Source organism: Cyrtonyx montezumae, unplaced genomic scaffold, assembly GCF_038088225.1.
Source record: "Cyrtonyx montezumae isolate F1298 unplaced genomic scaffold, pur_monq_1.0 scaffold_3, whole genome shotgun sequence".
Taxonomy (NCBI): Eukaryota; Metazoa; Chordata; class Aves; order Galliformes; family Odontophoridae; genus Cyrtonyx; species Cyrtonyx montezumae.
This window is the reverse complement of record NW_027072034.1, coordinates 54227981-54372159: the sequence shown is the minus strand read 5'-3', so window position 1 is coordinate 54372159 and position 144179 is coordinate 54227981. Positions and strand designations below refer to the sequence as shown.

General features: G+C 40.1%; 2 protein-coding genes across 2 annotated transcripts; both read left to right on the top strand.

Annotated features, from left to right (window-relative positions):
* The first annotated feature begins 30972 nt into the window (after nt 1-30972).
* Nucleotides 30973-46545, top strand: FUNDC1 (FUN14 domain containing 1). Its single transcript, XM_065741592.1, has 5 exons — nt 30973-31055; nt 32785-32941; nt 34866-34941; nt 42047-42175; nt 43739-46545. Exons 1-5 carry the CDS (start codon nt 31025-31027, stop codon nt 43814-43816), a joined length of 471 nt encoding a protein of 156 aa, XP_065597664.1. The 5' UTR covers nt 30973-31024; the 3' UTR covers nt 43817-46545.
* A 20247-nt stretch (nt 46546-66792) lies between these two features.
* Nucleotides 66793-130829, top strand: EFHC2 (EF-hand domain containing 2). Its single transcript, XM_065744016.1, has 15 exons — nt 66793-66834; nt 74352-74540; nt 78914-79064; nt 86680-86903; nt 88664-88915; nt 90617-90727; nt 91046-91184; nt 102256-102421; nt 103414-103556; nt 107324-107520; nt 111338-111471; nt 115696-115893; nt 116464-116556; nt 128321-128426; nt 130432-130829. The coding sequence occupies exons 1-15, from the start codon at nt 66793-66795 to the stop codon at nt 130525-130527; spliced, it is 2241 nt and encodes a 746-aa protein (XP_065600088.1). The 3' UTR covers nt 130528-130829.
* Nucleotides 130830-144179: the final 13350 nt, after the last annotated feature.

Genomic DNA, 144179 nt, shown 5'->3' with positions numbered 1-144179 from the left:
TGCAGGGCTTCCCACTCAGAGCTGAACATCGTTACTGCATACAGTTATGGAACAGTTTGCTGGAGAGAGCTCCACGTTCCAAACAGGTATTTGTCATGCTTGTCATTCTCCGTAGCTGGAATCTGAGATGTAGAGTTGATATTCCACTGCTTGAATGTAATGTTAGAAACAGCAAACATGAATTCTAGAATTCTCCTTCTAAACCAAAACATATTGCATCCTAGGGAAGTGATTCTGCCCCTTTGCTTTTCTGAGACCCCACCAGGAGTACCACATTCCGTTCTGGAGCCCTGAACGCAATGAGGACAAGGAGCTGTTGGAGCAGGTCCAGAAGGGGGCCATGAAGATGACCCAAGGGCTGGAGCACCTCCCTCATGAGGACAAACTTAGAGAGCTGGGGCTCTTCAGCCTGGAGAAGAGGAGGCTCCAAGGAGACCTTATAGCAGCCTTCCAGAACCTGAAGGAGGCCTATAGGAAGGCTGGGGAGGGACTTTTTAGAAGGTCATGCATCAATGGGATGAGAGGAAATGACCTTGAACTAGAAGAGGGTAGACTTAAACTAGATATTAGGAAGTTCTTTAGTGTGAGAGTGGTGAGACACCGGAATAAGTTGCTTAGAGGAGTTGGAACTAGATGATCTTGAAGGTCCCTTCTAACCCAAACCTTTCTATGAGTCTATGATAGCATCTGATGTCCTCTTAAGAAGAAAGGTACTTCTTAAAATCACTGCACAGAAATTGATATGGAAGAAAGATTTAGAATTAATGCTGGGATTCAGACTGTCATCTCACTTGATGTCAGGTAGTTCCTGTATCTCAGACATCCTGGGTCACGATCACGTAGGTAGGAATTCAGTCTCAGGGAAGTAATTTCATTTAGCATAGGATATGTGAAGGGTGGCCTCCAGAGCATCTTTTTATTGTCATTGCTTTTCATGGCTGTCAGGAGCTTATCTTGCTGTTGTCAACTAGAGCAGGTACTTTTTAGAGATGGTTGTGATTCAACCAGTTTTTTGTTGGTTTTTTGTTTGTATGTTTATTTAATCAGCAAGAGTGTGGTGATCTGATGAATGTTCACCACAAAAATGCTTTGTAAATCTATTGATAGGAAGTTCTGACCAGAGTCTTGTTTCTACAGTATTGTTTGGTGTCAGGAATTATGCTGCTTCTAGTGAAGCATGACACTTCTTGCTGCATATCCTGAGACCTGATCTCTTTCTGTTGTTGTTTCATGGTCTGGAACAAGACAGAGTATGGGTTGTGACCAATAGAGGCTGTCAGAACACTCACAAGTGCATTACCTCTTCAAGAAAGGCTTGGTCTTCAAAGTGCAAAACATTCCAGACTGACAATATGGAAGATACAGAGGGCAGATGGAATGACAATTGTTTGTGCCCGTGCTCCCCATGTGAGCAGAAGGGGTAGACTCAGGGTGGAGCTGCCCTGGCCTAATATAACGGGGCTGGCACTGACTGGGACGTATCTCAGGGAGCTAGGCTGCTTCCTGAGGATGAGTGATGCATCACTAGAGAGCCCTTCATCAGCTGGGTGAGTTCCATTCTGTATGTGACTATTGGCTTGGGAATACTTCAGCTGCTATTGCCAGGAACCTGTCAGAAGCAGTTTCATTTCTTTATAACCAGAAGAGTACTCAAAAGGATTACTTGATGGGAGTAAATTGTACTGGATTGTTCTAGCCATATTTAATTCTCTCATCACTCAATGTGACATTCCTCATGTTGGTTTGTTTTTTGTTACTTCAGTTTTGGCTTAATAGAGCCTTTTCTTTATCTTTTTTAGTACTCTTTACAGTATCATACAAAAATGAATTATTTTCTTAGAGTAGTTACTTCAGTGTATTGTCTGTGGTTAGGAGGCTGAACCAGTCTTTCACAGCAGACAGGCTGGTCTGGTGGAGGAGCCATACTCCCTGTTTTTCTTGTATGTGGTCTTGAGGTTCTTTATGAACAAAACAGCTACCACTGAGTCACTTTCTCAAAACCAGAGCATTTATTGAACACATCTCATTTTCATTCCTGTATCTATGGAGCTTTTGCTCTTCCAAAGGTTCTTTGCTGTGCTTCAGTGCAACGTGAAGTGTATTAAAAGCTTGATATGCACCATGAAGGTTTTCTGGCTCACAGGGTTTTTCCACAGATGTCTTCCTCTCTCGGCTATTTGATCTCATCATCAGATATATTCTCTGGTAACTTCAGACACATACTTGTTTCTTAGTACTGTGATCAACACAGCATACTGATTATTATTGATGTACTTAGTATGACTTCCAAGACAGGTAGTAGTGTTTTGGTTTCTACTAGATACAGCTGAAATCTCACATTCTTCCTTAACCCAAGATGTTGTTAGTGATCTGCAGCAAGACATGAGATTTCAATCCTTGGAAAAACAATGCTGTTGAAAGCTTTTCAGGTATATCAGTTTAACTCAATCTTTCATCTCTGCTTTTCAAAGTTATTGCAGCTACTAGCTATAAGCTGCTAGGAATAGTGAGGGTAACAACCACTTCTTTATAATGTTGCGTGTGATGCGTGTGTGAAGTCTACCAACACTGATTTACAAAAAATAGAAGGCATTCAGGTGTTTAGTCAACATGACACTTGGCATACAACTAAAGGTCCTCTGGGCTGCTACATCTCCTGCAGCTGCTTGGGAAAAGTGTGACAGCAGCAATTTCAGTAACAAGGTAAACATACAGGAAAAAACAACAAAATTGAAAAAAAAAAAAAGCTAATTTTGAGAAGCATAAGATACCATTTTGTGTCTTACAAGATGTAAATCAGGTTCTGATATTATTGATGCCCCTTCAGGTTTTAGGCAGGCTGCCTGAAGTATATGACTACTGGGCATATAAGGGAAAGCAGCATAAACTAATAGAAGCAGACAATAGGTTAGTCAGGGGAGAAAATAGTCACTTTGTGTAGCTTTCTGTATTCATTAGTTGTTTTTTTTCTGCCTCTTTTTTTCTTATCTGCTTTTTACTTCATTTACTCTGACAGAGTCAGAACAAGCTGTTAGACTTAAATTACTAAATTACATTTGTGAAATTTGGAATAAAGCAAGTGAGCTGTGTTTCATTTCACTCTTTTAGCAGTAGATCCATCATTGTCCAGAAGATCACAACAAAATGATCTGCAATTTACGTGTTCCCTTTACTGCCTTCCTTCAAGGACTGATGAGAGTGCTGTTCAATAATTTGAGCTATATTTTGACAGTGGGTGATGGTCAAGATAGAAAACCCATTCTTTTTTCTACCAGAAGGTTCCCCCTTTCCCCCCCCCCCCAAAAAAAAAAACCTTTTGCTATTTGTAAGAAAAAAGAAATACATGTAGGAGTAAGTACTGGAACTAGAAGACTTTAGAAAAGCAATTTCAATTTCTTCAACATACTGTCTAAGAATATCTGTGGGGTTTGTTTGTTTTTAAGTCTTAGAATTTAGTTTTTGAGTGGTAGATAGTCTTTATTAGGCCTCCAGAAAGAATTTAATGGGAGTAAAAGTGAGGAAATGTTATTATCGTAAAGGTATTGCTTCTTTATGAGAAAGTGTTTAAAGGCTAATAATTATTAAACACTTTGATTACAGGCCTTATTTAGTAATGTCCTGCCTTGCTACTTGAATCATACAGTCATTTTTTGTGTACTGCTCTCTCCTTCCCTTGGTCAGCTTGTTTTTGACATCTGCGTTGTCTGAGTGGCTTAGTGCTTGAATTCATCTGGAATTGAAGTAATAATCTGTAGTCCTAAGAAATGTGTTGTTACCAGTTAAGTGGTAATTTCCATCACTGTGCAGAAACCATATAATTTCCCTGGAGCACTAGAGATAGTTCCACATTTTAAAAGAACAAACAGATCAGTAACTCCATCTAAACACAGAAAAGCGTGAATTTTTATACATAACCCTAACTATGCTTATAGCTGTTTCATTAAATTGGGAGATCAGTTTTGCTGGGTAGTGTATAGGTTCTCTAAGAAGGCTTGATTCTCTGAGCACCTGCTTGCTGAAGTTCTACCAGCAGAAGTAGCAGCTGTTGACACAGGGGTGGCTGGTTTACATTTTTCACACTCTTAAATGTTATGGTAATTGTCAATTTCTGCAGATAGCTGAAGAAATAAAATGAAAAAAAAAACCCTCAATTTGTCTGGACAGTTTTTTCTTTACAGTTCTTTTGTTAGTTATTTTCCTCCCACCCTGCTGCAGGAAACTTTGGCTGTGTCTACTGATGTATACTCTCAATGTGCTTCCACTTATGTTACTAGTTTCAGAAGGTAAGTAGGGTTAGCGTCCACTCCTCTGCTAGGAGTCAGATGTGACTGACTGTGACATACTGCCTTCTCAAGAAGTCACCTGTTTGATAGCAGGTGATGGTAAGGAGGTATCTCTGCTCTTGAAAATCAGCACAAAGGGAATGGGATTTTGTCTGCCTTTGTGACCACACGGGAATTTAATACAATTTCTGAGTTGTTGTTAACATAAACACAGTATTTATTACCAGTATTGTCTTCATTTTCACATTCACTTTTGCAGTGGTTCTGTAATTCTGTAGAACTTGGCAAATGCTGTGAAGGAGGTATTTAAATATGTGGAACACGGGTGGTTCCATGTCAGCTTGAGGGTGATGGAGCACTGGCACAGGCTGCCTGGAGATGTTGTGGAGTCTCCTTCTCTGGAGATATTCAAGAGCCACCTGGATACGTTCCTGTGTAACCTACTGTAGGGAGCCTGCTTTGTGCAGGGGGTTGGGCTTGATGATCTCATGAGGTCTCTTCCACCCTTTGATCTATTGACTTAATATAAGGTGCTAGGTTAATATCATAGCCTGACAATTTTCCGACTTCTAAGAAGAAAAAAAGTAAGTAGTATTTTTAAAATATCCCTGGAGTAAATTTATTTTGTATAAACATTTGACAGGAGCTGCTGGTATACTCAGCAAATGATGAACAGATAGCTTGTTTACTCTTGCAAACCCTGGAACAGACTGCAGCATTATCTGATGTGAGTTATTAGCTTTTTTTTTTCTCTTCCAAAGCAGAGGATGTTACATTCTTTTACAAGATGTAATTCTTTAACTCAATTAGCCTTTATTGACAAATCTTTTGAAGGAAGTGCCTGAAAAATACTTTTTTAAAAAGCTTTTACTATTGTGAGCTGCTTTTTGCTAGCATTGTCATGTGTGTCTTAAAAGGAAATCTTCTGTAACCAGTCTGAAAAGCTATTTGGCTGTAGAATGAGTCTTCTTTTTTTTTTTTTAACTGTATCTGCCTGTGCAACCACTTTGCAAAGCAACAGATTTTAACAAGTAGTAGTGGATAATCTTGTAATCATATGCAAACAAAACTTTTAAAGGTGTAAATAGCAGATGACACTTTGTGACATTAAGCATACCTTGCTGGGGATTAAGACCATGACTGGAGAAGTTTCCTCGTGCCCATTAGATGTAAGCAGTGACTGTTCTCCATTCTTGTCTAAACATGTTTCAGGATTCCCTTAGAGCAACTGGAAAATAAGAGGTATTTCAAATAAAATGATGCTTAAATTTGGAAAGTGTTGTTATAAGGTATTCAAATTCTCTTGCTTTAGTTAAAAGTATTAAGAATGTCTCCCTGTGTTTCAGAACTTCATCAAAACGAGGTGGAGCCCAATCCATTTGATGCCTGGGACCCAATTAATAAGATACAGGGTTATAACCAAAGCATATGAATTATTCATAATGTGTGATTGGAGGATGAATGAAATAATGAAGAGACAAATCCTTTTATAAAATTCCAAACTGAGATTTGGATATTTTTCATAAAATTGCTGGTGAATTCTGTTCAGGAGCTGACTGGCGTTTTGCGCTCAGTCACTGTCTCTTTCACATACCAGTAAGAGTTGGATTGAGCCTCCAGCAGAATTAAGAACATGAGGAGAGCATGAGGAAAACAAGGTGTTTCTGTTGTAAGCTTGGTGTTCCTAGCACCCAAAACTAACCCTTCCTTTAAACATACATTTTCCCTTGCTTCCCTCACCTGTCAGCTGTGTTATACTTGAGAGCCCATGGAACAGGAAATTGCTAGTTTAGTTTGGACAATTTTCCCTCATAAACTTTCTCAAGTTATGAAATCATGTTTGTTTGAAGGTTTATGCTTGTATATGTATAGATGGTACTAATAAAGTCAGATAGTGAGCAGTGTTTTTCTCTGAAAATAAACCCTGTGACTGTTCTTGTGATGTGTTTCTTTACATGGATTTATACTGGAAAGCTGAAAGAGGGAAATTGATGTTGTCTCATAAGAATAGACTCTGTGGAAAAGGGGGTGGTAAAGGGCTGATTTCCTAGGAATGAGCAGTATTTTCCCAAACCTTTTTATGTACTTTTTGTATGAATGGTGATTTAACAAAATATCACTTTAAGTTGTGAATGTAATACAAGACAATCAGCATTTGGCCAGGGATTTCTTTGTGTCAATGGGAAGCAACTCCATCTTTATTATTCTTCCCACAATTAAAAAAAAATCATCACAGCTGCTGTTGAATTCACTTACTTACATGTAAGCATGGAAGTTTACTACTTTACTAGGCCGGAGTCTTAATAGCTGCCTATATGCTACAAAAGTATTGCTGCAGTTGGCACTGTTATTGAAGTTTTAAATGTATGTGGATATATCTCTTTCTCTCATGGGTAGCCTATATAAAATGGCAGGGAAATAATCTGGAGAAATCTTCTTGTATTGTACTTCACTGTACAAAAAGGAGACTATTTTATTATGAAATTTAAACCCTTTTTTCCAAATGTCATTGATTCTTTTTCTAGTAGATGATTATTTGTGCTTTTATTACACATCCCTTTAATGCTGATTCAACCTTCAGAGAACAATGCAATATTAAGATCTAACGAAGAGTAACTTACTGGACTTTCTCTGATGGATAATTTCACTTCACTGAAGTCTTAACTCTGCAAGTTAGAGAATACCAGCTGAAGATAATTTCTACCAAGTATTTGGTTAGATCCATTTTTAATGAGTTGGTTCAGATAAGCTTGCGATGTTTCAATGCTTATCAGAATTCCTTTAATAGGAAATGGGGCTAGGAACAGTTTTCCTAGAAGATTCAGCTCTGTTCCTGGATTCTGTTAGCTCTGCCCATGCTATGGAAGACCTTCTAGGTTGCATTTTCTTCTGTCCTGTTTCTGATACCGTGCTAGAAACTGAGGCAAAGTTTCTGGAGTAACTTCAGTGTAGAATAAAAATGAAAACTTCCAAATATAGGTGAATGCCACTTTCAAATAGCTTTTGTGGTAGTTATTCACATATAATATCATGTACTGTAGGACCTATTTAGGTCTGTCATTTTAAGACAAAATTAAATGCTGCAACAGACAGTGCAGTGACTGCATTGTGTTGAATTTGGTTAAAACTTGTGTTAGTAAATCCTGTATCGCTGCTGCTGCAAAGAATCCCGTGATCCTTTTGTGTGGAGGTCCAACACGTACCTAATAGTGCCCTGGGAGTTGGTTGACTGATGCACCATACAGTAAGACGAGTCAATATTATGAGATAGATCAAAGATCACTATCAAAGGAAAAAAAAAAAAGTTTAAAAAAAAGGTATCTCTAAAAGCTTGAGCCACTGAATTGATCTACTGCTAAATCTTTATTGCCTCAAAATGATTGTTGGTTTGGTTGCCAGTTAGTCAGTTTGTGTTTTTAAGCCAGGAAAGCTGGAGAAATTTCTATTGCTCTTTATCATAAGCTGTCTTTTGGTACTGTTCCTATACTGATGTAGCAGCTGTTGCTGTGAATCAAAACCCACACACAAGCAGGAACAGCTCTTTGTTCAAGATAAAGCTTTTGAATTCAGTGTTACCTGTGCACTCATCTTTTCCCTAACGAAGAATGGTAGAAAAGAACCATGATTCTTCATGGTTGGCAAGGCTTGAAAGGAAACAGCATCTACCAAATGATACAATTGGGAGATTATAGAGGAAAATAACTCGCACTGTTCTTCAATTCTAAAGAAATCTACTAGTTCTCCTTTTTTTTTTTTTCTACTTGATTATTCTTCATGTACTTTTTTTTCCCCCCTCATGTAGTGTTTTACAAATTGTGTCATTAATTGCAGAAAGTTTTAGGAAATAAGTATCTCTTAACATGTATTAATTCTTCAGTTCAGAAATACTGAGATTTAATTGTGCTAAACTTCCTTTTAAGTCCAGCTTTGAAATGTTTCCATTATGCCTATTTGAAAATGAATGAATCATAGTGAAAGTGTCAATTCTGAGAAATATTAAATATGTAATAAGTGTCATAAAGGGCTAAAAGAAATTTGTCTTAACTATTGTCTACCTGCTTGGAGGGCTTAACAAATGAGCTATGATTTCTGCTATACTTTAACATTCAGAAAGTTTCACCACGAACATGTAATTGTTTGCATTAGGAGCTTAATTGTTGTATGCAAAATTAGCATCGTGCCTATGGGTATTTCAAATGGAAGAATAATACCAGCTAACGACTTTGGTGTAACTAGTAAAATTACATCAGGGAGAGTCTTTAAGAATTCACAGATTGGCTGAATTTATACTGATGAGAAATACATATGATTTAGCTCAGTAAAATGTAATGAAACCATGCATATATTGAGGAAATAAGTGTACAGGCATATTTGTTGCAATGTGTGGAAATTGGTTAACCTCTTACATGAGGGGAAAAAAATAAGTTCTGTTTTATGGGAATTTCTGATTATTTTTCCAAAACACTGTTCTTTCTTTTGATGTAAAGTTATAGCCTCTTGCAGATAGGTTTCTTTAGTAAATAAAAGTTATTGAACTTGCTGTTCCTTCACAAGCATATTTATTTACCAGGACTATAGAGGCATATTTCTTTGCAGAAGGAGCTGAGTAATTTGGGAATATAGAAAGAAATTTGAGTAGTTTCTATACAAAGTTTTCCAAGTATTTTCTAGAAAAAAAAAACCTCTTGTTTTTTGGCAGTTTTCAACATCATCTCATCATCTTCAACTCAAAGATACGCACACCTACAGTAAATAACCAACTCCTTATGGTAGGTAATATAATAAGGCTTTAGGGCCTGGCAAAACTCCTCTGTGTTCATCATCTGGCTTGCCAGGTGAGCTATGGTGTGTATCATAGGCTTTTTGCAGTTGTTCCAAGAAGTACAACTGCTTCTCACTTCTGGCTCCAGTGTGGGGTGTAACCTCATCCTCCAATTTCACCAGTTTTGTTTAATCTAGACTGTAGGATGCTATAAGCAATTTCTTGCCATGAGTGGTATTAAATTTAGTATTTTGGATCTCGATATTAATCACAAAGAACAAAGGGATTCAAGGTGAAAATTAGATCAGTATTTTGGACTCCTTAGAGAGGGTATGGAATGTGAAATATTAGAATATGTTCATAGCTCACAGAAAATTCTAGAGACTTGAAAAGCGTTAATAGGAAAGAGATGCAGATTCAAATACATCCATACTTGAATGAAGCAGACGCAACTTCTGGCAATCATTGGATGTATGAGCGCTAAAATAGAATGAGATAAATCTCATCTTTAAAGTTGGCCAGCTAATTCAGAGACTGAATCAAATTCATTGGGTGAGCTTGCATTCTACTAACGTCGAAACAGTATACAGAAGGAACAAAAGGTAAGCCTAATGATGTTATCCCTAGAACATCTGAAAGGAAGTAGAACAGAACAACATGTTTTAAGCAAACAGCTCACAAAGTAACTCTCTGATACATCAAAGCTAATTAGGACAGAGTCCAACAATTACAAAAGATATTTAGTTGTAAAGAGATACCCAGCAGTGTTTTATTTTATCTTATAAGCAGATCATTAAAGGCTTCCTGTTACATTTCTCCTCAACTTCTTTTCAGGAAAATCTATTGCTCTCTCCTCAGAAGGAGATTGAAACCTACGAGAACAATTAATTTGGCCTACTCCCAGCCACCTTGTTTTTTTGAGATGCAGTCAGGGAATAATAATAGGCTGAATGAATAGTTCTTGCAGTAGTTGTCTGCTCTGATGGTTGGCTTTCCTCATTTTCCTCATCTTGCTACACAACAGATGTTCAAAAGTTTGAGCCAATCAAACCTGTTGTGCTTGTGCAAATTGCCTTGCAAATGCTTACAGAAGTTAATTCATTATGTCACAGAGATGAGCCATGGGCTTTGCTATAGAGGCAAGTTTGGGTACCACTGGTGTGGCACATTCTCAGGTTCCTGAGGAAAATACACACATCTCTAGCATTTAGTGTTAGGAGAGTAAAGGCTGGCACAACACGAGAAGTTTCTAAATGTCATAGCGTCAGTGTCATCTTTTCCTTTCATATGATTTTGCCTATTGTAACAGCCTGATAGTGCAGGGCATTATTACTACACAAAATAACAGCAACTCTTTCTGTAGGTAAAACCTGGATGGAATAGCTCTCCAGCTGCTTTTGGGATAAGTCTTTCCCTCACATACAAGAGTGGGAAGAATAGTGATAGTTAGCCAGCCAGACCGATGCTTAAAGGTGTCATTGTTTACAGAGACTCATATTCAAAAGAAAATCTTTTTGGCCAAACCTATTCTCATGCACACGGTTATTGTGCATTGTTTTTTGGTTTTTTTTTTTCCTCCTGCATCAGCCCTCTAATGGAAGTCACTGTATAACTCAGTTTCCCACTCATCCTTGGGATTTCTAACTCAAATTTGTCATTCTCCTTGGGGGAAAATGTGTGCGCTGCACAAGTATGTTTTTCAGGGCTTCATCTTTGTCACAATTTGTCACGCTTGATGTAAAGCATATCCTGCCATTTTTCTAAGCAGAGGGAGACATTGTATAAGCTTTCCGGAACAGATGCTTCATTGCTACTTAACATCCAGAGTCCAGAGTTTGTAGCTCTTATCCATAGGAAGCCTTACTTTTCCATGAAAAGGGTTTGGGTCTAGAAAAATGCAGATGACGTCTATGGATTCTTCCTGTTTTTTGTTGTTATTGGGAGTGGGAAAGGTTGGCTTTATTGCAATTTAATCTTCAGTGATGAAGCAACTGAATATAATACAAAAATAGTTAGTTTTCTGAAATCACGGAAACTTCCAATATCCAAGCTGAAAATCCTGACTGGCAGTTCTAACATTTGCAAGTATACACTTGCAAAGAAAAATATTTTGACATCTAGACTGACAGATAATCTGTCAGTAACGGTTGCGTCACTCATGGAGAGAAATGATAACTTCCAGAGTAATTTATTGGGAAAATGATACACTTAGTGCTGTGAAATATCCTACTGGATGCTAGGGAAGCTGCATAGCATTTTTGCAGGGGAAGTTTAGGCTTTAAAACACAGGTCCTTCTCTTCTGAGAAAAATGCAGAAACGTAAATACTTGACAGAAAATCATCAGAGGAAAAGATATACCTGCAGACAGCAGCATGTTCAAATACATTTAGGAAGCATAAGGAATCTCACACTTAAGGATGTAATGCAAACAGAAAAGGAAAGTAGCACTCAGAAACATACTCCACGCAGTGAAGGCTCCTAGGTTATACACCAAATGTTTTTTCTTCCATTTACTTTCCTTGGAATAATTTATAATAGCACAGTTCTGCTGTGCCTGGAAAAACTGCAGTGACTATGCAGTCTGAGGCAACGCAGTATGCCTGCTTTTAACCAAAGTTCCATACTGGTTTATGAGTAAGGATTAAATAATTCTGGCTTCATGGAAATAAAATACATTTGTGTGCATCTTATTATATCATGAAAAAGTAGTAAATTTGTTACTCTCAAGTACTGCTTCTGCTGGAGTGATGATAATAAAAGTCTTGGGTTTGCAAGGATAAGGAAGCCCAGGCCACGCAAGAAAGTTGAAAACTTTAGAGATTATTCATCACTTAGAGAATGATGTTTGTAACACAGGCAATCTCAGTCTTCAAGTCCTTACTTCTATGTCTGTGTCATTAGTCAACCAAGTCTTGCTGGACCTTAGCCTTCCCTTAGTGGTTAATGCCAGTTGTAATTCGCCACTAATCTGCTTCTACCAGAATCTTTCTTTCATTGCTTTTCCTGGTGCATGAGATATTTTCCCTTTTCAGATAAGTTGAGTTCTTAGATTCAAATGATGACATTGAGTTTCATGTGTCCTGAGTCACTTGTTAGAAACTACCAAATAAAATGTGTAAGATCTTGGATTGTTACACTGTACGCACCTACATCAAGTTTTTATTCTGTTGTCATTTTAGTGGAAAGACAGCCTTCCAAATTATTGTGGAATTTCCTTGTTTTATTGCTTTCACTCATCTTCAGGGAAGCTAACAAATGAAAACCTGTTACTGTATTCATTCTCCTTATACGTTGCTCTGTATTTCTTCCTTTTGTGAGGCAAAACAGAAATGAGGGAAAGAGAAGACTGATGATAAAAGGAGGAAAAGGTAGAAGACAAGCAAAACCAAGGTGAAAATTAAGTTCAGACATTTTGTCATAGAAGCTTTTCACTTGAAAAAATATCCTGTTTAAAGGGTTTACAGTTATTCCGTATGAAACAATTGAGGACATGTTAGGCAGACTTTATCCATTGTGTCTCTAACCCATATTTAACCCATATTTAATACACCTTGAAATACTTCATCTGAGTTGACAAGATATGCATATGGTGGCTGAGTTACCAGACAGGATTTGTTGCCTTTCACCTTTTCCTCCCTCGTCTCCTCACTGTGGTGCTTCACTCACAACATTACATCAGACTTAGATTATCAGTCCTTTTTAGTCACTAAAGCATCCAATGTGTCAAAATGTTCAGTACAGATTAAAATTGTAAGTATTTTCTGCACATTTCAGCTACAAAAGAACTTTTTTTTCCCACAAAATCATAACTATCTTTTTTAAATAAGTAGTTTAGGTCTTTTGAAATATATTATGGATGTAGTCATGATTTATTTGCAGACAGTTATTTTTGTATGTATTGAAGAAAACCTGACAAGTTTCAATCTTGCATTTCAGAAACTAGATTCGTGTATACAAAGCACATGTCAGCAATCTGTATCTAAACAACATGACAGTTGGCTTCTCCGTGTGGCAACTTGTGAAGAAAAATATTTGGGGACTGCACATTTGTGACATGATAAAATATACAGGAACCAGTTATTTAGAAGTATCTTCTATCCATACAACAAAAATAATTCAATAAAGCTGCTTGCATTGCTGTATCACAGTTCAGCTGGTTGCAATGTCTGAACACATTCAAAACATTCCAAATTCAGGTGATGCTGTTTTTTTCTGCAAATAGATATGCTGAGATATTAAATTTTTATTAGTGACCTATCTTTGCATCAAAGCAATATCTGCATTTATCTTTATACTGTTTGGTTTTCTTCTTCCCCATGCTATTTGTGGTTAGGTAAGAGACATACTGTAGTGAAACATTCTCAGTTAACTCCAGCGGGATCAAGAATCAGCTGCAGAGAACAGGAGAACAGTTTAAAGCACAAAAGGCTGAGTGGGGTAGAGGAAGAAAACTAGGATGATCTAGAAGTAGTTTATATCCAGTTGAATGGCTATTTAAATAAGCATTTCATCACAGTCTTTCAAATAGAGTTGAGAATCATCAACAAGCCTAAAATACATCATAAAATGCAGTGCATGAAAATAATTTAAAACCCTCAAGCATTTTTATTATTACTTTGTCAAAGATGTAGATTCTTTTATCCATTTTTGTTTGTTGTCAAGCCTGCTGATATATTAAGTATTCATAGTATACAAAATAATGTCTTGGTTTTTTTTCTTTTACTACTGCATCTCATAAATTGTCTCAGATTTCTGTTCTTGTGGGTCTTTTAATTTCTTACGCCTTATCCATTCTTCTGAAATCAAGAAATAACAAATAAGAAGAAAAACAGTTATTTAAGTATGCAAAATGTGAGTAGCTTCCTGGTGTGGTCACTAGGGGGAAAAAAGTTGGCTTTATCTCCCAAATATTTCCATGAGTCAAACAAGTCATGCAAATATCTGAGCTTTGTATCCAGAATTTTCTTTCCTCATTTTCAAACTCTCTCTGTTACTTTCAGCCAAATGTAAGCTAATAATGGTTCCAAATGCATACATCTTTTTTAATTAAAAAAGTTCTTTCTGCTATCTCAACTAAGTGATAAAAACCAGACATTGTGGGGTGCGGGCCAGAGTCCAGATTCTGATGTCCCTGAAACTATCTTTATTTAAGGAATTTTAGTAATTTCTTTCCTGTTTTCTTCCTGTTGTATGACCACACTCTTGGGTGTTTTCTCTTTATATTACATTTTTGTTTTGCAGTTGAGATTGTTTTTACTCCTTTTCATTTTGACTGTCTTCCTAGTGTTTTTCTGTGGATTTTCTTTAGTTCAGGCTTATTTGTTTAATCGATGAATAGTTTTGCATACAGTTTTGCATTCCAAAGTACGCATCCTTTCATAGCTAATTTTGTAATTATTTCAAAAGAAGAGAAAATAAGGAAAGCAAATGTCAAGGGTCAAGAATTACATTGTACGTTATTTTGATGGTGTGGAAACAGCTTAGCTGAGGTTACTTTATACTACGATGGGAACAAGAAGCTCACAAAAGTCATCATCAGTTCGTGTTTCTGCTGACCAGAGTTCTGGAAGCGAGCAGGGTGACTGGAGCAGAATTTCAGCTTTACAGCATGTTTTCTATAAAAAGCTCCCTTTTGATGTCTCTGTTTCATTCTGCTCATTTTCCATATCAAAGCGAAAACTTCCTTTTCCTGCAATTCCTCCATTTCACATCAGTTTGCAGCACAGTGAATTAACTCTTCCGAATCAGGAGTCGACGGTGTATTGCTTCAGAAGGCATCTGATCACTGTGATTAAGTGTCCTAAAAAAATCACAGACCCTTCCAGGTGATGTTTTCATTTTCAGTAAATTGAAGATGGGTTTAGCAAACAGCTGCTTTGTACAGAAGTAAGGATCAGACATTTTATTCTTACATTGAGAATGCAGTAGTTACTTTATATGAGGAATTGTGAAAGAGCCAAGTAACTGGATTATTGACCTATTCATCTGCTGGGAGTTTGTGAGCAAAAAATGTTTTGCACTCTTCTTAATTCGGTTGCCATTAGCGTAGAGGTTACTCCAGGATCACTTTGAAAGAAATTGATATAATGCTTGCAGTGCTGAAAAAATGTTTCTTCTCCAGATACAAATATATGGAAGTTAACATCAAAAAATACAGTGTTTGACAACTTAGAAACCACAGTGTTTTACAGAACCAAAATCGATCAAAAGCTCCTACATAGCGTGGTTTAAGGCCTTTAGAATTGTACTTTAGACATAGAGCTTAACTATTGTGTGAACAGTAATTATTACCTCATCTTTTAATAGATCTATTTACACTTATTTTCTTTGACTGACATCACTAGCTCAGTTTTGTGTGTGGTTTAAATACACGTCTTCTGATTTCATTATTATCACTTGCAATGGTTTGACTTGTCAGAGAGGATGAGACCTTCCCTCATTCATACTTCCAAAATCCTATTGACATGGTGTAAACAGTAATGTAACAACAAAAAATTGTGCAATCTATGATGCAGTGAATAGCATTTGCAATAATACATGAATCACAGTTTGCCCTTATTTATACCCAAGTAATTGGGAGTGCTTTGTCGTAATTTCTATAGTATGTTTTCTTATTTTTAGGAAAACAACTGTGTCTTTTGTAACAATGAACAAGGAACTGCAAAAGTCTCCCAGCTCAGTGCAGGTGTTTACAGCTTTTTGCCTTTCTCTTGACGTACTTTGTGCCAGCATGCGTAACGGACTGGCTGCCTTTCAGCATACGCTTTTCCTGGGAGCCTGGCAGGAGCCTCTGAATGTGCTTGCCTCCCCGGATTACATCGTGTTCCCTCTTGCATTCCCCTTCTCGCTCTTCTGCTGCATTTTGCTGCCTATTTGAATTTTTTCACCTGCACAGCAGAAGCAATTTGGCTTTTTAATTTTACTACTCTGTTAAAAATCTTGTCATGCTTCTCTTTATGCTCGAGTGGTCCTCAACACTGGCTTGAAGCTGGGCCAGAAGGTGCTTTGGCCCCATTGCAGCCACCAGCTGCGAGCCCCACACTTTATTTCCCAGCCTGCTCTGCAAGGCCTGCTCAGAGACCATAGCACCACACCCACCCTGGCAGCCCTCAGGCAGGAGCTGTCTGCGGGGCATATGGGAAACATCCTCCAGTAAGGATCACCAGTATGAGTTTTCAAAACCTCCATTGCTATGTATGTTTGGAACCAGTAATGGAAAGGGAAGCATGGCTGCGTGCCAGTGGCAGCATGCCCAAGAGGATTTCCCTGGGGGCCTGGGCAACCAGAGGGAGTAGTGCTGAACCCAGAGGGAGGAGGCTGCAAGGTGCTGAACGGAGGGCAACTAGCTCAAGAATCATACTAGCTCCTCAAGAAGTAGGACTGGGACCTGTGGCTAAAGGAGAGGAAGGCTATGAGAAATATGAACAAGTGCAATAATTTGTGTTTGAGAAAGGGACCACGCACAAGGAACAATTTCTTCTCCAGAAGAGCAGTGAGGCAGTGGCACAGGCTGCCCAGGGAGGTGGTGCAGTCACCGTCCCTGGAGGTGTTCAGGAGCCGTGTGGATGTGGCACTGAGGGACGTGGTCAGTGGGCATGGTGTGATGGGCTGCTGGTTGGAAAAGGTGCTCTTAGAGATCTTTTCCAACCTTAATGATTCTGTGATTCTATGACCTCAGAGGAATGTGCCTATGCGTGTTTGAGGTGCCATACCCTGAGTGCTTTGGAGATGGCCAAAGGAGGAGCAGGGGACCTACAGGCTGCCTCAAGCCTCTGGCAGTAACTTCTGAGATGAGATGTTCACAGCCTGCCCTTTCTGCATAACAGGCCTTTGCTGACATGGCTGACAATCTACAGTCTGTTCAAACTGTGACTAAGTCTAGCAATGGCTTTGAGCAGACCTCTGCTTTGAAACCACTGCTGTGTCCTACCTACGCCCACATAATCCTCTGGGTGAAATGATGACCCTTTGCTTCTCCCTGAAGTTCAGTGGCATGCTTTCATTCCTTAATTCAATATTGTTTTTGCTTGAGCAACTTTCATCATAGTCCAGATCTAGATGCAGGCCTCAGCACTGCTCAGAAATCTCAGTGTGAGTTAAGAATTTAAAGAGATTTTTAAAATGCTATTCAGCTTCTTTTGAAGTGAGCATGAATCAATATGCAGAACTGAAAAAGCATGATACTATAGGTTAAGACAGTGTTTGTGCAAGGTTGCCCTTCAGCAAACACAGTTACTCTGAGCAGAATGCATTGGTGGTGTGTGCTTACAGTGCCAAAGGACTACTTTTTATGGGCTGTGTTGGGAAGAAATAAAAATTCATACCTCATTTTTTTTCATTCTGTGAAGGATGTCATTTATTTTGTAAACAGAAAGCAGCTGTTTGCAGCACTAGACATTAAGCTAGGAACTCCTGAAAGATTTATGTTAAGTAAGAGCATTTAATAATGTTCACAATGTGAGCGTTAATGAATGAGTTGACTTTAATACTTATCGTATTTTACCACAGAATCATCATTATGTTTTGTCTACCCACGGTTTAATTTTATCCTTATTTGACATTCCTGGTAGGCAAGGCCAAAAGCAAACTGGGATATCCAGTACTACAGATCCAGATAAAAAGAAAAAAAAAATAAGAGAACCCTGAGATAAATCTGAGTCATCTGAAGCACAGCTGAGAAAACAGAAGTGTCTGAACTCAAAGCAGCACTCTAGCTGGTAAAGATAAAGCCCAACAGCACCAGACCCGCTGCAGAAGTGTAAAAGAAGAACCACAGTGGTTAAGAAAGAGAGAGGAGAGAGACCTGAGAGCAAAAAACAAAGAGGGCCCCTTGGTTTTGCCAGTATCCTGCTTGCCAGCTGAGGAGCATGACTGTGTCCTGCTTCATGGAATCACAGAATATCCCAAGTTGGAAGGGACCCACGAGGATCATTGAATCCAGCTCCTTCATGCATTGTCTCAGCTGCCTTTGTGCAGCGAGGCAGCTGCCTTGCTGATGGATAGGCAAAGCGGGATTCTCCGACTGCAGGACCCTAACTTCACATCCAGTGTAATTAAAAACAGGCAAACGTGTGCATGCTCTTTAAAATACAGTACTGCACTTACAAATGTAATTGAGCTGTGATTAATTCTTCACATTTCATTATAAACGAATACAAATCCATTACAGGGCAATGAATGGGTCCTGCTAATAGCAAGTTCGTGTATTCTCTGTTCTGCACAATCTGCAGTCACATGTGACTTTGCAAAGATTGAGCCAGCACTAGCATGATAATTTGGTGGCACTTCATGGCTCCTTTCCACATGTGAATGGGACACTGCAAGCTGTCAGCATGTTTATTATCAGAATAGTAGACCTTGTAAGTCCTGTATGTGTACTTCTGGATACATAAAAGCATTTCTGCTGTTCCTGAGCTGAAGAGAAACTTGTTTTTCTCTCTTTTGAAACAAACCCTGTAGAGCCAGATGGATATTATCTTACTGCCAGCAACATGAAGGCAAAATCTCAGATATGAATTACTTCAGAGTTATCCTTCCTAACAAACGGGTTGTGAAGCCATTATTTTGTCTTTTGATAGTTTTCAGTTATTCCTTAGCCAAACGAACACCCAGCAAAGTCTCTGTAATGCTGACCATAGGCATGTATTTTCTTTCCCCTTTGTTATCCTGTGCATTTCTGTACTTTTCGTTCTGCTTGGTGCAAGTTGTGTGCGTAGACCAAGCACATTTAGAAAGCTTTATATGTTCCTTGTTTGGTTAGCTCAGTGACATACAGAATCACCTGCCAACTATTTCACCAGAGCCACAACACATCTACATGCAGTCCTAGCTAAGAAGTTCTTCAGAAATGCCCATGCACTGACTCTTTGACAGTGACTTCCACCATTTGTTTCTCCTCCCAAATGACTGCATCCAGTTTTATTCCTCAGACATTTGGGGAAACAGAAAAGCACAAAAAGGGAAAAAAAATATTGAAGTGTATTTTTAGTTCCCTTTATTGCATTTCAGTACAATTGCTTTCTGGTTTTAAAGGAAGTATAACTGAAACTCCATGTGGTTTTAGAATAAGGAAAACGTTAGATAAAAAAATAACATTTTAAATCAGGGAAATGATCTCTGAATTAAAATACTTTCTTCTTGTGGCTTTGCAGAATCACCTTCCCTTTGCCTTTAGGGTAGTCAGAACAATTTTCATGCCAAACCAATATTTGAATTCTTGTTCTTTCCAAAGAAAACTAGTGGGTGGGTTTCTGTCTGGGAGCTAAACCAGAGAATTTCCCTTGGGTTTAGCTACGATTCAGCTTTTGAGAGGCCAGCACCCCATTCATCATGCTGGTTTGTATCAATAATTGCACGTAGTGTCACATAGCAGATGCAGGAAAGCTTTATACTAAAATTGTTATGAGGACTGCTCTGAAAGTAATGTCTCCTATTTTGTACGTTGGCCCACAATGCCTGAAGCAGACATTAGTGCTATGGCAGAAGGTTGATCCTTCCTGCTAATATGCTGTTCCGTTTTGCTGCCATGTGACAGAGGGGCACTCTGACACAATGGTGTCTGTCATGGAAGTGCATATGAAGCAAAGGTGTGTCCCTGAATTCCTCCATGCAGAAAAAAATGACACCTGTTGATATTCATCAATGCTTGCTGAACATTTCTGGAGACCCAGCAGTGGATGTGAATGTAGTGAGATGGTGGGTGGTGTGTTCCAGCCATGGTGACAGCAACAGTGGGACGCCAGTGCAGATTGTTACAAGCACGGCATGCAGCTCTTGTTCACTGCTGGCAAAAGCTAACGGTGGTGACTGTGTTGAAAAATAGTATTTTGTATCTGAGTTTTGCTCTATCAAATAATGTTATTGCGTTCTTTGTATCTACAGTACTTTTCATGGAAATAAACAGAAGGCGTTACTTTTGGAGCAACCCACATGCAATGCCTCATTTCCCATCGATCATGCTAGAAATGTTGTCTACAGCAAATGCCGTTTTTTCACAGGAGTGGTCTTGTGCTTTAGACCAACAACTTTCAGCCATGAGCCATGTATCTAATTGGCTGCTACTGCTAGTTCAACCCGAAAGGAAAACACTGCTGAGCATGCAAGTGCAGCTTACCAAGCCAAGCAAGGAAAGGGCATAAAGTTTGCCCTGTGAATAAAAAAAAAAAAAAAAAAAACAGAGAAGAAACACTCCTCACTTGCAGGAAGAACTCTCTGACTGACTGGGAAATACCAGGGAGCTTGCATGAAAAGCAGTAAGACAAATAGATCTGATCTCTTTGTGGCACATGTCAGAATTCCTCTGGATAGCAGCGACTGGGACCCAGCTGGAATCACACAGCTGCAGCTGCCAGGGAACACTAGTAACCTACCTTGCAGCCTCATTAGGAAGCAGCATTGTTTGTGAATAAGTAATACTCAGTCCCACATATTAACAAGGCAAGAGAACTATATGTCTAAATGGCAGGAGCCAAGCAAAGCCAGGACTCTGACTAGCACCAGGGCAGGCAGATGATGAGATGAGGGAGCTGTTGCCCTCATCAGCGCTGCAAGGTACCCCAAACATCATTCCTTACTTTCTGACCTGGTCTTGGCTTCTGAGCCCTCCCTCTAAACCCCATCCCCAATATCCTCATATTTGTAACCTATAACCTCCATATTACAGAGGACTATGATTTGCTCCCTTAGCTTCAGGATAGCTCAAGGGACTTCAGTATTCGTTGGCCTTCACTAAACGGTACCATTTTAAGCTTAATTTCTGAAGGAAAAGAACAATTTGGGTTGGTTTTGAATTTTTAACCAGGGAAAGTATGATCTATGATCACATCTAGACTGTGAAAGCATTGGTTTGCTGCCATCCCAGTGCACAGGGAGTGTGGCCCTGACCCTGCTGGGGTCTGCTCACATTGCAGCCTGAGGGACTTGAGGAAACACATGCCCAGGACTGCAAATCCAATGCACGTGAATACCCTTGTGTTTCCACTTGGTGCATTTTCCTTCAACACACCTCTTTTTGGGACAGGGCAGTTTTTAACTCTGATCCTCTCAGTGCACTGCTGATTGTAAAGCAACACAAACTGGAGAACCAGCTGGACACAGATCTCACCAATTCTTTCTGAGAATTCTTTTTTTTTAGGTAATATTTAAGACCTAATGTACTGCTTCTGTAAACACAAATTATAGACATACGTACGCTTTTAAAGTGTGTTAGTATGACGCTTGCATGACAACAAACTGTCTCTCAATAAAGAATTAATATTTCTTACTTTTGTTCTCCATTTCTCATTGCAGTGCACAAGAAAGCAGTTTCATTAGTAACTTATTTTGGTGAGCACGCACTTAGAAATGTGTAGCATTTATGTGCAGTAGTGCTCACAAAACGTTGCCATGCTGCTCCACTTCTTTGAAGTTCTTCTCTGAAAGGTTCTTTGCAAAGGCTGTGTAGGAGGCTTTGCAACAGGGAGGTCTAGAATTGTTTTTCTGAAAATTATTCTGAAAAGTCCTTTCCAAGGTCTCGGCCAGGTGCACAGCTATTTTCCTCCTTCCATTTTCTTTAACTCTGCAGAACGGAATAATAGTACCTAACTAAAATTTTATATATATGATACATTGCAGGACTCTCTGTCACATACTTCCGTGCCTTGACACCGTGCCTTTAGCATGCATAGAGGGGCGGCCCTAAGGTTTCTGCATACATTGATACATACATGAAAAAGCAGATATTTTCCCTAGTCCCGGGCACTTGCAGTAAAGATCCATAGAGAACTCAAATAATCATAATTTCTTATTGTGTTAAGGAGATCTGAGGAACAGATTTTAGTCTTTAAAATAATTAGACTGAGCTGAACAGATTTTTGGCATTATTTGTAAGCCAGTCATTGTTAAGCCTTTGTACTTAGAAGAGCAATTATGACTCCTTTGGAAACATCCTTAGTTGAACTCTTAAAATAATAAAAACACTCCTCCATAAGACCACATTAACATATGGTTTTTGTAATGACAGCACAAACAAATCACCCACTCATCAAACACATTTAGGAAGAAGACAGGAACAAACAGAACAAAAATTTTCTACAGATTACTTACAGGTCCTGATCAGTCAGGGAAAAAAAAAAAGGTGGACTAAACCGAATTCAGGACCTGTCTATAGGGTATTGAATACAGATAAAATACGCAACATACAAATAATCAAAAGCAAGGATACCACAAACTTTGTAAGGCAAATATAGACATATGTTATATATTATAGATATTAAGCTGCAAAACTGCATTTCAAAAATGCCAAGCTACCAAACTGGGCTACCAGCAGTGGCCAGCACAGCTCCAGTGCAGCTCCCAGAAACAGCAGAAACAGTATGACCTCAGCACAGAGAAAAAGAGAGCAAATAAGATCCACATTCAAAATGGGGTTTGCAGTCTGACAAACACCCAGAGGGAGCCTTCACTGCGAAGTAATTCAAAAAATGAGCACGAGCAAATTCCTCTAAGGAGTGTTTTCTGCCTATATGTAGTTCTGTTGTTTTTGCTTGCTCCATTTTTCCTAATCTATGTCCTGTGAAAAGAAGACTGGAGGAGAAAATTCTATGCACTCGTTTTGATTTCAGTTGGGAAAGGGGCCAAGCAGATCTCTCATGCTTGTCATCCCCTCATCCCCCCCGAGTAGAATCACTGAATATCCTGAGTTGGAAGAGACCCACAAGAATCACTGAATCCAACCCCTGGCTCCACACAGGACCACCCAAAATCAAATCCCTTTGTCTGAGAGTGTTGTCCAGACACTCCTTGAACTCCAGCACTGTGGGCTGTGTCCCCTACCCTGGGCATCCTGTTCCATGCCCAACGCCCTGTGGTGCAGAACCCATCCTTCAGATGCTCTCTAATAGTATTACATCCTTCTTAGATTTCGGCACCCAAAGCCACACCCAGTGCTGGAGATGAGTCTGCACAACACAGCAGAGCTGTGGTGCAGCCCAGGGTAAGGTTGGCGCTTTTGGCAGTCAAGACCAAAGAACAGCTCTGAAGAATGAGGGCTGAACTGGAACTCCTGTTACCATATCCTGACTGTTGCAGCAGTCTGTAGGACTGGGAAGATGATAGCAGCACTGGGAAATACATGGTAATAAAACTTCTGTAGATAGATCCACAGTGTCTTGAGCTAATGGCAGCAAGAGCAACTAGGTTTCCTCCTCCAATCACTAGCCAAGGCACTTTCAGATTTAATCAAGGTCAGCATTTCTTCTGCTACAAATATTTAATTCAGAATTACAACCCAAATTCCTTCAGCAGGAGGCACTGCCTCTGTCTTGCCATTTGCTGAATGCTCTTCACAGCTGTGCTTGGTCCCACAGCTCTCACCTTCATTCTGCAGAAACCACTGTCAAGTGATTATCTGCCTTTGAGCAGTTTTATCACAGGCAATAGCTGCTTTCAATTTTTGTCCATCTGTGTTACCATTTTATCACATATCAACATCTGAGCAGTGAAAAATGAGAAAAATTAACAGTGCTCCTGGAAACAAGTCTGTGATATAGTCTACTTCATTATTGTTGGAGCTTTGAAAGGCAACTAAATGGCAGTCTGATCCTGTAGGGAATTTCTCAGGAATTAATCTTTATTATAAAGAAATTAGTTAAGTTTTACTTGATGTTGCCATTGTGAAGTTAAGAAAAGTCCTGGTGATAAAGTGCCATAGCTCTTCAGGAGTGCCACAAGGAATGCACATTTCTCATTTGTCAGTTTCTCTCCCCACTTGCCAGGGGCCCACATTTTTGCAAAAAAAAAAAAAAAAATTACCCTTGATTGCAGTGCTGCTAAAGCAAGTTTGGCCGCAGAAATGTTATTTTGAGATCACTGTATAGGGAGGAGATGCAGCCACTGTGAGTGAGGCAGCTGGTCCTGAGCTCTAGGAGTGCCACGTTTGGCTGTGCTGACACATATTTTTTCAGTTATCTGGAGGAAACCCACTTAGTGTTACTTCAGCCAAAAAGAGCCCTGGAAGAAGCTTTAGGAGGACTCAGAAGCTTGAGGTGAACAGGGGGCAGCTGGGTATTCAGTATCACCTACGTCTAGCAAAGCAGTATCTGATCAGAGACTTTTCCTTGCCTGCAGAAATGACTCATATGAATTATCTTTTCTCTCTGTATATTGTCTAGTGTTTACTTGTTACAATTCTGTATTGTTTTTCATTTCTTGCAAGAAAATGAAAAACACCGTTACCACATTTCCCTTCTGTTTAGGATTTTTAACCTTTTCTTGGTACAGGGTTTCATTGCCACAAAAGCCTGACACTGTTTGGGCTCCTTGCCACTTAGATGGCATTTCTGGAGGGTCCTCAACTTTTTCATTGTGTATTGTTTCTACATCTGCCCTGCCCACTTCTTATCCTATTACTGTTAGCTGTGTAAAAGCCTATTCAAAAGAGTTTTATTTTATTTTTTTTCTGAGCTGTTTATGTGCAATTAAGCTGCAGAAATTTAATGGGAACATCTGTTAATGGTGGAAGTGGTATGTGTGATTGATTCATCATTACAGCTGCTCTAATGAACTAACTCCTTACATTTTCTCTGTGAGAAGATGGCCAGGAAGGTCCTCAGTCAGCCCGTGTTCTCGCTCTCCCCATTTGTTGGTCAGAGTTTCTTGAATGGCAGTGGTAGAGAACTCCTCAATACCTACCAGACAGAGCAGGAGGGTCAGATATTTGTCTTGGAAGGAAAACTTAAAAATGAAGTGTATCACTGCATTTGTGAACGGACCTGAGAGCAGTTTATATAATTTATGTAAAATAATATGGTGCTACAGTCAGCACCCTTTTCTTCAGTTTTATAATACAGAATTCAGACAAACAAAGGTTACCTCCAGAAAGTTAAAAGCTTTTTATGTTTCACTCATAAGAAAACTACCAATCAAGAACACAAACTTTGCATAACCCTTAAAAAACCAAAACTTTACATGAGAAGATTTTTTTAATAAATCTTTATATATTTTTTTAACAGAAATATGACAACAGCTACATCTCATTGAGACCTCTGCCACATTAAAGACAGCAATTCAGTGTCTTTTAAGACTTCCTGGACATGGCTCTATTCCCCTTCCTGCCCTTTATTTGCCTACATTATCACAGGAAGCCTCAAATTTAGCTCAGGACTCCGATCTTTATGAAGGATTTTGACTGTGTAAGATTAACCCCTCATGAGTTGCAGCAGACATCTACTTCTGCAGCTTACTCCCACCATGTCAGTATTCACCTCCCAGAGATACCCTAAGGCAGTAATGAGTTCAGTTTCACCAGTTGCACGCTCCACTGCAAAAGCTAGCTCCCCTCTAGCCACATGCATATCAGATAAGTAGTCCAAATACTTGGATGGGATTTACACAGTAGCAGTGGAGTCGTGGTCAAAGCTCTGCGTTAAGAGTACAAGTCCAATAGCAGAGATGAGATCAAAAGCTTAATGGATAATCAGCTTGCGATGTTAACAATGTTGTAAGTAAAACAAAAGTGGAAAGATCAATCTTCTACCTTAACTTTCTATTTTTACTTCCTTACTTTTCTGGGTTAGGGTCATGGGAATGTATCCTGCTGCAGCCCTACCTGCCGCCTTAGCATTGGCTTTGTTTAATAATTAAATGGCAGGTGCTGTGGACCCAGCACGTGTTGCTTTGGAGATGCCTTTGGTTCTTACCAGTTGAAAAACTTCTCACTGCACATTCCTTCTGAGGTTTATCTTTCCATAAATTTTGTTTGATCCTTCAGCAGGGGACAATTTAAATTACCACTGCTTAGTCTTTACCACAGCCATCCCCTCTCCACCCTTTCCTCCTCTCCTCCAACATGGTTTGTGGAGGGAACTCAAATTTCATTAGGATAACAAATTAAAATGAAAGAGATTGTTATACAATTAGAAGATTCAAAATTTATTGTATTTAGGAAATACAAAATTTATATGATGATCCTGGTACAGAAAAAAAAATCATAAGTAATTTTTCAAAGTTAGGAATAGTAACAAAGGACGTTTGAAGACATCTCACACACACACACACACACACACACACACACACACACAAAAAAAAAACATTAAAAATCTCATATTGAGATGGCACTAGACAAAAGGATAGGTATTTCTTAGTGTAATACCTACAGAGAAGCGGATTGCCATTTTAACATCTTCCTAGTGCATCACAGATTGGATTATGGCACTGCTCTGCCAAGTCATCAAGAGCTGAGATAACTCCTGATGGAACAATTTACTTCTGCTCCAAAAAGCAGCTGGTTGCAGAAGAGTCATCATGCCCTCCTCCAGTGCCTGAAGACACTGAAGTGTCTGAAGGTTTGGAGTTCTCCAATGCTTTTTACTCCTTGGGTTGTTTGTGGTGTTGTGGGCTTTTTTTATTGTTTGCAAGGTCAGTATTCCATGTATGTTCTCTTGCAAGTTGTGACAGTGAAGTTGCCTGCTACAGATGCTTGCTCAAACGATGGATACACAGGCTGAACTTGCAGCCTGGAATTAGAGAGCAAGGAAAGATCTTTTTTTCTTTTGATCCTCCTTACGCTCCAAGGAAACTCTCGGCTTCTAAAGAGCCTTTAAAGGTGAACTCAAAAGGTGGCCAGAGTTTAAACTGCTTAACTTTCTTTGAAAAATTGTTCCTTTCAGATAGCTTGAAGTAAGCACCTATGAGCATTTTAATTTGACTGGATTTTATGGGGAAGGTGGATTATACAGCTACATGGCTCGAAAAATATATGATCTCCTCAGGAAGGTCTAACATGATTACGCAAATATCACATTGGTGCTGGCCAAAAGCCCCCCAGAGCACACTGCATTGCTGGAGCCATGAGGTTTGCCTGTCTTTGCACAGATTGCGAGGTTTGCGGGAGGCAAGAGTAATCCTGATGGCGTTGTCTGTCCTGGCATCAAGCTAATCCCACAGGCAGTGCCAGCAGGCCCTGTGCAGCAGTATGGCAGGATCAGCAGCCACCCTACAGCAGCTGAGGACCTGACAGAACCAAGCACCCTGCTTGTTGCTGCTGGAGACCTCTTGCACCCTCCATAGTTGACACCTTCCCACCACAGCTGTCAACGTCTTGTGTTGGGAATTGGGTGCATCCTGTCCTCTGAAGAGAGGTACCAGAGTATCCAACCCGCTGGAAAGTCTTATCCTGGCTGCTTTCCCAAATCCTTCCTTTTATCTTGTTTCCCAGCCATGATGCAGCAAGAGGAGGCGAAAGGAAGCAAGGCTGCCTGGTGTGCTTGTGTGGTACATGCAAATGGGATCCAAAACAAACACAAGGAAGGTCTGTGCAAAAATGCTGCAAAGGCCTGTGAAACCCACAGCACAAATGCACCTGATATGATGTGTGGGTTTCCTAGGAGTACAGCACTAAGGGGTATGGCCAAGGGAAGCATGCAGATGTGGCCATTGTTACCAGTGAGCAGGGTGAGGCCCATGTTCAGAGGGACCTTGTGACAGTGGCATTAGGTTTGATGTTGTAGATGGGCAGCTAACTGCATAGAATCATAGAAACATCAATGTTGGAAAAGACCTGTAAGATCGTCTAGACCCACAGTCAACCCACCAGTGATCCCACTAACAACGTCCCTCAGTGCCACGTCTCCTCATTTCCTGAACAGCTCTGGGCACAGTGACTCCATCACCTCCCAGGGCAATATGAGATGAAGACACAGATAACAGATAAATAACATGATAACACCTAAGCTTTACACCAAATTCAGCATGCAGGAGTTTGTCAAAGTACACTGATGTGTTTAATAAGACAAACTCCACTCGACAAGCAAACCAGTGCTTTCTAGACTAGTTTCAGTCTCCAAGCTCGTGCAAACAAAAGTTGCACATGGAATATCATGCAGTTGCTAATACTAATCTTTAAAAAAGTATTGATCATATAAACCTCTTAACTCTGAAGGGAAACTAACAAAATGATAGAAATATGAGGAAAGTTATTTCAGAACTGCTTCTGAGTGTTTATTAAAAAAAAAAAAAGGTGAAAACAAATATCAATTATTTGAACAACAGAAATTAAAAAAATATCTCAGCCAGCAGGCTCATGCAGTCCCAGCACAATCTTCTGCTTTCCTCCCTTACCAGAAAGGTATCTAACTTGTAATTCTTGCACAGGCTTAAGATTGTCTCTGTCAGGCTCTGAATAAAAAATGTCAAAGTAAGGAATGAGACGCAAAAGAAGGTTTAAAGCTGGCTATGATGACCATACTGAAAACCCTTTCTTGCTATTATCTCTTCTACAGCCTTGTCTACACAGTGAACAAGGGAAACAGAAGGTTGAAGGAGCTACACAGGGTGCACTGAGGTAGAAGAGTAAATACTCACAAAAATCTTAGGGGATCTCCCTGAGAGAGAGGGAAATGGAGCCACTGGAAGCCAGACATACAGACTGCTGTAGGGTTTTCAACTGCATGAGCACCTGTGTTAGTCCAAATGCCTTCTCAGTTCTCGTTCAGATCATCTGCTATGGGAACCAGCATCATGCATGCATACACTCAGGGAAAAACTTAGACCAACAAGAGTGAGGAAGACCCAGACTATCTAGGTAAAGGAAACATTTCTGCAATGCCCAGTCTTGGCTTCATGAAAGGAGACTGGAGGGCAGTTTTTTCACTTTTGTTAACATGCAGCTTTTCATTGCTAATTATAAGGGCTGCACAACAAACTCCAAACTCTTCTTTCAACAACCTGCTAATGTTAAAAAAAAAAGAGAAAGATTTTAATTCATTTAGGAATCTAAACCAAAAAGCTTTTCATTATCAATCAGGAATTCAATGAAATAACATCATCAACAACAAAAAAGTGTATGCTTAAACCTGAACAGTCCGAAGGTATTAGTTGTCTGTAAGAACAAATTGTCAGAAATATTTGTGTGCTACACAAAAATAGATGTATTGAAAATCTCAAGTGGAATGTTTGTTTCCGCCGTCTACCAAATGATGTTTTGTGGGGTTTTGTTCTGAGTACCGAGCAGCTGCATCAGAAACTTTTTAAATCAGAGAAAACTGACAATTCTTTTTTGACTTCTGTTTACCAGCTCTTAGGAATCCCATGAAAACTGTATACTCCCTAGCCTTCCTTCCCTACCTCCTGAGGTATGCTGTCACCTGATCATCATGATGGCAAACATTTGTAATATAAATCACTTAATATGTAAGCCACTATTTTATATGCCAACTTCAGTCCTGGTTTAAGAAGTACCTTCATGTAGACAGTATGTTTTTCTATTCTATTCTTCTATTTGTGTCTGTCTGCCGTAATCAAAGAGTTAATTAGAATCTTAAATGCTTAGTTCACATGTTGAGAGATGTGTCTCTATTAAAACTAAAGAATAAAAATAAAAAACCCTCTACCACAAGTGAAAATTTGGGATTTTTTTATTATTATAATTGCCCATTTTGAAAAAAAAAAAAAAGTATTGTGTAATAGCAGCATGGGAGCACAAATGAGAACCTATAAACACTTTTAAATAGGAAGTTTCCAATTTTATTATTTATAATAGTTGAAGTCCTTTGCTTTCGTGATGTTCATATTGCCACAAAGTTCCTGAAGCTATACTCATCAGGCCATCTACCTCTGTTACTAGTATAAAGATTGTACAGAACTGTACACAATAAAAAAATAATAAAAAGCAGTAAAACAACATTCCATGGCTTCTCAATCAGCAAGCATCAACAGCAAACAAATTTGCATTGAAGGAAGGAGTAAACTGACGTCAAATGGTTCTCAATTTCACTTACTTTAAATGTTTCTCAGCTCACGTTTACTTTTATCTTTGTTATTTAAGGAGATGGTATTTTGTGTTCTTTTCCAGTTGTTAATTTTTATGGGATGCCTAATACCTCTGTTTATTTTTCAATATCTATCTTCCAAAATACAATACGTATTATTTTTTTTTTGTCAGCAGTAATGACTATTGCCACTACTTCACAATAAGAATTCTTCTGAGGCTTTTTTTATGACTACTTACTGTAGAATCATAGAATCATGAAGGTTGGAAAAAAACACCATACTCACTAACCCATGTTATCTGAAGATGTGAAATCTATCACCAGGGCAAGTCAGTCTCATATATTTCCACTGTATAAGCAAGAAAAGAAAAATCTCAAACCAAGAACCCAACCCCCTAACTGGGCCAGCACTGAAGAGATTCAACTGGAGATGACAGTGATAGGACAAGGGGGAGTGGTTTTAAACTAAGACAGGAGATTTAGGTTAGATGTTAGGAGGAAGTTTTTCAGGGGGTGGCAACACACTGGAACAGGTTGCCCAGAGAGCTTGTGGATGCCCTATCCCTGGAGGCATTCAAGGCACAGCTGGATGTGGCTCTGGGCTGCCTGCTGTAGTGGTTGGTGACCTTGCTCATGGCCATGGGATTAAAATCTTTGAGCTCCTTTTCAACCCAGGCTATTCTTTGATTCTGCAATTCTATGATTCTATGACTTAAGTCTTCCGGATCACGTTGTTTCTGGGACTATAGGTCCCAATAGTTTCAACAGCACAGAGATCTTAACCAAACAGCAGACCTGGTACGAAACAGGGAGCAAGAGGGACTGCCATGGGGGATGGCACCATTACAGCCCTGCAGTGACTTGGCAAGGAACCCAGACCTCCGCCTGCAACATGCCATTGGATAGTTCCTGTGCTAGGGGATTCCTACCCCCCTCCCGAGATGATGAGCTTTTGCAATGACTGCTACTCCTGACTGGAGAGGAGAGGAAACGTACTGCCAGCTGAGAACCCCACAGCTGAGAACCCCTAGGCCCAAATGGCCGCCTCCTTCGCAGAACTACACTTCCCACAATCCCCCGGAGCCGCGGGGACCCCCCCCTCGCTGCCGCCCCGCGCCCCGCTGCCCGCCCGGCTGGAAAGGACAGCGGGCGCATGCGCGCTACCGCAGCGCGGCCGCAGAGGGGGCGGAGCAGCGCGGCCTCGGGCCCGGCTCCGCTGTCAGCAGCAGCCAACATGGCGGCGCGGAGACCCCGCACCGCCCCAGGTCAGTCCGCTCGCGGGAACCCGGCCTCGCGCTGAGGGCCGACGTGGCGGGGATGTCCTCGATGCGCGGGCCCTGGGGTCATGACGGGGTCGCCCGGTGCGCTGTGGGTACGGCGTCCTCAGCGTCCCCATCACCTGGTGTGTTCGCGTACCGGTATCGAAGTGCGTAGGTTTGAATAGCCAACAGCTGTATGGCTGCGAAGGGTGAGACGAGTGCCATGTATGGAGGTCGTGTGTCAGCCGAGACCGGCAGTGCTGGTGGCCCTGAAATGCGTTATTCGAGTGAACTCTACAGCCTGGGACTCGTGTTATCTTCTCGTGAACCATCGGCACTTGAAAGCTGGGAACAACCTTCTGTATCAACTTTGAACACTGCAGGTCTAACTATGTTTAAATAACTGGGAACATCACAGAACTGTAGGGGTTGGAAGGGACCTCTTGAGGTCATCGAGTCCTGTCAGGTCATCAAGAAAGAATTCATACCTGCATGTGTATTGCTTGCATCTTCAGCACATTCAGTCACAAGTAATAGATTTAAAAAAAAAAAAAGATTGCCAGCATTCCTGACAGAATGTTTACATCCCCAGTTGTTATGATCTCAGGTAGTATTGTGGCTTCTCTGACTGATGTCTCAGCATCATTGCTGAGCTTAGTTTCACCTTAAGTGTTCCTAAGAGAAACAGACTTTAATTCCAGCATGTATGCGCTGAGAACTACAAGATGCTTTCAAAACATTCCCATATGAAAGTAGACCATCTATTCCCTTGGCTGTTTGAACGTAAGTGGCATTTAGGATGTTTAATTGGAAGTTGTAGGAGGCCTGTTTTTGAAATGTTGACGGAATTATACAGAAATTACAGAACTTAATTGAATTCCCAGCTTCATTGTTTCATCTGTTGCAGAACAGGAACTTAAGTGCTTGTTCTTGGCTAATTAGTCAAGCTGGTGTGTAGCCCTCTGTGGAGAACACAAGGCTGGGAATTCTCAAAACTTCAAACTGTCCAGAAGAGAAGGGTGTGCTTTCTCTTAAGTTAGACATGTTGCACATGGTCTGAGATGGTGAAAGTAATTACACTGTGTCAGATGAAAGTGGGGCATCTGAAAGCCATTGGCTCCACAATGAAGTAAGGAAGAATAACAGGATAAGTTTGCGTAGTGATAGTTTTTCAAAGTGGTTCTACTGATCTCTCTGCTGGGGACCTCATCAGCGTTGGTTGTTGTTGCCATTGATAGCCCTCGATGTTTTTTGTTTTGGTTTGGTTTGGTTTTTGAACTTTAATTTATTCTGTTGTTACTTGAAGTTCACAATCAGCTTTTGGTCCCTGTGGTATCCTGCAGTGAGGTATTCTGCAGGTTGGCAAGCCTCGAGGAGGAGCATGGAGGGCTCTGTCTTTTTTTGCTAGCTTCCTCTTAGTTTCTCTACTTGAAGAGAGAGATTCCTGTTCTTCTGTGCCAGGCAGGATTTTATGCATTATACCTTTGCCATCGTTTTGTTTTAAAGCTTATGACATAAAAACCTCAAAGTAATTTGCTCTGTTAACAACTGGACCATGGCTAGCCCTTATATGGCATTTTAAGCTGCTGTATTAGCCAACTAATACCAAATACGGTTCTGCTAATGTTTGCTTCTTTGCTGGAGAGTTATTATTTTTTCTTTTTTATAGTCAAACGTTAGTACGCTGTGTAACTGAGAAAATAACTTAACTTTTGTCTTCTTTACCCTTCTTTAGAGCACGAAAGTGATGATGATTCCTACGAAGTGTTGGATCTAACGGAATACGCAAGGCGTCACCATTGGTGGAATCGGTTGTTTGGCCGCAATTCGGGACCAATTGTAGAGAAATACTCCGTAGCCACGCAGATCGTGATGGGTGGAGTGACTGGCTGGTGAGGGAGCACTACTTTCCTAACTGCACTAGGCCTTGTACTGTCTTTTGAAGAGTTCTTTCCAGGGCTGTTTGAAGCGTATGCGTGTATCTTCTTTAACAGGCTTTCCCTTATCGCTGACTCCTCATTCTAGGGCCTTTCTGTGGTAGTTGTAAAACACACCAGTTGCTTAAGGGAACTCACACCAGCTATTGTGAAAAGGATTTGAAGAAACGGCAGAACTCTAGAAGTGTAAGGAGTAAATGGAAATTTACTGCATGTAATTTTTACTTCTGTGGAAAAGCAGATCTACTTACTAGTGTAGACTTAGGGGCCTAGTTATGATACTGTAGCTAAGGTGTGTTTTATTGGAGATGGAAATGAAGAAAGGAATGTGTGGCAGAATATATCTTTAAGACTCTCATTTTAAAGAAATGTCTTATTAAACTGGAGCCATTCTGAACAGCTAAACAGTGTCTCTTAACTGAAAGCAGCTACTACAACATAGCTGTGCTAAAATAGTTTATGGTGACAGGCAGGCAGTGTATATAAGAACAAAAATTGGAAAATGGGGCCACAGTCTTGACATCAAGGTGTTTGTTATTTGTGAAAGGTACTTGACTAGTATTTGTTTGCTGCAGTATTCCAGTAGTGTTAAGTTCGGCGGAAAACAACATTGTGTTTGCACCGAAACTTTAAAATGGAGTTAAGCAAGCTTTGGAAGGTGAAATATGCTCAAAATGATTGTATGTAAGTTTAGTACTGCTTAGGGAATGTAGGCTGAGCTTTCAATCCAGGGTTTGATTTGCCTCTTTAGCTTTAAAATAACTTTTATAGATGTATATACACAAACTCTGAAACTTCTAGGGAGTAGTTAATGGGATCTGGCATCCATAAAAAACGGCTTATTGAAAGATGTGAAAACTGTATTTCAGTATCTGTGTATGTGTACATACATATGAATATGTGTGTATTCATGTATATAAATATAAGTTCATAAGTTCATAAGGTTGGAAAGGACCTATAAGATCATCTAGTCCAACCATCCTCCTATCACTATCTCTACCCAACTACTAAATTAAATCCTTTAGCACCTCATCTAAACGCTTCTTGAACAGCGAAATGAATTCACTGTCCATATGCGGGGGAGGGAAAAAAAAATCACCCAGTGTGTGAGGTTAGGAGGGCAGAGCAGACCCCAGAGGCTGTGCCTGGTGAGATCATGGGACTGTCAGCCTTGGAAATATCCTTTCCCTGCTGAAATGGGACCCCAAGCAGCCTGATTCTGCTTGGAGCATGGGCTTGGCTTTGCAGTTGACCCAGTTTGGGAACTGGAGGGGGTAAACCTCCAGTGGTGCCTTACTGCCAAAGCTGTTCTCTTATGCAGGTATCTCTGCTGGTCTCAGTTTGATGCAGGCATGTTGCCTTGATCCATTAAAAACAGACCAAGACCATGTCCCAGAAGAGCACGCTTACCTGCCCCTATTTTTCCCTCAGCTTTTAGCTCTTGCTGTAGGATGTAACTTCTTAGCTGGGAATTAAGTTATAGGTTGTGTAGCTGAATAAACGATAACATAATGTATTAACCTTCCACTTGGGAATAGCTATAAAGTACTTTTATATTGTTATATTGTGCTTTATTAAAGTGCTGTATTCAATAGCAGCATGCAGCTTTTACATATGAACAAAGCCTGGAGATCTCAATCTTTACCTTAAAGGGGCCATTGGGCAGCCATGAACTAGCAACCATCGCTCATATTGTTTTGTGTTAGACATTATTCATTAAACATTGTATTAAATATGCTGATCTGAAGTTTTAAAAATGTGAAATGATACATTGCTTTGTTAAATGAAAAACTTAATTGTCGTAGTCAGGAATTTTGGACTGCAGCATTGTTCAGCAGACAACTTCATTGGACTGGGTTTTTTGTTTTGTTCTCCTAAGGTGTGCGGGATTTTTGTTCCAGAAAGTCGGAAAGCTTGCAGCAACTGCAGTAGGTGGTGGCTTTCTTCTGCTTCAAGTATGTAGAATTTCATGCTTTATAAGTTGGCATATGTTATTTACTTAAACAATAGGAAAAAACTCAGCTGCTGGGTGAAATTTAATTAGGAAGGCTTCTTATCTACTTCATCTTCTTAATGTTACCAATCCAAAACTTAATTTCAGTTGGAAAATTGTGTGCAAAAAAGAAAACAAACAAAAAAACACTTAAGTGCTAAATCAGAATCTACTCCATCCTGCACCATAGTTTCTGTTAAGCCAAAAGAAAGCTCTGCACAAAAACAGATGCTGTATGTGATTCAACAACCTCAGATTAGAGGGACTGCCTTTAAACCTCTGGTTAGAGAGATCAGGATATTTAAGCTCTGTTTATTTTAAACTTTTAAATGCTATCAGTGCTTTGAGAAAAGAGGGCTGCTTTGACAGTCACTTGAAAGATATGCTGTGGTCTAGTTATGAAGCCATGCTTTTCCTTTTTCTCCCCAAGATGTCTTTATTAGCTTTATTCACTGAACCTCTGAAGGTCTGATTGCATTCCCCTGTTCAAATGGTTTTAAAGTCTAAAAAGTCTTGTGGTGTCAGCTACTATAACCATTTGCATTTTTCACCAGATACTGTATTATGGGAGGACATGTTGCCTAAAAGCCTTCAAATTAATGAGAAGGCTTTGAGTGAAAGAGAATTTCACATAGCCTTCTGTGAGATGCCAAGTAACTTTTAATTCCTTTACTAGCATTATTCACATCTTTGTATTGGCGAGCTTGTCTTTTGTCTTCAAATGAGGAAACAGACTGGTGCATACTTGGGTTCATTCAAATAATACACCATTTTTTTGAGAAAGATCATTAAAAATAGTTTCTTTTTATTCTTGCCAACACAGCCCTGGAGGGTTTCTGAAAAACCCATCCCACTTTTATTTGCTCCTTTGGTGGCAATGGCTATTAGATCCAGCTGTTGATCAGGACAGTTTGCATAGGACCTGTCATTCCCACTGTGTAATGCAGCAAGATTACAATTTTATGCAACAATCACAGTTGCATAAAATATTCTTCCTTTCTTCATGACCATCCTTTTTCTTTTTTTCCTTTGTTAAACATCAACACTGCAATCCCACTCCTTAAGAGAATGTGTGCTTTTGAAACTACTTGGTTTAGCTTGTTTTCAATATAGAACATAGGTGGTTTTCAATTACTCGGTTATTTTCAGTTATCTTCAGTTTACTTGACTTCAAATTACTCAAAGGCAAGCTTCAACAACAATGTAAGGAGTCAAAGAGAAACACTTTTGACGTGAAGCTTCCTGGCATTATTAGTTCTGTTTCACCATGGTGCATGGATGACCTTTTTAAATATCCTGGAAAGCTCTGGTTATTGGGCTTGTTCCTAAACACAGGGGATGAATTTTACAAGTGTATTGAATCAGAAAGAGTTCAGAAGCATACAGATGTAAATTTTTGGCAAAAACTGCAGTGCCAGCAAATGAACCAATCTGAAAACCCCTCAGTTTTTTAGTCCACAATGTGTATTTCTGCATCATGAGCATATTTAAACTTTATATAATTTATATCTGGTCAGTGGATCTTGAAAGTACTCATCATTCTTCACCATCTAGTTAAATATCAGAATCTCTGTTCCCATACAGCATGCTGTTGGTCTTATCTCATTAAATGTCAGTTTTTATTTAAATATGACTGTAGAGTCTGCTGAACAGAGAGGCCTGTAATCCAGGAGCAATAGGCAGCACGTTGCCTGCAACTCCCTGCATTAGTGTTGCTCACTACAGGAAGCTGAAAAGTTAAAACCTGTGGATAGAGAAGAATAGAAACTGCTTGAAACTTACTTATGCAGTGTTTTGCTTGTTGAGTTGTGAAGCTTAGGGAGCTTTCTATACACTAAATTGGATTGCCATTTGTTTGAGTGTCTGATTTTGTGGTAGATCTCATTTACAGTGTATCTGGAAAGGAATATTATCCAAGAGGAAAAAAATAAGTTGCCTATATCTTTAATTAAGGAAGATCAGATTTTCTTGGAAGGAAATGAAATAAATGCCTTGCTCTTTCATTTCAATTCAAAACGTTTTGCATTTTTAAAGCTGAGTCATAAATTCTGAAGTATAATTAAATTTCTGAAGTCTTTAATTTTTTCATTTAAAGATCACACATTGTAATGTTAATTTCCTTTTGAATATATATTCAGCGCTTCCCCTAAATGGGCAGAAGAACATTTCAGCACGTGACTAGAAACTTCCTTTTTCTCTCTGCACTTTTCTGAAGCTGCTGATTTCATTTAAGCTCCTGATTGCAATATTGACATTGTAATTACCTGCTCAAACTAGAATGACAGAAGGCAACATTCCTGGGTAAAGCCCATTCAGTGAAATGTTTCAGTCCTGAGATTTAGGAAGTGCATTTTTTTCTCCTGCATGTGATGATGTTATCTGAAAAAATCTAGTATGAAACTGAAAGCACTATGCTTTGAAGTGTCAGTTTGTACAAGAAGCAAAAAAGGTTTTTCAGATATTTGTAAATGATCTGTATAGCTTCTCAGTCTTAATAAAGATTAAATTAAAACATAATTTATGGAGAATAAAAATGAGATTAAGGAGTTTGCCTTCCTTTTGTAATTAAGATCTGTTGTGACATCTGCTGATTCTTTCAACAGCTTAATTTAATGAATTAATGATTTTTTTTTTTTGAAAAAGTTGTGATTCTTCATATATGCTGCTTCTAAATCATTGTCCATGTCTATATTAAGGAAAACATAATTTCTCAGATACTAGCCTAAGGGATTTGCCTTCTCTAACTTTTGGTTATGCAGTACACAGTTCAGTGAGATTCAGGGCAGAGAAGTATGCGCTCCACGTCATTCTTCTATAACAAATTACTTAAAACAATTGTTCTCAACAAGTGCCTGTTCTGTGTTTCTAAATTCCTATATCCTTAGTAATGCTTTCTGCACTGCACTCAACACGCTAACTGGCATCTTCTCCATTCTGTGTCGACTTACTTAATCACAGAATTGTGTATTTCTGTGTGTTTTCACTTACATATTTTGCCTCATTCCATTAATATGATAAATTGACTTCAAATACTTGTTATATCATTTTCTAACTTAGGAGTAGTAAGAAATAATAACAAAAAGCACAATAAACCTTAAGCTACCCTCGGCTATACATTGTGCAAGGAGATGTTGACACCATGCTGCAATGATGCTGTGGGGCTGCAGTGAAGTGAGGAGAGGGCAGTGTGCTTTTGGGTTGGACACTTGATAACAGAGCTGCATGCAGTTTTGTATTTGTTGTGCAAGCTGCGTGGTGGCTGAAAATGCAGCTTCTGGAGGATCATTTCTCAGTCCCTCCATATCTTTGTATATCAAAGCTGCAGACTCATCAGGTCTATTCTGGAAACATGTCAAGAGCAGAGAGGGTTGCTTACCTATATAAATACAGCAGGAAGTTGAGAACGTGGAGCTGGTGGGAAGCTTCTGGGCTTGGTTAGGCTTGTTTAGTACGAGAGAAAGTGTGCTTTTGAGGAAATATAACTTCCCATCCTGCTGTCCCATCTTACTGTACACATTTTTTTCTCTTGCACATTATTTTCTCATTACTGTCAGTTATGATTAATATTAACAAATTACTTGCATGCCTATCCAGTATCACCCCTAAAATGAGATCCTTCCTTTAGATTCTCTGCTCACTTTGATTAGAGATGCAGGTATTTTTAAGAATCTTGCACTGGTGTATTTGTAATCATCTTTTTAGATTTTTTTTTTTATATAAAAAAGATTAGAAGAAGATCTTTAACAAAAATAGTTTGTTATGTATGTACATGTATTCTTAGCCAGATAGGTATGTAAGCATGAAGAGGATAACAGAATATTAATATTCTAGTTTATCTCCATTATCATAGGGAACAGCTTTGAAAATAGTAGTGAACTTTAAGAATTATATGTGTTTGTGGGAACTTTGCCTAAGCTAATTTTTTCTATGATGGATTAGGATTTAAAAATTAAAGTCAGTTTTAGCAACATTTGGCTTTATTGAGGTTGTTTCTGTGGTCACACACAAATTTAGGGATTTAGTAGGACTAAAAGGAGATGTGACGAAGGCTGACTATCGCTGCAATGAAGAGCAGAGTTTCTTCCTCACAGTTACACGTTTTATATTTAAAACACATATTTATACATTTTATATTTAAAATGTAATTTTCTATTACTTATTTTGTAGAATCATAGAAGAATTTGGCTTAGAAGGGACCTCAGGGATCATCAAGTTCAACCCCCCCTGCCATAGGCAGAGTTCCCAGCTGCTAGATCAGGTACTAGATCGGATTGCCCTGGGCCCCATCCAACCTGGCCGCAATGAGGTTTCCCCACAGCCTTCTTCAAGCTTAACAAGCCCAGTTCCTTCAGCCTGTCTTAATAGGCAAGGTGCTTTCAGCCCTTGGATTATCTTCATGGCCCTCCTCTGCACCACCTCCGCACCTTTCCTGTGTTGTGGGCCCTAGACCTGAACACAGTACTCCAGCTGGGTCCTCATGAGGGCAGAACAGAGGGGGACAATCACCTCCCTCACTCTGTTGGCCACCCCTCTTCTGATGGACCTCAGGATACCATTGGCTTTCCAGACTGGAAGCACACACTTGGCTCATTTGAAGTTATATGAAGTCCATATTTAGTTTTTGAATTTATGAGTTACATGACTCCATTTCAACGATCAGGCTTCCTTCAAATTCTTATGGTAATTTTAAATTCATTTAAAAAAAACTAGCCCCCACCTTAGCAGTTTTTTTTTCAGTTGTAATTTTTTTTCCCCTAGTTTATCTTCCAGTGACTGTGAAACCAGCGTGGTTTAAAACCTCCTTCATGTCTTCATGCTAAATAGGTAGTCCTTAATTAGCTATGTAACACCAGCACCTGTGTACATAAGTGGTTTTCCATTAGACAGGCAAGGCTAATGGATTTTTTTTTATATTTTAAGATAGCCCAGGCTTAATATATTGTATATTTAAATACCCATCCTACATAATTTCATTACATGTGAATTTTATTTACAAATTGTACCATTTGGATAGAATACTTTTACATAAATTACCTGAATTTGACAAACATGGCCTTAGGAAGCATCTGAGAAATCTCACTCTTTGAAAACTGGTTTTTATGTAAGTCATTTACCTTTAAAGTTAGTGGTCTATGTTTATTTGTCTTAGCAATTAAAATTATAGAATTATAGAATCACCACAGTTGGAAAAGACCTCCAAGATCATCCAGTCCACCTACCACCAATATTTTACTATTAACCCGTGTGCCTCAGCACAACATCTAATCGTTCATTGAACACCTCCAGGGATGGTGACCCCACCACCTCCCTGGGCAGCCCATGCCACTGCCTCACTGCTCCTTCTGAGAAGTTCTTTTTCCGAATATCCAACCAGAACCTCGCCTGGTGCAATTTGAGGCCATTACCTCTTGTCCTGTCACTGTTACATGGGAGAAGAGGCTGGTGCCCATCTTGCCACAACCTCCTTTCAGGTGGTTGTAACAAACAGTATTGTCTCCACTGAGTCTTCTCCAGACTGAACAGTCTTAGTTCCTTCAGCTGCTCCCTGTAAGGCTTGTGCTCCAGACCCCTCACAGCTTTGTTGCCCTTCTCTGGGCATGCTCTCAATGTCTTTCTTGTAGTGAAGAGTCCAAAACTAAACACAGCACTCAAGGTGCGGCCTCACCAGAGCTGAGTACAGGGGGATGATTGCCACCTTGCTCCTGCTGGCAACGCTATGACACAAGCCAGGATGCTGTTTGGCCTTTCTGGCCACCTGGGAACACTGCTGGCTCATGTTCAGGCACATGTTGGCCAACAGCCCCAGGTGCATTTCTTAGCACTGTCTTGCAGTCAGTTTGCCCCAAGCCTGTGGTGTTGGCTAGCATTGCTGTGGCCAAGTGCAGGATGCAGCACTTGGTCTCACTGAACTTCATCCCATTGGCCTCAGCCCTGTGATCCAGATCCCTCTGTAGGGCCTCGCTACCTCCAGGCAGTTTGACACTTCCTCCCAAGTTGATGTCATCTGCAAGCTTACTGAGGGTGCACTCACTGCCCTCATCCAGGTCATCAGTAAAGATATTGAACAGGACAGGCCCCAATACTGACCCCTGGAGAACACCACCTGTGACTGGTTGCCAGCTGGGTTTAACTCCATTCACCACCACTCTGGGCCCAGCTCTCCAGACAGTTCCTTACCCAGCAAAGAGTGCACCTGTCCAAGCCACAGCCTGACAGTTTCCCCAGGAGAATACTCTGGGAGTAATCCTTTATTTTGGTTTTCCTCTTTTTCTAACTGATGAGATTTTTATTTTAACTCTACCCAGAATGTGCAGTAATTGCCTGGTTTTTTGGCTATGTTTTTATAAGCATTTAAATATGCATTTATTTTGTGAATTGTTTTGAGAAAATTTGTGAGAACTGCCGGAGATGGCTGAGTAGCAGAACGTCTTCCTTTTTCCAGGATTAAATCTGAATAAGAGAAGGAAGGCAAAGTTTGGGATGATGATTAGATGTACTATAGAACCTCACAGATAGCTGATGTTACAGTACTTGCAATGTTTGAGTTTCATTTTTTTTTCTGGTTACTGTCTTTGTAGAATTCTGTTTTCAAATACTTATTTGTTGGACAGTTTAAATGATATAATAGTTCCTAGTATGTCTAAGGATGATTCTTATTTGCCACAAATATGCTGTCACAAGTCATAATTCCACAATTTCAAAAGAAACTAAAATTGAACTTCCTTTTAAAATTATTTTTATCTTGTAAGTTTACTTTACTTTCCTGTTCTTGCAATTAAAGTATTGCTGAGTGCTGAGGGAAAAAAATATAAAGCTGTTATAAGCAAACCATAGAAAAACACTAGAATTAGCAGTCTACTGAACTTTGCAATTGCTTGTTTGATTTCAGTTGCTCTTCCTGCAAGAAGATATTAGTATTTGGAGTGCCTTTTGTAACTTGAGGAATGTCTTTTCCTTTAACAAAAAATATTTTAACCTTGCCAGCAAATTTTGTGAGCACTAAGCTACTGTGTTTTGCTTCAGAAAATGTTAACCAGAACAGTACTAACTACACTTCATCTTCCTAGATCGCTAGTCATAGTGGATATGTACAAGTTGACTGGAAGAGAGTTGAGAAAGATGTAAACAAGGCAAAAAAACAGTTAAAAAAGCGTGCAAATAAGGCAGCGCCTGAAATCAATACTCTAATTGAAGAGGTAAGTTTAAGGTGATGCACTTTCCTGCCAGCCAGTATTTCTCACCTTCCCTTGTGTGTGTTGCTCAGTAGAAGATAGTTCTTTGGTTTTGTACCACATAGTTCTGATTTAGCATGGAAAGCTACCAGGGTGTCTACTTTATAGTGTGTGCCTTTTTATTTAAGTTGATATTTTGTTCACTTTTATAGGATCACACACAGTGATGTGTATAAAAAGTGCTTTAACTTTGGTGTGGCATAGGGACTGCTCTTGTCTTTGTCAGTTATCTGTGCACATTCTTGGTGGAAAGCTGAGGCCGTATGGTTAAAACAGTAGCTTCAAATGACAAAAAATAATAATTGAAAAGCACTGGTTTATTCTGCTGATCACAAACTGTTTGTTTACAGAAGAGTGACCTCTCTTCCTCGAGACAAGCAATAAGAATTTTGTAACTAGCTGTATTTTTCTCCATCTCATTTCTATACATGAATATCTGCCTTTAGAATCTGTTACATGCTGAGTTGAAAAGAGGTAAATTCTTACTGATCAGTGTCACTGAGGCCATTTTCTTTTGTCATTTGAATAGCCTTTTTATCACTCTATCTTTCAAAAAAAAAAAGGAGTATGTTTGGCATGTTCTAGCACTTTTTCAAATGCCATATAGGTAGCACAAATTTGTTTCTCTGCAGCTATATGATTCCTGACCTGGAATGTGCTGCAGACAACCATGAAACAGCAGCCACAGGAGATTTTATGTTTCATACTTAATCTGATGGCATTACAGTTAGGTTGCTAAAAATTATTGTACATTTTAATGTGGATTTGAAGTGGAAATTCAAGAGAGATGGTTTTCTGGCTTCTTCTGTACCCCAGATAAGCTTAGCCTGTTCTCCATTTCACTGCAGAAAGGGGTGGGACATGGTGGGTTTTATTTTCCTTTTTCAAATTACATTACGTTTTTTTCTAATTGTGTACTAGCTACTAACGTGAAGTGCTGAAAGAAAAGGATTTATGAAATGGCACCTGTTTGATAGATACTATAGTCAGTGCTATTACTTCATGAAATCTTGTAAAAAGCAAGTTACCATGTGCAAAAGTTACCATGTGTTTTTTGTAGGATTAATTTACTGGGAAATTAGCTCATGCAGAGTGCAGTATATTGTTTTCCAATGCCTCTGTCTTCCAAGAGAGCAGTATTTTTTTATTAACTTTTTTGTTTGTTTGTGTGTGTGTGATTTAAATTGAAATGGCTGTATACTCATAGATTTATTTTGTTTTGCCAGGTTTGTAAAACAACTCTCTGGTTTTAATAAGAAAAGAGTGGCACTGACATGGAATTACTGTGAGAATTGCTTAGTATTTTAATTCCCCAAACGCTTCCTGTATTGTAAACGTGTTGTTAAAGTCAGTCTAGAGTCAATTTTCACTCCATTGTTGCCACTTAACTGTGCATGTTTTGAAACCCGTTGCTAACCATGTTCTCAGTTTCAGTATGCTTGTTCCTGGCAGTTGTGGTGAAAGTGCTAAATGCTACAGTCAGACGCAGTGTACTCAGTTCTTCATGCATACTGTTTTTCTTCTCAGTCAACAGAATTTATCAAACAGAACATCGTGGTCTCCAGTGGATTTGTTGGAGGCTTTTTGTTGGGCCTTGCATCGTAAGGATCTGAATCATCTCTTCGTGACGGCATTCGCGTCAAAGAACAGTTGTGGTGACACACTGTCAGAAAGCAGTGTGGATCACTGGGCCCTCCAGAGCAAGATGAGTGGACTAGATAGGCAACTTGGAAGCTTTTACATTTTAGGCTTTTGCCTCTTGAAGCTTGGCAAAACTAGGATTTGCTGAAAAACTGCAGCGTGCTCATTAAAGCATTTCTGGGCAAAACTGGTTCATCGTCATCATGACTCTTTTTATCTATGACCTTTCAAGATCTAGCATTTTTAAAATGTTATTCTTGGAATATAGATATGTAACCATATTGTAAGAAAGCAAGCTCCATTTCTATGTTTGCAAGTAAATACTGTTTATTTTCAAAGTATTTTTCTTCATGCTGTAGTAGATAGTATCGATGACTGCATAACGTATATGATACTGTAGTTCCAGCCTCATGGCTGGCTGTGTTCTTTAAAAGTCACTGCAATAACCTTTAAATTATGTAATACTCTTTTTACAGAGTATTAAATAACAAAGAATCATGAGCTCATTAAAGGTGCAAATTAACTTTGACTCTGGTCATTGTATACATAAAGAATGTCTCATTTCATAACCCGTGGGCATCTGGTACAAATATCTGCAAGATACCTGTGGTTCCTGTGTTCTACGTGCATGTGTGTGTTATTTTTCCCAGATGTGTAGACATGGATAAGCTCATAGCTAAAACTGTAGTACACAGATAATTGTTGCGAATGCAGACACCACCATGAACTGATGCTTAATTGTTTCACACACAGTAAACAGTGGAGGCCATTTCAGACTTGAGTAGATGGTGAAATGAAGTGCAGAAGCTTTTACATGAGCACTTGCAAGGCTTGGTAACACGTCAGCATGATGTACCTTGAATGAATCCAAGGCTTCTCTTGCAGTCCCTTTTAGCTGGAAATAAAATCAGAAATGGTGCTCACTTTCATATTCACCTCTATTGCCACCGTGTTCTGCCCAACTTAGACTTTTTCTTAAATTTGACTTCCAATGCCTAGTCTGTCAGCTATGGAAAAGCTCGGGTACAGATTGGGTTCAGTCAGCTAATTGGAAGAGTGCCTGTTTCTTCTGAAGTCTGGCAAAGCAAATGGAACTGCTGGATGAGGTTCTTCTCCATCTTTGGCAGATCAAAGTGGGAGGCAGACTCTAAAGGAGATGGGAAGCATAGCTGTGGAGAGGCTGGAAAATTAATTCTGAAGCAGAATTTTAAAGTGGTTTTGGTAATTTGTTAAAAGATTATCTTCAAGAAGTTGGCAGTCCAAACACGTGCTTTGTACATGCTTCTGCATTTCAGGCTTGTGAGCCTTTTACCCAAGGCCCTGTTTTTTCTGCTTAAATATTGTACCAACAAGTTAATGTGAAACCAAACCCGCCTTGTGCAGATTGTGCTGGGTTCTCATTTACACGTCTGAGCTATAGCAGTGATGCATTAGCATCTGATGGCTGAATGTGAACTTCTGACACGTAGGACACGTGATGAACGTCCATCAGGTGGACCGTACATGAAAGGCCTTTGACATTGTGAGCTAGCATATATTTAGATTAGGACAACTGTGGACTTCAGAGACTCGTACTGTAGGTTAACTTCATATGCATGCATCTGGCCAGGGTAAGTTTTGAAGCATGTCATGCATGCCTGCCATGCTTAAGGGTTTAGTTAAGCTAAAACCTCTTGAAGACTTTGGATATTAAAATGCAAAGAAAACAAATAAACCCCACGAAAGAAAAGAAAAAGAAACCGAGGAACACAGATGACCACAGATAATGTTAACATCTGAAGGTTTAGTTTTTAGAAGATGAGTTTCTACAGCTCTATAAAAACTGTTGCAGTTTTTTGGAAGGCAGAAGTCCAGGGAAGGCTGTCTCATCTGGGACTGAAGAAAGATGAAAATAGTACAATGTGAAAGGTTTCTTTACCTTAGTATTTGATACAAGGAATGTTTGGAAGGTGACCACTGTGTTGTTTTCTGCTGATGATGAATTTGGATATTGGCATCTCAAGAGTTACCTGAAGCCACCTGGTGCGCATCACACAGACTGGTTGGGGGGATCTTGGATGTTCTGAAGGGATCTGAGAATGAAGTGACCACCCCAAAAACATATACCCATAGACTAGCATTTAAAAAGCATTCTATTCCACAGAAGGATTTCAAGGGAGTTTATTGTAGAGTCCTTTCTAAAAAGGCTGCTGTGACCAAGGAATGCGCTTCATAGTTAAAAGTAGAATTGAAAATAACTTTCATAGCAGTCTGTAAACCCAATTTCTGCAGAGGAATGTTTTTCTGTCCTATTGCTGTTATCTGAGGTTCTCAGACAGTGAATAAAAAACTACGTGATTGAGCTAAATTTATATATTTTTTATTATTTTTTCAGAGCCTTTGGAATAAGAAGCGCAATGCCATGGTAGATGTAAAATTGGCTGAGAGACAGAATAAGGAGAAATGGTGTGATTTCAAATGTGAACCCTGGTGGTTTGTATGAGAATCGGCCTTATGTAATGCATTAATGGCTTGAGGAAAATAACGTCTGCTGGCACTGCACTATTTGCAAAGTTCTTTGCTGTTCCTTGGGTTGTTTATGGGGATTACCACAACTGCTGATAGAGCAGGTGATGGAGTGGCGATAAACATGAAGGAATCAGACATAAAAGAAGCGTTTCCTGTGTGTCAGCTCAGACTAGGGACTTGTGGGTGTCCCTCTTACCCAACTGAATGCTCTGTTATGTTATGGCCAAAAAAGGTAATGGCACCATCCAAAATGGAGTGGAGAATAACAGCAGTGTGATGTTCTTGTGGTACAGTCCTCTCTGGAATGATTTCAGAGTTGCAGTTATCCTCTGACAAAACCTAATGGAGGCGAAGAAGATTCAGAAGAGAGTGAAATAAAGACAGGAAGAAAAAAATCACAAAGGAACAGAACAAGTTCGCACTGTGTGCTGCTGAAAGCAAGAAGCAGACTCCATTCAAAGGAAGATGGGCCAACATTCATGTACGTCACAGGATGCTCAGTAATGTTCAAAGATGCAGGAAAAGCAAAATCTTGTTTCTCCAGCCATAGCTAATACTGCTTGGTCAAGTTCAAGATAAAGTCATTTTTGTGGTTTTACTGCCTTCTCTTTTGCAGATTGTGTATCTTTTTGCCTCAAGCAGTTGTTATCAGTCACTTCAGAATTGAGCACGGGGCTAACTGATTCACCAAGGCATGCCACATATCCCTCTGCGATGCCGTGAACATCTGTTGAAAGTTTACTGAATAATGAGTTTTGGAAGAGCTCGATAATAAATCATTTATTCATTTTGTATTATCTTAATGACATAATCTGATTTTTAAAGTTATTTTATTTAAAGCAGCATCAGGTTTTAATTTGAAGTAAGATGACTTCTTGGTCAAAATCATTGTGATTTTATTACTGAAGTTTAAGCGGACAGAATTTGGCTAAATCTTTGAAGGCTGTTTTTGTTTTATCAGCCAGACTGAAACAGCTGTGTTCTAGACTCATTTGTCATGAGGTCTTAAAAAGGGGGATGTATACAGAGTAAGCTGCAGAAGTCAATCCTGTAATTCAGAATTGGTGCCTGTTCATGTTTCATAACATACATAGCGTACAGTCTGTGAAGAGACACCAGCTGGGGAATAAACCCCACAACTGACACAGCTGCTGGACTGCCAGCTGACAGCTCTGGGTCAGAGTTCAGGGGACCCCCTTGTGAGAAACTTCTCCCACTCCCTTGAGCAGTGCCAGGCCAGCCAAGCCAGGTGTTCTGGCACAAGGTCCTGGTCACCCCTGTTACTGCATTCAGGGGAGGTTAGAGTTGGATATTAGGAACAATTTATTCTCTGAAAGATCAGTGAGGCCCAGGGAGGTGGTGCAGTCACCGTCCCTGGAGCTGTTCAAGAGCCGTATGGATGTGGCACTGAGGGATGTGGTCATTGGGCGTGGTGTGATGGGCTGCTGGTTGGACTAGTTGATCATAGTGGTCTTTTCTACTCTTAATGGTTCTATCATTCCGTGATTTCATTGCCGCAAGAGGTACATACACTTGCCCTTGTACACTCATGGGACATAGCATACTAAGAACTGATATATCCAGTATGATTTTTAATGGAATGGCTCACTTCCTGGAAGTAAAGTTTAGACTTTACTTCATTTTTCACGTTTTCTCATGCATGTGATGGTCAATAATCTCACACTGCAGCCCAATACACCTTTATTTTCAGTCTTCACACCCTCTCCAGTGGACCAATCAAAACTGCCATTATAGCTAGCTGCTGCTCAGACAGGAATATAATCCAGAATCCACCTGAACAAAACTGTTAATGTAAGAAAGACCCACAGAGGCATGAAAGGAATGTATGAAAACCAAGTGTTCACACTGCTTCAGAAACCACTCGGGGAAAAAAAAAAAAGAGGACTGAATCTTAGCAGCAATAAGAGAGTCCATATTCTTAATGTTCCTTAGCAGTTGATTATAGTTAAGGTTGAAAAATACAGATAAAAGTTATTTCTAATCATTACTAATTTTTTTTTTCTCTATATAGCACCATGTATGCTTGAGAAATGGGTGCTGGTCAGATTCAACAAGGCCATGGATAATTATGAACTGTTTTGTCTGTACTCAGCACTGGTGAGACCACACCTGGAAATTGTGTCCATTTTTGGACCCTTTGGTTGAAGAGGGATGCGAAGAAATAGGTGGCCCAGAGGAAAACAACTAAGCTGGCCAGGGGCCTAAAGGAACGTACCCACAACGGGAATCCAGGTTATTTATCATGGAGAAGGGGAGGCCAAGGGGCACTCCGAAGCTGCCTACACTTCAAGGGGAGTGACAAAGGTGATGGAGCATGGAGCCAAATCCTCCCAGACAAGAAGCCACAAGTGGTGGCTTGGGAGGTCCACACTGGATATTAGGAAAAACACTTTCAAGAGAAGGTTGGTGCAGCACTGGACAGGTCACCCAGCTGAGCAACGCCACAGGTGACCTGGCCTAGTGGTGGTGACCACCTTGCTGCAAGCAGAAGGCTCCAGTAGTCCTATCAATGGGATTTACATCTTAGGGTTCAAATGTGGAACAACCAGAGAAATCCATCACATTATTATTTTCCTTCTGTTAACAGGCACTCCTGCAGTAATATCAAAATAGTTAACTGAAGCGAGGTATTGCAGAGTCTGATGTGATAAAGGACATTGGTAGAAAATAAAGAATGGAATATGTGATGAACATTGACCTAACAAATAATAAAGGAAAAAAAAAAAAAAAGGGAAATAACAAATGGTGCAAAGCAATGAGGGAGTGCTGAGACCCTGGAATGAGAAGCTGGTGACAGATGAGGCTGATAAGGCAGACAGCCTGAAGGAATTCTTCGCCCCAGTAATCACAGAGGCAGCAGAAGGTAATGTCCCAGGAACTGGGATTTGTTTTCCTCAGGGAAGGAAGTAAAATGTCAAAAGGTTTTACTCTCACACTGAAGAGTATAATAAGGCAATTAGTACTCTTAGAAGTCATCAGAGCACCCAGACTGCAATGATAAATCACATCATGGGATAGCAGCAGGAGTGGGAGACTGTCAGAAGACTTTTCTGGAGTAGCTGTGGTCACCTACCATGGTGATTATTGAGGGCAGACAAGTGCTTCATGAAGTTTGTACTAAAAACCAAGGAGGAGTGCTGGAGTACAGCATCTACAGGTTTGTGAGCTCAGCTTCTGTTCCTCAGAGGAAACCAAACACTGGTGAGTCCTGGCTGTGCACATCTGTAAGTGGCAACATGAACCTATTATTAAAAATATGTTATTCCAACACACATGCCACAGGAGAAATGTACCTAACATAAATGGTTTGGAGTACGTTGCACAAAAGATTTGTGTAAATAATCTCCATTAATAGGATTTATCAGTGCAAATCCTTTCTTGTCCACATGAGAAGAGTTCATGGCAATGTTATGCTTATGGTTTACGTTTCCAAAGAGTCTCAGACATCTCTACAGTTTCAGATGCTTTTCTTCCCCGACATTAGTATATATTATACAGGAGGTAACTGTTAATCTTTCACAGAACTCTGTAAATATGTGAACTATGCACAGTTTATCATCTGCAGGTTTAAAAAGAACAGACAAGACAAATTTTCAGGATGTTATATCTCCATACAACTTCCTGGTCTGATCTCCACACTTTTTTATTATTTGATTTATTTTAGGCAGGAATGTGATTCCTTAATGAAATAATTTGATACCGATGCTCATGTGACATTAACACAAAGAAATACTATGGCAGCATGTGGTATTTCTCTTCTCATATAGAAAAATTTCTCCAGGAGTAGTGTTCCCTGCATAGTCAAGTCTTCACCATTTGTTGGGAAGATAGATGTAATTTAAACCATTGTGGCATTAGGGATTTTAAGAACTAAATATAGACAGCTGCATTTTTCCAAAGCTCTGTGTGGCAAGAGTTCCCACAATGCCCAGCACCAACTCAAACATTGGCTAGCTGAGCAAAACTAGTGAGGCAAGAGCTGTGGGAGCAAGGCATGATGTTAGTACTACCCTCACCACTGGGAAAACAAGGGAAGAATTCAGGGACACAATGGCATCTTTCATGTCCTCCCCATCTGCAGCAGCCGCCACTTACTTATATCTGCCATGAGGGGATCCTGCTTCAGGACTTGAGTAAACCCAAATCCTGCACTGCGTTTATTCCTTGGGACTAAGGATTGCACAGGAAAGTGCCTGGGCAGGTCTTGAATGTCTCAGGAGGAGACTCTACCACCCATTTGGGCAGCCTGTGCCAGTGCTCTGTCAGCCTCTGCTGGTCTTTGTCTTTAAGTTCCCTCTTTCTTGAGCCCAGAACTGGACAGTGTACTCCAGACGTGGTTTCACCAGGCCTCACCTCCTTTGGCCTGCTGGCCATGTTCTTTTTAATGCTCAGGCCACAGAACTGATGGTCCTATGGATCTGAGAGTTAAAACTGACTGAAGTGGCAGTACTGGTGAGAAAACACTCCAGAGAGACTTCTCAAATTGACATACTTGGTTTGTGTTGATCATCTACACTGTCTTTCCTAATCTCCAGCTTTGCAAGAAGTGGGAAGTCTGTTGTGTTAATATCCAGATTACCTAATATAGCTTCCCTTGGCTCAGCAACCAGTCGCATAAGCCACCGCAAGTTCAATGAGGGATCAGGGGCACCAGGCAGTTAAATTCTCCAAACATTTTTGTTGGAACAAAATTGTAAATGTTTATCTCGCTAGAAGGATTTACAGATTACATGTGGCACCGATAAATGGAGTATCATTTTAATGTCTGACAGGTCACATCTCAGGGGACTAAAACCTGCTTTTGCAGAGGGGTATTGATGGTTATCAAATGATCTTAGCTGTCTCTCTCTTTTATGAAAACCACTCTTTTTGTGGCCAAGTAGAATAAAACCAAAATTATTTGGAAGAGTTATTTTTGAGTTCAAAAACAAGTTCACAGAAAAGCTGTCTCCTAGACTTCCAGCATGTACAAGGTTGTTATAAAGAGGATTTTGATCAACTGCTCATCATGTCCACCAAAGGAAGGACAAGAAGAAATCAGCTTAAACTGAAGTAAGAAGATTTAGACCGGGCAATTGAGAAAACATCCTAATTAATGATAGGAGCCATCCAACACAGAGACGTAACATAAGGAAGTCATTTCCTACTTTTCAAGGAGATTAGGCAGACTTCTAGCAATGATGGTTTTGAAATGCTCAGCCCTGTCTCACTGCATGAGGCAGTACAGGCTGGGAAGGCATACCACAAACCTGAGGTGTGCTCATCTAATGCCGGTTTTTTAGGTGGCCTATTGTTGCTGAAGGATTAATAGAAGAGTAACAAAGACTGTCAAGGATTCTGCCCTATTAAGCCTCCTAAGTTTCCACCTGTTAGACCTCTTCAGTTAAAAGCACCTTCCTTGACACAATTATTTGGCCAAGATAATGTAGATCTGGGTGTCATTTAATCTCTGTCAGGGCAACAGAGGAAGTAGACTCAGGAGCCTGAACAAAGGGCAAACAGCCCTTGGGATGTCCCAGGATATCTAAACTATCAGTATAATGTTTTATGTCGTCTCTACCAGCCTTCTATGTGAATGGTTCTGATACTGTAGGTTTATTCACATGGGCTTAGGCACCTCTCTTTGTACAATTGAATCACAGCCCTGGGAGATCCAGCTTGCCTCTCCAGCTAGGAGTCTCACCCTCACCTCTATACAGCTCCTTTGGAAATCATGCTACAAACACCCAAACTGTCTTATTCCCCAGATTCAAAGTTGCTGAGCTGGATATATTTTTAAAAAGTGGGTTGGGTTGTTTCTCCAAATATAGTCATAGTTACTCAAACCTCCATTAAAAATTCAGCAGCCAAACAGCACAAGCATTGCACCCCAAGGAGTCCCTCAACTGGTAGAGAAATCACGGCCAGAACCACTGCGCTCCAAATGAAATGATTCCACTTCCCCTTCCCAGGACCTTGAGTTGATCTGATCTGAACTGATCTGAAGCGCAGGGTTTTCTGTGCCCAGCTCATCCCAGCAGCTTGGCCCTTCTTGCTTTGAATTACCTGTGCCACCATAGCACTCCTCACCATGAAAATGTAGAAAACATAGAAGTGGTCAGTGACAGCATAGGGCTGAATGCAACATGCTTTTGGTAATGAACAGACATCATGCTTTGCATGATCTGTTCCTTGACACACAGGCTGAAAAGTTGTCATCAAATTTATATAAAAACCATCTCCACTCACCTTCATGGTCTGTAGGAGAGAAACCTGACCAAAATTAGAAAATACGACTGTACAGCTATATCGGTTAATATATCAAGATATATCAGGATCTGCTAGTTACTGAATTTATTTAGAATGATTTTTTTAACTGCCTAATTTCAGTTTGATGGGCTCGTTTGAGAACTAAGCAGGTTGTGTAGCTAAACTACGTGAGAGCTCGTCTTCTTTACGAACTGTTCATGAGTCATGTTTATCCTCAAAGGGAATAGTGTCACGCATTAATTGAGTCTCGCTGGTTTAATTTTCCATTGACAAGTAAATAGGTCTGCTTCTTAAAAAATTATGCAACAGAAAAAACTCCCAGTAATACTCTGATGACAATCTTCCCAGGTATGTTTTTGGTTTTTTTTTTTTCAGATCAGCATAAATTGTAAATGCAGTTGACATTGCATCATTTTGTTTCAATAGCTGTTATTACAGTTCATTGTTCTAATTTGATTATACTGAATTTTGGCTCTTATTTACAGTTACATTAATTTAACTTATTTAGTGCAGCTGCACGTTTAACACTTAATAAAACTGCTAATCATTTCAGTGAATCTGATTTTGTCATAAAACAAAATAAGAATAGAATTGAATAGTTTCAGCTGGAAGGGGCCTACAAAGATCACTGAGTCCAAAATCCATGAAATCTGCCAAACTGCTGGATCCAGAAAAAAGCAGGAGGGACACGGTTTAAAGGTCAGTCCTTCCCCGTTGTTTACAGATGTAGAAGAGAATTTAGGATGTTAACCAGGGAAGAAGAAAGTGTGGAGGAGTGCTTACTTTCCTGGTTGTAAAGGTAACAGATAAACCCTCTCTTTTTGGTAGTTTTGAGGTTGTGCTTGAGTGAAGGAACCCTTATGGGGAAAGAGTGGAGGTAAAAGGGGACTGTGGTTAGGATCATCTATGTATAGATGTCAACACATCACCCAAGATGGGTGCCCAAGCCACTTCTCTCAGTTGCTTACTTGCTTCTTAAGAGGAGACTTCCCTGCTCAGGGGAAAGGCATTAGATGGCAGTACCCTGAAAACAGGATCTCTGTCGAGGTGTTCAGCTCTAGATGTCTGTAGGCTGACAGGGGAAGTCTCCTGCCACCTTCTGCCCACCACAGCTGGGAGGAGACCAATTGACAGCAGTGAACATGTCAGCATCTGGAACAAACAGAACTGTGCACAAATAAACCCCTTGCTAGCAAACATGGGGTCCTACTTGTTCACATACCAACTGGCTGCCACTTGATTTCTACAAACTCTCCAAGGCCCTTTCCATCCTGAGCTATCCTGTTACTTCAACGCTCACTGTTGGCAGTGGATCTCCCACAAGGTATGAAAGGGGGAAAACCTAACACAGGCTAAATCTTCTAGTCTTATCAGTTTGACACTGCAGTTCCCCTTTTTGGAGAAATCTAGACCTTCTTGCATGTTAGGCACCACACTGTGGTGCACATTTCATAGAAGGCAATTCCCTTGGGTACAACTGAAGTTGCACCGCCCAGTATATACTGCAATTACTTCTGCAAAAACAGCACAGCCAGTTAGCAACGCAAAATGCTTCTGATTAGGGATACTATTAATTTACTTCAGAGTAACAATGGAAGTCTTGATGCCATTTAGGATTATATAACCTTCATCTCAAACTGACTATGTTTTCATACCTCATTTTCCTTGAAGAGAAGATGATTGAAAAATAATCCTTTAATAAGAAACCACATAAAAGAGTTGGGGAAGTGAGATTTGAAGGTAACATGAAGTTACTTAGGTTAAGCGGAGCCAAAAAAGGCTTAAGAATTCCCAAGCATTCTCTTCGGCCCACGTGTATGGACAGTGAGACTGCAAAGCTAATGCTGGCGCTCACAAATGCAAAATCACATCCAGTGGATTGACCAGCCTGAAGCTCTCTATGCAGTGCTCTATCCTGAGCAGCCACCAACAAAGTTAAGACAAGAAATCGAGCCAGGACAAGTTCATACAAGGCATGGAACACCTCCCCTATGAGGACAGGCTGTGAGAGCTGTGGCTGTTCAGCATGGAGAACATAAGGCTCCAGGGGGAGCTGAGAGTGGCTTTTCAGTACCTAAAGGGCGGTACAAGAAGGAAGGAGACAGACTCTTGAGCAGAGTCTGTCTCCTTGTCATGACAGGACAAGGAGAAATGGTTTTGAGATAAAAAATGAAAGGATAAGATGTCCTTGCAAAATAAGATCTGAGAAGAACTAGTTAAACAAACTTATCTTGCAGGTATATGGCAGAAGATGCTAGCTTAGCACCTGTGTGTAAATCTTGTGATAGAGTGATTGACTTTACATGATACAAAGATAGTTCTAGCTGTGCAAAACAACAAACTCTGAATCCAGACTACAAAGTATGTATAAACGAAGGAAATGGAGGAGTGTATGTACTGGGGATGAGTGCAGCAAACCAAGAAGTATGTGAACCCTGAGTACCTTAGACAATGGGGAAAGGGAGAAGGGCTTTCTAGCACTGGGGTACAGGGATAAAAGAAGGGCTCTGTCCCTCAATACGTGGAGAGACCCTGCAGGGGTATGCCCCTTGTACACTCTCCCTTTATTTGAATGAAGAAAGCTTTTGTCACTTTTTGGAATAAGGATAATTGATCGAGTCTATTGGAGCAGAAATTTTCCCAACAGTTTCAAACTAAAAGACAGGAGATTTAGGCTGGATATAAGGAGAAAGTTTTTTGCAATAAGGGTGGTGAGGCAATATCTGGTTGGCCAGACAGATGGTGGATGCTCTGTTCCTGGAGACACTCAAGGTCAGGCTGGACGGGGCTCTGAGCAACCTGATGGAGCTGCAGGTGTCCCTGTTCATGGCAGGAACATCTAGACGGTCTTTAATGGTCCCTTCCAATTGAAATGATTCTATGATTCTATGACAAGAATGGGACACTTATCCAGAAGCTCAGTGCACAGTGACAGGCAGTCCCACCACAACCAAGATGTTGAGGTACATAAGATACCCAAAATAATGATATTACAGTGCTACCAGGCAGAAAATTAGAAATGCTAAAGCCCAGCTTGAAATTAGGCTGGCTACTGCTGTAAAGGAGAACAGGAAACCCTTTTACAAATATATTAACAGCAGGAGAAAAACTAAGGAAAATTTCCCTCCTTTACTCAACGAGGCAGGCAATATAACCACAGATGATAAGGAAAAGGCTGAGGTTCTCAATGCCTTCTTCACATCTGTCTTTAATAAACAGGACAGTTATCCAAATGGTACTTGCCCTGACCTGGAAGTCTGGGACGGGGTGCATAATGCACCCCCTGTGATTCAAGCAGAGACGGTCAGAGATCTTCTCCTCCATCTGAACTCCCACAAGTCCATGGGGCCAGATGGGATCCACCCAAGGGTGCTGAGGGAGCTAGCAGAGGTGATTGCCGAGCCACTTTCTGCCATCTATCAGCATTCCTGGTTATCTGGAGAGGTCCCACAAGATTGGAGGCTTGCCGATGTGACTCCCATCTTCAAGAAAGGCCGTAAGGAAGACCCGGGGAACTACAGGCCTGTCAGCCTGACCTCGGTATCAGGGAAAGTTATGGAACAGATGTTATTGAGGGAGATCACACGACACGTGCATGGCAATAAAGGGATCAGACCCAGCCAGCACGGGTTCACCAGGGGCAGGTCGTGCTTGTCCAACCTCATCTCCTTCTATGACTGGGTGACCAGACAGGTAGATGAGGGAAAGGCTGTTGATGTAGTCTACCTGGACTTCAGCAAGGCCTTTGACACGGTCTCCCACAGTATTCTCCTAAGGAAACTGGCAGCCCGTGGTGTGGACAGGTTCACTCTTCTCTGGGTGGAGAACTGGCTGGAGGGCCGTGCCCAGAGGGTAGTGGTTAATGGAGTTAAGTCCAGCTGGCGTCCTGTTACGAGTGGTGTCCCCCAAGGGTCAGTTTTGGGGCCCATCTTGTTTAATATCTTTATTGATGACCTAGACGAGGGAATTGAGTGTACCCTCAGTAAGTTTGCAGATGACACAAAGCTGGGAGGATGTGTCAAACTGCCTGAGGGTAGGGAGGCCCTTCAGAGGGATTTGGATAGGCTGAACAGCTGGGCTGAGCAAAATGGGATGAGGTTCAATAAGACCAAGTGCCGGGTCCTGCACTTTGGCCACAATAACCCCATGCAATGCTATAGGCTTGGGGCAGAATGGCTTGAAGAATGTAGAGAGGAAAAGGACCTGGGGGTGTTGGTTGATGCTCGGCTCAACATGAGCCGGCAGTGTGCCCAGGTGGCTAAGAAGGCCAACAGCATCCTGGCCTGTATTAGAAATAGTGTAGCCAGCAGGAGCAGGGAGGTGATCATTCCCCTGTACTCAGCTCTGGTACGGCCGCACCTCGAGTACTGTGTTCAGTTTTGGGCCCCTCACTACAAGAAGGACATTGAGGCCCTGGAGCGTGTTCAGAGAAGGGCAACAAAACTGGTGAGGGGCCTGGAGCACAAGTCTTATGAGGAGCGGCTGAGGGAGCTGGGATTGTTTAGTCTGGAGAAGAGGAGGCTCAGAGGAGACCTTATTGCACTCTACCACTTCCTGAAGGGGGGTTGTGGTGAGGAGGGGGTAGGCCTCTTCTCCCTGATAAGTAATGACAGGACGAGAGGGAATGGCCACAAGTTGCGCCAGGGAAGATTTAGATTAGACCTCAGGAAGCATTTCTTTTCTGAAAGAGTGGTCAGGCACTGGAATGGCCTGCCTAGGGAGGTGGTTGAGGCACCATCCCTAGCGCTGTTCAAGAAGCGTTTAGATGAGGTGCTAAAGGACTTAATTTAGTAGTTGGGTAGAGATAGTGATAGGAGGATGGTTGGACTAGATGATCTTATAGGTCCTTTCCAACCTTATGAACTTATGAACTTACCGCAGTGTAGTGATTCACTGGTAATATTGTTTTTGTTTCTGGTCAGTGTAACACTGTGGAGATTTATTCAGAAGAGCTAATTTTGTTTAAGGAGCTTACTCTCTCTAGAATATCTCCTCAGACAAGAGCAAGCTTGGGGCTCTTCAGAAGGGATTTCAGGCATCTAATGATCTGTGATGCATCTCAACCATCCATTAAATAATATGTTCTTTCCCATAAATCAGAGACCAATATTAGCTCTATCTCTATAAAGACACTCAGAAATGTAAAGCACAGTTAATGAAAATTGTTAGGGAAGATGGGAAAAAACAAACAAACAAACAAAAAACAGCAACAACAACAAATAAATTAAGTTTGAGGAAGCTGTTTGATTTACATAGGGAATAATCAAAAGTATACACGTTAGGGGAGTCAAGAACAGGTAGGCCTATCACTTCTGGCATATTCTTAATGTGATGGCAAAGCCCATCAGTGGCACTGAAAGCCAGAGGCTGAGAGGAAGGTTGCTCCACCCAGCGTGGGGGTGAAGCTTCATTGCCTCGGGAGCCTTCCAGATAAGCATCACAGCACCCGGGTGAAAAGCAGTGCTGAAAGAGGCTATTCAAATGCATTCACAACATCCCTCCAACCTGGGAGTGGATCAGGTGTATCTAAACCATATGTAGCATAAATCTGTCTAACCTGTTGCTACAAGCTCTGGAATACAAAGGGTGTGTGCCACACTTCTTCTCTGTCTTCATCACTAAAGTATTTTTCTCAGGTAACTGGATTACCTCTTGGATTGTCTCATCCACCATGGCCGTAAAACATAAAGAATCACAGCTCCAGAGAGGGAACCTTGGAATTTCTTACATGCAGCACTTCTTCCCCCATTTGGTGCTCTCCTTCAGGCACTGCCACAAGCATCCAGGGTGGGCAAACACAGAGAGATGCAGTCAGCCCTGGGAAGATTTTACTTCATTTTATCAAGGCTTTGGGATCTTTTGCTGCCATTCAGCTCAGAAGGTGAGGATGCTCAAAGCTAAACAGCATATGACCTCACCAGCCTGCGAGTTTTCCCTGCATTCTCCTCTCCTTGCTGCGCACTTTCCTTTTAAAATGTGTCACAGCTGCTCTCAGCTGCAGAGCACACCCACCACTCACTTCTCTTTCTCCTGGCTCCCTTCAGTTCTGGTGCTCCCAGCTTCTTACAGCTCTAACAGACACCACAATCTTGTGGCTAGGCAGCTGTGTGGTAGCAGAAGCCAGAAGGGATCTCACATTTTGCCTCCAAGTGCATTTAGGGTGGGTCTTCCCAGCCCCCCATGTCTAATTTCCAGTCTCCACAGTTCCCTGCCCATTTTCCTACCCATGCAGAAATTCTCCCCTCAGTTTCCCTTATTATCACAAATGCCCTTAAAGTGACTTATTAGTATAAGCAAATAATAGGCAAAGTATTTTATTTTGTGCCTCAGACTTTCTGATTAATCCCTGTCTGCTCAGACTGTATTTTTTTTTAACATTCATTTTTAGATATTTGACCTAGTTTCCATGTTCTGCACACTCCCTCCTTGCACTTGAGATCACTGAAGAGCTTGTGATTTCGCAGAAATTTCTTACTGCATTTTCTACCCTTTCTATACACTGGGATATTTTGCAATTCTGCTCCCAGTGACTTATTTTTTTTTCATTTTAAAGGAATCATCAGCTCTTTCTGGAGCTCTTTCCTCCCATAGATTTGATTCCTAATGAATACACCCACTAATATCCTCTGTGTTCATTAAAGCCTGCTGGCTTCAAGTCCTCTGCCTCCAGCTGTGTGTTTGCCCCCCTTCATTCATTGAGGCGTAGGAATCCTTAAGTGTCCCATGGACTCTGTCCTCCCCTTGGCACTCAGCAGAGGTTCCCCTCTCTTGTTTGGAGCTAACTCTGGAAATACTGCATGACAAAATGCCAGTGTCATGTGCACTGAGCAGACTGTGCCGTGGTTCATCACTTTCTTCAAAACTGTTGGAGTCGTTAAAGACCCCAAAACCAGCAAGGCACATTTTTAAAAAGGTTTCTGCTAGCTGTTCATAAAAGAGCATCATCTGCCTGAGTTTCTTTCTTACATGAGAGGAGATGAGTGTAATGGATGTATTTTTTTACTGTATTATTTCCTGCTGCTATTGAGAGATTGGGTCTTTCTTGCTCTACATTCTGTAAGAACGCATGTATCTGTTTTTCACTTGTCAGCTCATATTTCTCCAGTTCACCACTTCCCGTTTCTTTTTCTTGTGTAGAGTATCCTAATGGGAGAGAGAGCAGTGCTTGGGAGGCATTCCACCTTCACTGCTGTGAGATGTGAGAATCCCCAAGAGAAGCACCTCTTCATGGGCAAGGCCTTGAAGGGTTCTTCCTTCACCCTTCCAAAAGAGTCAAACTACATAAATCAGGCAGTAAGATTTTGCCCAACCAAGCAGCCATAATTTGATTATCAAGACTGCTTTATTTCCCCTGTCTTTAACAGGCAGCTCTTCTTCTTCATCCAGACAGCTTAAAATGCGGTACCAAGACCATGCTGGATCACTAAGTTTAGTCTGATGATTTCATATTGTCATCTCCATTATGAACTAACTAAAGAATCTGAAACTGAAACAACATAGCTACATTAAATATCAATAAAATGGCATGCAAATACGAAGATTGACTCATTCTAATTTGACTTTTCACCGCACGATCCTGCCCTCCTCATTGACATAACAACTGCTCAGCTGCAAAGGACCCTTGAGCATAACATGACATTTACAGCATCTATGAGTATTTCTTGTTTATTTCTCATAAATTTCCTTTGGAAATAACTTAGTCACTCGGCAACGCTACAGCATACACATATATTACATGATTATCTCATATTTTATACACCACATGTTAAAGTAATTAATTTTCCCAGGCAAATGTCAGACCGTTTAGTTCATTGTTACAAGCCAAATATTTGTGCAACGATTTGTTACAAATATATGCATAACCACAGAACACTTCAGCTGCATAGTATTTAATAACTGTAATTTAAAGAGACGTTGTCAGGGCTGTTAAAGTCTCAAGTTCTACATTAGTCTTTGTTCCACATGCAATTCCCTTTAGGATCCAACCTCAACCCATTTATTTTCTAGAAACTGTCCTTGTTACAATACTTAGCTCACAAAAATAACTGTGGTCTTCCTTTGGTGTAGAACACACTAGCAACCAGATAATTTCATGCCTGAAGACGACCAAAGGCTTTCATCTTTCACTTGAATTTTCTTTATTCTTTCCATCAACAAGATCTCTTCATGGTAGAACCAGAGAAAATACACCATGTTTCTTCTTCATGAAAAGAACTGAGTTCAATCAGAAGTTGTACAGAACCTCAAATTAAGGGAGGACGTTTCTTTTTCTGCTAACATAGGTGACCTCCAAACAACAAACAAACAGACGTAGCCCTGGGACAGATGTCTGTCTGAGACAGCACCTTTAATTTCAAGACATGGAGGAGAAATGAGCCGTGTGGCATCAGGATCGGTTGCCTTGGACAAGAAGGAAAGCAAACAAAAAGCACGTTAAAGACACAAAACCACTTCTGACAGATAGTGAAATCTTCTTCTCCCATCCCCTAAATCAGGTCTTCCCCTTACTCAAAGCACAATGATAAAAAAGTCCTTCAGCACACGTTCAGAGAAAGGAAAAGCAGCAACGGAACTGCGCAGAAATTGTGCTCAGGGGCTCAAAAGACTGAAGCAGACGGCTCCATTCAAGCTAACAGCCCAATAAATCCTGCTCCCTGCAGACCACTTATTCTTCAGCACATTCAATCAACAAGTTTGGAAAGGGGAGCCTGACACATTTCTCACTTATTTTGGCCTTCAATGAGAAAAGCAGCAGAGAAGAAAAGAAGCAGAACCAAAAGCAGTACAAGTGGAAATGAGAAGTGGTAGGAGGATGTGCAAAACTAAGAAAACAGAGAGATGGGAGAGAGACGTACAAAGGAGATACAACAGAGATAGAGCAGAGATATGAGTGAATAGAGCTGTGCGTCACCTTGGTGAGACTTCTTTTAGATTACTGTGAATAGACAACTTTATTCAAGACAGATGCACTCAGTCTGGAACAGGAAGAGAGAAAAGCATACCAGGTTGTGCAGGAGAAAGATGAACTATCATGCAAATGGAGTGCCAAAAAGTTTGGTTTGCTAAACTTAGCAAAAAGCTGAAAGGAAATGTGATTGCTGTCTATAATTACATAAGGAGCACTCATTGAATGGGAAAAAAAAAAGAGAGACTATATTTAAAGGACAATGTGCATGGAAATATTCTAACTTCTCAAGTCTTATTTAGCGAAGGAATTATGGTAGGGTTAAAGCTCAATTCCTAACTCACTCCTAATTGACGAATTTCAGCCAGTTTTGAGAAGCTGCTATTGACCAAGACTTTCGATCCATACAGATGACCTCACTATCATTAAGACAAAGCTTGACAGTTTAAGCAGCAATTTCTGGTATGGTTCCTGCAACCACCAATGCCCTGGGCTCTGTGATGGAGGGGATCACTGTCGCCCCTGGTCTGTTGTCATCCTGACAGACTTCGCTAGTTTTGAGACTGCTACTTGGAAACCCAAAATGTGCTTCTGGCTTTGATACCTTACAGGGCATTCATTTTTTCTATGGACAATATGCTATCATATTTGAAGCAGAATGGATGAGTTCTCAAAGCAGCTTTGATCTGTACTAGACCCTCAAAGCAGCCTGCTAGAATAACTTGAAAGCCTTTTATTTAAAATAAGTTGCATTTCTTCCCCTCTTTCTAATTGAAATGGATGCTGAAATTGCATTGTAAGCTTGAGTGCAGAAAGCAAGTATGACTCTGAAACTACTCAGATCAATAGCAGTTTTTTGTAGTTGACTGTAATCTATCTATTTATTGCTATGGAAATTTAAAAAATGATGGGATTTTTTTTGTTTGGTTTTATCCATCAGCTGAAAAGATTAAGCTGGAAAGTAGAGAATGGGAGGAGATGGAGGAATGGATCAGTCATGCAGCCTCAGCTGATGGCATATCCTCAAGGCAACCTGCAAGACTTGGAGACATGCTGACATGATTTTCCTAGGCAGAAGGAAGCAGACTGGCAAATCTTGCTGAGCAGAGCCAGTGCTGCAGCTTGTGAATGTCTTTCAGTGCCTCCTTGGCTCGATTTGAGACCTTTTGCAATAGGCACTGATATGCAAGCTAGTGATACCACGGGTACAGGGATGAAAGACTGGACATTAGGAAAAATTTCTTCTCAGAAAGAGCGGTGAGGCAGCAGCACAGGCTGCCCATGGAGGTGGGGGAATCACAGTCCCTGGAGGTGTTTAAGAACTGCATGAATGTGTCCCAGAGGGACCTAGTCAGTGGGGATGAGTTGGCGACTGGACTAGGCGGTCATAGAGGTCTTTTCCAACGTTAGTGATTCTATGATTTTATGAGAGAACTCCCACTGAGACAAAGCCCTCATTTTTGTCAGCAAAAAGAGGAAAGCCAGGAAGTGGTCGTAATGTGAATGCCTCCAGTCTCATTCACATCACAAACTGGTCAGAAATTAAAGGAAGGAAAACTGAAGAACATCAGGAGAGAAACAGCTGTATTTCTTCTTTATTGAGGCCTTGAGTGTGGCCCTCAGTTCTGCAGTGCCTGATCCTGTCAGGTTTTTAGGTGCTGCATTTCCCAGCCTTTTGCAGGGCTGTGTGGGGGTGGCTGCCTCTTCAGGCTGCTCATGTCAGAGCCACAGGTCCCCTCTGGCATTTTGCACTTCCAGGTGATTTGTCCTCACTGAGATAGCTGTTATCTAGACAGAAGAAAGTGTGCCTGGCTTTTTGTGCAGGTGACAATGTGATGAAGGGCCAAGTAGCTGCCAAGTACTGCACTCCTACTTCCCCCCCTCCAGTCTGGCAGGCCTCTCACACAGCACTGGGCTTTCTTACCCATCCCGGCAGCGGGTGCGTGCTACACAAAGCGTGTGTCTGCTGTATAATTGCAAAAATCTACATTGCACTGCTGAATGTAATTAAAGGCTTTTCTGCCACGTACATTTTACTAGTATTGCTGCATCTCAAATCACCTCACGCAGCGAGGGTGTAGAGAAATGGAAGAGGTGAAATCTATGGCAAATCTCACTGCAAGTATGCAGCAGCTCCAACATTTAACTTTGAGGCCCCACTTATCCTGTGAGACAGCAAACTATTTCCATCAAGTTTTCAGAGGAGAAAGTATTTGCAAAATGATGTGATGGGGTGGAGACAGAAAGAGACGAAAAGCTGCCCTTAGCAGAGAGGCTACAATGGACAGGTATACCAAGGGTACAGTTCCCACCCTTCTCTGCCCAATACCTTGCTTCCCCTCACACACGTGAACAAAGTGACTTGTGTAAATATGCATTACTACAAAATACAGAGGTTCCAGTTCTCTGATAGCTTTGCAAAGGAGATGGAGAGAGGGAAGAAATACACAGCTTGGATGTAGTCTTCCACCCAAGAGGATCCTGGAGCCAATTGCTATTTGGTCAGATTCAAAGCAATATAAAAAAAATGAGGCCTTCTCTGGAAAGTTTTGGTTGGCTCAGATTACAATTTGAATATGTTTACTGATTTCAGGTTTACTAGTAAAACTCAACCCCAATAAAAACAGATCTGAATCTCTTTGCATCACCGAAGTAGTTCCCATGTTTTCCCCAGCTTTTGCTTCTCTCCTGCTTTCTTTCTCCCTTGAAGTGTACAATCAATGCTGTCTTACGTGCATATACCACTACCACCCTTACAGTACTGTCAGAACGTAGTTAACATACTAGTGCCTGCTGCTTTCCTTTGTTGTCATTAACAATGTTCATTTAATAAAAAGCATTTTTCAAAAATGGTTTTCCTGCAGTACTTTTATTTTTCCCAGAAAAGGCATTAAAATTAATCTGTTTTCACTCAGTCTGTATTCTTGAGTGAATACAGCAAGGAACAAAAAAAGAAAAAAGATAAAACGTGAGAGAAACCCCAAAGAGAAGGTAAGATAGGAAGAAACAACTCTGTTCTAGGTAGAATACACTCCTTTGTTTGTTTGTTTGTTTTTTTTTTTCAGATTTGAAAGCAAGAGGTGACTGAAGACTGGCAGAAAGCATCACACTACAATTGTGCCTTCAGAATACCAGGAAGATGCTTGCTTCCTTTCCCCACTGCTCCCTGCTGCTTCTTTATGGGATGAGGCTGAAGGTAATCCTATGCAGACAGATTTGACCCAAAGGTCAGGAAGGCTTCACCGGATTTTCTATTGGCAATGGATTGTACTCTTTGCTGATGCCATACATTTCACTAACCCTCCTATGTGCTGCTGTTTCCCTTGCACATTTTTCACATGTAGCCTCTGTCTTGTGCCACCTGAAGTCTTGAAGTGACACATTATTGATACTGAAAGTACTGTACTATTACATATCAACTGCCCCATTTCATAATGGTCCATGAGAGCTGAAGAGGAAAATGAATTTTTTCAGAGAAAAAAAAAATGAAATGAAAAGAGACAGCAATTCTTCACTGGTTACCATTCGAGAAGAGAAACTGTGCCAACTAGCTGTACCAGACTTATGGGAATTTGGTATAAAGCAGCAGCAGCTATGCTGGTTCAATCATTTCAGAAGGACATATCGGCACATAAGTGTTCTAAAATGCCTCGTATGCCCTTTCTGGAGATCCTCTCTAATGAAAGCTGTGAAAACTGAAAGGTACGTTTTATGAGTACACCAGCTGTCTCCTGGGCGATGTTTGTCAGATACATAAAGGCTTATTACAGGGATAGTAGGGGATCCCATGCACACACAAAGAACAACAGGCCAGTGCTGAAGAGCTGACATTCAGCAAAATTTTGCATGCCTGGCAATAACCCTTTCAGATTTGCAGAGCTTCAGTTCATTCCTCCTTCTGGAAGCAATTAGAAATGGATCATTTTCCATGAAACTGTGTTTTTGAAATGAGAGCATTTTGATGAAATACTGAGGGACGTGGCTTAGCTGGCATGGTGGCGATGGGTTGGCGGTTGGACTAGATAATCTTGATGGTCTTTTCCAACCTTAATGATTCTATGGTTCTGTAATTCTACGATAATAACAGCTGACAGCGAATGCCACAGAAGTGTTCTGCAGGAGCTGTACAGGGAGTGCCTCGTTGTCTCATTTAGACTGGATCTATTGCCATTCCATGAGATCTGTTTCAGGGAGGAGAGATGATGTGTGACGAGAATTTCGTGGTCTGATGCATTGCAGAATATGAAATGTGGCACGGGAGATCCACTCTGTCTATGAGAATAAGGACATGAGGCAATTCAAGTAGAGGTCCTTTGATACAGTGGAATAGTGTAATGGAATATTTGGGTTCCAGCTATTTTACCCATAAGCTTGGTTGGGTTTTTTTTGGATTTTTTTTTTTTTTTTTTTGCACTGTAAGAAAAGTGCTAATTAAAGACAAGCACTATTAAAGAGCTCCATGTAAAATGGATGAACACAGCATAGCGTGGCTGCTGTTCCCTGGAATGGGCCATGGAAGTGGTCTGGAGCACATCTTCCCTTATTAACAAGGAAAATGTGAGCTCCATCACGGGAAGGCACATCCCATCCTCCCAGATCCATCCGTGAGAAACTCGCTCTATCTTCTGTTTGAAATTTAAATCCAAGCGCAACACCGCCCACCATATGAAACGAATGTGATTAAAACGGCGGCTCCTTTTATTTTCGATTAAAATCCATGTTAAGGGTTACCATTCCGCACCACATGCAAACGCAGACGCATCATAATGCGGCGCTGGGAAACCACAGCGTGCAAACCCCACGCTGACCCAGTTCCACCCTCACGGCGGACTGAAATGCAAAACAAAAAAAAAAAAGAAGAAGAAAAAACCAAAAAAGATGTAAAATCTTATCCCCTCGCCCCCCATCTCGTGCCATCCAGGGCCCGAAAGTAAAACGCGCTGTATAAAAACGCGGCAAAATGAAAGACGCTAGAAGCTGACTACCCCGCGCTCTATAGCGCCGCTAGGGGGCGCCGCGCTCGGCTGCGCTCGGTCCCACTCGGCTCCTCTCGGTCCCACTCGGCTGCGCTCGGTCCCACTCGGCTCCTCTCGGTCCCACTCGGCTGCGTTCGGTCCCACTCGGCTCCTCTCGGTCCCACTCGGCTCCTCTCGGCCTCGCCGTTCTTCACCCCGCCCCCTACGACGTCACCCGCCGGCCTCCAGGCAACGATCCCGCAGTGCAGCGGCCCGCTGGGGCTGGGGTCGGCGGCCTTGTCATGGCCGTGCCGCTGCTGCCCGGCTTCTCCCTCGGCCGGAACGTGAGTGGCACAGACTGACATCCCCCTTCTTTTCCCTCTGTCTGCTGTGGGCAGGGCCGGCAGCAGGGGGTGAGGAGAGGAGTTGAGCGCATCCCTGCTTCCAGGGCTGGTTTGCTGAGTTTCGGTATCGTGGTGCGGTGTGGGAAGGAAGGATTTGGGAATGGCACTAGGAGATGTCGCCTTGAAGAGGCAGATGCAGCAGTGTGGGCCTTCTTAACGAGCGTAAAATATCTGGAGGGGAATCTGGTGTTCACAGTGTGAACAAATCTAAAGGAAGGGGACAGGCTCTTTAGCAGGGTCTGTGGTGAGGGAACAAGGGGAAGTGGCTTCGAACTTAAAGGCAGTAGGTTTGGGCTAAATATGAGGAAAAAGTCTTTTGCAGTGAGGGTGGTGAGGCACAGGCTGCCCAGAGATCACAGAATCACAGAATCACCGAGGTTGGAAAAGACCTGTAAAATCATCCAGTCCAACCCTTCACCCATCACCAATATCTCTCACTAAACCATGTCCCTCAACACAATGTCCAAAAGTACCTTGAACAGCTCCAGGGTTGGTGACTCCACCAACTCACTGGGCAGTCCATTCCAATGCCTGAACACTCTTTCAGAGTAGTAGTGTTTCCTAACTTGAGATTTTCAAGGCAAGGCTTGAACAATAAATCAGCCTGCATGAAATTCAGCCCCTCTTAAAAGAGCAAGGACAGGTAGAAGCAAGCGTAGATACCTAGGTAGTCACATAAGGAACATAAAATTGTATAGAAATATGTGGTCTCCTGAGACTCATTGGTGCATGAGCATTGCATGGGTGCCTGCCAACACATCACCTCTGGAAGGACCTCTTAAAAGCAGTGAGGATATTTTATGTCACTTCTTCCCCATGATCAGCAGGCTGGTACCACTGTTTCAAAAGGGAAAAGAGAAAAGCAGTGCTAGTGAAAATCTGTCTTGCTGAATTCAAACTTGATTTGTAAAGAGTTGGTTGTGTATGTACCGCTTCAGACAGCTGCTAAATGGGCACATCAGAAACAGTGAAACAGGTGTGTACCATTCCTGTCTGCTAGGTGGAGATAGAATGGCTCAGTGTTATGCAGGAACTTACTGTGGTGTAGTTTTCATTTTCACTCAGTTGATAGAGATTATTGTTTTTGGGGTGTGATGGAGCTGTCTCCAGAGCCCTACAGCAGCTGTCTCTGGAGAAGCTTTGTAATGGAGATAAGGCCCAGTGTTTGGCTGCACATGGTTGAATTAGCGTAGAGAAAATATTGAACACTTCATGCTGAGCAGATAGAGTGCGTGTATGTGTAATGAGAACTAAAGATGAGAAAACCAAGTTAAAATCAACACAAGGCAATGTTGTGGTGCCACAGTTACACTGTTGTGAGATACATTGATAAGGAAACAAATGTTTTCATGCCAATACTGTGACCACTGCCATCAGTGTTTCTTATCACACAGAAACAGTAGCAGCAAAGCATTTCTCGAAGAGGGATGAGCAGGGAATAGGGAACTGCTGATCCTGACAGTCCTCTGTTTGTAATTATGGGTATTAATTCCACTCTTGTTCTCATCACTGTTCAAGCTACTGCTGCAATCCTCTGTTCTCCACCCTTAATGCTACCTGCTGCATATAGAGGTCCACAAAAGATGGAAAAGGTATACACATCCATTTGGATGTATTTAATGAGGAGGCTGAGCTCCCACAGAAAATCAGGGCTTTAAGGTGGTTAGGAGCACTGATAACTGCAGGGCAGCAGGGATTGCCGCTGGCAAACAGGAATTAAGAGATCCTTTCACAGTGCTTGCATCTTTGTGTCTCAGGGTCACGGGCTCTTGCAGTACAGCTCCATTGTGATTATTATCACTCTGTGACAGCTCTACCAAGAATGTTTGCTTCCTCTCCAGACTGAGAGCAGAAAAACTTTATCTCAAGCTGTGTGCATCTTCCATTCGCTGCTGAAGACCACAAACTGCGGAGGCCTGGTGCTGCAAAAAGTCAGCCCCTGTGTGATGTCTATTTTTTGTTTTTCCCCTTAACTGTAACTGACTGGTGCCTCTTTCCAATTCATGCCCCAGAGCAATGCTGCCGCTGTGGTTCTGTTTAGCTGAGACAAAACCTAACTGCTCCGGCATTGCAGCTAATTAGAGTCGAGGGTAATACACCGAGGTGATAGACAGTTTCAAAATAGCTGGAGTGGTTCCTATGGTAACATAACACAGCATTTCCTCAGCTCTAAATGAAGAGCAGGGCTGAAGGTGCCACACATATCAGGACTGGTTTCCCCTGCCATGACAGCACTGGGGAAAGGCCCTACCCTCCCTGTCAGGGTGTGGGATCACCTGTGGTATACCACCCTGTTGAATTAAGGGAGGTGGTCATTTATTTTTGTAAATACATAGTAGCTTTTTTCCTGTCACCACAGCTGACATATAGGAGCCAAACGAAGACCAGTACGGTATCTTCTACCTGCAAAGCCTGACTGATATGAAAATTGTGCAATAGAGAGGTCTTCAGCTTTGCCAATACAAGTTATATGTGTGCCAAGACAAAAACAAATCACGTGCCTCGATAACCGTGTTTCATGCTGCACGTGGTAGAAACATTGTGTGTAATAGGTTTGCTCTGTTACTGCAAGAGTGTGAGTGTGCTTGGAGTCTGGGTTGTGGCAAGAATGGCACTGGTGACAGTGCAACAGTGCTGTGACTTCCTCTGCTAGAGTTACTGACCCACCTCCTGCTGTGAAAGGCACCTTCCAATAGCAGGCTGCTGTTCTTGCCTTGTATCAGCAGCTGATGGAGAGGACTATTCTTATGGGCTGGATTAAGTACATTCTCTCTGACCAGTGTGTTTTTGTGCCTGAGGTTTGGAAACCTCCTCAGAGAGAGGATTCCTTCCAATTCCAGTTTCTCAGAGACTCAGACAATGACCTTATGGATCTTGAGGGATAAAAGTACATACTTGAGAGCATCCATTTCTGCTGCAGAGTCTATTGGCATAGAGCAAATTCCCCCTCTTGTTTATTGCAGTAGCTTGGAATTGCCCTCAGCTGTGCTACCATAACTGTCTGCGTGTTTTTCCTGGTTTAACTATTTTCTGCTGCTCTGTAATCATTGATGCCAAAATGGGACATTTGTTTTCCTTGTCAGAGTGCTTTCCAACCTCTTTATAAAATAATCCTGCCTGTTGTGCCTTCCCCTGCTCCAGGCTGTGGCCTTCCTTCCTGAGCTCCTTCCACTGTTTATTGCCCCTCAGCCTCACTCCCCAGATCTGTCTGCTCACAGCCCCCAGCCCAAAACCTGTAGCTTCCCATCAGGGCTGCATTTTTTATTCCTTTCTTTATATCAGTCTGTTGTCTCCACTCAGGCTGCCCCAGCTCTGAGAGTAAGAGCAAGCTTTTTGTTCTGCTCCAGGCTGCTGATGGTGCATCTCCTTCTGGGATATGTTAGAGGAGCATCACTGCTGCTGGAAACAGTGTCTTAGGGCAGCCTTCGTTTTATAATGCCACTCATCCATAAACATACCAAAACTTTTGTAGCTGGATGGGGTTAATACATGTTGCTGAAATGTGGCTGGCAGTGGTGTCGATGGCTTTTGCCCTGACTCCCTGTGGCACTTGGTTAACAAGGCATGGCCCCTGGGACAGTGGGCGTGGTGAGAAATGTCCACTTGTGTTTGGTTCAGCCAAAACGTGCAGCTTTCTAATGTGACTCTGTACCAGAGTATTAAAGAGCGAGATGTTCACAAGGCAGTGCTCCCCAAGCACTGCAGTGGGTGAGTTCACAAAGCTGCAGAGAATCCTGACCTTCGCAGTCATTGTTATTGAATGTACCCCAATGTTTATTTCAGGCTCACCACACAGAAAATGGCCAGCTTTGTTCAGCAGATCTGTGGCCAGCAGTAGCACAGCTGACACAGTAAAGCTCTTTCCCTGCTCTGTCACAGATTTCTTTTAGAAGTCGCTTAATACTGCTGTGGATGTAATGTGATGTTCTGTCACTATTTTTGGCTGGATGCTGCCTGGGTTCTTTAGCTGAAGTTTCTCAAATGTCATTTTTCTGTTTTGTGATCTTCCATTATAATTACTCTTTTGCTTAAAAAGAAATAACCTGTTCAGATTTTAAGAGGAGGCTTCAGCGATCTTCACAGAGAAGGAGCTGTTAAGTAGTTCTATGATTATTGATCTAAATTGATCTTTCAGCCTTAAGAAAATTTCCAGCAGGAGCAAACGTGGGTTTCTTTGACAAACAATTTGCCATGCTGTAACTCACCGAAGCCCAGTAATGTCCCAGTAATGGAGGGACAGAAAATGCTTCTTGAAGAAGCTTTGGGGACATAAGGGACTTCTTTTGCTCAGGATAGCTGCCACCCCTTACTGTTCTTTAATAACTGTGCTTTTCTCCCTAACTCATGCTTTGGTAATAGGCAGAGAATAAGTACTTGCTGTGTCAAAATGGATCTGCTGGTGTACAGAGCCTTCAGAGTAAATCAGATGTTTTTGCCCACAAATTTCCTTTTTAAAACTCAGTTTGACTCTAGCTATTCCACATTAGACCTAATGAATGCAGAAAGCTCCCTCCCATTCTGTCTTCTTCTCAGCTCCTTATTAGCTTACCAGAGAACAAAAGTAAAATTAAAAAAGGGATCGCAAGAAGAAAGGGCAGCTTGCTAGTGTCAGAAAAAGAGGGAGAAAACCATCCCAATTGGAAATCTGTTGGGGAGCAAGTGCCAGACCTAGCCGGTGCTTCCTGGCCATTGTCCTCAACTGCAGAGGCTGTACTGGGGGCTTCAGGGAAGGGTGGGATGATCACAGAAAGATCTTCTCTTAATGCCTGTATGTCTGTGCTTGCACTGTGCACAGAAGCATGAAATTTAATATCACAGCTCAAAAAAAAAAAAAAAAAGTGCTGATATTAAATATTTGGGGGGCATCTTTCCTGCAAATATTCAGCTCTTCTTTTAATCTTGTTAAATTCTTGGCTTGAGCAATGCTGCGTGCTGAGGAGGCCCATGAGCTAACTTTGTTACACAACAAATATTTCCTTGTATCGATTTTCTCTTTTATCCCTTAGCCCTTATTCTTGAATTATATCAATCACATGGTTCATGAGAACTTTCTGTCCTCTCTGTATGTTCTTTATCCTACACTATGTGACATGTGCCCTTTCCACTCACCTTTATTCAAAATATTTCTTGCCTTTTAGATGCTTCCTTTGAGGAAACGTACACATACTCTCATTCATTCCTGCTGAAAGTATGGGAACCCTTCAAAACAGACACTGCAAGGTGATCACCTTGTGTTTTGAAGGGTGCTTCTTGGCCCAGCCTTTGTTAACCTAAGCAGGGTACGGCTGTTGATTTTTATGGCATTAAAAATAATCCATTGTAAAAATAATAAGTGGTGTTCTTTTGCATACCACTGCCCTTGCATTATAAGCAAAATCTAAACTAAGGTAGGGATTGAGCCATTTGTTCAGGGACAGCTCTCCTTCTTGTGTCATTGGGCTTAGAGCACCGCTGAGATTTTCACCTTCTGTGTGCAGTATTTTATATATATGTGAGCAGTGAATGCTATGAGCCAAAGGTTAGCTGCCTTTCAGATTCCTCACTCAATTTCATATTGGCAGAATAAAATAACGAGTCAGCCCCTTTCAGATTTTGCTGCTCCGCTGCTTTCACTCTTCCCAGAATATTGCATGTGTATTATATTATTCTGGAGCACTCAAACGTTGCCATGACGAACAACTCTTGGCCAATTTTTATTCATGCAGTAATGCAGTGTTGTCGACACCTTTTTTGGGTAGTATTGGTTTACATGTATGTGCTCTAATTAATGTTGCTCAGTCTTCAAGGAATCATTAAGGTTTCAAAAGAACGCTAAGATCACCAAGTCCAACCATCAGCCCATCACTCCATGCCCACTGACCACATCCCTCAGTGCCACACCCACGTGATTCTTGAACGCCTCCAGGAACAGTGTCTGCACCACCTCCCTGGGCAGCCTGTGCCACTGCCTCACTGCTCTTCTGGAGAAGAAATTGTTGCTAATATCCAACCCAAATGCTCCAAATGCAGTGGGAGATGAGGGAGAATGACTGTTTACATGAGTTGATAGTGATAGGACAAGGGGGAATGGTTTTAAACTAAGACAGGAGATTTAGGTTAGATGTTAGGAGGAAGTTTTTCACTCAGAGGGCGGTGATGCATTGGAACAGGTTGATCAGAGAGGTTGTGGATGCCCTATCCCTGGAGGCATTCAAGGCACAGCTGGATGTGGCTCTGGACAGCCTGCTCTAGTAGATGACGACCCAGCCCATGGCAGGAGAGTTGAAATTAGATGATTTTTGAACTCCTTTTCAACCCAGGTCATTGTATGACTGTGATTCTGTGATTACTGACTTATCTGCTCCAATGCTGCTCAGTGAATTTTGCTATCCAGCCTTTCCTTTTACCCAGATTCCTCTTGTGCTCTCCCCTAGCATCAGTTCTTCCCCTTTCAGCCTCAGCTTTCCTCATGATCCCATAGCCCCAGGCTGAGGGTTGGGGGCACAATTTCTCAGCCATTCCAAAACATTTCAAGGATTTGAGGGAGCGTGGAAGGGAACAGACCAAGAGCAGCTAATGGGTCAGTATCGCTGCTCATTGGAGGAAGGGTTTGTGGTGCTGTGGCTTTTCCTGTTTGGCTCTTCCTGTTTGTCTGATTTGTGTAGGGTAGCTGCCTCTATGTGATGGAGCAGGCCAGTAGAGCAGGCTGCCCACTGGAAGGGGCATTTCCACAGGCAGAACTGATGCTCAGTGGAGCCTTTCCTGCATCACTTCAAGTCTGGCTCCAGCACTAGTCAATAAATGCGAGCAGGCAGGATGGCTTTCTTTGCAGTTGGTTGTTTTTAAGCACTGTCTGTAATCTGCCTGAAAAACAGCAATATTGTAAAACAAACAAACAAACAAACAAACAAAACTTGCCACAAAGGTTGTCTTTTGAAATAAGCCCATATGAAATTAATTTTCTATCTTTTGATTCAGCTCTAGATTCCCAAAATTGAAGTGTATTCTGGAGTATTTATTTTGCACTCTGCTATGCAAATGTAAATAAGGTCATAGGTTGTGACAGCAGGATTAACCAGAAAACAGCCTGAACTGTTTCCATTTGACCTCTGGAGATCTATAGAAGAAGCTTTTCCCCTCCACCTTTTACAGTGTTCTCATGGGTGACTTGCTTCCTTCTATAGTCCTTACTGCAGGGAAGAAAAGGGGGACAACAGCTGGTATCATTCTATTTCTCATCCTGGGTATGTTACCAGAATGACTTTCCATTTTGATCCATAAGACAGAAAACTGACTACTGAAATAATGTCACTTTACATGTAGCACTCAAGTTGTTACAGGTTTTCAGACAATATTCAAAGTACTTATAGAAAAACTTCTATACAATTTATCCCCCTTGCCTAGCTAGATAACTCTAACGAATTTAAAACCATACACTAAAATATCATTTTCTCTCTTTTCTTTCAAACCTTTGACAGCCAGGGAGAGAAAATTTCCACAAATCACAGCACTGGGGTTTCTGCAATAATGTTGCTATGCTGCTTGCGGAAGATAAACCTGGAATAGGAGGTGAACCATTAACAAGACAGAAGCTGAAACCTAAATTCAGCGTTTTTCCTGCAGATGTGGGATGTGGTGCTCCTGCTTGGTTAGCATTTGACAAACAGGTGTGTAGAAATTGGCATCTGCGTGATTTTTATGATAGATACAACATGACAGAGGTGAGATTCAGCCAGTCAAATACTTAAGAAGATTAGTTTTTGCATGGAAAAATATTCCTGGGTAAACAAAAAGGGTGGTGTATGGGAACTGTTGAATCAGGGCCTGAAGCACTGCTGGATCAGCTGAGGTGAGCACTGAGTCAGCCGCAGGAGCACAGGTGAAGGCAATGCACTGTGTGACCGGAAGGGGTGCAATCTGGCTCCACCTCTCCCAGACCCCATTTAGGGAAGGATCTCCTGTTGGTGTTTCAGGTGAGCCTTTCCTTATTTACTGGTTGTCTTTATACCATCTGGATAAGCCAAATAGAAGTATACCGTCCACCTTCATTCTTTTGTGTACTATTCTTTCAAGGGTGTTCACCCTACAGGTGGCAACATCTCTTTTTCCATAATAGCAGTATAATTAAGGTAAACATATGTTATACATCAACATACATTAATATTGCTGTATTGGGATACCTCTCCTATAGGGCATAATAAAAGTAAGGGGGTAGTTAATATATATCTATTTAAAATAGCGTCAACAAGTAGTTGACTGGCAATGTATTCAGAATGAATATACTTTGCCATTTTCTTTGTCTCTTAAATGATCAAACAAGGAAATAGATAGATAGAAGGAATGTAAGGGAGGCCTCAAACCAGGAAAAAATCTGCATGACCACTAACCACAGTGCAGTTCTGTAGGGTTATAATTCCCTTATCTAGTCTTGTTCGCTTGCTCAAAGTCCTGTTGACTTTGTTCACATGTGGGGATGTAGTGTCTGTTATACATACTGGAATTTAAATTTTATGTATAGATATATTTGCAGGAGTATAATGACACCATTAAAGCTGGAGAGTTATCAAATAACTGTTATCTAGGATGATATGTGTTTTGTAGCATGCTGTCATTACTTTCCTTTTAGAAATCTGCAATAAGTGCTACTTGGTGATGGTTTATTTCTAAAGCAATAACTCCATAATCGGAGAAGGAAAATGATCCAGAAAAAGAAATTATTCAGCAAATTGCAGAAATGTTGCGTGACAAAATTATTAGGATATTTAAATACTGAGATGAATGGCTAATCATTATTTTTGTTGTAAAGAAAAAGTCATGCAGATAATTTCAGTATAATTGTCTGTTGGTCTCCTTGGCAGACCAGAGCTACTGCAAGGAAATGTAAAGCCTGAATAGATACACGCTGTCTCTGAAGTCCCTAGTATTGTTCACCTGCTTTTCACCAGTGTGCTGAAATGTGGATTGGCATAATGTGCCTAAACGTTGGCCTTAGCCAGGCCTGTGCATGCTCTGTCTGTGCCCTTCTTTTGATATGAAAGTGTGCATTGGTTTCTTGGAGGCATACCTTTTTGCAGGCTTTGGAACCGAGTTTATGAAATAAATGAGTTAGGTAGAAGGCTGTCTCTGAAGTCCCTAGTATTGTTCACCTGCTTTTCACCAGTGTGCTGAAATGTGGACCTGCTACTGACAGTCCAAACTTGGCTGGTGAAATGAGTTAGCTGGCTACTCTCTTTGTCTCATCAGTGTATTCCTACAAAGGGCAATCAACACAGGACAGAAGTTAGCAGGTTTGGAATTAGCCTGTGGAGGGCTCAAGTCTTTTTATTAATCACAGACGCCAAAAGTGTACCACCTGTTTAATTTAACCTCCCCAGGTAAGAGCTTGAAATTCCACGATGCCTTCCAGTGCTGCAGTCTGTGACGTGGCCAGGTGGACTCTATGAAAAATGAACAGTTGTTTATGTTTTAAAATGTTCTCTGCTTTCTTACCCAGTTTTTTTTCTAGCTTTCAGCAGTACCAGTTTGTTGGAGGAAGGGCAGGCATAGTAATATAGTCATACTTAATATGAAGATATTAAGTAGGTTGAGAAATAATTTTTGTTACTTCATATGCCTAATAGGAAGAAGGTGTAAATTTAGTTTCTTCTGTGATTATATGCATACACAAAGCTTCCTGGGCTTGAAAAGCTGTTTATAATTTGACTACCACAGGTGCTAGGAAAATCTCATGGCAACATTAGAATATGCCACAGAGTTTGTTCAGTATTTGTAACTTTTGTTTTTCGTACCCAACTTCTAATTCTTTAAAAAAGGGGCTACTGTATGCAGCATTATACTACAGATGACACATAAGTTAAGAAATGCTGAATTTTGACTGTTTTTAAAATTAAGTTTGCTTTAAAATGTAAAATAAATTCTCATATTTTATGTTCCTTCCACTCTTCACCCTTCCTGAATTATATTTCAGTATGCGAAACTGCAGTTGGCTGCTGAATGTGTTTCTGTACACTAGCGTGCTCATAAAGAAAGGTATAAGGAGAACGAAGTTGCAGAAGTTTCCACAAATCATCTCATGAAGTAAACCAGGGCGTTAAGTGTATGCTTAGTGAAAGGAATAATTTCAGTCTGTTTAGGACTCAACTCTGTTTGAAAATCTATACAAATACACCCTTTCACCTGGCTGGTGTCTCATGAGAAGACCATTCTCAGAAATGACTGCTGACTGAGTTGAAAACAGTTATTCAAATAGTACAGCTGAACAATATGCTTGTCAGACATTCATACTCTAGTGGGACTAGCAGAGTAGGGAGAAGAAAGTACATGCATCCTGTGGTTGCATGGATTATCACCAGTTAGACATGGAGTGAAGTTCAACTCCCTGTTGGCTGAACCTCTGAATTCTGAGACTGGGATACAGTTGTTCCACCAAAGACATTTAGGACTTTTCTAAACTCTGGAGAATTCAAAAGGTTTACATGGGTTTCCTGGTCCTTCTGGGATATCAGCTGGAGGCCAGGCAATACAGCTTGGTCATCACAATTGGCATTATACACCTATGTTTAGACAAGTGGGGTTGGAAGGAAGAAGAGATGTTAAGGAATGATAGGGTTGTTTCTGTTGCCTTTGTTACATCTTTTTATCAAGAATTTCATGTTTGATACACAAAACAGTGAAATCCAGAGTTAAAAAGTACACGTAGCCAGAATTGATTTGTATTTATTGTCAACTATTTCACCTATAGGTTATTTAGAAGCATCCATTTTTTTACTATGCTGAAACAAATCATAACTGATAACATCTGGATAGTTTTGTGTGGTCACAATCAGATTTAACAGGTAACAGTTATGTAGTTTGTGATTTATATGTTATTTCTCTAACAGTGGGAGGGCATGTTGTGCAGGAGCTGAATCCAAAACCACGTATAACCTATTGTTTGTTGCATATTGAAATGTGGTGGGATCTTAGCCTTTGAAACAGTTTGTAGAAGCAGGTGTTTCTTCATCTTGCGGGTATCCTGAGAGAAGGGAGTGTGGGCTACTGTGAGGTCTAACTGGGAAACAGAGTGGCTGTACTTGTATGTGCTTGAGCAAGTCGTTAGCTCTGTCTCCCTGTGTAGAAGGGGAGATTGTATTTTTGTGATATTTAAAAATCTCTGCCATCAGTATTCAAGCAAGTTTTTTGAGATTCTCAAAAACACATACTAAAGAAATATGGACCAATATTTTCTTTAACATACAGCATTTTTTGGATAGCTCTATTGATTTCAAACATTTTTAAGCCTAGGTCTGCCAGATGCTCATTGAGGCAGGGAATAACTAAGTTCTTGTTTGTTTCCACTGTGTCATTTTGTCTAATGAGTTGAGTCGGTCTCCTGACATTAAGACCATTGTAGTAAACCACTGAATACTTTACCTGTGAAGGTTTTATTCTTGCGTTGTTGCCCCCACAAGAGACTACAAAGGCCAATAGATATGCTCTCTGAGGTTTCCCTTCTTGCTGAACTGCAGATCAGGTAAGTTTTGAAATGAAAGTATTGCACAGCTCTAAGTGACTCCTGGAAAATATCCAGTTTCTTCCTCATAGTCTTCCATACTACTCAAGAGCTTGCAAGACCTGCTTAGGAAAGGACTCTCCTTTCCACTTACCTCAGTGTTAAAGCCATTACTGTCATTATTTTCCAGGAATTAATTGAAGAGAAGTCAAAAAGTTTCTTCATGACTTAGGTAGCTCACTGTGCCATCAAAAATACTTTGTTTGGAAGAATTTTCAAGCAGCCTGCTGATAGTTTTATATTTGATTTATTTCTTTAGTGTAGAGTTCCATCTCTGCTTAGATGTTGTGATAATAAAAATGCCAACCAAAGAATATTAAATTTATGTGATTTAATGTGGATTTCTATCCTTACATTTCTGAGAAATAAATCTATCTCCTGAGATCCATACATTTAATTAGCTTATAATGTGCACAGAAATTTTATTGATGCGTTTTGCAAAAGTATTGAAGACTTTGCTATTTTAAATGTATTTATTGTTTTTAATAGATATTGTCTTTTGATGCCTATTTTGAAGAAGAAGTGCCTGATAAATATCAAGAATTATATAGAATAAGACGCTGTAAAATATACTTCTACCTTGAAGATGATACGATTCAAGTGGTTGAACCCCAAATGAAGAATAGTGGCATAGTTCAAGGTATGTATTCTTAATGGCACTATTTGTTGTTGTTGTTGTTCTGAAAGTGGAAATACTTTCCACAAAGTCTTGGTCCCTTTCAAGATATATATATATATATATATCTAATGTGAATTCAGAATACTTAAAATGGGCAGTGAGTCAGTAGCTGTAATTATCTAATTATGGATCATAAGGTGGACTTCTTCATTGCCTTAGATTTTGAAGACATTAATAAGGCAGAATCCATTTGTATACACACATACATTTTTTTCTTTAATCTGATTGTTGGTTTTTTTTAGTTTTGTATCACTTCTGGAAAAGCAATTTACATTCTAGATTTCCATTCCTGGTCCTGGTTCCTTCCTATGATAATAAATTTTCTAGCTGGAGCTTTCTTTTTGTTTGTTAGAAGCTGCACGTATATTTACATTTACTGGAGGAGAGCACCTTTCATGGCTCTAGCTGCTGGTTATGATTTAAAAACCCCCTTGGCTGAGTAGCTTTTCCTTGACACTTCTAAGCTGCCTTTCCTCAGTCATATCACTATGCTTGGGCCGGCCTGAGGACTTGTGAAGGAAGGCTTAGTAAGCTGATTTACTGGAGTATTAATGAACTTGGTTTACATTAAGCAAATGTGATCTGGCAGTCAACATCCTATTGCAGAAGGGGAGCGCAGCTGCTGCTTCTTGGTGTTTATAGGTCACTGCCAAAATTTAAAAAAAGAAAAAACTTTGCAAGAGATGTAGTCCAGATAAGCAGGATGTCTTGGGATGAGTATCTTGGGATGACTGCACCTCCCAGTCCCAAAAGCTATTTTGTATGTTCTGGTAGATCTTTGCACGGCAATTTTTTTTTTTTTTAAATTAACTCTTCAACTGTTATATTCTTTCCCAAGATGATCAGATGTGTCAGTTTGTCTACAGAACAGGATAATAATTAAAAGTGTTAAGTGCTTAATTTCCTGGGATAAAATAGCTGGGATAAAATAGCTATGGAATCTTAGGTTAGTGCTTCAAACCCTTCCTTCCCTGTGTTGAGCAATTCTTGCCAGAAATTTTGCTGGCTGTTCAGCAGGAACTGATTTTGAATTCAGAGGAGCCTCATCCTACTCCTACCAGACCAATTACCTTTTCATGACCTGAAGAAAAGCATATTGGATCCTTTCACTTGGGAATTTACAAGACACTTGCCCTCCCTGCAGCTATCTGTGTGAGTCTGGAAACATTATCAGGTGAAGGTTTTCCTTGACTTATGTGTCACTGGAGTGGGAACAGATGTTTCTAGATTACGTGGCTTGGAACCAATGCCTATCAACAAGGGAAGTACAGTTAAACTGAGAAGCAGAGGTGATGTTTTTGAGAAGGAAGGTAGAAGCCAGGTTTATTAAAACCGGAAAGTGTAGCAGAAATGCTAAGTCATGGCCTGAAACAGTGATTGAGTATGTGGTGGGAAGGCACGGCCAACCCAGGGGAGCTCATGTGCATGCAGTGCATCTGATTGACCAGAAGGGGTGGAGCCAGGATTCACCCCTTCCCAGACCACATTTAAGGTTTAGCAGTGGAGGTAAGGGTATCTTCCTGGAGATCCCTATCTACCTGAGGTTTTCTGAAAGTTAAGCAGACTTTCTTCTTTTGTTACCGCATCTGCAGCTGTATTTGGACTTGTTCTCATTTGCTGCAGCCTAGTACTGTGCTACCTTGCTATTACTGCTGTATGTTCCATCATATTGTAGCACTACAACGTTACAGAAAGCAAATTCTAACTCTAATTAGGTAGACTTTAAGCTCCTGAAACACTTTTTTTTTTTAATAGAGTGCTTTATTTATTGCTAGTACCTGGGTTCATATGGAATCTCAGTTGGTTGATTGTGCCAAGAAAGGAAGAGATACTGTAGATTGAAAGATCTCCAAACCATTTAGCGTGTGTTTAGGCTTCACAACTAATAAGATGTCCTTGAGCCTGTGCTTTATCATAAGCATTTACACAAAGGTTCTTCTCAAGCTAGAGATTAATCTTATGTAGAAGAGGGGGAAAAAAAAATGGTGGAGGTGCTTGTCAGAGAATTGTTACTCCTATGCATTTGGGCAATGATTTCGTGCTCAATTCATTGAGTACATCAGTGAATAAAAGCTATGAAACTGTTACCTTAAGGACAGTAAATTTGTTCTTGAATATGTGTAAATGCAGTCTTAAACTGCTTATTTATATAAGAATATGTAAATAAATCACTTTATGGTTTATGCATTTTATATGTTTATTTTTAATCTGCTTAAACCATTATTTTTGCTCAGATTTCAATAAAAAATTGACCCATTGTCTCTTTTCTTTCTTATATTGTTCATATTCTCTGTTCTGATTGAAAAGACTGAAAGGAACAGAAGTATAACTGTCTGTGTTGTGAAGCTGTTAGGTCAAAACAGAAATAAATGAAAGTCTTGACCATCGTCATGTAAAAAAAAAGTTGTAATGGGAAGCAAAACTGAAGTGAGCTGAAGTTCAGGGTCTTAACCATAATGCTGTCCTCTATACCTCTGCTAAGATAAAGTATTTCAGTTAATTGAAACGACTGGGTTCTGTAGGGGAGAGTTCAACTGTAGGAGAGCTTGGCTTGTTGAAATAAGGGCAAATTGTACAGAACAAAGGAATACAGATGTGGAGATGTTGGTGATGGAAAAATGTGGAAATTTAAGGAACAGCACAGGCTTAGTTTGTGTGGACGGTTGTAGAGTTGTAATTGCAGAGAAGGGGTTGGGTAAAAGAGGAAAAGAAATGAGCATTGGTGGAAAAGTTGCTGAATAGGTGAACTTTTAAATTAATCTTTAGGATGCAGAAGCTAGTGGAGGCCATGATTTGTATGCATACCCAGGTGGAGGAGATGTAACACAGCTGTTCTTAGGAGTCCTCTTGAAGAGTAGTTACTGCAGTGGTGGTATAGATGAAAGACTGATGGTCGTATAGATCAAAGGTGCATCTTTGTTTGTCTGGTTGGTGCCTTAAGGCCACTGGATTAGCAGTGCTTGTGCCATATCCCACAAATAAGAGCTTGATGGTCTGAATGGTTCACGCTGTGTATGGGGGGATTAAGGGAACATAGCAGTTTCCCTTTGTGCTCCCCCTCCTGTGGTTAGTATTTGTTGGTTTGCAGGGAAAACTTGGAGAGGCTTATAGACTGCAGGAGGATTTTGTGAAGGAACACCTGGCAAATAATCTAGAACTCCTAAATTTGTGGGTTTTTTTCAAAACTAAAACAAATTGCCTTTTAAAAAAAGCCAGAAATGTGTTTTTTATCAGTGATCAAAATGAGTGACAAGTAAATATCTGTGGAAAATGTGTTATTGTGAGCTTAAAAAGAAAAGTGCTTTGTGGAATTGGCTGCTATACTTGGGCATGAATTTGGTCAGTTCAGATTAGTACTAAACAATTGAAATTTAAAGTACATTTAATTTTGGAAACTGCCTTGCTGTAGTTTTAAAAAATATTTTAGAAATCCTTAGAAAAAATAGAGGAAATTTATAGAAACAACTACAGAGTGCAAAATGCAAAAGAATGCAAAGGGCAACCTGAACTAGAGAAACAAGAATCAAAGAAAAGAATACCAGGACAATCACAATGCACAACAACTCCTTAAAGATAAGGAATGAAGGGAAGAATGGCAAACTTTACCACATAACAAACTCAACAGTGTTTTTCCAGAGCCAGGATGCTAATTATTCTTCCTATATAAAAAGTTCTCCCCTTAGAGACCTAGTTTAGATTGAGATGATACAAGCATTTTGTATTTCTAATTTCCAGTTTAAAGGACTGTGGCTGGCTGATTCTGCCTTAACCCCATGGGACATAAATGTCCTTTTGATAAGTGTAGCTTCCAGTGCAATCCAGGCCTTGAGAGCCAGAGCACAGTAGAGCAACTGGCTGGTTTTCTCCAAGGTCAGCCAGCTGAGGAAGAGAGGAGCTGCCTGCTGGCAAGGTTCCCAAGGCTGACTGGCTGAAGAGGAAAGCGGAATTGGGAAAGTGAAGTTTCAGGCAGCTCCTCCAATATAACAGATTATCTAAAATTTTATGGGCTCCTTGGAGCCCTTGAAATAATTGTGATCTTGCCATACTAAATTGTGGCCAAAGCATGACCTGGCTATCTGCAGAGATGGGTGAGTAAGTGAATGTAAGAAGCTCCCTTGTTTCTTGGGATGAACTCTTAGTGTTGCAGGTATAGTGGTATTTACTACTTTTTGTATAAGAAGTCAGAATGTGCAAAATCCAAGTGTTACCTATTCCTCTCCTCTAATGTACTTGTAAATAGTGTAGAGGGAGTAAGTAAGCTGTGCTTAGGAAATTCTGGATACCACTTTGTCTTCTGCAGAGCAGTGTAGCAGTGGAGACCAAATCATGTGCTACCCAGCTGCATGCACTGCCCTGTAGTCAGAAAGCCTTCACTTCTGTTAAAGTCTCCTAAAGTTGCTGCTGTAGGTGCCAAATAATCAGAAACCCTGAGAGAAAGTTTGCTATACATTGTGATGTGAAAACTTGATGCCACTGCTATTGTCAGAGGAGAGCACACCAACTTCCTTTACAGGGGCACAGTGTAGAAGAGCTGTAGCCTGACCAGATGCAAATATTTAGAATCCTGATTAGTACTGCAGTTGGACAGCCTGCTCAATAAAGTGATAGAAGACATCTGTCCTTGGCAATGAGATTGTTGCATGTGCAGAGATCCTCCTATGATGATTTCTAGCACATTTCTAGAAGTAAAAATGGAATTATTTTCCAGAAGAAAGGACAAATTACAAAAATACTGGGACCTAACCTTAGCTCATCACACTTAATTAAATTTCATGCTCAACAGTATGAAAATATTTTTTCCACCTTGTAGATCAGACACAGTGATATTTAATAAAAATGGAGGCATGCTGGACTTGATATTATCTGTTCCGGGCATTTTCTGTTAGAAAAGTAGTTCTTATGCTCATTTTGTTCTGAGGGGATATGTACTGTACTTTGAAAAGAGATATGAAAAAATAGCTGCAGGTTTATTTACTGACTCTGAGGTGAATATAACTTCAGAAAACACATTAGAAAATTGTAAATAATTATGTTAACTAAAATTATAATTACTCAACATTTGCATTAATGTGGAGGTCTGTTCTGGTTAGCACATTATTATTGTTGGTTGGGGCAACCCATGGATTTAGCAAAATTGGGTAACTTTTTTTTGGTTACCTAATATAGTATGTGCTTTTGTTAATGGTGGTTCTTTGGAGTCTTGCATCATGTTAAAAAGTGTTAATTACCATGTTTTCTAGCTAACATTTTCTGTGAAGATGCATCTTAGATGTGTGTGTTTAAGCAGATAGAAGTTCAAATGTATTTTATAGTCAAAGGTCAGTAACCAAAATGTCAGTTTTGGTATGTATGAAAGATTAGGATGCTGAACAGCTCTAAAATCATTTATTTAATTGGGAGTATGAAGTAGAATTGCTCTGTTGCTTTATTCCCCTGAAAATTTATGGGAGTTAAGCTCATTATAAGAGTTACATTGTAAGAGTCTACTCATTATGGGAGTTAGAATTTAACAAACAACTCTGATTAATGTAGTAGTACAAAAACCTTCCACAGATTAATCCCCAGTGAAATAAACTGAACAGTGAAGAACTTCCATGGAGTAATTCAGAAATAAGGCCAGTCAAACACTAAACATAAATAAACAGCAATATATTTCTCCTACTTCCTCTGCCTCTATTCATCCTCCCTCTGTTCCATCCTACCCCGAAACCAAGAAGACAATGCTGGAAAACCATCAAAAGGAACTCAGTGGGAAACACTACCAGATGCACAGCTGAAGGGCACTGGAAAGAGATCCAGTTCTGTAATGAAACTTTTTAGGTAACTGTCAATAAACTATTGTTGTAGTAGTAGGTTAGTACTCAAACTATCTTTAGCTTCGGAATTCTTGTGTGCTTGCTGTAGTTGTTTTAAAGTTGCACCTTTTATAATTATTGTGGTTATAAAGTTGTTAGGAAGCTATGGTGGCAAGGAATTATTGTAATCAAATGAGCTGGTGGTTTCTACCCAGTCTTGGGCAGCAGGTATCTGTGTTATAAAGTTGTTACGGGGACATCTGAGTTGGTAAGCACAACAAAGATGCTGAGATTGAAGATTGGCCTGTTTTTGTATTCTTTGGGTTATTGTCACACAGTGATTCCTTTGTATTGGTATGGCAAAACTTCAACTGCTTTTATTTCTGTTCTCTTATAATCTCGAAAACAAGAGTTTAGCTCCAGCTTTGCCAATTTCAAGTTCATTGTGAACTCTGTTTACTCAGGGTAAATCATATCATATGTGCAGCTGCATAGCTTTCCTTTAATGTACGTGTTACTTATTTGTTTAACCTGCTGAGGCTGTTGATTATAGGGTATTTCTGAAATACTTGTGGTATCTCAGAATCCCAGAATGGTTGAGACTGGAAGGGACCTCTTAAGATAATCTGGTCCGACTCCTCTGCTGAAAGCAAGGTTACCTAGAGCAGGTTGTCCAGGGCCATGTCCAGCAGGGTTTTCAGAATCATCAAGGATGGAGATTCTACAACCACTCTGGTAAAACTCTTGCAGTATTTGCCTACCATCACAGTAAGAAAGTGTTTCCTTGTGTTTGGATGGATTTTTTTTAATTTTTTACCCGTTGCCTTCTGCTACTGGGCACCACTTGACTTTGTCACCTTTATTCCTCCCCATCGCATATTTAACTGTGTTGCAGAGATCCCCCTTAAGCCTTAACTACTGCAGGGTAGACAGTCCCAGCTCTCTCAGCCTTTTCTCATAGGAAAAGTCTCTTCTTGTCATCAGGGAGTACCTCTAAAGCATTACCCAATTCATCAATACGAGTTTTCAGCTGATAAATATATAGCTGATTCCTTTTCTTTTAATGCTGTGAAGTAAGTGCCTACTTTCATGTAAATATTCTAAAGAAGAAAACTTGTCTGCTAGCTTTATTAAAGTTAATCTTTTTTCCCTTTTTTTCACATTTCACTTCTTTGCTTTTTAAGGAAGCTCAGTCGAATGCTCTTGCCTCTGATCTTGATAGGTCAGACTTTTTCCCTTAGTAGGACGTTGTTCCTATTACTCTTATCTCCCTATGGGATGTACAGACAAATCTTATGCCTCCCATACATTCCTACCCTGTTTTTTTTTTGTTTTTTTTTTTTTTGCACAGCATTGTTCTTGGAGAAAAATTCATTATAATAATGAGTACAGGAGACTCTGTTTCACTAGAAGTGAAGAACGTATCTTTTAAGGAAAGCAATGGTGATGCTATTCTTACTGGAAAAAAGTACTGTCCTGTTACCTTTGGCCAGCAGATGGGCACATTTTCTATTTCTGAAGGTGGCAACCTTCTGTGTTAGCCTAAGTCATGTGCTACAACTTGAAGTGCTAGAAGCTGATTAGTGTGAAGTGATGTTGTTATTAAAATGGGATCCTCTTGCTTCACAGTTTCTTTGCTGAGTGAAGGATATGTTTTGTTTCTTTTGCCCCATATAGTTTCACCTGCTTTGATTGTATCAGCATAGGAAATAAGCTTGTCTGTGAATGATCCTCAGAGCAAAGGATGTTGACTGTTTGAATTTATTCTGATTTGTTTACAGGAACTATTGTTCGGCGTCATCGGATTCCACTTCCACCTCCTAATGAAGATCAGTTCTATACTATAGATCATTTCAATATCAACACAGAAGTAACCTTCTATGCTCGAAGATACATGATTATAGATTGTGATCGGTTCACAAAAAAATTCCTGAGGAAGATGGGATTTAAATTAAATCCTCCAGGAAATTGTCCAGATGACCCATACACCAAAGAGCGGCAAAAGGTCAGATGAGGCAGTAATATGTGAATATGTGATCTTAATAGAAGTGCAATTTCTGTTAGAGAAATACTTTATATTATACATATTACTGAGAGAAAAATGAAAGAAAACGTAGAGGTAGCTATTTCAATGTAATGAATCACAAGGAAGAACTCGCTTTATAAAATTCCACTATATGACTTAATGTACTAACATAGCGAAAGCCCATGTTTAACTTCTTTTTTTTCTAATGTTGTTCATGCACCTTTTGAAACAGAATAGGATTGTGATAAAATATCTTTACCATGTGCCTATATTATTTTGGTAAGACTGAAGTAGTTTTACTTATCTCTCATGGCAAAAAAAAAAAAAAGAAACAAACCAACAAACAAACAAGTATGTCAACTTAAAGTTCTCTTTACGTTGCGTGTCAAGTAGGTAAACAATGCTAAATTTACCCTCTACGTATTTTCGGCTTTACCTGTAAAAATCAGGTTTATTATAATCAGTGTTGCTGTCTTGTTTTTCATATGGCCTCAAAGTTTAACCAACAGTATTGATTAGGAATAACACTGTCATGGATCTTCATGTTATACCTGATGTCTAGATAAATGACTTTTCTCTGTAAACATTAGTTGGTGAACTGACGAAAATAAATGCTACATATTTAAGAAAAAGCGTCACAGAATTGTTCTTTGAGTTGGAATAGCAACCTTTAGTCTTACAGAATGTCTGCTGAAAATAAAAATTGCTATACTTTTCCTGTGCATGTAATTATATCATTTCTATAAGCAGATCAGACTTAGTGATCTCTTTTGGACAAACTCCTCAGGAGTGTTCATTACATAGTTAATAAGGGTGGGAATGGTGCTCTCTAGCCATTTCAAAACAAAGAGGTACAAGCCCAGTTCTTCCTGAACTAAAGTTTGATTAGGATGCTAAATAAACGTAAATGAACAGATGCTTGCTCCTTTTTGATTGCATTTGTCAGTGCCAGCTGCTGGAAGTAAGAGCAGTATTAAACTGATAAGGAAAGAAAAAATCAAGCTATTATATGTTCTACTTAAATTTTGCTCGAGTCGACAGAATGACAACACTTTAAAAGTGTTTAAAGGAAGATGAGTTGGAATTGTGATTCAAGCACATCCTTGGCTTCCTGCAGACTCACTTTACTGGTCTCTTTGTATGTCATCTTTTTTTTTTTTAATTTGTAAAGAAAATTCTGCCACAGAAAACTCAGCACTCTGCAGCTTTATCACTTGTGAGCTTTTATATGAATGCTCCCTGTTTTTCTCCTGTGTGTGGCATCCTCCCAAAAGCTGTTTTTCAGTTCCTAAATGTGATATGGATTCCTCTTTTCTCTGAGCATAGTAGTGAGAGTGTTGTTTCCATTAGGAGTTAATGACAGTGCCTTTTACAGATGGCACTATGTTTTTCTCCTGACTTCTTATTTGGCCCATGATAGGTAGCATGCTGTGGTAAATCCACCCTAGTGTTCTGAAGACAACAAATGCTCTGTGGTGTAAATTTATCACTTTCTTCATCTGAAGGACCTTTCTGAAAGAAAAACAAAGGTCAAAAGCAATTTGAAATTGCTCTTGTTCGCTTTCTGAAGGCACTTCTCAATACTTGTTTGGTAATGGTATAAATAGTGCTTCATTTATTGTAGTTGTATTTGAAAATCTGATAAGTGTGTTCTAATGTTAGATGGTACCATGAAGTTTGCTATTCTATCTTAAGAGCAAGTCACTGAAAAAGGGGTTTAATTTCTCCTTTATTTGCAGATCCTAGATAGCATGAACCCATTGCGCCCCTATGAGCGCATTGACACTTTGAAACAATTTCTGGAGCATGATGGGCATGTTTTACGCTTTTACTGTGTATGGGATGATCCAGACTCCCTGTTTCATGACCCACGGAAGCTCATTCTGCATTACTATTTGTCTGATGATACTATTGATATAAAAGAAATTCTACCAGTGAACTCAGGACGGGATGTAGTTCCTCTTTTTCTCAGAAGAGAGAAGCTTCCAAAGGTGAGAAATGAAAAGTTCATTTTATTTGAAATTCTTTTGTTAATAAGGAAATATTACATACATCATTTTGCAACCTACTCTAGGGAGTCTCCTTTAGCAGGGGGGTGGGCTAGACAATCTCAGGGATCCCTTCTAACCCCTACAACTCTATGATACTGTGAAAATCTTGCATTGCAGTTGAAATGATATTTAGAATATATTATCAGAGCCCAAATCATAATTACGTGATTTAGGTTTTTTGAATACTTATCTATACAACTTTAAGAGATGAAAAAATTAAGCTTCAGCTTGTCATGCTTAAGTTAAAAGGAGAGAGAATTTAGGTAGAAAGATGCCCCACAGTTTTCTTTCTTACAAATTATTGTATTAACTTAAATTCATAAATAAATCCATAAAGGAAATTCAGAAAATTAATATTAGATAAACTAAAACAATAACTGAGGTGAATTCAGATTTGATCCATATAGATTACATTTGAAATCTTTGGAAAAAGTCCAGTTCTGGTGGTTGGTACTATTACTTCTCTGTAGCATATCTAGTTCTTAAGGTTGAATTCATAGGTTGAATTCATTTGGGACCTTATGTGAAGCTAGTTAAAATCAATCAGAATCCATGAAGAAGCTTTGTCAGAGATTAATCAAGTGTTTATTATAGAAAATTAATCTCAGATAAATCTTCAGGGGCTTGAGTCCTGTGTAAAATACTACAGTGATAAAATTAACAATCTGGGTATACCTCTGTATCAGTGCAGACAGGTCCTGATGGTAGAATGAAGTCAATCTACAGATGAAGTAAAACACTTCCCTCCTGTCCTAATACTTCTACTTTATCTGTTGCACCATAGATTTACAAGGGATTTTATGGTAAAATCCTAACAGCAAAATACTTGCTGTTCTCACTTAGTGCATTCTGCATTCTGAGCTGCTGATTTAGTAATGACTCTATTCTGACAGACCTACTACTACTGAAGTGCGTGTTAATGTTAAAGGCTGGCTTCTTCCTCTAATTTAAGTGACAATTTGGAGAAGAACAGCAGCCATAAGTTGGGATATCAAGGAAGGTGCTTTGACAAAATAATGTTCTTTAGTTACCTTGCATCAGTATTTTGCTCATTTGCATATTAAGTTTGATATTATTGAGGAATTAATTTCATTAATTACTATTATGACTTCAAAAGTTACAGTAATACTCAACTGTTCACTGCAGAGGAGTTGGACTAGATTACCTTTAAAGGTCTCTTCAACTCAAATGATTCTATGGTATAAACAGAATTTTTTTTTCCCGGTAGAATCATACTGACTTGAATCCCCTGTATTTGTGCAGTGCTCAACTCAGTAGGGTCAACTCTGAGTGGTTTCTTTGAATTTTTTTTTTTTTTTTACTGTTTGAGCAGTAATATATAAAAAAAAAATAGCCTTTAGAGCAGATTTTTACAAGGATGTGATTTTCTTTCAAGAAAAAAAGAGACTTCACTCTTGGGTGCACAGTAAGGTTCTGAATGCCTCTTTTGACATGGGCATTGGGTTTTAAGTTCAGTGGCATATAATTACCTTAGAATTTAGTAAAAAATTCTCCCTAGAAAACACCGTTATAACAGTCAGCCTGTAAAAATAAATAAATAAAAATCTATCACCTCTAAGGTAACAGTGTTGTCTTTCTTTGTTAACTGTATTTCTTAACAGCCTATCTTGTCTCTTGCAGCACGCTCCAACTGGTTTGTATCAGCCAGGCACAATCACCAGTCGCACTGTTCTCAATGTATTTGGAAATTCACTAGGAAATAGAGGCCGTTACATTCTGGACAATCGTAAGGTGAGATACTGTTGAATGCCTCCAACTGTTGATTGTTCTTACGGTAGCTTTTGTAATTTCTGTGGTTATATTCTTCAGTGAGAGAAATTATTTGTGGAATTGTGTTGTGGCTGGAGAATAGCATCTATCAAAACTACTGAAATTTACTGTGCTGTGTTTGTGAAAGTGAGGTAGCATAGCATGGGCTGAAAACTACCTGTGAATGAAATATGAAGTTTGTACTTTAAATCATGCATATTTAATGACCTACTCTGTAAGAAGGGTTGTATGACTCTGAGATTTATAGAGCTACTATATAAATGTTCCCTGTTTTATTAGACAGGAGCAGTGCATCAGGAATTTTACAAAGACGATGACCTGAAAATAGGGGCAGTAATTAATGTTTGGGGAAGGAAGTTAATGCTCTGTGATTGTGATGAATTCACTAAAGATTATTACAGGACAAAGTATGGAATTGGTAAGTGGTGGTAATTATCGTTTCCTTACAAGCTGTTTTACACTTCTGAGTTTGACAGAGCTGTCTTCAAATTTTATTACTGACAAAACATGCTCATTAAAGCCTTTTGCAATAACAATCTCTTGTACACTGTTAACAGCAAAGCAGTAATTTTGCAGGTGATCCAGGAGGGCATTTTTGTGTTTCTCCACTGGAAAAAAGCACGTAATGTCTATGATCGGTTCCTAACTGCCTCCATTTTCAAACTAGAATCACAAAATAGTTGTATAGATAGACTACCATTTTGTCTTCTCTACTTATCCCTCCCATTCCAATAGCCATATTTGCAGTCAGAAGATAATGAAGAGTATTCAGAATGTAGAGTAGGCTCAATTATTCCTCATTATACTATGTTTCACTTTATATGGATGTCAGAATCCTCATATAAGACTTTCTGACACAACAGTAGTCTATCATGTTACTGTTTTTTATAGTGTAGTTTTGTGTATTCTGAATCATTAGAGTATTTATCCTGTGAGATTTCATTACTGAATTCCAAAAACATTAAGCAACTATGCTCATAACGGAAAAGCATTTTGGACATGTATAACAATAGGCCATTTCACTTATCTGTCTGAATTCCCTCAGTCTGGCTTGCTAGTGGTTCTATTATAGCTGTCACCCTGCAAAAATAACTTAGTTGATTTCTGGCAGTTTATTCATTCAAGAAATACAGCTGAGTGTCTCGGCTGTTCAGATATGATTGAAATAATCCCACTATAGCCTTTCTCTGACATGGAGAAACAAAATAGCTGAGAAGACTTTGTTTTTTTTTTACCTTGACTTGTAATCAAAATGCAGTGTTTAGATCAAAACCTGTTTGCTGCATTGAGGAAACTAAATCATCTAATGGAGCTATTACAATGCTAAATTTCTTAGTCGGCAAAACATACCTCATTAAAACTTTTTTAATAATAGCTTGGAATGTCTGTGCCAAAATAAACCTTTTCTTATACTGTCCAGTGTGTAAGGAAGCCATATTCAATAACCATACTATTATTTATAATAACAGTGAGTCTAGCTCCAGGGATGCAAAATGGGGTATTTCCCTTATAATTTTTTCAGCCAAGACCGCTGCCTCTGTTTGGCAGCAGTGTCCTCTCTGTCTGAGCAAGATATCCTGGAACAGTGAATGGGGATTTCTTATTCACAGCTGAGAGATAAATGAAATGCAGCTGTCCACTCTGAAGCAACCAAGCAGTGCTACCAAGTGTTATGTAAGGGTGAGGTCTCTTCTCTATAATCCTGGCTCAGTAGTTACTGGTTATGTTTCTAGATGTCAAAGTTATTTACTCTAGAAGTTAAATATGTCAGAAGTTGATGAGGTGAAGAGTTGCAGAAAATTGAGACCATAGGTAATCTAGTCCTTTCCTTTTGTTCTGAGTGTATGTATACATAGGCTGTCACTGTCTGATGCTTGTATAGCCTTTCACCAACATCCTTCAGAAGAAATTTATCTGCCTCTTGAGGTATATTGTCTTAAATGCATAGTCAGAAATGTTGTTTAATAGCTATTCTGAAGTTGGTTTGTGAAAACTGAGAGTAACTTTCTTGCCTTACCTTTGTTGAGCATGAAAAACAGCTGGTCAGTATCCTCTTATAAAAAATCTTGTATTTATTTGTTCTACTGCATCTTCCATCCTAAGCCATATGCTACTCGGGGAAACGCAGTTCGTTCTTTCTCTGCAGTCCAGTCTTATATACCTGTGATCACAGGCCTCGGTGAGGGATATTTCAAGGAAACCTTCTAGTCTAATTTTCTCCTCTCATTATTATTCCTTATTGATAGTTCAGGCTGGAAGTAATGAAGTTGCTGAGAGAAGCCTGAGTACTATCAAAAAGGACTGGGGCAGTTAGTGGATGGGGGGGCTTACAGGTCATATTTTCCTCTATTCTTTCAATGGTGGGGAATGATACTTGAAAGGAGGAAGAAAACCCATCTTGTAAACACCTGACTGAGAGACCGGTGCAAACACACGAGTTTGGTATTTGTGACCATGGGGTGGTTTACTTGGCATCTGGCCTGATGTCTGCTGATGGGCCTCACCTGTCTCAAATTGGGAAATGGATCCTGGCTCAGAAACTGGCTGGGCTTGTTGAGAGGACTTTAAGCTAGATATGAAAAGGGAAGGGAATAAAGCCAGACCTGCTAGAGATGAGCCTAGGGGAATGATGACGGGTTTAGAGGTGAGGCCCAGGGGGCTTGAATGAAGTGTATCTATACCAATGCACAAAGCATAGGCAGCAAACGGAAGGAGCTGGAAGCTGTTGTGCAGCAGGCAAGCTATGGCTTAGTTGCCATTACAGAAACATGGTGGGGTTACTCCCACAAACGGAGTCCTACAACAGATGTCTATAAACTCTTCAGAAGGAACAGGCAAGGAAGGAGGGGTGGTGACATGGATCTCTATGTTAGAGAGTGCTTTGATATTTTTGAGCTTGGGGCTGGGAATGATCTCTGTGGGTAAGGATCAGGTGGGGGGTTTATTATGGAAACACCTAACCAGGATGAAGAGACAGATGATGTTCTCTGAGTGGCTGGCAGATGTGCAATTGTCAGCTCTTTAACTTCCCTATACATGTTGGAAATACACTACAGCACAGAAAAGCAGTCTAGGAAGTTTCTAGGGTATATGGAGGATAACTTCCTGATGAAGCTGGTAAGAGAGACTACCAGGGAAAAAGCCATGCTGGACCTGCTGTTCACAAACAGAGGAGGACTGGTGGGAGATGTGAAGGTGGGATGCTGTCTTGGACAGAATGACAATGAAATGGTAGAGTTCTCAATCCTTGGTGATCTCAGTGAGGGGGCAGGAGGCAGCAAAACTGCTACCTTGGACTTTCAGAGGGCAGACTTCGAACTGTTCAGCTTGCTGGTAAGGACAGTCCCTTGGGATTGAGTCCTGGACGGTAAAGGGGTCCAGGAAAGCTGGTTGCTTCTCAAGAAGGAAGTCTTCAAGGCACAAGAGCAGGCTGTGTCCCCCCTGTGCCTCAGAATAAGCCAGTGGGTAAGAGGACTCATGTGGATGAACAGGGAGCTTTTACTGAGGCTCCAGGAGAAAAGGGGAATCTTCCTGTGGAAGAAAGGACAAGCAACTTGAGGAGAGTATGAATAAATTGTTAGGATATGCAGGGAGAAAATCAGAAAGGCAAGAGCCCAGCTTGAGCTCGGCTGATGCGGTAAAAGAGAACAAAAAACTTTTTTACAAATATATCAACAGTAAGAGGAGGGATAAGGAGAATTTCCATCCTTTAATGGATGTGGTGGGGAGTGTGACCACTGAGGATAAGGGAAAGACTGAGTTTTCCATTGCCTTCTGTATGGGAACTGTTGAATCAGGGCCTGAGCCACTGCTGGATCAGCTGAGGTGAGCACTGAGTCAGCCGCAGGAGCACAGGTGAAGGCAATGCACTGTGTGACCGGAAGGGGTGCAGTCTGGCTCCACCTCTCCCAGACCCCATTTAAGGGCTGACCACCACTGGGGAAGGATCTCTTGTTAGAGATCCCTCCCCTGTGAAGTCCTAGGTGGGCCTCGACAGTCAGTGACGGGTGAGCCTTTCCTTATTTACTGGTTGTCTTTATACCATCTGGATAAGCCATACAATAATATACCATCCACATTCATTATTTTGTGTGGGTACTATTCGTTCAGGGTATTCACCCTACACCTTCTTTATGTCTGTCTTTAAAAGTCAGGCCAGTTATCCTCAAGGTACTCTGCCCCCTTACCTGGAAGTCTTAGATGGGGAGCAGAAGAAACGCTCTATGTTTCAGGTGGAAATCATTACAGCTCTGCTACTCCACCTGGACTGGCACAAATCCATGGGGCAGGATGGGATCCACTGAAGTGTACTGAGGAAACTGGCAGAGGTTGTAGCCAAGATGCTTTCCATCATCTATCAGGGCTCCTGATCAACTAGAGGTCCCATAGGATTGGAGGCTTGCCAATGTGGCTTCCATTTACAAAAAAGGTTGTAGGGAGGATCTGGGAAACTACAGGTCTATTAGCCTGGCTGTGGTGCTAGGAAAGATTATGGAGTACATCATCTTGAGGGAGATCCCACAGCATGTGCAGGACAACTGTGAGGGATCAGGCCTAGCCAGCAAGTATTCATGGAAGGCAGGTCCTGCTTGACTAACCTGATCCTTGGGTATTCTAAGATAAGAAAAAGTTTATGTATGATTTTTTTAGCTAGAAGGGAATAAGATTAGACTCAGTAATTTTTTGGCTTAGAAACAGTTACATTTTGAGGGAGAAAGGTCTCGTCTTATTCTTCATGTGTTATCAGTTTTGTTTTTATGAATGTACAAGATTATCTCAATGGACTTTGTCTCACAAAGTGCCCAGCATTATGTCCCAATCCATTTAAACACTGAAATGTGTTTAATTATAGTTAGAATCCAGGGAGACCATTTACTTGAATAATAGTAAGCAAGTAGAGAAATGAGTTTTTACACCAAGGCACAGCTCTCAGCACCTCGTGGCATCAATCCAGCTGTTTGTTATTGTGTTTTTACATGACTCCCCTTGTATTTATACTCTTATGCCAAATCCATGAAAGAGGCTGACATTCATTTTTGAATCTGCGGTTTCAACATCAGTTGTTTTCCAATGGAATTTGCCCTTTAGGAGAATAAAAGTTAGTTTAGATTTACTTGGAAGGGCATGATTGTGATATCTGATGTATTTCCAATGTTGCTTCTGTCTGGTTTGCTCTTCATACTGTTTGTGAAAAGTAAAGGAGAGCTTTTCCATGGGTAAATGATAGCTAATGCTCTTCAGTAGAAAGGTAATGGCATCACTGTCATGTAACAATGCTGTGAATTCAAGAAAAAAACCTTAATGTGTGATGTTTTCTGTCTCTGTTTGCTAGTGATGCTGCAGAGAAGGAGAAAAACATTCTATGCCATGTATTTCACATTTCAGCCACATAGACACTGCTGTAAGATACTGATGTGCAATGGTGGGAAGATATTACTTCTTCTAATTAAATGCAGTATCTCAGCACAGAGTTGAGTATGGAGCATGGATTTCAGTATAAATTGCTCTTTCTTGAATAACAGATTGTTCCTGAAGGAGAAAAAACAGTAAAATCTGGTTTCCTCCTGATTTTTATTCAGTGTCCCAGCACCTCCCAAGCCTGCCTGTTATGCCTTTTGCAGCACCTCGTGATCCCTTTCTTGTCCTGGCTCTCCTCTCTCTCCCACCCCCTCATTTCTCAGGCTCCCTCTCTGACCTGCTGCCTGGGCAGAGCAGTGTGTGGCGTGGTTGGCTGGCCAGTACGTGTGTACTTTTGTCCAGGCAGCTGCTGTTGGATAACAGCTGACTTCTTGCTTTTCCCTCAGTGGGGGCATTAAAGCTGGCTGCCAATTTTCACTGAATTCATTGAAGATCCAAATCTCTCTGGCGTCTAACCTCTCCATTAATTGTGATTGAGGCTGAGCAGCGGGATCTAAGTAAGCACAAGGAGGACTACATGCATTTGCAGATGCCTTTTTTTTCCTCCCCCTCCTTTCAGGTAGCTAGAATAATCATGAAGTAGGACTCCCTAAAAGGAGATTTTTCTTGAATCAAAACAAACACTATTGAATTTTAGCTGCGCAGTTGATTTGGGGAAGACTGGATTTGCTTTAATTGCTGCATGTAAAAGATGTAAAAAGTTAGAAAAGTGGTGGTATTGCTTTCTTGCTGTACCTTTTACCTAAATTGTGAAACACTCTTACAGAAACCAAGTCTCAGCTATGTGTAAGGTAGAACTCTGCTAACATGATGTTTCTTATATATACATGTTATCCCTCCAGTTATCCCTCCAATTCCTCTATTGCCCAAGGCTAGTGGGATTTCTCTCTTGTTGTTGGCTGTATTTCCAACAGAAGAGGTTGAACAACAAGAAGAGGTGTATGTCCCGTTCCTCTGAAAGCAGAATTTCTTGCCTGCCTGCTGTATATGGATATTCAATATGCTTATTGTTAATTCACAGTATAAATCCCTTGACTTTTCCTTGAAATATATTGTTGTCTGCTGTATGAGGGTTTTTCTGCAGTTCATCAGCTGAGGGCAGAAGGTAGTCTTAGAACGTATATTGTGATCTCATGGTGTCTTTTGAAATTAAAAGAGGGCAAATTCTCACTCAAGCAAGCTTAATGCTGCCTTTGGCAACAAATCATTTTTGAGGAATTTATTTTCTCTGACTCAGAAGGTTATGTCATCTTCAGATTGTTTGCATGCTAAAGAAGTGGCTGGATTTATTTTTATTTCTTGCTGTTCCAGGTGCTTGTTTCAATCTCAAGTTTTGATGCGATGAGAAAACTTTCCTTGTACATGATAAATGTTCAATGTGATAGGTGAAATAAACACCATGGTGGCAGCCCATCTCCTGATAGATATCAACTGATGTACTACAAAGTGAAAAAAGTTCAATGCGCTTACCTGGCTGCTCAAAAGTTAAAGAAAAAAGTTTAAATGGTTTGCAAAGAGGCGTTTCTCTGTGAAATTCTTTCTGAATTTCCTCATTCACAGGAGAGAACCTGAATACGTTTAAAATCATGCAAACTATAGGTGGCACAAAATTGGTTGTTTGTGTTGCTCTCTTTAGTGAATCTGAATGAAGGAAAGTCATTTCTCATCCTTTCCCCAATGTAAAACAAAGCACCAAATTTCCCTTTGGACTTAGTTAATCCCAAGTTGTGAGATATTTAACCATCTCTGGGACTAACGCTAATTTTTAAGTGTATTTTCCTTTCAGTTTATAAATCTAATTTTCACCAATATATGCTAAAAAAATGCATGCAAGTGGAAATGCTTTAGCATTTCTTGGTGAATACCTTGTGCTTGAGTGTTAATGTGCATATACTGTGACCTGCATGTAAATGCATTAGTTTGTATTTTGAGCTTAGAGTTTCAACTGAAAGTCCTGGCCTTCCAAACTGTTTTGGCAGGAGGCATGCTATGTTAAGCTGTGCAGTGAGAAAGATGTTTTGTTTTTTGCTAAAATACATTGTTTAAAACATCCTCCCTTTGAGGAGAGCAAAATAGGACTGAAACTGAACACAGTGCATAACAAAAAATGTTAGGATTTCTAAATAATATTAAGACCCTGGCTGGAAGAACCTAGTGCAGGGGAGCAAGCTGTACTACCTTCAGCAACTGTGTGATGAGACATAGGATGTGATAAAAGGCCAGCTCCACTCTGACACACCTGAAAGCCGTTGCATTTTATTTGCATCATGACTTATTAAAATTGCCGTAGTGCCTATGGATTACAGCAGCTGCTGCTGCCTTCATACACACGGTCAGAGGAGGGAGTGACTTAGTGTTGCTCTCTGTCCCATCTGCCGCACACGCACTAGGTGGCACTGTTGGAATGCAGGAACAGTCTTATTGTGGATTCGGGCTTTTGTACCCACTCCACAAAGGGGAAGAAAAACCTGAATTAGGAAAACAGCATTTCTTTCTTTCTCTGTTTGCAGATAAAGGGATAGTCACGTAGTAACTCAGCGTGCACCAGCTTAGAATACAGAATCGATACCTCTGGGTATGGGGGTTTTCTTTGTGTGTCAATATATGTTGATTTACTTAAATAGTGTTTATTACAACAGGAGCTGCATATGTTATATTATATAACATGGCACACTGTAAATGTCTTGATAAGCAATTCTATCGCAAGTAATATTTAGAAAATAGTATTTTGGAGGCACGTTGACACATACACTTATTCTTTGCCTGTGAAAGTAGCTTTGAAAACTTCTGAGTGGACATTCCTTTTGCTTGTAAAGTAAAGAACTCTGGCATGTGAATTCTGTATTTTTCAAGTCCATATTGTTAGGCAAGTCAGACTTTGAGAGAGTAAGTTGCTTTGATCTTCTGATATACTGCTGTTTAAAACATTTTCTGGAGTGGTTTGTTATTAAAATGTTCCAGGTGACATCAGTTTTATTGTTGCCCTTTATTTGTGCTGAAAGTCAGGCTACAAGTGTAGATGATTCATCTCCCTTTGGTTCTGGGTAGAAAAGTTAAGTTTTGGAGAGATAAAACTTCACTAAACAAAATGAAGTTTATATGCTGCTCACTTACATAAATCTTTACTTCCTGTACTTGGCTGTAGATTGTGATCCATCTTTCTGTCCAGTCTGCCTATTGTGTTTGTCCTACACTTGGTAGCCTGGGGCAGCTCTGGGTTCCCTGGGACATGTCTCTGGCCAGCCAAGGTGTGGAAATGGCACAGCTCCACCTGGGCTGTGTTGAGCTGTTGAGATCTTCTCATTTTGCCCGTGCTGGGGGAGGCAGGACCCTTTGAGTTGTTGTGGGCAGGAACCTGGGCATGAGGCCTCAGTTGTGGTGGCCAACCTCAGCCTGGGCACACGTAGCATGAAGAAAAAGCTGGGGATTATTTGATTGCTCAGCCTGGGGAATGGGTGGCTACTAGGCACAGACAGACACTTGTATCTACCTACTTCTAAAACCAGATAGCCTGGTGCTTTCTACAAGTATGTGGCAGGAGGGCACAAGACAATGGGTATAAATGGAAACCAGAGAGGTCAGAGTGAACAGTGGGGAAAAAAACTTTCCCTCCTAAGGTCATTGTTGCCCAGGGCAGGCTGCACAGGCTCCATCCTGAGGTGTTTCATGTTCCAGTTGGACACAGCCCTGGGCAGCCTGGGGCTGACCTTGTCCTAAGCAGGAGATTGTGCTGGAAACATCTTGAGATCCCATCCAGATGGAAGTGTGCTGAGGTCTCATAATTTGTTGCCTAATTTGCTTCAATTTACATTCATTTTATCCTGTATATAAATTACTTTTCTCTCACTTTTTTTTTCCATTTCCCAAGAACTTTGATAATACAATCTAATTGTTAAATAATGAATTTTTACATGGACCCCACTGGCAGTAAGAAGTTGTGTTGCAGCAAAGCTGTGGCTCAGATAAAGAATAAAGGGACAAATGGGACAGTGAGATTTTCAGAAATACAGGAGTTAGGGGGAGGGATCTTATAGGTTCATAGGTTCATTAGGTTGGAAAGGACTTACAAGATCATCTAGTCCAACTATCCTCCTATCACCATCCTTACCCACTGAACTACTAAATCAAATCCCTTAGCACCTCATCTAAATGTTTCTTGAACAGCACTAGGGATGGTGCCTCAACCACCTCCCTAGGCAGGCCATTCCAGTGCCTGACCACTCTTTCAGAGAAAAAATGTTTCCTCAGGTCTAATCTAAATCTTCCCTGGCACAACTTGTGGCCGTTCCCTCTTGTCCTGTCATTATTTATCAGGGAAAAGAGGCCCACCCCCTCCTCACCACAACCCCCCTTCAGGAAGTGGTAGAGTGCAATAAGGTCTCCTCTGAGCCTCCTCTTCTCCAGACTAAGCAATCCCAGCTCCCTCAGCCGCTCCTCATAAGACTTGTGCTCCAGACCCCTCACCAGTTTTGTTGCCCTTCTCTGAACACACTCCAGGGCCTCAATGTCCTTCTTGTAGTGAGGGGCCCAAAACTGAACACAGTACTCGAGGTGTGGCTGTACCAGAGCTGAGTACAGGGGGATGATCACCTCCCTGCTCCTGCTGGCTACACTATTTCTAATACAGGCCAGGCCATCTGGGCACACTGCTGGCTCATGTTAAGCTGAGCATCAACCAACACCCCCAGGTCCTTTTCCTCTCTACATTCTTCAAGCCATTCTGCCCCAAGCCTATAGCATTGCATGGGGTTATTGTGGCCAAAGTGCAGGACCCGGCACTTGGTCTTATTGAACCTCATCCCATTGAGCTCAGCCCAGCTGTTCAGCCTATCCAAATCCCTCTGAAGGGCCTCCCTACCCTCAGGCAGATTGACACATCCTCCCAACTTGGTGTCATCTGCAAACTTGCTGAGGGTACACTCAATCCCCTCGTCTAGGTCATCAATAAAGATATTAAACAAGATGGGCCCCAATACTGACCCCTGGGGGACACCACTCGTAATGAGACGCCAGCTGGACTTAACTCCATTAACCACTACCCGCTGGGCATGGCTCTCTAGCCAGTTCTCCACCCAGAGAAGAGTGAACCTGTCCACACCACGGGCTGCCAGTTTCCCCAGGAGAATACTGTAGGAGACCGTGTCAAAGGCCTTGCTGAAGTCCAAGTAGACTACATCAACAGCCTTTCCCTCATCTACCTGTCTGGTCACCCAGTCATAGAAGGAGACGAGGTTGGACAAGCACGACCCGCCCTTTGTGAACCCGTGCTGGCTGGGTCTGATCCCCTGGTTGCCATGCACGTGCCATGTGATCTCCCTCAAGATCATCTGTTCCATAACTTTCCCTGATACCGAGGTCAGGCTGACAGGCCTGTAGTTCCCCGGGTCTTCCTTATGACCTTTCTCGTAGATGGGTCTCACATCGGCAAGCCTTCAATCCTCCATCTTAGTGTAGCATGGCTTTTGAGAGCAACGCATATGGGGGTGATGCAGGTCCCTGATTGATGATGTGTCTGTGTATCTGGGATAGATGAGGATGATTCTTCGTTATGGGGGAAAATAAAAATTCAAGAGTAGGGAAAAGGAGAAAAACCTTCCAAACTTCTGGATGAAGTTGAGATACAGACTGAAGCTATTGGTTTCAGTGTACCAAGATGTACATAAACTTTTAAAGTTCTTCTCATGCATGACATATATAAAAGCATACAATTTTATTATTTTTTTTCCCTTTGAGATAAACAGTGGTAGGCAAGTATTAATTACTGATGTGGTCTCAAGGGATGAAGCTGAAATTTTAACTTAGAATTTTAGATTTATTTTTCTATTCCACTTTGAAATTATATTGTCATTTCTTTTGCCCGTGTATCTTAAAGATTTTGTAAAACAATAATTTCACTGTTGGCCTCAGTGGTGTCTTTTTGTACTCTTTAGCTGTAGGGGGGATCCTATTTCACTTTAATTACAGTTCTGTTACAGAAATAGGCTAATTAGCATTCATATTGAATTTTTAAATTCTTAGTAGAGTGGCTTTGTCAGAACAAGAGCAAATAAATCTTCATGTCTTTATTATAGAGGATTTCACTCCAGTTTCATGTGAAGTTCCACCACCTCCAAAATCAGAAAAATTGATTCCACCATATACTGGATTTGGTTCTGAAGAGGATTCTCTGTGTTCCTGTATTAGTTTGCTTCCCAAACCACCACGAAAAGATCTCAAGAAATTCCTGGAAAAAGACAGGTATTTTGGTGGGGAAAAAATAGAATAATTACAACCCTTTTTGTTATTATTTCTTCTGTGAAGGCAATGAACGTTAAATGGAAATATAATTTTTTGGCAAAGTATGCAGTTCATCCAACTTCTAGGGGAATGGGTTACAGACACAAAACTCCAATTTTCTCAGAACTCAGCAAAACTTCTACCCCTCCCAGACTTCTCCCTCATTCCCTTCAGCTGTGTTCAGTGTCAGTTTGATGGAAGTCATAGACCAGGAACTAGTCAGGAATTCTGAATGCTTCAGCAGTCCAACGCTGATTTATTTTTCTGTTTGACTTTCTGATATTTTCTTTTTTGTCTGTTGATTTTCACACAGCATACTACTTCAATATTCAAGCATTAATCCTTTCCTTTATGAAATACCTTGTCAGACAGTGATTGTTGAGACCTTAGTGAAAAGTGAGGTGACATGCTAGAGAACCAGCAAATATCTGGTAATATCTCCATAAAATAAGAAAACTAGTAGAGAAGACTTGATAGTGCATAGAATGGTACTGTAAATCATGTAAATCATAATGCCTTAACAAATGTCTAACTAGTAAGATCATTTGGTAAGCCTGATTTCATGGAGATGATGTTAGTGTGTATTACCATTCAGAATTTGATTTGAAAATATACACATTAAATACATTTTCCATCTCTCAGTACTCTGGAAAGAATCTTGGAGGTTCATTTGCAACTAAATTTGAATAGGAATTTGTTTCAAAGCATTGGCAGGAAAGTAATTTTCCCTGAAAATAATTCCTCTCTATCTGACTGAGTCTGGTTGATTGAGTTAATTTAAGCTGAAAACGGGTTTTTAGAGGAATAGAAAACGTTATGCCCTTTCCTTTCTTGATCCAGGAACAACACAATTTATGCATTTTGCAAAACTTAGGAGAATGAACCTCTAAGTGATTAAGACTTTTCTCACACTCTGCTTTTGATTTTTTTTACATCTTCTGTTACTTTTTTAGATACGGTCTTGAAAGTAACACACTACGTTTTCTGGCAAAACTTGCTACTGATCATCCTACTGACGAGGATCGGAAGTTCATTATTCATTACTTCCTGAGCGATGATACCATTTCTGTTTTTGAACGTAGGCAGCGAAACACAGGTGAGATGTGCTAATGTTTTGCAGTCAGTCCCAGTTACTCTGCTCATTTGATTACAGTTTACAGTAAGCTTTGTGGCCACATGCAGCACTAGCAGAAGCAGGGATGGGGCTTTTAAAATGCAATAGGAATTACATCAGCAGATCTACTGTGTTATGTTATATAGCTGTATGTCGTAATAATTCATCATCATTCAGAATAATGCTGTTTATTGTATGGCAGCACTTCACAATATCCTTTGGGAACTGGAAGCTTAATGTATTTGAACTTTTATTACATTTTAATTTGCAAATCTGTTTTTTAAGCACATGTAGATAACATATAGGAATTGAATTGTAATTACTGGCAAAAGGGCAGGAAATTTTAGACATTGAGAATGAGAGTAAATCCTTCATTTTGCAAGGAGTTATGATGTTATTATACCTACACAATATCCTTTGTATCAAAACAGCCGATGGAGACAAAACAATTTGTGACAACTTTTAATATACATTATTATTGTGTCATGTTGAACGTCTACAGAGTGAAGGTTTCCCTTTGGTACTACTATGTGTGTGCATATGTATGTATGTGGCTCAGTACCGGGAAGGATTGCAGGAAGTCATTCTGTAACTCAGAAGGATAAAGGAGCTTTGGCTAAGTGGATTCTTGTTGGAGAGATGTGTGTATGTGTTTTTTTTTTTTTTTTTTTTTTTGGAGGGGGAGAAGACCACAGAATATCTGTAGCAATTTGCCTTTGTCTTAATTAATATCCTGATGTACCCTGACACCTCTCAAGATGTGCAGTTGAAGGATTTTATTCCAAAAAAATACACACAAAAACAAGAACCGCTGTCAGTGCCTGGTAGAAACCATTGGGAGAAAAAAAAATCACATTGTCTCAAAGAGAGAAAAATAGTTACAGAAGTTTCTCTTATCTTGGGAAGCTCTTGTGTAACATTGTGTCTAGCTCTTTTGATACAGTTTGAATTGTCCTCCACCTTCTTGACACAAAGAGCCTTAATACTGTATCTCAGGTACACCCTGCAATAATGACTATCTCACTCTACCCTGACCTACTTGGCACCCTGAGTGGTGAAGCTAGCGGTCCAGAGGAAAGGCTTTCCCAGGGTGGACTGCTTATTCTTGCAACCTTACTTGTAAGCCTTTTTATATTCATTCATATCAGAATCATGATGAACGACGCATCCATGAAAAGTATGTATCTAAGTCTATCTGTATTCCTAGAGAACTCCTTCTGTGGAAGTATTGCTATTAAGGCATTCTAAACACCCCACCCTTGATTTTATGCTGTAAGACACTGGAGACACAGCCTCCACATTCCTTCAGATATGGTAGGTTTGCAGCCATTAAATATTGTTAGTCAAACAGAATGTGAAAAAATACACAAGTTTGCACACCAACAATAACAAATGCTTTAGGGCACCAATAGAAGGCAAGAATCAGCAAGTACATTTTTAAAGAGACAGCAGAAAGATGAAATGGGAGGATGTGACCAAGATCTGACCATTGGAGAGTTTAGTGAGGTAAGAGGAGGTAGAGATTAACAGGTTACCACAGAAGTTGGAAAGAAGGCTGGGACTACAGAATTTTCTTTGTTTCCACTTCCTTTATTCCTTCTACCTTTTTCTTTTCTCCCTCTGTCCTTCCCTCGTTTTAGTCATATCTGTAAGAAAAGAGACTGCTTTTCCTTGAGGTTAAGAATGAGAAGGCTTTGCAGAGGTCAGTTATGAGATGCAAGGAAAGGGAGTAAAGCATGCAAAATGAGAAAGAGATGAACATTCTTGTGTGAGGAGGAAAAGTGTTGTTGAAGTGAATGGGGTGTGAGAAGAGTAAGGCTGAGCTCATCTGAGAGAGAGGAGGAGTTAAAATGGTAAATGGTTCCCAGAATAACAGCTTGACCATGTCCCTTGTGCATAGGTTCAAAGGGCATATTTTCCTGTTTTATTTGCATGAATTAGTATAAATTGGCCAACAAAAATGTTTCAAACCTCAGTTCTATTACTGAAGTATGAAAGTTGATTTTTTAAGTTCAGTGATCTGAAGGTTGAAGAGAAGTACTTCATACTGTTTAGTAGCACTTTCAAACTGTATTTGAAATACACAGGGCTGGACATCTTGAAGCACTTTTTGAGATGGGGTCAAAACATGAAGGCTTTGGCTCCCCATGCAGGAGATCACAACCTTTTTTTTTTTTTTTTTTTTTTTTTTTTGCTCTGGACCAAGCTAGCAGCTGTACAAACACCTACAGAGCCTGATCTGATCTTAATGGAAGAGGATCTTTGGTTGTGGTGTTTATTTTGTGCTTTGAGCCTAACTCTTCTAGATTGCCATCAGAATTTCTCATCAAGTTTCAGTATAAAATCTCTAGCTTAATTAAGTGTTTTTAGTTGTTTTTCTTTACACCATTTGAAACGTACTAATCCATAACATTTAAAAAGCAGTTATCGAACACAGGTATCAAGGTAAGTGCTCTATCTGAATGCACAATTGTATGGAAATACAAAGGCAAGAGTAAAATTTCATTCTTACAGTGATCAGTTTTGTTTAAATACTACCAACCGTTGCCAGGATTATATAACATAACATTTCATATTTGTTTTAATAGGTAGATGAAAAAGAATGTGTTAATATTAGAGTTACATTAGTAATTTGAATCATGTTTTTTATTTAAGCTAGGTCTGACCATTACCTTGTCTTTTGCTTTAGTGGTATGAGTGAAGCAATTAAGAAAGATATCTGATCTGAACTCTGGTTTAATAAGTAGCTTGGATTTCACATTCATTTATAATTTTGACTACAAATGGCATTTTATTACATTGTTCATCAGCCTTTTATTGAACTTGCATCACTACCTAATATATAAGGCATCATTACATGTTACTGAAATATGCTTTTTGGCTTTTGGCTTAGAAGCTGAGATATAAACAGGAAACAAACCTGAGCCACTCCAGGATTATTGTAGGGCAGAAACCCTGATGAAACTAAACTTGTGGTAGACTACTTTCTTGAAGGATTAGTAAATGTGATATAATCTTGTGGTGCACCAGAAGAAATTAATAGAAAGAAGAATGTTCCTTTTAGTATCTCATGTATCCTTCAGTGACGTAGACAGTGCCCAGTGGCATGAGTACAATCGTAACAATGTGACATACCCTGCTCAGAAAGGAGATAACAGACCATGGCTAAGCTGTATTGACAGAACAGCATGTGGAAGATATTGTCACTTCAGTCCTGCTTTTTCTTCATATTCAAAAGCCCTTTAACGACTTAGAATTGCAGTGCAACAGAATTTGTGATCTCAGCAGGGCTATGTTATCCCAAGTTGTGGATTTTGTTTTGTTTTTTCACTTTAACAATTCAAGGATAATTGCCTGCATCTTGCATTTTGCATCTTACATTTCTCACGCTCAGTCCCAAGGCTGGCAACAGGGTTATGGGAACCATTTAAAGAGGCAAATTTCTCTCACATTTTAGGAAAAAGAAAAAAAAAAAAAAGAAAAAGGAAAGTGAAGGTGTTTGGCAGACATTCAGATGGGACATGTCACAGAATATGCACAGTGTAACTGTTGCTGTGGACACTAGCAGAGGTCTTTCCTGTAGAATGAGTGAGGGGGGGGGAAAGAGTATGATTTGAAACAAAAAACTCAGGGATGAAAACTAGTATTTAAATACACTGGTATCTAACTGTCTGGTCTGTAGAGTTTTTTTCTTTTTTTTAACTCCAAAGCAAAGTCACAATTAATTATTGGCAATTTTATTCCCATAGGGATAATTGGTGGGAAGTTCTTGGAAAAACGTCGCATTAAGAAGCCTGGGCAGGAACTCTTTAAGAGTGAACCATCTGAATACTTCAATGCTCAGGATCTATTTATTGGAGCCAGAGTCTGTTTCCATGGCCACAACTTTCTTTTGGTGGATGCTGATGAGTACACTATCAACTATATGGAGAAGCATGCAAATGAGGTGAAGCAGGCTCTTGTTATTTTCTCTTGGCTGTATCTTATCTATATTATATTTTTCAGAATAAGTTATACGTAATTCCTTCAGCCAAAGTTCAGAGCTCAGTGCTCTGTTTCTAGCACTGAATTTAGGAGATACTAGCTAGGGACAGCATGCAAGCCTGGATACTATTTACTATCCCCTACATTCCCTTTCTGTATTTTCACTGTCTGCACTTACTGTATTAAGGGTGGCTTTAAAGTGTATTTTTGTGTATTTCTTCTAGATACTATTTATGTACCTCTTATCTTTGAGTTTATCTAACTTATTTTGAACTGGCAGATACCATTTACTTCCACAGATTTTTTTTTTTTGTGGCAGTAAATTAAAAGGTTCATTGCCTTATAAGTAAATAAATACCTGTTTAAAAAAGTAAGCATCTTCTATTGGTTAGAAACCAACCTACCACTACAGTCAATGCAAGCAAGCTCTAGTGTTTTGGGGTTTGGTGAAGAACACCTTTCTCTTATGCACCACCTTCATGATGTTTTAAATCTAACACTTTACTCCTACTAAATGTAATCCTATCTCATCCAAAGAGTTTTATCCAAATAAGTCTTATTGCTTCTAGTGCGCCATTGACAGGCAACTGTGAACTGTAGACTAGAAATTTACACAGCACTCAAGATGTGGCTATATTCAATTTAGAGTCTGACTGGTGAGGCTATTTTATTACATGATTGGGTTTGTGTTCTTACATATTTATTTCACAAAATACATCCCTTTCAATATTAGAAATTCATATCACAGTAAGTAATTGGGGCTTACAGCTTGTACTGAGTGTCACTACCTTTTGATGTCCTATTCTGAGGGAGAGCAGTAAAAGGTAGAGAACTAGGGTGCTTCTGTTTGTGTATACTTTATGCTACCAGTCATTTGTAAAGAAGCCCTCATTCAGCAAAACTGGAAACGCAAAACTGGAACATAGGAAGAAAATTGGATTGTCCTCTAGTAATTATCACTGAGGTTTAAAAAAGATAATAATAACAATGCAGGGATGGAGAACCACAAGAAAGAAAAGTCACTGTGAATTTTGTGGAGTTTTGTAGTATCATCTGGATGGAAAAAAATAATAATAAATGTAAATTTTATGCTAAAATACTTGACGAAATAGAAAACTGTGGTTTACTTGGGAATGCCTATTGAGTACAGTTCTAAACCAGCCAGTCTTAGCAATGCATAAGCTCAGGCAGCAAGGCATTTCTGCATCCCAACCTATTTTAAGGGTTGTTGTTTCATCACTATGTGATCTTGAGCATTGCCCTTTGGACAAGACAGTGCTGTGAGGCCTTGCTGTGGGGGGCTGTCTGTGCTTCATAGGTGATGGTGGGGTCACAGCATGAACAGTGCCTCCAGCAAACTTCCACAACTGCCCATTGCTCAGTCATCTTGAGAGCATGCCTGGGGAGAATATCCAGGAGGGTTTATTAAGCTATGAGACACTGTTCTCTGCCTTTTGGTCCAGAAATATTCTTAGGGGAGAGGGCTCTTAGTGCAGAGTTCAGTTGTTCTGTCTGCTAGCTCACCACAGTTGAATGAACCCGCAGGACTCTCAAGATGCTGATAGCCTTAGCATAGACTTGGGGACTGAAAGTTTCAGCCTTTTATATCCTTGTGCTGTTGAGGTAATGATAATTTGACCCTGTACTGCCTTGGGGCCACGTGTGCTGTTCTTAGTTGAAAACAGCAGAACAGTGTGGTTTCTTCGCAGTGTGGAATTAGCACCACCTGCCTTCCCTAGAGTAAATGAGGAATGTCTGCAAATGTTTGTTGATGTAAAATGTTATGACTGCTAAATGCTTTAAGCAGTAAAATACAAAGCTATATGCATTGTTTTCTTCCTGCTGGACTGTTTGTTCTCTTGGTAGAATAAAAATCAAAGCTATTCTCCAAAATGCAGCATGCATCATTAGGTCGTAAATGTTCTCTGGAACTGCTGTTTGCATTGATTATCTTGAAACAAATAAATGCAGTCTTATTTACCAGACTGAATGATTTTACATTATCAAAGGCAAAAATCTACTTAAATGGGAAGAAACAGCACTAAAAGTACTACTTTGAAGTGAATTTTAAAATGTTCTTTGCATACTGAAGATTTCAAAAGAGTAAGTAGGAAAAAAGGTTTATTCTCCAAGGACAGATGCTTTATTCAGATTCTTTAGTGAGAGATCCTGAAGTAAGGATGCTCTTTGCTTACCTCAGTTGATGAAGGGACTGTGTATTCAAACCACAAGATTTTCAGCAGTTACTAAAGAAGAGGTAGAAGATGTTAGAAGTAGGGGGAACATTTTTAAGATGAATTTGTCAATTGTTTCTAAAATTAGAAAGTCTTTTTCCCTCTTAATATAGAGAGGCTTCTTTTCAGAACAGCGCTTTAGTACCTTTGCTTAAAATTAGTGCCAGAAATCTGGATGGGATGTTTTTGTTTTGGAAAATGCCATTGATTTGCTGTTTCAAAACTGTATTCATTATATGGAATTTAAAGGAAGGGGTGAAAAAAAAAAAGTCAACCGACTTTTTCATTGTGACCGTGCTCCTATTGAAAGTAAATTGAAGGATCTAGTTCTCAAAACATTTTAATACATTTAGTTTCTTTTCCAGTTTGAGAAGTGAAAGATGTATTTAGGAATTGTAAATTTCATTCTTAATGAAACATTTGTGTCATGCTCAATTATTGACTAGTATTATCCAGATCTGAAGAGGATTCATTCAAACAAGGCATTGCAGTTTCTTCTTCAAAGTTGATTAGTCAACTCTGAAGAGTCTCAATTGTTTCAACTTTGTAGTGTTCTGCAGCACAGACGTGAAGGTTGATTTTGCTTCCATTGAATTCAACATAATAAAATCTGACTTGGGTATAAGCAGTACATTGAAAAAAATAATGTGATTACTGTAATGTCAGCAATTGCCCGAGAAGTTGGGAAAGTGCGTGAAGAGTTAGTGCCAGGCTTCTTACATATAGATGTTTAGATAGGTGCTTGCAATATATAGTTTAGAAATAAGGTGTAAAAACAGCTGCATTGGCTATGTAGAGGTGGCACTTTTTAAGAAGACAGGAAACTTTACCTGTTTAAATGTTCTACTGATTGACTAAATCAACTCAGCCCCAGATTAAATACGTGGACATCAATGGTAAAGATGAGCATAGCAAATATTTATTTGCTAGAGCTCTAACACAGCAGTCTGAATATAGGATAGAAGCTTAAATGCTCCAGTGCTGTTTGTCTGAATTCAATTTTTTTTAATCACTTATTTTTTAGGAAAAGATAAGCATTCTTGTTAAGTGATGGGAGAGACTGTTTCCTAACCAATCTCCAGTCTGGTAAAACATAGTCTTAATATGAATGCGAATATCTGTTCATCAGTGCCAATGGTGAAAAGCTTAGCTTTGTATTACTGAAGTTTATTAATTGAGAATTAAGTGGAATGCACCAGCAGAAAATGAAAACAAAGATATTAGAGCTGTACTTAAAATGTTTCTGCTTCTGTTTTAGTAACCCAATGCTTGAAGCAAAACTGGATATCCTTTCATGTATCTAGAATAAGCTTTCTGATGGTTCATGAGCAGATGACTTCTATTAATTTTATGTTCTCAGTAGGCAGTGATTTTTTTTCCAGTAGCAAGCTTTCCTCCAAACCTTGCAAATTTGCACGTCTGAAATGAAACAACAAAGAAACTAGCAGTTCAGAATTGCTCTGCATCTTCACAAATCTTGCTGGTACATGAGTATGTTGCAGAGTGCCTTTCTTTCTAATCTATGTCTTGCTTTCCTTTGTTAAGTTTGCTGTAGCTGATATTGATTTCATCTTCAAGAAACTGAAAAACATAGCTGAACCTCGTTCCCAAGAAATCAGAGAGATGTTTGCAGCTGCTGACCCTCAGAATACCAAGGTGATTGAGTATGACCCTTTCAGGTAAGACAATGGATTTTGATTTTTTGATATTTAATGAGGCACATTCCCCCAAATATATAGGGCATTACTTTTTCTTGACACTTTCTGCACATGTTAGCTGATGAATAGTGTACATTTCTTTGCATTTACTTGCAGAGTTTGTGAGGAAAAAGATAGTGAATCCATGCCTTGGAAAAAGAGAAATGAGAACTTGAAGTAAGCTGAAAAGCACTACTAGAATCTGTCTGCTTTATATGGAACTGGCTATTGTGAGGAAGAGCGAGAAAGCAGTAGTATATTTACTGAAAGATAAACACAGCCTGAGATAATCAAACAAATTAATTAGTAGTTCATAAATGCAATAATTTGCCTTCTGAAAATGGTGTTTTGAATATTGATCAAGAAGGTAGTCTACACAGAACCAAAGTGTACTAAAATTACTGGATCAGTGATAAGCATCTTTCAAACACTGGAAAGCAGTAGTGAGAGCAGTGCATAGTAATTTCAGCAGTATCAGGGTGAGTGGAAATTTGGACTCTGTTAATGATCAGGATGTAGCAATAGGCAAGCATATAGTCACTTCAAAGGGGAAGTAATGTTCAAATGCAAGCTGATTTCAGTTTATCCCACATAACACTTGAACTCATGAGCTGTGTTGCATTCTGGTAAAGTTAGTGATGTGGAACAGAGAAGATTTTACCTGGAAGCATTTTGGATTTCATATGTATTTAGGAATGATCATAATATCTAAAGCTTATGAGTAAATATATATTGTGTGGGACGTCATCATTATAGAAGTGGTAATCAAGGCTGAAAATTTCTTGTGAAATAAGTAAGAAAGTATTTAGAAATGAAGAAGTTTTTTTCAACAATTCGAAGTGAAAGCAGTGACAAATGATAATAAGCTAGTATTAAGAAATTTAAAAAAAAGAGTGATTAAAAGTGGGAAGTAAGATTGGCAGAGGTAAGATTTAAATTGCTAACTACATTTAGAAGAAAAATATTATTACTAGAGCGAGAAGGAGAGAAAATTGAAAGTTAATGTGCATCTGGATAAACTTTACAGCACTTGGATAGGGTTTAAATTTATATATTGAATAACCTTTAAATAAATTATAGTTATAATTCAAGTCATGGAATAATTATTTGCACAAACTGTCATCTTGCATGTACTATGAGCAGGTCAAGCTTTCAGAACATTTGCATGACAAGGTTGGAACACGTTTCTAGAGGAGATGATTTTGCTTTAAACAGCAGGGAATTATTTTTATCAAGCAGATAAGTATATTTAATTACAGTCCAGCTGTTGCTGGATTGCCTCTAAAGATCATCTGACTTCTGTACTTCACAGTGGTGTATACATGTACTACTAAACGGCAGTTTTTATTTTTATCTATGCATCTTATTTTAGGAAAGAAACATTTTAATGACAAAGGCAAGAGAGAGCTTTTTTGCATCTATGAGAAGTGATAGATATTTTCCTGCGAAAAGAATATGTATTTCTCTTTCAGTTTTCCGTTTTCTTGTTTGCATCACTGCTTATTTTACATCTGTCATGGTGTTTCATGACTAAAACTAAAAAACAAATGATTATTTTTAATACAAGCAATTATTTGGATGACAGCTTCAACCAGCATAATAATCCCCTCATCTTAAATACAGCTAAAGTATTACTGTGCATGGAATTTTGTTGCTCAGGTTTCTACCTGTATGAGTTTATATAAGCTGCATTTAAAGCTACGATGTAATGAAGCAGAAATGTAATTATCCAATTTACTTTATTCTCAGTACACAAACCTATGTCACGCCAAGAAATAAATACCACATACTGAAGTTATTGCCTAAGCTGATGTTAGAAATATCAAAAGCTTTCTAAAAGAGGAAAAGAAAATAACTAAAACTTAAAAAACTGTGTACCACACTGTTCTAAACAGTCTGCTTGTTCTCAAAAGCCACTGGCAAGACAATTCACTATTAGCAACAGAGAACTATGTGGGTTTAGCAAAGATGTCTATCTTTAATTCAGTTTGAGAAACAGCCCTCTTAAGAAGTTATTATTTCTTCTTTCTCTACCAAATTCAGATTGCAATCTTTCCTATTCTTCTAGAACAAAAGAAGTGAAACAGAAGATAATGAAGCTGTGGGAACAATTGTTATAGCTTCTAAATTCTCCCTGACAAAAAAGAATGATGTAATTCTGCATGTGAATCTTGGGTCTCCCTAATTAGCAATCACAAGAAGATTCCTTAATTCCCCAGTGAAACAGTAATTGAATCTGAGGTTCTGACGCCTTAATTGTCACTGATTGAAAATATAAGACTTTCAAGAAAGCCCAACACTGGAGAAATCTGTGTTATGTGGAAATCCAGTCTGCAGATTCATATTTACATAGGTAAAGCTGCATTCAGCTTTGATAGCCCAGACATTTAGTGTCAGTTTTACTAGGCAGTTTTGTCCTATACTTCAGGTCTTCACCAATATCTTAGCAAGAGGCTCCAGCTTTGGCTGGATCCTGTTACAATAAAATAATATTGTGTGTGCAATAATGATATTGATAATGTAGGTAGATGGAACAAGCTTTGGCCGCTGAGTTTTCATAAACTCGAAATAAGGTTTGGCTTGTCTTATAGTTGTCTCCTCCTGTCGTGAATAAAATCAGTTACTGATTACAATGTGAAAAAGCAGCAGTTGTCGTAGACACTGTATGGAGTTTAGCATCCTTTTCTGAATAGCTATGCATATTCTGTGAAGAGGTATCATCCTTTGAACAGAACTGCAAAAGCCTGAGAGGAAGCAACTGAGACTTTACATCTATTAACAAAATTTTGTAGTTTTGAAGGGTACTTAATTTCTGTGCTTTCAGTTCAGATGTGGGTGTTAGGAGATTCATTATCAGAATCACTGAGGAATTGAACTAGTAGGTTGAATCTCATGTCAGATCTTTGTTCATCCCTAGCAATATCTTCCATTTCAAGGACTGATGCATAATCACAGTGATCCAATACCCACAAGAGTGCCACAAGATACAGTTCTAATTGTCAGCCATTACGGTAAAGTTTAGTCCTAGGACAGTTTTTGCAGAAACATCATAAATAGGTAATTAATGTTGGCTGAAATATGTAAGTCTATGTTGGTGCTTGCTGTTAAAAAATTCCTACTGAATGTAAGTTCACAGGAGACAAACATTTGGAGTCATAATACCAACATATAAAACATAAGGTTTTATAGATAAAACAGATACATATAAACATATACCAAACGTATATAGAACATTTATGTATAATTAAACTAACGTAGTTCCAAAGTTTGCGTCCATTTACTGATAAGTGCCTTCAGGAACTTACGCCAAAATCACTCCTGTGCTACTATCAGCTACAAATCCTGCATATTTACAGGAATGACTAGTCATTCAGTACCAGCACTGACCTATCAGATGGATCTCAGGAACATTTCCTCTTTCTAGGGTTGGGCTGATTCTTCCAAGTGGCACAAGCAACTTTGTGAAGGGCGTTTCAGTCTGTTCCTGTGGGCTCTGGCAGTGTCTAAACATCAGCTGGTCTTGCTACTACCTCTTGTATTCTTCCTTTCTTACTAGGGGAGCTTGTGATTACAAGTTGGGTGTAGTTTTCTGCCCTTTCTCTGTGGCCAGTTCCTGTTCCCCCAGCTGTCCCCACAGGACCAGCTTTCCCATGAATGCTACCCCACAGTACCAACTTTCATAGTGCCTTGTGGAAAGTGGCTTAACGCTTGATTAATGTTCTGTTCTTTGTTGGTGTCTTCTGCCTCACTTCTGCTGTTATTAATTCTGTTTTATGCAACTTTTATTGTACATGGTTTATGTTTGCTTAATGGTCAGTATAATAATTAATCATACTGCAGTGTGCAGAATACAATTAGAAACAAAATGGTATCTTGTATGATTTACTACATTTTTGAACAAATGCAGTGACAAAGTTAATCTCTGCTAATGATGTTATATGCTAGTACAGCATTTTCAGGTAAAAGGCTTCAATCAGGTTTATTATGTGTTTTTGTATGTGTGGCCAACAACAAAGGAAGTATAGTCATCTTTCACAAGTTAGAAGTTACTTCCCATTAAGCTTCCTTAAACAGGCCTGGATTTCAAATTTAAATAAGTACAGCAATTTATAATGTGTGCCCTCTAATAGTTGTTTTCATGGTAGCTTAGTGATTATTAACTTTTTAACTACTAAAACTAATGCAGGCTGTTGTTTTTGTGAACAGAAATTTGATAGTCAGTATCACAGATGGAGCATTTTCAGAACATGAAATTATGACTCTTGGGCGCCATTACAGAGAGAAAGAAGAATGTCAAAAGGACCACCACTTCCTCCTTGCAAAGGCTCAAGAACAACTAAAGAAAAAAAGCTTTGAGAATTTTGAACAACTATCTGCAGTACTTCTGTACAATGACTGTGAAAAGTAAGTTTCCTCTATTATCCTCAGCTGTTACTTGGAAAACTCTGCTTGGATACCTACATACTTTGTTTGTTGCTAAGCAAATGATAGATTGCAGGTGAAGAATACTTTTTCTTATGTTAAGCCTCTCTCAACATTTGACAAGGAAACTATAGCCTTTTTGTTCGCTTCTCAATTTGTTTGCAGACTTTTTGTTATAGCTACACTGAGTATTAGGTGACCCAGTCAGATGCTTGTTCACAGACACAACAGTATACTAAATCAAAGAGGAAAAAATGGATTGACTACAAATCGTTGTTGTTAAATTCCTAATGCGAATAATTTGCCCTTTTTGTTCTGTGATATCATGGAAAAAGAATAACAGAGAATTACTGAGAACCTTGGGGGAAGACAGGCTACCATGTGCACTTCAAGTTTGTCAGCTGTATAACAGTGAAATTTCATAAAACACATTTTCATTGCCTCTGCCCCAGTATTCCTACACATTTCCCTGTTCACACTGACATGAACTTGAAATAAAATTAGTGCAAATACGTAACACACAAGTCTCCCTGTCTGTTTCTGTTTATGTAGATGTGGAGTGCTGCCTTATGAGACGTGCAGAACTATTTGCAAGTCCTTCAAGTTGCCATTGTCTGATGATCTTCTACAAACTATACTGAATCTGTAAGTTAAAGGCAGTAGTATGATCTTCATGGGTACAAATCATTCTCAGATATTCACTACAGACACCTTTCTTACAAGATCGTCGTTTATATCATTTTAACGTTACATTGTGCTTTCTTTTCCCCTGTATACATGTAGACTTTCCTACTTATACTGTAGTTGACTATAAATATTCTATAAGTGTAATGCTATAATGAAATGGAAAGTACCATGATAATAGCTGGGTGGTGAAGTCATTAGCTACAGCAAATGAGAACAAGCCCAAATGCTGCAGCCATTGATGCAGAAATGAAGGAAAGGAGCTGCTTACCTTTAGAAGGCCTCAGGTAGGCAGGGATCTCCAGAAAAAGATGCTCTTGCCTCCACTGACAACCCTTAAATGAGGTCTGGAAAGGGGTGGATCCTGGCTCCACACCTTCAAGTTACTCAGGTACGTGTATTGCATGTATCTGAGCTCCCCAGTGTTGACTCTGCCTTCCCATCACTGTTTCAGGCTGTGACTTAACATTTCAGCTACATTCCACTGCTTCACAGTGTGAACCCATGATTGGGCAAGTTGAAGGTAGGCCCTTTCCCATTATGGTGATCCAGTATTTGTACAATTTGCCTGTCACAGTGTAGATTGGTAAAAATATAAGGTGATTGATGATTGGTTCTTGGTTGAGGTTCATGTTCCTTTTTGGGCCAGTACTTGATGGTTCTTGTGGAGGTACATAGTTGCTTGGACCAGGGAAGGTTCAGCTCACATTTCAGCAGTCCCATATAGTTCCCCATCAGGTGTCACACTGATCTTATAGTGGCACTGGAATGTCTTGATGTCATGTTGCTCTTCCTAGCAATCCCGTGGACTCAAAGATGCACATGGGGAGTAGCATAGATGTTTTAGAGGTACCAGAAGGGGTAGTTCCACCTTCCATAGCAATATGTAGGCCGTGTTCGTGTCCTGGATCATCACTTTGGCTTGCAATGGGGCATGTCCTGGCCATCTATAGCATACCCTTTGACTTGATATCAGGGGCTGTATAACTATATCAGGTACAAAAGGATGTGCGTGTATGTCTGGATTTGCCACAAGGGTATGGTATAGGGCCCCTTAGCAATGAAAACTGGAATGTTGACTGTGATATCTGCAGGCCATGTACCTATTACAGGAGGAACTACTGATCCCCCAACCTCCAATAATCTCCTCACAAGGTGCAAGTAGGCTACACCACTCTGGTCCTACTTGCAACGTCTAAGGCCATTCTATTTCATGGGTACCAGGTCCTAGGTTCATAGAGGCAGGGAGCAGAAGATTATTTTCATTGCCAATTTGGGGTCTTACCTGATTATTGGTGCCTGTAATTTGGATCCTAAGCAGGGAGGCCCATGTTGTATGTAGCATCTTCAAGGCATTGCATCCTACAGGGTTTTATAGAGTTTCTTTGTCCACCCCTGCAGGGATTGAGAGTCTGTCTTCAGGGAAGCCATAAGAATACCTTATAGCATTCAATAAGGCCTGCTCCCATCAGATTATATGGCAGGTGGAATTGTCACTCAATGTTATTTTCTCTGCTCAGTGCTGCACCATTGTACCAGTGAAATGAGTCCCTTGGTTACTCTTGATGGCCACCTGTGGGTTACCTCAAGTCATCAACTTGGTGAGCACCTTGATGGTGTATGCCTGATTTGTTCTTGGCACTGGTTAGGCCTGCATTAGTCCACTTGCTGTGTTGATGTGTGTCAGGGAATATCATGCCCCCTCAGACCGAGGGAGAGGTCCAGTGTAAGTGACCTGCCATCATTGGAGAGGACTGTGTCCTCTAGTGAAATGGACTGTTGTCTGGGGCAATGGTCTCTGTCTCATCTTGGAACAAACACTGCAGTCTCAATATGCCTGGACAATATCTGACAGTTGTATGGACAGCTCCCATGCATTAGCAGCTGCCCACATTGTCTTTTGCCCAGCATGCTGCAACTTCTGACGTAACCAGTGAGTGATGTTCTCAGATGGTGACTCCTCAATCCATCAAACTTGAAACAGTGTGTTGGCTTCATTGTTTTCCAGTGGACTGTAGAGGTTGGTGGCCAGAGATGTGGTAGACATGTACAGTCCTGTTTAACCACATTCTATATGTCTAACCACGTATCTCTGCCCCACATTGGTCGGATTTGAATAGTCCATTCCTAGGTGGCCTACCGTGCAATTCAAAGAGTGAGCCCCTTGTACACAGCCCAGCTATCTGTGCAGATGTTTGATATACCGTCATCAGGTTTCTTGTTTCCTGGCTGAGATAAGCAACCCATTGCACCACTGTCTGTGCTTTGGCCAACCCTGTCTTAGGAAGGTGGGTCAGATCTTTCACCCACCCCTGAATTGGCAAGGGCATCTTAACTATGACTTCAGATGTTTGGGTTATTGGCTCTACTCCCTGTAGTGTGAAGTAGGCAGCCAGTAATTGTTTTTCAGTCATACTGTACCTCTCTTCTGCTCTATACCAAACCTGAGACCAGATCCCAACTGGGGTTTGAACAGAGCCATAGGCCCCAGCCAAAGCCATCCTGAGTTACGTGGACATCTGGTTCAGCTGGAAAGTTAGGATCAAATATACTTGGTGCTTGAGTCTGTTTAACAGCTAGCTTTGCTTGCTGGAAGGCCTCCTGTTCCATTCTCCCCCAGTCCCATTTCTGACATTTCTTTGTGAGTTGATACAGAGGCCTCAGCAGCTGCACTAAGTGGAATATAAGGGAATGCCTAGTATCCCAATGTACCCCAAAATTCTTGCAGCTGCCTGAACCTTTTCTGTTACTGCACTGGGCAGTACTTTGAGATTAAGTCATTAAATATTTGTTTTTGGGATACCCATATGGATTCAATTTGAGGAGTCTGTGGGGTAGGTCTCCTGGTTTCAGTTATGGCAAGGACCTCAGCCTCTTCCAATGTTCAAATATTGCACCTGGTCTGAAGGTGCTCTGTGTCTCCCCTAGATCAGCCTGTTGAAGGATGACCTCTGAGGCCACAAAGGAGGTCAATATTGACACCCATGTGCTATACTGGTGGGGAGGAGCCTGTTGTAATATGAGGTTTCTCTTCGCTGATGAAAACTTAACCAAGTCTGGACTCTCAAAGGCATCGGCATAAATTGCCTTCTTTGTTCCTAATTCCCTAATATAATTTTGAGGTTTCTTCATTGAGGTCCACAGGCCAGTATTTATCAGAACATCACTCTTCCTTGGCCATGTAATTCAACACGGTGCTATTATCTATTGAATTAGAGAATGGTTTTCATCATTATGTATCACAGTCACATACAGTCTTCTCTGAGAGCCAGATATGTGGTAATGGATGCCAGTTTAGAAATCTTGTGCCCATTAATTGCCACACATGCAAACCCCATGTCCCACAATCTCAAGAGCCAAGGTGGTATGCTCTCTTGTGGTCTTTGCTTAAATCGCTATAACAGATCCATGAGCTTGGAGGCCATGTACAGGTGCACTGTTACACGTAATGTGGTATGTGCAGGAGGCCACTCTTTGGCTGTCAACCCTACCAGTCTGTCCTGGATTTTCTTTGTCTTTTGAGTTACTACTGGCCTAGGGGATTTGAGGGTCCCTGATCCTCTAGCTGGATTTTAGTTAGCTTGGCTTTCTTTTTGTTCTTGGGTTCAACTAGGATCCAAGAATCCTGCTGATCAAAGTCCTTTTCCCCTTCTTGTGATATGGATCTTAATTTCAAAGATGAAGTTCCATTTAAAGGTGGGGCAGTTGCCCTGTCAAAGATAGGGTTTTGTTTTCCAGTTGTCTAATACAAGTTTTCAAAAACTCATTTTCATCTTTTGTTTCTCCAAGGAATTATATGCATTAATAGCGAGAAACAGCAACCATGCCATAGCAGATGCTGCTACTATTCTTTCCTCAGCTGTCAAAAAGTTTTGTCCTAATTTATTCAAGAAGTCAGCCATTTTTGAAGGGGAATTAATAACAGGACCATTGTTCCTTACAGGATCCCATTCTTCAATAGTCCAGGCAGTACTTATTTGGTGCCCCAGTAACCATCCAAAACTTTTTTTTTAAAGTCAATTCATCATAAATAAGTATCTACCTGGCTCACTAAGCATAATACTGTAATGGGATGGACAGTACCATGATAATAGCTGGGTGGTGATGTCATTAGCTACAGAAAATGAGAAAAAAACTAAATGCACCAATCACAGGAACAAAGGAAAGCTACTTACCTTTAGAAAGATGTAGGTAGGTAGGAGTGCCTTTGACTCCACTGCCAACATTTAAATGAGGTCTGGGAAAGGGTGGATCCTTGCTCCACCCCTTTCAGTTACTCAGGAACACTGAATGCACCTGAGCTCCCCCAGATTGGCCCTGCTTTTACAACAGGTGCTCAAACACTGTTTTAGGCTGTGACTTAGCATTTCTGCTACAGTAACCATCTAAACAACATCTCTGTTTTTATCTGGCATGGTAGATCATCTAGATTTTGCCAGAGTTCCATGGAATTAGTACTGTGGTATTCAATTACTGGTGCTTACCATTATCAATAAGATTTTATTTATTTTGTGTTAGTGTTTCCTGCATGTAAATAAGATAAAAACAGTAATCTCATGGCAGCACATTGAGTTTTAAGAAAATTACCAAGATGAATACAGTGTCTTTGAATCAAGGATATTGATTTTCTTTGATTCTATGTCAATGAATCAAGTAGACTTCCCCAGTAGTAAATAAAAGTACTTTGTTTTTCTCATAAATCTCATCTGAAACATTTATTTTACTGTCATTGTTAAAAAGAAAAATGACTAATCCTGGATTTTGCTATTTTTCCGTAACACATTTAACTACTTTGAGACAAACTGGTTGACTAGCCATAGTGGAATAGAAATGAAAAGAGCTAGTATTCAGTGCAGTTGTTTAATGCCTGGAGTTCAGAGTATCCCATGGTATTTTGCATACTTATGTTATGGTGAGTTTGGTTTTCATTGATTTTTGCAGCTTTACTGAAAATGGGTAATATACGTGCTCATTGGTCTTTTCTTTCCCTTGTGGGAACTTACTAAATGCTTTCTGTGCCTTCACACTATGTAAAATGCAGAAGCATGTCTTATTATGCAGTGTTTTCAGGTAGATGTGATTCTTGATTTCAGGACTGATTTCAAACTTAACATCTAGGTTTATCAAATAATGAGTATGCTCTTGTCAAGTAGAAAGTTGGAATCCTTTTTTTTTTTTTTAAGACATTTACTTACTGCAACCAAGATTTCCCACTTTGATCAGTATCAACAAGATTGCTTTAAGAACCCTAAGGCGTTATTTTCTACAAAGCCCCTTTCCCTCTAGACCAAAAACTTTCAGAATAGTTCCCTTCAATAGCCAGATAAGCATCTCTGGCAATTGGTTGTCTGTTCATCACTTCTGACAATTGAGTAGCAAGCCTTAGACATAAGAAGTATGCTTGAATTTTAGCATTAATCTAGAATTCAATTTTAGAATTCCCACTAAGCTGCCCTACAAAGTGTTTCCAAAGTGTTGGGGAACAGTTGGCATCCTCTGCTAAATAAGGAGTTCTCATAGTTTCACTTCATAAAAGCTGCAATTGAATAGATGCACATAAAAGGGACTGGAGATTTTCCTTCATGTATTAATTCATTGCTGATGCAAAACAGACAGGCTTGCTATGTCATAGGCTCCAGAGGCATGTTTATTGTTTGTGGATTTATACTAGGAATAGCTTTGTGAGAACAATCTCTTCTCTTTAAGAGTCTAAGTGTAGGCAGATAAAAAGCCCAGTACACTACAATAAAAATAAGAGATAAGCTTAGAAGACAAGGAGAAAGCCTGGATTTCACCCTACTCTAGGCAGGTATCCATGACGGATGAACTGGGACTCAGCCACTGTAGGTTCTTTCTATAGGGAATATTAGTAATTTCAGCCTGTGTTAGAGCTGGATTTCTGAATGACCATCCATTTTCCTGTGAAAGGGGCTGTGGCCAACATGGTGTGAAGCCATAAGATAGTGTAATGCATAATGCTGATTCTGAACAATAGTAGCAAATCTGAAAGATGTCCATTTTTGCTGTGAGTCACTGCACTGCTGGTAAGGAACAATGTTGCATTCTTAATGTTGTATGCAGTTGGTGAGGCCTGATAAATGTATTGTTTCATGAGGGTACAGTCAGGGAAAGATTTTGCTAAATGTATTTTATGGAATTTAATTTTGAGTAACCTGTAAACTGAAGAGTGGAGTCAACAGAATAAGATTTTTTTTTCTATTTGTCTTGCCTTCTCTAGTTCTCTTTGAGACCGAAGAATCATGAAACAGACAGGTTTACTGTTAACACAGAATAGTCTGGCTCTGGAAAGTATGCAGTTCAGTGGGGGCAAAATTTGTCAACAGTATTCTTTCTCTTTGTTGTTTTTGGATTGTTTTTGTTGCTGTGGTTGTCTATTTTTTGGAGAGGATATATACAATCTTTTTCATTGATGTTTCTGAAGCAAGTGGCAGTAGTGTTCTTAATGTATCCAAATTTATGAAAGAAGAAAATGGTACAATAAAACCTGTTGGACTGATTCCCACAAAACCAGTATATATAGCTAATGCACTAGCTGGACCCTATTCAGTTATAAAATGATCCTAGACAATGTGATCAGATAATACTTAAGGACTGAAGCTGTATGTTTATTTCACTTTTCTCTCTGAGATTAGGTGTCAAAGATATTCTGTAGGACTTAATGCCCCAGTTTTTCCATTTTAAAGGGTAATACCCTTGAAGTATTTATTATTTACATTTGTAAATCACACCACAATGATCTATCCCTTATTAAAACAAGGGATGGAACTAGAAATTACTGTCTAATTATATGATCACCTCCAGATGACCCTAGACTTTGTTTACTGTACCCAAAGAACATAAATTTCCACAAAGTGTAGGGACAATTAGCACAAAGACTGTGAGGTTTCAAAAGACCCTTTACAATTGTCTGTCTGAAGTAAATTTATATTTTCAGTTGTTGCTGGATGGTGAAATAGTAGGATTTGGGTGCCCAGCTATTCCTTTCTCTAATTCACAAAATAAGAGTTGCAGGGGTTGGAAGGGACCTGAAGAAATCATGGAGTCCAACTCCATGCTAAAGCAGGTTCTCTACAATAGGGTCACACAGGTGGGTATCTAGATGGGTCTTGAGTATCTCCATAGAAGGAGACTCCACAGCCTCTCTGGGCAACCTCTGGCTGATTAAAAGATACATTTCCTTTCTCCATCAGCACTAGGTCTTTAATGACACTGAATAAGGACAATATAGATTTTTTTTTTAAATCACAATTCATTAAGTAATGCAGATGGTACACTCTCATTTCTAACAGTAAACTGTTTGTTGTAAGCATTTCTTTAAATGTATGCAAGTATAATTAACAATTATTGTTTTCTTAATGAATAAATGTTGCTATAGTGCTGAAGAAAAGAATTCAGATTTTTTTCCTAATATTTGCTGCAATATTAAATGTAAGCTAAGATGGACTTAGAATGATGCAGTCCTTCCCCAGAGGGTATATGAACAGCTGTCAGATAACAAAAGAAAAAAATGATGGGAAAAAAGAAATGGATGACATGTTTGCTTATTGATGATCTTGTTTTAGTTTAGTTAAGTATATGTCCCCAATTTTAAAATATCTTTTAATTTCACTTAAAACTGGCTGCATAGTTCTCCTCTCCAAACTACTAGAGTGAATCTATTGGACTCTGTAGAAGGATTTGTGGATTTTAAGCTGTGGAAGCACAAGCAGTGGGAAAGAAGTAAACTTATTTTTTTTATAACATAATTACCCGCCACTAATAGTTTGTTTGCAGTTGACCTGTTTCTCTCAAGAAGCTAACTCTTTTCTTGTGAGAAGTGTCCTGATGGCAGCAGCAGCATGATTGGAAATGGTCATGAGATCACTCTCCTGCACTCTGTAGTCTGCTTGTTACCTTTAATGCCTAAAACTCACTTGGCCCATTTATTATGAAAAGACTCCAGCATGAGTATATGGATCTCTTAAAATAAATTATTTCTGTTATTTATTATCATGAGGAACTGTGGTTCAATTTATAGTAGTTCAAGACAAGAATGAATGTATACCCAAGATGTTAGCCATTACTTAGCTGATAATGATCAGCTGCATCAGTGCTTACTACCTTAAATCTTTTCATATAAGCAATCCTTGAAAATTCAGGTATATATTTATGTTATGCAGGCATTGTCAAACAGCTGTAGAATCCCAGATAAAGCAGCAAAAAATGCCTATTCTCTGCCAATATCAGATTAACTACTTAATAAATGCTATTGAAAATTAAAGAATACAAAATCCTGACATGTACATTAACATTTATTATGAATACTTGATTGCAGATGTTGGGTTGCAGCTTTCTTGATGTGAAGGAAAAACAATTCATTAGCAGCCTTTACTCACCAAAGCAACCTTAGCCATCATGTAATTTAACTAGATTTTTGATATAGCTGGAGTTTTTCATTATAACTATACTTTTAGAAGCAGAAATGTGTGATTATTTCTGTGATGTGAAAGAGAGTAGCTAGCAATAGGACAAGAGGGAATGGCATCAAGTTGCACTAGGGGAGGTTCAGGTTGGATCTTTAGAACAATTTTTTCTCCAAAGGAGTGTTGAGGCATAGGAACAGGCTGCCCAGGGAGGTGATAAAGGTGTTCAAGTACCATGCTGATGTGGCCCTGAGGGACATAGTTCAGTGGGCAATATTGGTCATAGGTAGACTGTTGTACTAGATGGTCTTAGAGGTCTTCTCCAACCTTAACAGTTCTATGATTCTGTTCCAGGGAAAAAAGCCTCCCCAAGCAATGTTGAGGATGGGGAAGTGACTTGAAGAATCTAAAATCACATGGATTGTTGAAGTCATAGGGCAAAACCAGAGAGAAACAGATTTAAGAGATAGATCTTTGTTGCAACTTCTTGATAAGACAAATCTAATTTCCTTACTGAAGAGCGCTGTCAGTTTTAGTCATATTAATTCCAGGCTCTGAAGTGTATGACATCTCTGTCCTAATAATGCAGAACTTGATAACATCTCTTCATTCCATCTGGATACTCTGTGCTGAATTACAAGTATGTGCATTTAGTAGATGGCTGCAATAAGTCACAGCAGTAAAAAGGCCTAAAAAGTAGATTATTTCCTCTGGAAATAGATTCAAGTCTAAAATGATATTTTAAGCTGCTTCTGCATCTTTTTAAAATGTGGGATTTATTAGTCTCATTTCCCATATATACCTTAAGACTATAGTGAACTTCACGTGTGTACTGTTGCCTCTGCTTGCCTGTGCTGTCAGTTCTAAGGATTTTTCTCCTTTCTAATGCTCGTCAAAAGTAGAAGCAATGTTTTTCCTTGATTTCATGGCCTCAACATAACATTACACAACCTCTCTTAATCTTTATTTAAAACTCCTACTTATGTAGCTCTGATTCTTGATAGTAACCTTGTATTTTGCATTTTCAGAAATAGAAAAAACTTAATGCATGTATGCTAGTAAAATAACATAAAAAAAAAAAGTCATGGTTGTTCTGAGATTCAGGATCTGTTTGCCACAGTTTTATTTCCAAGAGCCTTTTTTGTCTTGTCATTCCCAATACAAAACTCTTTTGTTTCCCCAGTTACCACCTGCAAAAACCCAAACCAACCCTATAATAGAGGGTTTCTCCTGACAATGTTTCAGGCTCCTCTTTAATGATAGTAACAGTAGCATTCTTCTCTGACTTTGCTTTCATCTTCAATGTAACTCACTGTACTTAACATTTCAGTTTATCTCCAGCATCTCTGTTCATGGCTTTCAGTATGTTTTATATTACCTCATCTGCTGACTGTTAAATGAAAGGCATGGGGGGAGGAGAGGAAGAGGATGAGCTGCAGTTTATTGCAGATTATTTTTGTCACTAGATTTATTTCTCCTCCACTATTGTTTTCCTAGCTTACATTGTAAAGTCATCCTTCAAGTATGTTTGTGCTTAATTTTTACCAGAGACCTCTCCAGTGATTCGAAGATCTGAAGAGTTTTGAGGCCTGTCTTTTGTGCAGTGCTATTTCTTTAAGAATAAAATAAAATAAATATTTAAATAAATTATTTCCCAGAGATCACAGTATATCATCTTGCTCCTGCATGTGCGATAGTATTTGTGTCACCATGTTACATGGTAGAATTGCTTAACCTGGTGTTGCCCACCAAAAATTGCTTATTGAGTCTAGCTACTCATATGTATCTCTTCATGGACACTAGCAAAGCACAGATGATTTCAGGATGTTTTTAGTTGCCTAAACCAGATCCTTTTTACATATGAGTAGTGTTCAGTAATACAGATGCCATTCACATTCTAATGTAGTATGTGTAACAGAGCAGTTAACTTCATTTCAAGAGCCATCTGTCTGTAGCATCAGTACTGCAAGGAGCTTCAGCCTGCACTACCTTTCAAACATTTGACTGGACCCACAGAAACAACTAGATTTCTCTATGCCTTGGGTACCTAAGTGTTTTGCTGAATCGAGTACTTCTATTTTTTTCTGACGCTACTTCATACAAATCAATGGCATGGCTTACAGTTCTGCTCCTAGTAGGTTTATGTTCCGCATGTAGTAGTAACTGTAGATCTTAACTGGCAGGGTCTATATCTCCATGCAGTTAGGGAACCCTTGTAACAGACACACATATGCATATTTCATGGAAATAAAACATGTATCAAATGAAAAGATTTGAAAATTTTAAATCTGGTTATTAAATGATAGGTTAGAGAGCTGCATATTTGTTAACTGGAAATTGATCCCAAGGTTTGTGCAAAGAGCATTTTTAAGGGACTGCTTATTTTCAGGGTGTGACTCTGAAACTGTGTAAAGCAGGTCAGTTGTGTTATAGCACAACTCTCTTGTATCATGAAATCGTAGATGTTTTGGGTTGGAAAGGACCTGTGAGATCATCTATTTCCAAATCTCTGCTATAGTCAGGGGTGCACTCCACTAGACCAGGTTGCTCCAAACCCATCCAGCCTGGCCTTGAACTCCTCAAGGAATGGGGCATTTGTAATCTCACTGAGCAACCTGTTTCAGTGTCTCACCACTCTCACAGCAAAGAATTTCTTCCTAATAGCTAGTCTAAATCTATCCTCTTGCAGTTTAAGGCCAAGGTCTCACAAGAGCGGAGTAGAGGGTAGAGTAATCACCTCTCTCAATCTGCTAGTCACGCTTCTCTTGATGTAACCTAGGTTGGCTTTTTGGACTGCAAGCACACCCTGCCAGATCATGTTGAGTCTTTCATCAATAGACACTCCCAAAACCTTCTCCTCAGGGGTGCTCTCAAACCATTCTCTGCCCAGATTGTACTTTCCAATATCTCCTCCTATTGGGCATATTTTCCAGTGTATTTTTCTACCTATTTCTTTTCTCTATGAAGAAATAATACACTGACAATCCCAACTCTATTTATTATCAGTTGTGAGATCCCAGTGTTGGAAGAAGTTGGACAGTAATTAAAAAGTGAAATGGAGTTGCTTGGGATCTAGCGACTCTTAAAGAAATTGTATGAGAGCCTTTAATGTTCACCTGCTATATGGAATGTAATGTGTGATATAGAAGTTATGCAACATTTTTCTGTATTCTTACCAGCGTTTGGTTCTAAAAGACTGAAAAGCAATTATCCAGAAAATAGTGCATTAATATGGTGTAGATAACATTATGTACCTGTTGAAGTTTTCGTTTAATCATGAGACTTACGGATGTCCCGCTTAGGTTTGAAGATGACCATAAGCAAGTGAAATATAAACAGTTTGTGGATGCAGTGAACTGGAGAGAGAATCAAATCCCTGCTTTCCAGACAATAAAGCTCCTTTCTAAGGTAAAACCACTATATTTGAGCAAAAGAAAAGTTAAAACTCAGCACGTGAGATGCTTCTGTAATTTGGGCAAATGTAACATGAGTACCTCGTTCGACAAAGATTATAACAGTTTTCGTGTTTTCATATTTGTGCCTGTTTTTATGTTTGTGCCTTCATGTAATTAATTTTTTCTAGGAGGTTTACAAGTAACCAAAGAAGTTACACAGGGAAGAGAAAGCCTGTAACACACTCTAGGGGGTGCCTAGGGGGTGTCACATTTCTGTGACATTTTTCTGAAACTAAAAAACAAGAGAGGAGGAAACAAGTGTATTTGTCCTTGAACAATGGGTGTGAATACCACTCCACCCACAAATATTGTTGCTACATGTCAAATGATCTGTTTGGCTGCTGGGGTAGCCAGGAAATTCTTTAAACTCCACTGTCACTACAGAAAATAGCTATATATTTTTTTATAATTCCATGGAAACTCGTATATAATACAGCACATCACTGGTTGGCATATAGCAGTATTGAAGGATAAATTTTGTATATCTTCACCAGCCTGCTACTTAGAATAAATAAAAATGTGGCACCAACAAACTGCAGAAATTATTCTGATCTTGCCATGTTGTGCTGAATGGAACATTTTAAAATAGATCGTACAGAAGGCAATTATACTGATTTTTTTTTTTTTAATTTTGCAGCAGATAAATATGAAGCCCTTCTGCCAAAATGTAGTTCTGCTATTCTGGCCCAGCCCATGTGTTGCTAACTTGTACAGAATGTGTTTGATTTTATTCAGACCACTTAGTAACGCAGCATTCCCTTTAAATTTCAGTTCAACAGTGACATATTTTAAGTCAATATTCCTCAAGTACAGAGCTATTAACCTGGCTTCTCTCTCTTCATTGGCTTACAAGCTCTTCCTTCTGTAGCATCTCAAACTCTGTGTTGTCTAACCAGGGCCCTGTGATGCTGCTTTGCTCTGCTTTCCATAGTAGTTTATTTTTCATTTGGAAATTGGGAAGTACTTTTCTTTTTTCTACAGATAAAATCAAAGTCTTTGCACGTGTTTTATACAGCAACCCTGTGCCTCCTATGGAGTGGGTTGTATTCAGTGGGTATATTTTGTTTTTACAGAATAATTCTGTTTTTGAACTATAATTCGATATTTAAACAGTGTTCGCTTTCCAGAGTCTGGGAGGATAAGAGGACTCATGGGCCTTGGCTCTGTGCTAACAAAAGAAGGTCAGAGCCTGTGCCAGGAAGATTTTTTGCCTTGAATGTGGTGCTAAGCTTCATAAAGAAACTAGACTGAAAGAAGCAGACACATAGATATATTTTGTTCAATGTTTGACTTTTTTCCTCACAGCTGTGTGGCTTACCTAGCCATTGAGCAAGGATGGCTTTCTGGCAGGTGAGGGTAAGAGATAGCTCCTGTGGGGTGAAAGTGGTGTGCAAGCAGTGGTGGTATGAATATTTTAATGAAAAGGTAATAAAACAGATAAGGAAAAGATCAGGGAAAGAAAGGATTTAAGTCTTGTTAAATCTTTCACTTTATGATCCATTAGTCACCCTTATCATTACTTACTTTGTATTAACATTGATATTTTCAGGTTATAATATCTGTATTTCACAGATAGATTTCAGCAGCGATGTCGTGTTTGTGTAGATGACTTTTTTCCTCATTTTATTTTTTTGATGTGGTTTTTAGTATTGAATTGTAGATGACTTATAAGGTTTACAAGTATAAGTGTCTTAATGAAGAACATACAGCATTATTTAATTTGGCATATCTGCAAAAGGCCTTATGGTAGAAAACAAATGTTGAATAAAATATTCTGCAAGGTTGTTAGAAATGTTCATGTAATGATGTTTTAAGATGTGCTATGTAAAGGTCCACATGTTCACTCAATATCTGTATGAGGAAGTGAAGCAGCACATACAATCTTCGTTGACCAGCTTTTAGTTTCTATTGTTTCCAGTACTGTATGCTAAAGATACTCTCTGGGTTACTAATTTCAGAATGAAGAAGTCTGGAGTGGTCAGCCACCATTCCTTCCTGTGAAAAGAATCCAATACTTGCCTCTTCTGGATGACCTGTTTGGCAAAGAAGAATGATCCAAACTGAAAGTCACTGCTTTTGGATTAGTGTTTCTGCTCCAACACTTACTTAGATATTGAAGACACTTCATGTAAAACAAAAACAAAAGAGATGGAGGTTTTATTACATTTAATTTCTTAAACATATATACATCTTTGTGTATTTTTTAACCCCTAAAACAACAGTATTCTATGCAAGCATAATTAAAACTATAATCTTAGTGTCTGGTCAGATGGAGACTATACATGCAGCAAGATGTATTTGAGTCAAATGTGGCAAAATCGGACTGACCCTACTTTGTTCTGCTAACAAAGGAGGTTGTTGGTGTCATGGTTTTATGATTTTTGGTACTGGTATTCCACATCATAACATCATGTAGTGCATTTAGAGTTAAAGAGTTAATGCTCCAGCTCCGTGGATCATCGATAGTTCCAGGTATGCCTGTCTCAGAAGAGAAGAAGAACTCCATTCCCCAGAGGACTTTGCGATGCTTTGCGTTCTTACGTGTTTACGCTCAGAGGGAAAGATAAAAACTGTCTGCAGTCACGGGACTATCTCTTCCCTTCGGGACCGAGCTCGGCAGTGGGTGTTTGTTGCAGCCGTCCGCCTTCAGCGTTAGCGTAAGGCCTTCGGTTTATCGGACACTCTCTCTCTTGCTCATTTTATTTGATTCATTTGCCTCAATTCCAATTATATTATATTATATTGTGTTATTTTCCTTTCTGATATCTTATTTAGTAAATTAGCTTTCCTCCTCAGATCGCTGCCGTTGTTTTGTTCCTGGGCCCATCTCCCTTCTCCTTTTTTCCCTTTTCCCCCTTCCCCTTCCCCGGGGTGTGGGCCCGTGGGTCCCCTGCCTCAATTGTCACGGTACCGGGTCGAACTGTCCCGCAAACCGTTGACAGTTGGATAACCTCTTATAATATTAGGTCCAATATAATTAGCACAATAGGAAAATTCTCTTCACACTTCCTTTCTTGCTTTTTAGCCTATATCTTTCTTTTTGCTCTCCCCATATAGTAATATTTAAGTGCTGTTTGTGTCTAAGTTTGTTAATTTACAGAGGATTTGTGAGATTTTAGAACAGTGATAATTAGAGATAATTGTAACCTACTAAGGTAGAAGTAAATTTCTTGCAGGCAATGTGTGGAAGGTATTAGCTCTTGATTTTTGTTTTAGGTGTAACTCAGATTAGTATCCACTCAGTTCTAGTCAGGTGAGACATGAATGAAGAAAAGATATTCTGGTTTCACCTCAGTGAGCTTCTTTCTTATGGTGGTACTGAACTTGCCCTTTGAAAATTGATACCTCTCTCTTTGCTTAAAATGTTGATGACTAAGTGGAGCTCCTGTTAGCATTTTTGTATTTTTTTAAGCTTGTGTCAGCTCAAAGCCCCAGATATATTTTGATTTACTTCATTGAGCTTGTGAGACAATTAATTACTTCTATTTAAAGGATGCAAGAGCTGCGGTGAAGGGAGGAGCTGATTCATCCGCGGTGACTCCATGGTGAAGGGGATGTGGTGTGAGCCTGCTGCTGGGAAGATCACACACTCGGTAGACTGAGAACTTCGTGCTTTCTGTAATCCCAAATTACAATTTGATGAGAAAGTTTGATGTAAGAGGATGAGAATTCAGCATTTTTAAATCCCAAAACTGAAAGACAGTAGATCAAAGAATAATTTGATTATTTTTTTGAAACTTGTTAAAGTACTCCAAACTGTAGACAAGACTTAGTACTGCTTTTTGATCCAAAGAGGATAATAGTTTATTACATGACAAAAAAAAAAAAAAAAAAACCTGATGGTGGGAATAGTGTCAGGATCCCAAACAATAACAACTTGTATTTGAAACCAGTTTGATTTTTTAAACATGCTGCCAAAACAGGGCAAAACACTTTAAATGAATACAGTAGCCATCATAACTTCTTAATGTGCCCAGACTTCATCAGGATATCTTTCAGTTATAGAAATCTTGTATAGCTGACAGTTTTGAAGGAAGAGTTTCTGAAGATCGACTCTGAGCATTTAAAACTTCCTAAGTAGCTATTAGAGGCAGGAAATTTCCTTTTTGTGCATAAGACAAAGGTTAAAAAAACAAAAACCCATAAGTATAGAACGTCATATCAGTTTGTGTAGAAACCCCTTTGTACGGGTCTGACCAATCATGGACTGGTCTGGTCATGGTCAAGAATGGTGATTGCAAACTGGAACCAGTGCAGAGAAGAACTAAAAATGCAGCCAAGGGAATGGAGATAAAGAAGACTGAAGAAGTGTGCCTTATTTAGGGAAACAAAATAAAAGCTCGAAGAGAATATCGCTGCTGTTTGTGAATTTGTTATGGATACGTATTACAAGCAAGGAAAATAATCTTTCAGTTCAGGACATAGGTAGCCTAAGAAAAAGTAGGTATGGTTAGCCATAAATAAATCTAAACTGGAGAGCAAAGGAAGGTTTCTAATCTTCTAAAAGAAAGAGGGTCCCTAGCAGGCTTCCAAGAGTTAGTTTTAACACTGAGATGGATCATCTGATGAGAATAATTATAGGATGTGTTGCCTGTAATATTAAGGACTGTGTCTGGTATTGGCTGATACCTCCTATGCAGAGCCCATGGATTGAGGATTCTTTTTTCCTTCTTAAAATAATAGGGAATTATCTGATTTCTTACATTTCAGTATTTCCTACTGATACTCTGCATACTTTGTTCACACCATTCTGAGTTTTTCTTCCCTTTTTCTCCTCTTTTCCTGTATATCTCTCATAACCCCAGTGAACACAAAAGGATCTCCTAGGAGCAAAGCAGACTGGGCCTGAAAAAGATTGTTCAGTGCTTGTCACTGTGCTCGCAATGTGTCATATGCTGTGGTCTGATGTGTTGTAAACACTTTTCAGCAGGTTTTCTTTTTTACAAGCAGCAGTGCTTCCAGAAGGAAAAGCTCCAGCCAATGAGCAGTCCAAGAATACTCGTTGTATAATGTGACTTGCAGCATATGCTGCCCAGGATATTTCAATCTCTCCTCTAATCCTGCCACCAGCTTCTTCTCTCTTTTCACATTGCTGATGAGGGGCATGAATGAAGACAATACCACAAGATAATGTTTCAAGATGGCAGGAGGCCACAGCTTTAAAGCATGCATTGCATAAAGAGAAGGCAGCCCTCACAGTTGCCATTAATCTCAGCTCTCTGTCTCTGTAGGGGAGCCAAAGATATCTTCTTTCCACAAGTATCAGTGACTTCCATGGCAGGAGTGAAGAGATTCACATTACGGTACTGCCTCCCCATCTCCCTACTGGGGTCTGCTGTGTGTTTAGTGTTAATTTTCATTTCCTGAACTTGGCATTTGAGAATAAAAGGCTTAAAGTTGTCTGCAATAGCTGCTGCAGCAAGAAAAGAACAGCAGAGAGGACCTTTCCTTGTGTGCAGATGGTGCACTGCCTGCTTGTAGATTTGCATCCGTTTCTGCTTGTGTCCAGTTAAGTACCTGTTCTGCTCACCTGCTGGTGGGCTCCCTCAGACATGGTAGGCCCAGGCAGTTAAAGACAATTAAACTTACTGCAGAGAAAAATAAAGTTCCTCCAGGCAATATATTTCTGCATCCTGCCCTTGCTGTGTTTTCCTAGTAGAGCCATGTATACCAACTTCAGACAGATCAGGTCGTCTTCATTTACTCGAATGAGAAGATGTTGAAAGCTTCCTTCTGCATTTGTTCCTTGTGTTGATGGGAATTAATCCTACTTCACAGCAGGAAAGCTTTTCACAGAAAAAATATTAGACTCTGTTGAATCCCAAGTCCACTCTCTGTGCCTTAGCACCGGATACACTTCTGTTGCTCATTTTCCATGGGCAAACTGCAGGGATCCTAATTCCACAGAAACAAAACAGAAGAAACAAACAACAGAAGTTTTCAGTCACTTAGCAGCATTCAGAGAACAGCAATCCTTACACCACTAAGAATAATTTGCTGCCTCTTGTTTGCTGGACCTTCCACACATTCGCATGGTTTGAGACCAGCAATTAATCATTAGAAAAAATGACTTCTGTTTCAACATCTTATACTCAGGTGTAGGTTATTCAGTGATGTGGAGAGATGCATTAGTTCTTAAGGCAATCATGTTCTGTACCCTCCTCAGTAATGTATCCATTGCGTATATGTTTCTTCCTCTTGAGGTGGCTTAGCTCTTCTCTTCTGGCTCAGCCACAAGTACAGAAAGCCCTAGCACAATGGGAAAGACAAAGCAGTGACAGGTTTAGGAAGACATTATAATTATCACGAAGAAGCAAATATTACAATCTGAGCTCAATCTGATTTTAAAAATCATTTTTAGATTTTGGAGTTCAGGATAGATAACATTTTAGAGTGAACTATCTTGGAAAGAAAAAAAAATACAGAAAAACTTCCCTAAATTTCTATTATCTCTGAATTAATTTCTTGATGTTTGTTATGGTTTTGTGATTTATATCAACAATACAACAAAAATCACAAAACCATAACAATGTTGTATGTTTCAGTTGGTGATTAGGGCCCAATTGGAAGCAGCACTCTTTTCCTAGGCAACTACTGAACAATCCAGAAAGGGCTGTGGGGGCATGTCCCTGTCCCTACCAGTTTCCAATATAAAGTTTAAATCCAGTGAGGGAGTATAATCAAGAAGAGGAAGTTAATACAGGCACAATATATTAAGGGTATAGATTTGTTATATAAACTCCTTTTCTGCACATCTGGATATTTCTGAATCATCTGGAAGTTTTCCTGGCATGTATTGTGCATAAATAAGCTAGCTGTCCCGGTCCGCCCTTCAGCCAGGCCATCTATCCTCTTTGCTATCCTCCTCCAACAGACTACTTTCATATTAAGACCTACAATCAAAGAGAAGTGAAGGATCTGATTCATGAACTTATCTGGTGCTGATCCCAGACAAGCAGCATGGGAGGATGATCTGTAACAGCATAAATTAATTGCATAGCTTAACAGTGCTTGAGAGAGCTCCCGCTTTCAGAGATGAATCTGTCGGAAGAAGGTCACTGTCCTGAAAGCCAAAAGGAAGACCTTTTGCAGAGTGGCTACAGCAGGTGGGATGGAGCCTCCTCTATATTAGTGTGGAGCTGACCTTCTTTCTCTTCCAATGTCTCCAGTGCTGATGTGTCCTCTAGCTCTCTTGATTCTTTACTTGCCAATGGAAGGGCAGGAGGCACTGCTGGGAGTGACTTGCCCCCAGGAGTGTTCACTGGAAGCCTTTTATTGGAACAGTCCCTTCCTTCTGCACTGACAGCTAATATGCATTGCTGCTGGGTGAGATGAATCCCTTCCTTGGGTACATCAACACTTCTAGAAGAGTGCTGCTACCAGGCGTGGTGACTGCTGGGCTGTGGACCACAGCCACACTGCTGGGACAGTGGTACACTTTGGAAGGCTGAGGATGGTCCAGTTTGAGCTGGGCAGGCCGTGAGCCCATGATAGGTGCTTAATACGCATGTGATCCATCCCTTGGGATGTTCTGGATTTTAGACTGATGGCCATGCCTCATCGGCTGACCTGTCCGCCTGCAGCTTGGCTCAGGCTCTGGTTGGTGGGCCTTGGTCTAATTCCAGCTATTTAAGCATTAAAGCTAGGGTGAATGTAAATGGAACATTGTATTTCTCTTATGAAACTCTCCAAGAATCTACTTTAGCAAAGTATTTAAGTTTATGTTTAAGTCTGTCCCTTTTGTGTAAAGCTATTGAAGTGTGTGCAGAAGGCTTGCTAAAATCAGTCAAACGAAGCACTGGTGGGAATGCTTCCTGACAAAGAGAATTTCCTAATTTGAGGCAGTTAGGAATTAAATCACTGTAATAAAAAAATAAACAAAAAACACCAGAGGAGAAGGTAGCAGTGAAAGGAGGCAATATAGAATTGTCTGGACATGTTTATGCAGGCTATATATTGTCTGCTGTTACTGTAGTTCTCTTGCAATATAAGCTAGCAATTAGCAATTAAATTCCCATTATGGGATCATGTTGGTGATTGAGATAAACTGTAAGTACGTAACTGTTTTAAACCTTTCTTTTAACTAACCTAAATACTATAGCACTTATATAATTTAGAGATAATATCCCCATTAGTAGAGTTTATGACTCAATAAACAGCTCCCACAAGTTAATAAAAATCAAAACTGTAAACACCAAGACTATTAATGCAATAGAATTTCTGTGCCTCCCTATTCTCTTGGTGGTCTAGATAGAGCAAAGGGAAATGCTATCTCAGAAAAAAAACATTTATTCTGGCTGTATAAATATAACTGAATTGTCTTAAAACCCATCTGGACATTTCCTATCCTCCCCATGTCCCAGGTGGTCTGGCAAGAGCAATGCATTCTGCTTTTGTCTGCAAGCAAGAGAAAGAGCTCCCATTGGAAATAATTTACATGAAAGGATTGCACATAAAAACGCTGGTGGTAGCTTCACCCCGCCTCTCCCTTCTGGAGAAATCTTCTGTAGACTTAGCTTTCACTGTACTTTTCTATTAGCATTATTTTATTTTTAAAGGAAAAGCGCCATCAAAGTGCCTGTTCTCCACCATTTTTGAACTTATCTTGTGCTGTCATTATTTTTTTCCCCATTTTGACAGCTAAATGAATTCTGGGCGAGGATGCCTTTGTGCCTGGAGGTTAATACAAGCAGAGCTCTTGTAGCTCAAGACTCTTTCCTTCTTGAGCTGAGGAAAATGATTAATTAAACCATTTCCTTTGTCTAAAAGATCTTTATTTTGCAGCAAGGTAGGGTGCTGTTCTGCTTGGCAAACAGTTACTCAATGAACCACCTCTATCTGTTCACTAACTTTCCTACTGAAGGACGTTTCTTCCTGTGTTGTTGAAATCATATTGTCTGAATGCACCAAAAAACAAAAGCTTTTTCCCTTGCTAGCGTGTTCCAGTAGACACAAAATACCAGAGATATGCAGTAGAGCAACTGCTCTTGCATTCAGTAATGCAACATGAAACACGTTTGCTTTTGTTTCACTGTTGCATTATTTGTTCTGTTTTTGTATGGGAGCCTGTTTCCAGAGGAAACAGGGCAGCTGTTGAGATTCACACCTTTCCTCTTTCAGTGGTTGGCTCCATCACCCTCACGCCTGTGAAGAGCTTGGCCTTTGGGACACCAGAAAGCTCTTTTTCTTTATTGTTCTGCAGAAGTGTGATCATTATTGAGCTATGGTCACTGCTGGGCTCCAGGCTGTTTCCATTTCACAAGCCTTCCTACTTTATCCTGAAGTTTGTGGTTTCAATACTAACAGCATTGGAAAAGGGTGGAACATGCCTGTGCATTCATTCTCTGCTCACATGTAATGCTCAGCAAAGTTCCACAGCCTCTCTGTAGGTTCAGGGTTGCCCCTTCTGGTGCCTAATGCCAACCGCATTATGAAGACAACACCTGAAAGGAATGAAAAGCTTGACATCTTAATGAAAAGAGGCAAATGATCACAACGCACTTGAACCAGCATTGCTGTGGTCTAGACAGCTTTACCACTGGCTTCTGTGAGAGCAGGATTTAGTTTTACTTTAAGGGAAAGGGAAATTTTCTTGCTGTTTTTCTACCACTGCACACAAAATTCTCAGCTCTCCATATGCCACAGCTGCAGGACCCAGGCCCTTAAACTAGATCAGCTCCTGCCAGATCCGTGTTCAGAATGCAGCATTGCAGGTGTGTGCCTGAGCTTTTACATCTATATCATACTGAAAGCGTGAACAGAGAAACCTTCATAGAAGATTCTCATAAGAGCATCCATGACTGTTCATGATCCCAAAATACACCTTAATCTAAGTTATACTTAGATGTGGCTGGAATGTAACATGAATTATAGAGAAGTCAGTTGGATTTCTTGGGTTTTGGCCTCCATTGTAAACAGAAACAAAATGCCCCAAAGCCTCCTGGGGATCAGTCAGGGGCTGGTTACCAAAAGCAGGCTCAATAGCTGCAGGGTTGCCTCTTCACTTCGGAGAGATTTCAGCTTGTTGATGGTTGTTTTCCTTCCTGGACTGCTCAGCTTCTTAAGAAGGAATGATCCCTTTCTCCTGGTCAGGGCAGCCACATCCTTCCCTATGCCTAAGCAGCAGAGGTCCTTGGGCATGCCCTCAATCCTGCTCTGCAAAGCTCTGCCTGAACTTTTATTATTGGTGGCACCTGGAGAGCTATTGGAGGAATGAGTGTTAGCACCCAGCCAGTGGAGCAAGAGCTGTACTCTCAGTGTGTGACTGCTAAGGGATGCCTCCCTCCTCTGCATTCTTTTCATAAAAATATCCCTTTTGGCATTTGAGGTATCTCTGCCTCCATGTGCCAAAGGCCTCTTGTATTGCAGGAGGTAAACTGTAAATCACAGTGCGAGATGCATCCTTGAGGGAAATTGTTACTGTCCTTCTGGCAGACAACAGTGCCCGATTCAGGAAAAACTGTTGGCCCTGTGAAGTAGACTAAAATACATCAGTGGCAGTAATACAAATGTAAAAGAGTTTATTAAGGTAATAATGGGGTCACCACCTCTTCTCCATCCCGTTAGCATCACTCACTGTTAACTGCTTTGGTAGAATGCAAGGGAGAAAGTCTGCCTTGGAGTCCTGCCAAGAGGGAATGTGGGCTGCACCAGGGCATGGTGCTTCTTACAGTGGGGCCGTTCTAGGAAAGATAAGAACGGCTAGGAAAGACTCACTACACTGACATCATTACAGTTAGGTGAGTAAATCCCAGTTTGCTTCTGAGAGCTTGTGGCTTTTGTTTCAAGACAGCTAATGCATGTCAGATGGCTGAAGGCAACTCACTGAACAGCAAATGCTACAACTGTACCAGTGCTGTAGTGAGAAGGATCAGGATGTGGACAAAGGGACAGCCAGCACTGATTTTCTTTTAACAATTCTGAAGTTAAACTTCTTTAGGTTTTTATTTTTAGGTCTATCTCTTGAGTTTGATACTCCCCCTGAACTCATGGCCATTGCTTTTCCTCACCCAGTGAGACAGCTGTGGTCATCCACAGAGATGATCCACAGAGAGTGGTCAGGCACTGGAATGGCCTGCCCAGGGAGGTGATGGAGTCACCATCCCTGGCAGTGTTCAAGAAACGTCTGGATGAGGAACTACGAGGTATGGTTTAGTGCTTGTGGTAGCAATGGTAATGGGTGGATGGTTGGACTAGACGATCTCGTAGATCCTTTCCAACCTCGTGATTCTATGATTCTATGATCATTTTCCTTCAAGTTTTGTCATTCAAGTCACAGCATGGCTCTAATTGTTCTCTTAAAAGTGGGATGTGTGAGCCATGAAGGGATGCCAGTCACTGATGTAAGAGCTGGCAGTGACCAAACACTCTGGCCACAATCTTACCAATGGTTTTAAGGTCAGCAAGGAGGTTTCTGCAGGTGCTGGTGCTGCAAAATTGAAGAGCATCAATATGGATTTTAATAATTTTTTATGTATCTGCTAATAGTATATTGATAGGCTCTCTAATGAAACAAAATAGATAGGAGTATCGACACAATACTCAAAACTGATTAAAAAAAAAAGTGTCTCTAAAAAGGAAATGAAGGAAATAGCAAGTGTTTGGGTATCCTTCAGCCTTGAGGCATTGAAATCATCCCTTGTTAGCGTGCCAGAAAGGCAAGGAGGGATGTTGTGAATACTAACCTGTGTGGAAGAAGAAACATCTCAGAACAGGTGCATCTCTCAAGTATTTTTATGCCTAAATGCTCCCATGAAGAAGTAAAGAGGCACAAAACTACTCACCTCTCTTTGGGGACTGAACTGAGGACGAACTTTCTAATGGACAACTCTTGGAATTACTCTGAGCCAGAAGCAAAGCAGATGTTTTGGAAAGACAGTTGCCATTTTGTCATCATCCCTGTGCAATGCTTGTATTTCAGAAAGGTTTTGAGTGAAGCTTTATTGTCTCACTGCAGAAACACAGCAGGAGACAGTTCATGATCCATAGATACTGCCCTTAAAGTAGATCAGATAAAAATTGGGAAGGGGTTCCAGGTTCCAAGAAGTAAAGTGAAATGACACATCTGAAACTAGAACAGCAGAGTCAGGGCAAAATCCTGCCCTTCCAAAACCTCAAATAGCATCTTCTGCAGTGGACTTCACCTTTTCCTTTATCAATTTTAATATTTGGGTCTGTAGCACATGTAACTTCTTTGGAGAGTGGGCTGCCTTTGCCCAGAACTTGAGAGCTTCAGATCAGGGATGGTGTCCTATGCAGGGTTTGCCTTTGTCAGGGCGCAGTGTGCTGCCCAATGCCCTGCCTTGGATCATATGGAGGTGAGGGAGGCCCTTCAGGGCCTTGGGCTGTGCAGCAGAGTGACCACCTCTGTGCTGTAGGATATCCTAGGCATGCTTCACCACTTCTCCTGCTTGAGTCCTTGGTCTCCTTCAGAGGCAGAGCTTGCCAAGTGTGGGGAGGCTTTTCTTGGAGTGAGGTGGGACGCCGGGCCTCGAGAGAGAAGAATGATCCCATGCTGGCTCCCTTGATGGCCCCCCACCCCTGACGGAAAGTTGGGTTATGTTGTTTTTGTTCCTTTTGCTTCTTTTTGCCTTGCCAAAGAAATCACTGTGACTAACTCCTCATCATATGTGTTTGACAGTGTTTCTGGGATCAGGTCCTTCTCATGAAAACAAAAATAATCCCTGTTGTCTCCCCTCCCAGCTATCCCTTAACATACGTAATTGTTCAAGGAAGCCAGGAATGTATTTTAATTCAGATCATTATTAATAAGTTCAGGAGCTATGAGTTTTCCCCTTTTCACTCAAAATGAATTGTGTTTTGGAAGGAAATATATCCATCTTACAAAGTTTTACTCCAATGGGACACCTCTTAATTAAATTAACCAGTGAAAAGGAAATACTTGTAATAAGGGTGCAAGACAAATATTTGTACCATACACATTCTAATTTATCATAGCTTTTAAAGAGTCCATAAGGTTTGTTTTCCTTCATTGAAATGTGACACATTCAGATATCAGTCTCATTTATAAAGTAGTGTGTGCCACAAGGGATACCCCCCTGTATGCTAAGGATGCTGGCCTGTGAATGATGTACTGCAGCTGAGAGGTCTGCAAGGTGAAGATGAGTAGCTCTGAAATGAAAGCCCTAAATTTAACATTACCCAGAGGCAAACGCAGCCCTGATCTGACTCAAGGGTGGAGGCATTGCTGTGGAGCCCTGATGTATTGCCATGTGGGAATGCATGTGGCAGTGCTGCTGCTAATTTTGAGGGAGAGAGGTGAAAGCACCCACCCTCCCTCCATCAATCTGCATTGGTTTGCCTATGTGGCACCACGATGATACACAGAGAAACCATGGGTGGGCAAAATATTTAAGTGCAAACCTATTTATAAAGCACCTGATCAGTTGCACTGTTTCACAGACAGTCCTTTTTATGCTTGTAATTATGTTCAAGATTAAATGTATGATGGGTTATCTTCATTGCTATAGTTAACTTCTGCTTCTTTGGTTCTTATTCAGCATTTCTTGGAAGTAAAAACCAATTCCCATACACATACCTGGGTTTATGAATTTATGTGCTCTAATGTCAACGTGAATACACATATGGTGCTATGCATAGACAAGCAGACGTAGAAGACAGTTAAGCCAAATATTAAATGACATAGCTTTATACTATGCATTTGATGACATTTAATGGGGAATGTATGCACATTTCTATGTTACAAAACTGGAGGTAATCATTCTGAAGGACTAAAAGCTAAAATAAAAGCAAAGAAGTACAATTATTCCAAGAAATAATCTGCGGAGATAAAGCTATAGCATCAGAATTGAAATTAAAAAGGCAAAATCATACCAATGCATTTCCCACCGTAGAAAAGATTTAATTAATTGTGAACTGCAGCATTAATTTCACATGCCAAACTATATGATGACTTCTGGATCTTTAGTTGATGCACTGTATTATGTTTGACTCACAGGGGGCTATAGGAACAGCATTTCGAAAAGAAAAAAATGAGTTTATGGGGGAAGACTCTGCCAATGCATTTTGCAGTGTAAAAACTGAATCGATATTTTATTAAAGGAACAAGAGCATTCAAAATGCTTGAATGCGGGCATACTTTGGACCAGTTTGTTGAAGTTAATGCTTTTAACATGATAACCAGCATGGATAGCTGAAGTTGTCTATAGTGGATATTTTTGTTTCTCTAAACAGTGAATTAAACCTCATATGTGAACTTTTTATTCCAGATATATGAACAATAGGTAGAAATAATTCAAAGATGAACCTGGGAACTACAAACTAATGTGCTGGCCTTCCATACCAGGCAAAGTACTGAATATTGTCTCATGAACTAGAATTGATAGGTGTGGATGGATCCTGTAAGCATGAGATAGTAGGAGAGAAATGTTACTTCTGTAGAAGAAAGTCTTCCTTTGCAAATCTGTTGGCAGCCTTTGCAGAAGTCATTAAGTGTGTGACTATCCAAGACGTCACTGATTAAGCGGATCCAGCTTTCCAAAAATGGTACTTCACTCAGTGGAAAGACAAGCTGTGCAGAAGAAAAGGCACAATTCCTTTCGCAGAGCTCCTCTAGAAAACTGCATGAATGTAATTTGTATAATCCAGTGCCTTCATCAGAGATTTGGAAGAGGGGATGAAGAGTGGGATAACTGAATTTGCAGATGATATGGATTCAGAATTATTCAGAAGAGCTGATGTCAAACGGTTGCAGGAGCATCTCATGCAACTGAGTGGTTGGGATAAAAAAACGTAAAGAGAAATTCAACATTAGTAAGACCAAAGTGATGAGAAAAAGAGAAAGTAGCAAATCTATCAGTGCTTTCCCAACAACTGACTCTTGGCAAGCCACTGTGTTTTAGGAAGAGGTTTGGAATAATGGTAGAAAATTCCCTTAAAATATCATTCCTGATACTTAGCAATGGAAGAAACAAAAGGAGGATCATAGAGTCATAGAATGGCTTAAGTTGGAAGGGACCTTTCAAGACCATCTGATCCAACTCCCTCACAATGAACAGGAACACCTAGAGCTAAATCACATTGTTCAGGGCCATATTCAGCCTGACCTTGAATGTCTCCAGGGATGGGACTTCCACCTCTCTGGGCAGATCAAGTACTGGACATTACTGGGAATGGAAGTCATTGTAAATCATAAACTGATATGCCATGCTTTCCCCTTCTAAAATGGATCAAGGAAAGCCAGTGGTACAAGACAGAAGTAAAGAATGGTGAGAGCTATGACCACACTTGTGCAAGAGGAGTGATGAAAATGAGTAAGTAAAAAAGGCAGGAATGCCATCAGTGATCTGGGACTGAGGAAAATCTGTTCAGCGTTTCTCATAACATAAAAACTAAGAGCCTGCCAGGCACATTACCAGTTTTAAACCAAGGGCAAGGAAGTATTAGTTTCACACACAGCATAACTGCCTTGTGGAGGTCCTTGGAACGGGGAGTTGTGAAGGCCAAAAGGATAGAGAGGCACAAAAAGGGATTAGATGAATTCAGAGAGGATAGTGCCATTGGTGGCTGTTAAACATTGTGGCCTAGCTGCAGCTCCAGCTCAGGAAGTCCTTGAACCACAGAGCTTGGGGGTTTTGGCACAGTGGGAGAGGCCTCCTGGCACTGGTCCTCCTCTGAGCATCTGCTACCGGCCGCTGTCAGAGGCAGGATATAGGGTTGGATGAAC

What these genes read in the sequence shown, in the direction of transcription:
- FUNDC1 (XM_065741592.1), top strand. Translation starts at nt 31,025, where the DNA reads ATGGCGGCGCGGAGACCCCGCACCGCCCCAG. An exon ending in ATGGGTGGAGTGACTGGCTG is followed by an intron (nt 32,942 to 34,865) that starts GTGAGGGAGCAC and finishes TGTTCTCCTAAG; the next exon opens with GTGTGCGGGATTTTTGTTCC. An exon ending in GTGGCTTTCTTCTGCTTCAA is followed by an intron (nt 34,942 to 42,046) that starts GTATGTAGAATT and finishes TCATCTTCCTAG; the next exon opens with ATCGCTAGTCATAGTGGATA.
- EFHC2 (XM_065744016.1), top strand. Translation starts at nt 66,793, where the DNA reads ATGGCCGTGCCGCTGCTGCCCGGCTTCTCCCTCGGCCGGAAC. An exon ending in GAATAGTGGCATAGTTCAAG is followed by an intron (nt 79,065 to 86,679) that starts GTATGTATTCTT and finishes ATTTGTTTACAG; the next exon opens with GAACTATTGTTCGGCGTCAT. An exon ending in ATTGAGTATGACCCTTTCAG is followed by an intron (nt 111,472 to 115,695) that starts GTAAGACAATGG and finishes TTTTGTGAACAG; the next exon opens with AAATTTGATAGTCAGTATCA.